We start from the raw sequence: 144,179 nt of genomic DNA on the forward strand, positions 1-144,179 counted from the left end.
CTTTAACGGAAAACATGGGATTAACTTCCAAAATAGGAACTGATGTTAAAACGGGGACAGGAGTTTTAGAAATTCGAGTTCTATACATCATCTCTTTTTCTTTTGCATGTGAACATATGTTCCAATTGGTCGAGTCCTTGAACCTTTCTAAACTTTACAAATTCCAATTCTACGTTGAAAAACCAGCAGTCACGGGGATGGAGGGTGTTGAGTGTGCAAAGGGAAATTTTTTACAATAGGATAGGATTTACATTCTATGTCTACTTACACTTATGTCTACTTTCACTTTCCATCAACGAAAGTTGTCTAGCAAGCGCCTGCAGGATTAATTTTAGCTTTTATCGCTAAGAGGGGTCTAGCGGAACAAATATCTTCTTAGCACAGCCCACTTCTAAAACCCTTTCAGCCTCCCACTCAGGAGGTGGCGAGCAAAGCCCAGCTGCCGCTTTGCGTCTCTCTTCACTCCGCCCCTTCCAGTTGGCTACAAGCTGATGACATCATTGCTCCGCGCAACCTACCAGGCCTCAGGGCCTGAAGCTGAGACGAAGTCCCGGCTTTCACGTAGCGGTACGTGAAGTGGGGGTGGTAGTGTTCTACTACGCATGCTCACCGTCGACGGCGACGGTGCCCCTTTCTTTGCTACTTTCCACAGCTCGCCCCAACCTGGAGAGCCGGGGCGGGGAGGGGGGAGGGGGGGGACGCTAAGTGCCCTCCCCCTTTTCTCCCGGCCCCTCCTCTTCCCCCCGCCCAGTAGGGCTTCTAACTGACAGTTGTCGCCAGGCCCCGTCCGCGCGCCGCCTCCTCCTGCCTGGGTCCCCCGCAGGTAGAGAGGGGCGGGAGGGAGTGTGAGGGAGAGGAGGAGGAGCCCGACCCGCGGCGGCCCAGCGTTTCGGCGCCCTCCGGGGAGGCTAGAGAAGAATCCCACTTTTCTCCTCGCCCCCTCCCTGCCTTCAAGCCGGCCCGGGAGGGGGTGGGGCGCGGAGGCCAAACCAGGCCTGGCGGGTTAAGAGCGGCCGGGCGGGGCGCGGAGGGGTGAGGCAGGCTAGGGCCGTGCGCGCGCGCCGCCGCCGGGGGGAGGGGAGAGGAGGGCACCTAGGCTCTCCTCTTCTCTCCCCCCTCCCCCGCGCCCCATGTAACCCCGCCCCGCGGGCGGCAAGCTCGAGACCCCCGCGCGCACCGAGCCGAGCCAGCGGCTGAGAAGAGCGAGGCCCGATGCGGCTGAGGCTGCGCGGCGCCCCTGAGCCCTGAGGAAGCGGTCCGCGTTCACGCGTGCCCCGGCGCCTCGAGCGGCCGCTGCACACCGCCCAAGCTGGGCCTGCCGGAGGCATGAGCGTGCCCGGGAAGCCGGGGGAGATGAAGCCGGCCGGAGAAGAGGAGCGGCCGCCACCGGCGGCCGAGGAAGAGGACGACGACGAGTTGGTGGCAGCGGCGCCGGCCTTACGGCCGGCCCGAAGGAGTGCCTCCTTGAGGGAGGACGCGGACGACGACGAAGAGGAGGAGGAGATGGTGGTCGGGGGCGGTGGCTGCAAGGAGCAGGAGCTGACCTACGAGCTGCAGCAGGGCTACCGCATCCTGGGCGAGTTCCTGCAGGAGAAGCACCGAGGCCTCACCGCCCCATTCCTCCAGCCCTTGGGGGGCGTTGCCACCAGGGAAGAGGAGGCGGCCGAGGGGCCGCGCGGCGGAGGCCGGGGCAGTCGCGCCCTCCCGCAGCAGCCCGGTCAGGGCATGTGTCTGCTGAAGATGGAGGAGAAGTTCGCCAGCGGCCAGTACGGGGGCATCACCGAGTTCGTGGCGGACTTCAGGTTGATGCTGGAGACGTGCTACCGCCAGCATGGAGTGGACCACTGGATCTCCAAACAGGGCCAGAAGCTGGAGATGATGCTGGAGCAGAAGTTGGCGCTTCTTTCTCGGTGAGTGAGCCCAGTTCCCGGCGGGACTGACGGACTGACACAAACACACCCTCGCACGTGTCCGAGGATGGGTTGGGCCAGGGGCCGGGGGGCGTCGCTGATAGGTGCTGAGTCAGAACCCCGGGAGGAGGAGCAGTGCTGGGCGGGGGCCCGCAGGGGTGTGGAGGGTGTTGGCCGAAAGAACCCCACGCCCAGACGGAAAAGAACCCGAGGAGAGAGCCGAGAACCGAGCGCTGAAGAGCAGGTAAAGTTTGTGGAAGTAAAGTGAAAAGGTGCCCGTAGGAAGAATTATAGGAGTAGGGAGAGGAAAAGTTTTAGTGGGATGGAAGATGGCCTTGCAACTTTCATTAGACAGTTTTGGCAAGAAACTTTTAAACGTTTTTGGAATGAAATATCATTAGAAATTTATGTTCGCTCGTGTAAAAGGTGGTTTCAAACTTAAGGTTATATCGTTTTACTACTCAGCTCGGTCATCGGAGTGTATAGTGTTATTAAATGGTTAACAGTTACTGTGGCATATTCTTGATATTTTCTCTCAGCTTCATCTGAGAGGACTGAATTTTTGTATCAGCACAAATATTTTAATAAGCTTAGGATGTTGGTGTTTATTCTCCCAGAAGTCATAGGGAGGTCAGGTGGCTCGACGCTCTCGGTGCACTCTAGGTGGGAGGGTGAGTGGGTGTGTGTATGCTCTCGGTACACTCTAGGTGGGTGGGTGTGCTCAGTCGTGTCCGACTCTTTTCGACCCCATTGACTGTACCGCGCCGGGTCCTCTGTCCATGGGCATTCTCCAGGCAAGAATACTAGAGTGGGTTGCCATGCCCTCCTCACAATTATTTTTCCATTGTAAGAAGTGATAATGTAACACAGGAGGCTACCAAAATAAACATATTAATTTATAATTCTGTGATTGATAGGAGCCAATTGAATTTCTCTAGCGGAAATTCGTCAGGAATAAAAAAGTAATTGAAAGTTGTTGGAAATTGTGGTTGAAGTGATCCAGTTGTTTGACCCTTTACTAGTGAAAGTGAACTTGCAAGTCACTCTACCTTTTTGGCCTCAGTTTCCTCATCTATAAAATGAGGATAATGACAGTACCTAATTAATGGGGTTGCTGTTTCTTAAATGCATTAATAAATGTAAAGTCGAATGTGCCAGTCCCATATAGTTAGCTCAAGATAAGTTTTAACCATTATAATGCTAGTAGTGGTAGTTGAATAAAATGAATGTTCTCATATCTGAAACTGGGACGTGTGCGAGTGCTTTTATCCAAAAGCTCCTGAAAAGTTGTGTTAACTTTTCTGTCCTTGATTTATAATTGTAATTTTAAAATAATCTAATCTGTCTCTGGCTTCCAATTATACTGTTTTCGAGGCTACCAGTGACTTCTTTCACTGAAAACAATGGTTAACTTAGTGCTTGACTCATTAGGGCGGCTCTGTTTAAACTAAGGAACCTCTTCTTGAATCTTTTCTTAACACTGAATTATTTGGTAATAGAATAATTCACAAATTTGTATATTACTTTTTATACTTTATTTAGTGGCATTTTATTTGTGTGATGTGTTTGTTACCCTTGTCTTCACAGTGTTTTATAGTTATGACTCACATGAGAAACAGTCCATTCACATTATTTTTAAGTAGTAAAATATATTCCAAGTTGATGTCACAAGATTTTAGATATGGAGGAAGCCATAGAGCTTATCTAGTTCAAGCATCTAGTTTTACAGATTAGAAACAGGGATTTAGAATGAGGCTGGATAATGACTGCATGAAAAGTGCTTAGAAGTTGCAAATAGGTTTGAATACAGGTGTTTTCAGAACCATTGTGCATGTAAGTCCTGCAAAATAGCAGGGAGACCATTTCTCTTTCACATAAAGGTTAATTTCTGAATGTTTTGAATCATTCCTAATGACTAAAGTTCAAAATACTGTATTACCATATAATCTAATAGCATCCATACAGAAAACACTCTTTTGTTTATAAACATAGTAATGTATTTCTGACATTCTTAGTCCAGGAGAGAGAAAATTCTTGCAGTTTAGTAGTAAATAGTAATATGATGATCTCAAAGAGATAATTAAGGCTTTTTGAGTCGCTCACTTTTTTTGTATTTGATATGTACAAACATTTTGTAAATAATAGGTTCGACAAACCACATTTGTAGATCTAGGAAATCATTTCTTTTTCTGTACTAGGCTAAAATCTAAGTCATTACTAAATAAATGCTTTGAGTGGGCACCACTTCAAGAAAAGCGTAGATTATAACTGTTAGGTATGCAGTTAGGATATATAGATGTTCCAGAACAATACTCTATAGACTGTCCACATGAGTCTGATTTTCAGCAAATAGATGATTCAGATACCTTATTTCTAAATAAGTGGTATATCATATTTTAATAATAAAAAACACTTAGATATTAAATTTGTTTTCTTTTGTCTTCTCATATGTATTTGTAAGATACTGAATTAACCCTTATTTTCGAATTTAAGTAGAATTTTACAGCTGCTTCATATATTACTGAGCAAGAAATGAGGTACATCAGATAGAGAGGGTGTCACATTATTGCAGAGCAGTCCAGTGGCATGTACCTTGGGCAGATTGTATAACTTGAATCTCAGTGTTTTCATCTGTTCTTTGGAAGTATTCCTTGCACAAATGTGTATCTGTCAGAACTAGACATTCAGATATCAAAAGAGAGGTTTTCTACTCTTTTAAGTGGTATATAGTTGAGTAGGGGAAAAGACACTTAAAAAGATTGATGATTCTACAATATAATGGAGTTAAAAGGTATAGAGAAGTTTATACTTGAACTGTTTCTTAAAGAAGTTGAAGATTGCTTCTGGATTTTCTTAGAGGGAATGTTTAAGAGAGACATTCCAGAATATTGAACTACAGTGAATGCAAGGCATGGGATAGCAAGGTGTTTCTGGGAACTACAGGTACTTCCTATGGCTACACTATGGTCTCCAGGGTAGTGTCCGCTTTTCAGCAGGTATGCAGGATGATCAACTGGGGAGAAGGAAGAAAATATTACAACTTTAGTATATTTTATTTTTATTTTATCCTGTTAACATTTCTAAGTTTTTTGGTTTGCGTCTTGTGTTTATGATAACACTACATCTGTATGATCTACAAATGACATTTTATCATATGTAATTTTATTAGTAATATATAACAATCTGTTTTATATATATAATATTTGTGATAGAACTGCGACTAAGACTAGCATATCTAGTCTCACAGTTACATATTTTAAAAAGGATCTCATTCATGTATTTGAGGCAACTGAGGGCTTCCCAGGTGGCGCTAGTGGTAAAGAACCCACCTACCAGTGCAGGAGACGCCAGAGATATGGTTCAGTCCCTGGGCTGGGAAGATCCTCTGGAGTAGGAAATGGCAACCCACTCCAGTGTTCTTGCCTGGAAAATCCAATGGATAGAGGAGCCTGGTGGGCTATAGTCCATGTGGTCACAGAGAGTCAGACTTAACTGAACACGCCCACATACCCAGGAGGGAAATAGCAATTAGCATTAAGGAATAGGGAGAAAATCATCTAATAAGTGGAAAGGAATAGAAAATACTTAATAGAAGTTATGCCTAATAAGAATTTTTGCCTCTTCTGAATTTTAAATTATATTTTTGAATGCTTTTAAATTTAAAAATATTTTTGAAAGCTTTAAGAATATTGCTATGTAGTTTTAATAAGTTGTAATTACAGAATAGGCATCACCCGTGACCCCAACAGAGCTGAACTTGAAGTTTTAGTTTTTGCCGTTTAAAATAATATTTTGGTGAAAATAAGCTTGAACATGATTTATCTTTGTTGATTTCTGAGTTAAGTTGCTGTTAAAGAGAGGTACATATAATGGGTTATTTAAAAAAAAAAAGGCTTTCTTAACTATAGGTAAAGATTACTTAGTTTTGTAATTGCTTTTTAGTTGGACATGAAAATACAAAAGCATCATTATGAAGCCTCAGAAATTTAAAAACAGAGGTTTCCAAGTACAAGTAGTAATTGAACTACATATGGATTTTGTACCTTGATTTTAATCTCCTTCTTAGTTAAATTTGACATTTGTTGGCTTGCTTATTCTCAACTAAGATCAAAACCTAGAAATTAACTGGGGATTTTAACAAGGTGTTTCTTATTCCCTAGTAGTTCAACTCCCAGTGGAATGTGTAATTCTGTCTTTTTTTTGTAAGTCTTTAAAAATTGAGTACCTTTGCTAATAGAAGCTGGATTTACTTCTTGTTCAGAATTATAGAATGTTAGTGCTTGATACACCATGTAATTCTATTTATTATAGTTGCCATTATTTAAAAAAAAGTGCTATTTAAGAAGATTCAGAAAATGTTTTAAGTGCAGTGATGAAAGGACGGAGGAAGGATTTCAACTAACAAAACATTTTTTGAGCTTCTGCTTTGTTCTGTGACTTAAGGGACGGTTCTTGGCCCGAGAGGTTTACATACACAGTTATGGTAAAGGGTTAAAATATGTTAAAACTGATTTTCAGACTTGATCCATTGTCAAAACACCTGGAAGTCATGGCACTGTTTACAGTGCATCCTGAGATATCAATATATTTAGTTGTATGATTTTTTGCTAGGGGATAAAAAAGGTTTAAAAGAAATTATGGAAAGAAACCCTTAATGATGAGATTCTGCCTAGCTCCTCAGATTTTTCTCCCTACAAACTGGGAAAACAATCATTTTTGGATTTTTGGTGGTATATGTTGGTTTTGATGCAGTTGAAAATCTGCATCTAACTTGACCCTGAAACATAAAGAAAAAAAAAAAACTAACTTGACCCTGCATAGACCCTCCATATATTTTATTGCTGTTCTGTTGCTTAGTCATATCTGACTCTTTGGGACCCTATGAATTGCAGCACGCCAGGCTTCCCTGTCCTTCACCATCTTCCAAAGTTTGCTCAAACTGATGTTCATTGAGCCGATGATGCCACGCAACCATCTCTTCCTCTGTCATCCCCTTTTCCTCCTGCCCTCAATCTTTCTCAGCATCAGGGTCTTTTCCAATGAGTTGGCTCTTCTCATCAGGTGGCTATAGTATTGGAGCTTCAGCTTCAGCATCAGTCCTTCCAATGAGTATTCAGGGTTGATTTCCTTTAGGATTGATTGGTTTGATCTCCTTGCAGTCCAAGGGAGTCTCAGGAGTCTTCTCCAACATCACAATTCAAATGCATGTACTTGGTTCCTCCCTATCCGGGGTTCTGAATCTGCAGATTCAACCAGCTGAATCCAACTGAGGACCGTGTAGTGCTGTAGTATTTACTGTTGAAAAAGATCTGTGTTTAAGTGGACTCAAGCAGTTAAAACATCTCTTGTTCAAGGATTAACTATATATTCTAAGGGTGCATTCTTTGAGGACTACTGTGATTAGCTTTATTACAGAGTTTTATGAAAGTACAGAGGAGGGATCAACTACTCGAAGGAGGTGGGAAAGCTGGGATTGAAAAAAATACTTCATTAGATTTTGTTTTAGAGGTCATAATTTTGAAAGGTGAGTAGACTATTGATAGGTGAAGTTTAAGAGTTCATGAAACAATTATTTGACCTATCCTATGATGGGTAGTTTGTGAAGCTCTGTGATTACAATGATAAACATGACTTTATCCCTAACTTCAAGGTGGTAAGTAAACAAACAATTACATGTATGGAGGCAGGAGAGGGCATATTGCAGAGGAGTGGTTTATATCCAGTGGTTGGTTAGAATGATGAGATCCTGTAGTGGCAGATAAATCTAGAAAGATAAGCTGGGACTAATTATGGAGGATTCGTTCAAAAAGACCCTGATGCTGGGAAAGATTGATGGCAAAAGGAGAAGGGGATGACAGAGGGTGAGATGGTTAGATAGTATCACCGACTCAATGGGCAAGAATTTGAGCAAACTCAAGGAAATAGTGAAGGACAGGGAAGCCTGATGTGCTGCAGTCCATGGGGTCACAAAGAGTCAGACACCACTTAGCGACTGAACAACAGCAACAGTAATTACGGAGGACCTTGATTGCTTGCTAAGGAATTTATAATGTAGGCAGTGTGGATTCATCACAATTTTTAGCTAAGGGAGTGACATGATTGTACTACTATTTTGAGGTTTGAGGGCTAAAATGGAAGAAGAGAGAATGAAGGAAACCTATTAAAAGGCTCTTGAGTTAATACCATCAAAAAATAATAAGCAGTAGAAATAAATAGGCGGATAAAGCTATAAGAGAAGTAAATTCTGTAAGTAAAAGTAGCACAGTAGCAAGCTACTGGATGTGGGTATGATGGAGAGGATGATGTCCAAAATATGAATACATTTGAGCCCAAGTGATGGTGATGCTGAGGGAATGTGAAAGGAGGCATGCATTTGAAGATACGCAGCTGAGAATTATTAGAAGGCTGAATATGGAGCTCAGCAGAGTGACTGGTGCTAGATTAGAGGTGTTTAATTAGGAATTAACCTGCAAAAGGAGAATGGTTGAAGAAATGGGAGGGAAGGCCCAGGATAGAGTCTAGTAAAAATACAAGGGGATCCAAGACAGAACCTTGTGTAAGGATTTGTCTTCAATTTGGAAAGATGAGAAAAACATGATTAAAGTGTGTATAATGTATATTAAAAGTTGAAATGCTTAATTGAGAAAAGGCAGTTAATGAAGCTGAAAAGAGTTTATTCTGGAGTAAATAAGGGCTTCTCTGGTGTCTCAGTGGTAAAGAATCTGCCTGCCAATGCAAGGTAACACAAGTTTAGTCCGTGGTCCAGGAAGATCTCACATGCCATGAAGCAGCTAATAAGCCTGTGCACCAAAAATAAAAAAAAAAAAATTGTGGAATAAATAAGAAGTATAGTTGGAATATAGTAAAGTTACAGCTTTAGTATTTTAGGAGATTTTGTTCCATTTGAAAATGATTTAGATCCAATACAGTAAAAAAAAATGCCCTAATAGACTGTAAGGTGTTTTGCCTCAAAGTTTGTTTCTCATTGTATTTGTGCCCTTGTAATTATTTTTATTTCTAAGAAAAAAAATTAGAGCAAGGAAAAGAAATCATGTTTTTGGAGAGAAGATTATGTTCTTTTTGTTTTTGTGTTTTAGCTCTCAAATGATCTCTAGATTGTTTCCACAAGAGTAGAGAACAAATAATAGCTGTTTTCGTTTCCAGGGAGCTTCCACAATAATATGAATCTTTAAAATGTATTTTAAATTACTTGAAGAGGTTGTTCTTCTTTTTTAATGGGAAGCACTAATAAACCCCAGTGGTGGTATTATCTGATAACCAAGCCCTTTGTTACATCATCTTCCACTTGGGACCAGTGAATGTTCCACAATTAATTGTGCTTAAAATCAAGATATTAAATATATACACTTTGGAAAAAAAAGAATTATGAAAACCAATTAAGTGTTATTCATTTTACTTTTAAAATTTTCTATATGTCAGATTTTGTTTTATAGTTAATAAAAGATTATATTTAAAGTAAATTAGAATCTACAACTTTGAAAAAGAATTGGGTTAAAAATATGTATTATCAAAGTTGTAAGACAGTACAGTCATGTTAGATGCTGTAACTGGGTGGTGTAACTGTGGGTGATTAATTTTCCCGTCCACTTTGTACTTTTTTTTTTTTTTTACAATATATGCATGCATGCTAAGTTGCTTCAGTTCAGTTCAGTTCAGTTGCTCAGTTGTGTCGGACTCTGACCCCATGAATCGCAGCACGCCAGGCCTCCCTGTCCATCACCAACTCCTGGAGTTCACTCAGACTCATGTCCATCGAGTCAGTGATGCCATCCAGCCATCTCATTCTCTGTCGTCCCCTTCTCCTCCTGCCCCCAATCCCTCCCAGCAGCAGAGTCTTTTCCAATGAGTCAACACTTCGCATGAGGTGGCCAAAGTACTGGAGTTTCAGCTTTAGCATCATTCCTTCCAAAGAAATCCCAGGGCTGATCTCCTTCAGAATGGACTGGTTGGATGTCCTTGCAGTCCAAGGGACTCTCAAGAGTCTTCTCCAACAACACAGTTCAAAAGCATCAATTCTTTGGTGCTCAGTTTTCTTCACAGTCCAACTCTCACATCCATACATGACCACTGGGAAAACCATAGCCTTGACTAGATGGACCTTTGTTGGCAAAGTAATATCTCTGCTTTTGAATATGCTATCTAGGTTGGTCATAACTTTCCTTCCAAGGAGTAAACGTCTTTTAATTTCATGGCTGCAGTCACCATCTGCAGTGATTTTGGAGCACCCCAAAATAAAGTCTGACACTGTTTCCACTGTTTCCCCATCTATTTCCCATGAAGTGATGGGACCAGATGCCATGATCTTCGTTTTCTGAATGTTGAGCTTTAAGCCAACTTTTTCACTCTCCTCTTTTACTTTCATCAAGAGGCTTTTTAGTTCCTCTTCACTTTCTGCCATAAGGGTGGTGTCATCTGCATATCTGAGGTTATTGATAGTTCTCCTGGCAATCTTGATTCCAGCTTGTGCTTCTTCCAGCCCAGCATTTCTCAAAATGTACTCTGCATATAAATTAAATAAGCAGGGTGACAATATACAGCCTTGATGTACTCCTTTTCCTATTTGGAACCAGTCTGTTGTTCCATGTCCAGTTCTAACTGTTGCTTCCTGACCTGCATACAGGTTTCTCAAGAGGCAGGTCAGGTGGTCAGATATTCCCATCTCTTTCAGAATTTTCCAGTTTATTGTGATCCACACAGTCAAAGGCTTTGGCATAGTCAATAAAGTAGGTGTTGCAAGAGGGCATCAGAGGGCAGACACACTGAAACCATACTCACAGAAAACTAGTCAATCTAATCACACTAGGATCACAGCCTTGTCTAAGTTGCTTCACTCATGTCTAATTCTGCAATCCCATGGACTGTTGCCCGCTGGGCTCCTCTGTCCATGGAATTCTCCAGGCAAGAATACTGGAGTGGGTTGCCATGCCCTCCTCCAGGTGATCTTCCTGACCCAGGGGTCAAACCTGTGTCTCTTATGTCTCCTGCACTGGCAGGCAGGTTATTTTACCACTAGCACCACCTGGGAATCCCTGATCCATGTGTTGTTGTTGTTACTTTTTATAATATCATTCAAAATATAAAATCTTCAGATTTTGTAGGTGCAGTTTGAAATGCTTGAAATAGCTAGTACTAAGAACTCATTTCAAGCTTTCATATTTAAAGCTTTTGAGTAGAGCCATCTGAATGTTCAGTTCAGTTCAGTTGCTCAGTCGTGTCCAGCTCTTTGCGACCCCATGAACCACAGCACGCCAGGCCTCCCTGTCCATCACCAACTCCCAGAGTTCACCCAAACCCATGTCCATCGAGCCGGTGTTGCCATCCAGCCATCTCATCCTCTGTTGTCCCCTTCTCCTCCTGCCCTCAGTCTTCCCCAGCATCAGGGTCTTTTCAAATGAGTCAGCTCTTCGCATCAGGTGGCCAAAGTATTGGAGTTTCAGCTTCAGCGTCAGTCCTTCCAATGAACACCCAGGACTGATCTTCTTTAGGATGGACTGGTTGGATCTCCTTGCAGTCCAAGGGGCTCTCAAGAGTCTTCTCCAACACCACAGTTCAAAAGCATCAATTCTTCGGCGCTCAGCTTTCTTTATAGTTCAACTCTCACATCCATACATAACCACTGGAAAAACCATAGCCTTGACTAGATGTCCCTTTGTTGGCAAAATAATGTCTCTGCTTTTTAGTATGCTGTCTAGGTTGGTCATAACTTTCCTTCCAAGGAGTAAGCGTCTTTTAATTTCATGGCTGCAAATGATGAATGTACCTTCAGACAAAAATAACTCTTCTGATAGCTTGTTTTATATCTCTGCAATGGTAGTATATCTGGAAATTCAGGCTTGTTCATTTCTCTCTAGGAATCCCTCTAAAAGAGAAAAAAAGATGAGAATACAGATTGAGATAAACTAGTTTAAGGTAAAACTATTTACCTCTTGTTCTACTTTGTACTACTTTACAAATATTGCTCGTTTGTGGAAATTTAAGCCTTCTAAGTTAGAATCAGTGAAAAAATCTTTGCCAAGATAAAATTGCAGAAAGTATTTGAACTGACTATTTAGCACATGAAGTGTTTTGGAGAGCTTCTCTTTCCAAAACACATCCCCCTTTTTCCTTCAGATATGTCTCATCTGCTAGACATAAGGTTTCTTTCAAATGGTAACATGCCGGTTTATAATTACTACAGTTTAAGTTTGCAAAAGCTTTAAAGGTAAATAGTTTTGTTTCAGTTCTACAAAAGGCTAGTTTATACTAGCCTAGTACATTGACTTTTATGGTGATGATGTATGTATATTTTCAGTTTTTTAAGGTTGAGATTAGAAAGGAAATCTCTCTTACAAAATGTGCATGCAGGTAGAATATTGGAATTACTTTCCCTGCAGCATTTCATGCTTTATGTTCTTAAACTTTTCAATTTCAGTGGTAGCTTACTTAACAAATGCAGTAAGGTACACCAAGATTCTGCTAAATATATAATTCCTAGTGAATTCAGGGTCTGTTTTTGTGTCTTCATAAAATAAGAACAAATCCACTTCATTTGGCACTGAGGAAAGAGACAGATCATCTCAAAAACTTTAATATAAGTTTATAGGAGCGTTTCCCCATAGACATAAATGTGGACTGTTTCCATGTTTGCCCATGAGCCCAATTTTTAACATATGAGTTACTAAAATTGGAAGATAAAAATAAAATATAATCAGTAAACAAAATAGAACGTATAAAACATATTTTATATCTATCTTCAAATACTTGTGCTTGAGGAAAAGCAGTTTTAAATTTGACTCTTCCCACAGATAAGCTCATTTTCTGTCTCCCTCACTTTCTACTCTGTTGCTACCTTATATGCAAATTTTCCCTCTGTCTGGTCAGTCTCTATCCTTTCTTAACCTTCTGTCTTCTTTCATAGCATTTATTGCAACCTAATATATAATATGATTTAATTATATATCTTTTTTCTCCTGTCTCACTAGAGTATAAACTCTATGCAGGCAGGGACTTTTTCTGCTTGGCTTGTTGCTATTGACTTCTATAAATGTTGGTTAAAAATTAAGTAGTAGGTAGCTATAAGTTGTACCGGTCATTTTAAAAGGTTTTGGGGCTGTGCCTCTCAGAGTGTTTCCTAAATAACCAGCATTTGAATTGTGTTAAAGGCAGAGACCTTGGCCCCAGAATAGCATACTTAAATATGTTAACCCAATATCTCAGGGTGGGGATAAGGAAGCTCCATTTTTTATAAACTCCTAAATGATTTTTATGCAAAATAAAGTTCCAGGACTGATACTTCAGGATATAGTAACAGTGTTTCATGATTGATTTCACCTCAGAATTTAAAATTTCTTTCATTGAGGTATTTTTTTTTAATTACTGTTTTTACACTTGTCAACCTTTAGGCAGAATGAAGGGAAGGTAGGAGAGAATTAAGAAGCAGATTTCATGTAGTCATGTGTTCCTGTGAAATACATACAGCTTGAAGAAATGGTAACAAATGAGGGATAGTGTTGGGGAAGGGGTGGGGACACATGATCCTAGGTGTTTGCATTTCTGTTCCTTTGAAAAAGAATGGAGAGACATTGAAAGTCACATGTTTATCATAGAATATTACACAGAGCAGTCTCTAATTTAGAATTAAAATACTCTGAGTAATTCCTGTTACATGGGGCTAATGTATTAAATAGTACCAGAATTTTTAAAAGCCTGAAATTAAAGATCCAAGATTCTATTCCTGTCACTTTTATGCATTTAAACCTATTTGTATGATCGTACATCATAAATCAGCTGTGGATAATGTAGTCTTTATGTTTCTTACTTGATTTTGGGGAGCAGTGAAAAGAGATCTAGATTAGCTCTCATAGCTTTGCTCTGCACTGTATCAGGCAAAGTAATGTAATAGTTGACCTCATAGTCTTTTGTTTTTTAATTTTGTATTTTTCTTCTATAGTTCAGTTTGAGTTCCAAGCCTTTATAATATTTAAAAATTAGAGTTCTAAACCATCCCTACCCCATATTGTATGCAAAAGTGTGTGTGGTAGTGTGGACTGGTGCCTACATTTTATCTAGGAAGAGGGTACAAAACTTTTTATTAGGTCAGCAGAGGAGCACAGACCCAAAATAAGTTAAAAACTGTAATTTTAAGACACAGAATTAACAAACATTCAATAAGTTATGATGATGTTTGGTTAAAGTAGAGAAAATTCCAATTAAATGAAGGAAGAATTAGGCTTTTAACAGAAGTAACAGAATTTGAATAGTACCTGAAGTTAGTGTTACATTATGCCTGTGTTTATACTCTTTGGTGTTTAGAGAGACTTGTTTATTAAGTAGTAGTTTTGCTCTGCATTAAATTAAGAGGAAAAATGTTTTAGAAATAGCCCCCTTGGTATTCCAGAACTCTGAAAGAGTTAATATATGACTTACTGCACTGAAGATATCTTAACTTTGGGAGTAAACTGAGTTTGATTCTGGTTTTGCCACCGACACTTGTGTTGAACTAGACATTGACTTTTTCTGGAATTCAATTTCCAGTTGTTGCCATTAACTTCATCAAATTCAGAGCAATTTCAAAACATCAGGAGTGTCTTCTTTTCTACTTCTCTTTCTTCTATGTCTACTGAAAGCCTAATTATTATCTGAGGCTCAGCTCCGATTTTACCTCTTCTATGAAGTCTGATACATAATTGTTTTTTTCACTGCATTCCATGATTCTTCGCTTTGCATTTGGTTATAGCACTTAAAAATTCAATGGTAGTTATGGGTCTGTCTGTATTGTGATATTAATTGTTTGGTAATTCTTCAGTTAATGAAATAAATGAGCTTATCAAAATCAAATAAATAGTTATATCGAGTCAGAATTGCTGCTTTTTAAAAAATATTCAGCAAAATTGTTATCTCCTAAGGAGAATTGCACAATTTCTTCTGCCTTTGTTTCAGCTAGGTATATTCCTCTGTTCTTAACCCACTTTTTGTATTCATATGATTTGTATTGAAGTTTTTGAATATCATGATATTGAAGCTATCTGTTTGCCCCCCGCCTCCAAGTTTAAGATTTTCTGATGCTTTTGTATTTCTAGAAACCAGTTCTTCAAGGGCAGAGAAACTCAGCATATATTAATTAAGTTGAATTCAGATACCATATCCTCTCTTAAAGGATGGATACAATAAATAAAAGCATAATAGAAGGTAGTGTATGGTTAATGTAGAAAGATGGGTAATGTTCCTTATAATCAAAATATATTTACAATGCTTATTATTTGATCGGCAGTGTAGAGGGGTTCAAGATGAAAATGGAAAGACAGAAGCTAATAAACTAAGTTGATGTGGAGGTCATTCCAGGCAACAAGAATAGCATTCTCAAAAGTTCAGAGGCAGCAAAGTCACTGTATGTAGTTAGGGAATGGTCAGTAGTTTAGTTTGGCTAGAGTGCTAGTTATATATAGAGAAGTAATGACAGCTGTGACTGGAAGGGCCAGATTATGGAGCCAGATCTTAAAGGGTCTAATATGCTGTGCTAATAGAGAGTTTGATATTCCTTGTTAGTGAGTTATTAAGTTAAAAGCTTTTAAGCTAGAGAATTACAAGAGACATATAGATGGGATGAATTAGAAGAGAAAACTAACATCAGTTTGATGTTTTCCCATCCCTTAATTTTAAGCTTAGTTAATAGATTTTAATTTTGCATTTGACTTTGCTTCTTTTAGCAGATTTGGTGAAGGATTAAATAGAAATGTATCCGTTTACATTACATAAAAGGATTTTTTATTAAGCAAAAATCTTAGAATAATGCTAGAAAGAAGAGACAATATTTTCTTTTGCTAAATAACTTGGATAATGTGCCATGTTTAAATATCTAAATACTTTAAGTTGGACTTAGTTTTGTTTCTATAAGTGGATAATTTCAATCTTCCAGTTCTCAGGGGAAAAAAACTATATTAAATACAGAATTTTGCCTATTTAAATTACTATATCTTCCAGGTTGTTTTCTACAACTTTGTTTACCAGTAACCAAAAAAAATAAATAAATAGGACAAATATAATTATTACATTGCAAGTACAATATCAGCTGCTACTGCTACTGCTGCTAAGTCGCTTCAGTAGTGTCCAACTCTGTGCGACCCCATAGATGGCAGCCCACCAGGCTCCCCGTCCCTAGGATTCTCCAGGCAAGAGTACTGGAGTGGGGTGCCATCGCCTTCTCCGACAATATCAGCTAGTTATGCTTAATTTGTTAGCTTAATTTTTATAGACCCAAACCTATATTTGTAACTCATAGGTACTTATTAGAACATAATCTTAAACATTAAACAAGCTAAATAAAAGGTTTTTAGAAAAAAATTAATTATGTTAAATAAGACATTATTTCATGGTGAGCCAAAGAGCACTGAACAAGTATGAGAACCATTAATACCCTCCGGTTTATCTGAATCCCTGATAATGATACAACTGCCTGTACATTAGTAAGTTCCTCTACTTACTAATTCCATGGTAGGGAATTTGGTTGGTAGTGAAATTGAAATTAACTGTTATTTCTAAAGTTTTTTTTTTTTTTGTCACCAGGGTTTTATTTTATTAAGTTGCTGTTTACAACAGGTCCCCTGGTCACCCAGTGTCACCAGTGTGTTGCTATTTTATTTTATCTTTTTTTTTTTATTATTTCTTTTTTTCTTTTTTTTTCTTTTTTTTCCCCATCCTGAACCCTCCTCCCTCCTCCCTCCCCATACCATCCCTCTGGGTCGTCCTTGGCAAGTGTGTAAATGATAGGATAACTGAGATCTATTTTTAATTTTTTCAGTTCATTTCAATCACTCAGTCATATCCGACTCTTTGCAGTCCCATGGACTGCAGCATGCCAGGCCTTCCTGTCTATGACCAAGTCCCGGAGTTTACTCAGACTCATGTCCATTGAGTCAGTGATGCTGTCCAACCATCTCATCCTCTGTTGTCCCCTTCTCCCACTTTCAATCTTTCCCAGCATCAGGGTCTTTTCCAATGAATCAGTTCTTGGCATTAGGTAGCCAAAGTATTGGAGTTTCAGCTTACCATCAGTCCTTCAATAATATTCAGGACTGATTTCCTTTAGGATGGACTGGTTGGATGTCCTTGCACTCCAACGGACTCTCAAGTGAATCCAACACCACAATTCAAAAGCATGAGTTCTTCGGCGTGCTTCTTTCTTTATAGTCCAACTCTCACATCCATACGTGACTATTGGAAAAACCTTAGCTTTGAATAGATGGATCTTTGTTGGCAAAGTAATGTCTCTGCTTTTTAATATGCTGTCTAAGTTGGTCATAACTTTTTTTTCAAGGAGCAAGTGTCTTTTGATTTCATGGCTGCAGTCACCATCTATAGTGATTTTGGAACCCCCCAAAATAAAGTTTGTCACTGTTTCCATTGTTTCCCCATCTGTTTGCCATGAAGTGATGGGACCAGATGCATGATCTTAGTTTTCTGAATGTTGAGTTTTAAGCCAACTTTTTCACTCTCTTCTTTCACTTTTATTAACAGGCTCTTAGTTCTTCTTCGCTTTCTGCCATAAGGGTGGTGTCATCTGCATATCTGAGGTTATTGATATTTCTCTCGGAAATCTTGATTCCAGCTTGTGCTTCATCCAGCCTGGCATTTCACATGATGTATTCCGCATGTAAGTTAAGTAAGCAGAGTGACAATATACAGCCTTGACATACTCCTTCCCTGATTTGGAACCAGTCTGTTGTTCCATGTCCAGTTCTAATTGTTGCTTCCTGACCTACATACAGATTTCTCAGCAGGCAGGTCAGATGGTCTGGTATTCCCATCTCTTTCACAATTTTCCACAGTTAGTTGTGATCCACACAATCAAAGGCTTTGGTGTAGTCAATAAAGCAGAAGTAGATGTTCTTCTGAAACTCTCTTGCTTTTCCATGATCCAGCAAATGTTGGCAGTTTGATCTCTGGTTCGTCTGCCTTTTCAAAATCCAGCTTGAACATCTGGAAGTTCACCGTTCACGTACCTTTGAAGCCTGGCTTGGAGAATTTTGAGCATTACTTTGTTAGCTTGTGAGATGAGTGTAATTGTGCGACAGTTCGAACGTTGTTTGGTATTGCCTTTGTTTGGGATTGGAATGAAAACTGACCTTTTCCAGTCCTATGGCCACTGCTGAGTTTTCCAAATTTGCCGGCATATTGAATGCAGCACTTTCACAGAATCATCTTTTAGGATTTGAAATAGCTCAACTGGAATTCCATCACCTCCACTGGCTTTGTTCGTAGTGATGCTTCCTAAGACCCACTTGACTTCGCATTCCAGGATATCTGGCTGTAGGTGAGTGATCACACTATCTTGATTATCTGGGTCATGAAGATCTTTTTTGTATAGTTCTGTGTTTTCTTGCCACCTCCTCTTAATATCTTCTGCTTCTGGTAGGTCCATATCATTTCTGTCCTTTATTGAGCCCATCTTTACATGAAATGTTCCCTTAGTATCTCTAATTTTCTTGAAGAGATCTCTAGTCTTTCCCATTCTATTGTTTTCCTCTATTTCTTTGAATTGATCACCGAGGAAGGCTTTCTTATCTCTTCTTGCTATTCTTTGAACTCTGCATTCAGATGGATATATGTTTTCTTTTCTCCTTTGCCTTTAGCTTCTCTTCTTTTCACAGCTATTTGTAAGGCCTCCTCAGACAACCATTTTGCCTTTTTGCACTTCTTTTTCTTGGGGATGGTCTTGATCCTTACCTCCTGTACAATGTCACAAACCTCCGTCCATAGTTCTTCAGGCACTCTATCAGATCTAAGCCCTTGAATCTATTTGTCACTTCCACTGTATAATTGTAAGGGATTTGATTTAGGTCATACCTGAATGGTCTAGTGGTTTTCCTTACTTTCTTCAATTTAAGTCTGAATGTGGCAATAAGGAGTTGATGATCTGATCTACAATCAGCTCATGGTCTTGTTTTTGTTGACCGTATAGAGCTCCTCCATCTTTGGCTGCAAAGAATATAATTAATCTGATTTTGATACTGACTATCTGGTGATGTCCATGTATAGCGTCTTCTCTTGCATTGTTGGAAGAGGGTGTTTGCTATGACTAGTGCATTCTCTTGGCAAAACTCTGTTAGCCTTTGACCTGCTTCGTTTTGTACTCCAAGGCCAAATTTGCCTGTTACTCCAGGTATTTCTTGGCTTCCTACTTTTGCATTCCAGTCCCCTATAATGAAAAGGACATCTTTTTGGGGTGTTAGTTCTAAAAGGTCTTGTAGGTCTTCATAGAACCGTTCAACTTCAGCTTCTTCAACATTACTGGTCGGGGCATAGACTCGGATTACTGTGATATTTGCCTTGGAAACAAACAGAGATCGTTCTGTCATTTTTGAGATTGCATCCAAGTCCTGCATTTTGGACTCTTTTGTTGACTGTGATGGCTACTCCATTTCTTCTCAGGGATTCTTGCCCACAGTAGTAGATATAATGGTCATCTGAGTTAAATTCACCCATTTCAGTTCATTTTAGTTCGCTGATTCCTAAAATGTTGATGTTCACTCTTGCCAGCTTCTGTTTGACCACTTCCAGTTTGCCTTAATCTATGGACCTAACATTTCAGGTTCCTATGCAATATTGCTCTTTATAGCATCAGACTTTACTTCCATCACCAGTCATATCCTCAACTGGATGGTGTTTTTGCTTTGGCTCTGTCTCTTCATTCTTTCTGGAGTTATTTCTCCACTCATCTCCAGTAGCATATTGGGCACCTACTGACCTGGGGAGTTCATCTTTCAGTGAACTCTCTTTTTGCCTTTTCATACTGTTCATGGGGTTCTCAAGGCAAGACTACTGAAATGGTTTGCCCTTCTCCAATGGACCACGTTTTGTCGGAACTCACCACCATGACCTGTCCGTCTTGGGTGGCCCTACACAATATGGCTCATAGTTTCATTGAGTTAGACAAAACTGTGGTCCATGTGATCAAATTGGTTAGTTTTCTGTGATTGTGATTTTTCAGTCTGCCTGCCCTCTGATGGAGAAGGATAAGAGGTTATGGAAGCTTCCTGATGGGAAAAACTGACTAAGGGGGAATCTGGTCTTGTTCTGATGGGCGGGGCCAGGCTCAGTAAATCTTTAATTCAATTTTCTGTGGATGGGTGGGGCTATTATTTACCTGGGGCCAAACTATGGTGTGGGGTTCTCTGGTGGCTCAGCCCCTTCCAAAGTGGCTCAGAAGGTAAAGCATCTGCCTGCAATGCAGGAGACCCGGGTTTGATACCTGGGTCAGGAAGATCCCCTGGAGAAAGAAATGGCAACCCACTCCAGTACTCTTGCGTGGAAAATTCCATGGATGGAGAAGCCTGGTCGGCTACAGTCCATGGGTTGGCAAAAAGTTGGACTCGACTGAGCGACTTCACTTTACTTCAAACTATGGTAAAGGAAATAAAGATAATGGTGACCTCCTTCAAAAGGTCCCATGCACCCACTGCTACACTCAGTGCCTCCAACTCTGCAGCAGACCACCACCAAATTAGCATGTAAATCCTTTTTTACAAATAGTTAACATTTATCCATTCTTTCTATATGCTGATTATAATACTTTGCTAAGCACTCTGTATGCTCTTTGAAGAAGACTGGAAACACATGGAAAATTGTTTAAAAAATAAATACAAAATCACCTATCCCATCAGATATCACTTGTTAGTCTTCTTTATCTCATCTGTATATGTATCATTTACTCACACACAAAATGTTAGTACAAAATTTTAATTTACCATATGTAGTTTATGTATTTTGCCATATATTCTGCTTATCACTTACTAGATTTTATTTTGTTATTTGATTGTTATGTGTATATATTGTTGCATGTCAGATTATAGGATAGCAACAGTAGGACCTTTTCATTTAGCAATGGTTTTGTTTTGCTTTGTTTTGTTTGACTCTGTAGTTTTTTCTTCTAAGGTTATTTTTTCATCATGTGGATTAGCCATATTGTGCTTTGTCTGCTGAAGCTAAGTCGCTTCAGTCATGTCCGACTCTGTGCGACCCCATAGACGGCAGCCCACCAGGCTCCCCCGTCCCTGGGATTCTCCAGGCAAGAACACTGGAGTGGGTTGCCATTTCCTTCTCCAGTGCATGAAAGGGAAAAGGGAAAAGTGAAAGTGAAGTTGCTCAGTCGTGTCCGACTCATAGCGACCCCATGGACTGCAGCCTACCAGGCTCCTCCGTCCATGGGATTTTCCAGGCAAGAGTACTGGAGTGGGGTGCCATCGCCTTCTCCGTATGCTTTGTTTGGCTACCAACAAAAAAATGCAGACTGCTTTTCACTAAAAATTAGCATAACTTATTAAGAAATAGGCTGAAGCCATCAGTGATGGCATGATGAATTTGTGAAATTTGTAATAAGAATATATATTAAAACTATTTTTAAATGTTTTCAGTCACACAAGTTAGTTCCTAATGTTTTCATTACTGTATAGCTATACTTTTAAACAATACGTGTGATTAATTTGCCAGTTTACAACAAGGAGTAGAGCAAACTGCCTTGGCTGCATTATGCCAGTAATGCCACTCTGTTTGAAAGGCTTTATCTATATTAAATTATTAATCCCCACAACTCTTGAAGTAATTAATGATTTACATAATGTATTTTACAAATGAAGAAATGAGACACAGGAAAATTAGTTTACCCAAACTAATTAGTGGCAGAACCTGGATTTGAATCTATTTAGCTCCAGAGCCCAGGTGCTTAATCACAATGCTTGCTGCTTAGGATCTAGAGCTGTAGAGATTGAGAGAAAGAAGCCTTTCTACCTGGAAGAGAAACTGAGAGAATAGGATCATAAGAGATTTCAGGGTGGAGGGAGCATTTAGACACTTGTGGTGAGATTGACAGTATGTGTTTGCAGTATAAATTATTAAAAACTGTGCATATAAAGTGTAACTACTGTGATAATCTAAAGGAAATAGTATAACTGATGTACACTGACTTTGCTTAACAATTCAGTAGTGTTTGTTTTGTCAGTAGTTTATTAATTTAAAAAATAATATATACATCTTGGTGGCAAAAAATTAAATGGTAGGAGAAGTATTACAGTAAAAATATCTCCTCTTCATTTGCCTGGTCCCCTACTAAAATAGGTTAATACCATCACTAGTTTCTTGTATTTGGATGTCTCAGGGCTTTTTTTTTCTGTTTGTATGAAGTTTTACCATTTTTTTCTTATTGAGGTATAAATTGATTTATAATATTAGTTTCAGGTGTACAACATACTGATTGAAAATTTTTATATGTTATATTCATTTAAAGCTACTATAAAATATAAGCTATATTTCCTATGTTGTACAGTATATCCTTGCAGCTTATTTATTTTATACCTAGTAGTTGGCATCTATTTAATCCCCTACCCCTATGATTGCCTCTCCCTACTTCCCTGTCTCCACTGGTAAATATTAGTTTGTTTTCTATATCTGTGAGTCTGCTTTTGTTTGTTTTATTCATTTGTTTTATTTTTTAGATTCCACATATAAGTGATATCACACAGTATTTGTCTTTCTCTGTGTGACTTATTTCACTAAGCATAATACCCTTCAGGTCCATCTGTGTTGTTGCACATGGTGAAATTTATTCTTTTTTATGGCTCAGTAGTATTCTGTTGTATATATTTTATACACATACACACAAACCACATGTTTTTTAATCCACTCATCTGTTGATGTTCTCTTAGGTTGCTGTCATATTTTGGCAATTGTAAATAATGCTACTATGAACGTTGAGATGTATCTTTTTAAATTAGTGTTTTCATTTTCTTTGAATATATACCCAGGAGTGGAATTGCTGGATCATGTGGTTGTTCTATTTTTAGTCTTTTGAGGACTCTCCATACTTGTGCCAATTGACATTCCCACCAACAGTAGGTAAGGGTTCCCTTTTCTCAGTATCCTTGCCAGTATTTGTTATTTATGGTCTTTTTGATAATAGCCATTGTGACAGGTATAAGATGATATCTCATTGTGATTTTGATTTCCATTTCTGATTAGCAATGTTGAACATCTTTTCATGTGCCTGTTGGTCATCTGTATGTGTTATTTGAAAAAATGTCTTATCAGGGCTTCCACCCATTTTTAAATTAGTATTGGTATTTTAATACTGAGCTGTATGAGCTGTTTGTACATTTTGTCTTTTTTGTTTTGTTTTGTTTGTATATTTTGGAGAGTAATATCTTGTTATTTGCATTGTTTGCAAATATTTTTTCCCAGTGTAGGTTGTCTTTTCACTTTATTGGTGGTTGTCTTTGTTGTGCAAAAGCTTTTAGTTTAGTAAGACATCGTTTTTAAGTTTTTGTTTTTGTTTCCTTTGCTTTAGAAAAGGAAATATTGCTATAGGAAAGGAAATATTTAAAAAAACATTACTATGAATTATGTCAGAGAGTGCTCTTATGTTTTCTTGTGGTAGTTTTATGGTTTTCCATCTTACGTTTAGTTTTTTAGTCCACTTTGAGTTTACTTTTGTATATAGTATAAGAAAATAATCTAATTTCATTATTTTACTCCATTTGTTGAAGAGACTCCCTTTCTCCATTACATATTCTTGCCTCCTTTGTAACAGATTAATTACCATGGGGGGGCGGGTTGTATTCTATTCTATTGCATTTGTCTGTGTGTCTACTTTTATGCTAGTATTGTACTGTTTTCATTATTGTAGCTTTGTAGTAAAGTCAGGAAACCTGATACCTCCATCTGTCTTCTCTTCTCAAGATTGCTTTGTCTCTTCAGTGTCTTTTGTGTTTCCATACAAGTTTTCAAATTCTTTATTCTAGTTCTGTGAAAAATACTATTGGTATTTTGATAGGGATTGCATTGACTCTGTAGATTTTCTCAGGTAGAATAGTTATTTTAACAATATTAATTCTTCCATTCACTGAACATGGAGTATCTTTCCATCTGTTTATCATTTTTAGTTTCTTTCATTAGTCTTATAATGTACACTGTACCAAGTACAGATCTTTTATTTCCTTAGATTTATTCCTAGATATTTTTCCTAGATATTTTATTCTTTTTGCTTTGATGGTAAATGGGATTTTTAAAAAATTTCTCTTTCTGATAGTTAATTGTTCATGTATGGAAACTTAACAGATTCCTGTATATTAATTTTGTATTCTGCAGCTTTACTGAATTCATTGATAAGCTTTAGTAGTTTTTTGGTGGTATTTGTACAATTTTATACGTATAGTATCATGTCATATGCTAACAGTGACAGTTTTACTTCTTCCTTTCCAATTTTGATTTCTTTTCATTTTCTGGTTGCTGTGATAAGGATTTCCAATACTATGTTGAATAAAAGTTAGCCATTCCAAATTTTAGCATGTTCAAAACTGAACTTTAGGAACTTCTCTGGTGATCCAATAGCTAAGAATCTGTGCTCCCAGTGCAGGGGGTCTGGGTTCAATCCCTGGTCAGGGAACTAGATCCTGCATGCAGAAAGTAAAAAGGATCCTGAATGCCATAGTGAAGATCAAAGATCCTGAGTGCCACAGCTGAGACCGGGCACAGCCAAATAAATAAAGTATTGAAATAAAAATAAAAAAAAACCACTTAGCTTTAGGTTTGTTTTTTTCTTCTAAGCCTATTCTTGCCTTCTGAGCAAATGATTCCACTGTCTGTCTGTGAAGTTGCTCTGACCAAAAAACTAGCTCCTTTTATTGATTCTTCCTTTTCACTTATTTCTCATTTTAAGTATGTCAACAATTCCTGAGTTTTCTTCCTCTGAAGTATATTTTAAATCTTGCCCATTTCTCTTCACTGCCTCCCCTTAAGTACAAACTATTATTTCTTGACTGGAATACTGCTATAGTTTGCTGATTTGTTTTTCCTGCTTCTGCTTTTTTCTCTTAGAGTTCATTTTCTACTCAGCAGCCAGGGTAGACCTAAAAAAAAAAAAATGTGCATTGAGAAGTCAGTACCTTGCATCAGGTTCTTCATTGGCACTGAGGCTATAGTGAGGAGTTTGGCTTACTGTTCTTTATATATCTGCCAAGCCATTTCTCACCTCACCTCACCTTTATAAAACTTGCTCTTTCTTTTACCTAGAACATTCTTATCCCCAAAGTTTTCTTCGGTTTTTTGGTTTGCTTTTTTTGTTTGTTTTGATCATGGCTGGTGGCTCCTGTCATTTCCTTGGAGAAATCATTCTTGACTGTCTTTCACAGAACTTGTACTATCTTATAGTTAGGACTTATATGTATGTATTTGTTTACTCACTTTTTGTGTATCTTTTTACTAACATGTAAGCTCAGCAAGGAGGAATTTTGCCTGTAAGTGTTGATGCCAGCACCTAACTCAGTATCTGTGAGAACTTAGTATTGAAAAAAGAAATAAATAAATGAGTCTGATCAAGCATTGAGGTTGAAGTTGAGCTTTATTTTTTATCTCACATCCACTTATTTGTCACAGCATTATTTTTTTCCATTGCTTTGATATACCATTTTGTAATATTAATATATTTAAATATTTGGATCTACTTTTGAACTCTTTTCACTGTACTGTTGGTATGTTTTAACTCTTCATCTTCTGGCATTAAAATTCTTTATTACTGTGACTTTTAAAATCCATTTTAATATCTAATCAGATGAGTCCTCTGTCAAATGATTTTTTCTTAGTTCTCCAGAAATGAAATTTTTATATTCTTAATTTTACATAAGGTACTTTTTATATTTTTTTATAGTATTGTGGAATCAGCATTTGAACCACTCATTTTTTAGTCACTTGGCAGAAGAAATAAGTGAGAGATGGAGAGATTAGCTAAGATGACAGAATAGAAAGACCCCAAGCTCACCTCATCTCACAAGCACACCAAAATCATAACTATTTGCAGAATAGCCATCAATGAAAAAGACCGGAACCACAGTGAGATGGAGTTGAATGATTATTGTCAAAGATAGAGAAGTCTACAAGGAGGGAGAGATTTGGCTTGGGTTTTGAAGAAACAAGCTTACCAGATGTTGAGGGGAAGAAAGAACAGAGAAACTGGTGCAGAGGTGCAATACCAAGCAGCGTATATGAATGGAAAAATCCAAGAGAGCAGTTAAGTACCTGTAAGACAAAGACCATTGTCTTCTGAATCCCCAGCTCCCAAAGCACAGCCTGGGACCCAGTAGTGTTCAATAAATGTTTATGGAGTAAATGAGAGACAGTACAGCTACAGAGTCCTGTAGCACATGCTAAACCTTGCAAAACCCAGAGGGCAGGGTAAAACAACTGAAGATTTTTTAAATCAGAAGAAAAATAAAATTCAGAAATGAAAGATTTAAATATTTGTCTTTAGTTATGTGACCCAGTGGAGGTGTTAGCTAACCCTCTGGTAATCGTTCTGCAAAATATATGTGTATCAAATCAATATATCATAAACCTTAAACTTACAGAGTGGTTTATGTCAGTTATATCTCCATAAAGGAGGGGAAATAAAATGCTCATTTTTGCATTAAAAGTATATGAGAGAACAATAGGAATTACTAGTTTGTGGGGAGTAAGAATGATATTCTTCTCATTCTTGAAATGAACAATAGAGAAGTTGGTAGCATTACTTATTTTCTATAAACACCATGATATCCACTTTCTACATCTTCCTAATTTAAGTCTTCAGCTCTTGTCAGGGCCCTACATCTCTTTTTTATGATCTGTTATTTCAGGTAGGTAGAGGCAAGACTCATCCTAGCTTTCCCAGCTTTCTTCTTTGTGTCTTTGTCTCATCTGAAAGTATTCTGAATGTACAGTATCCCACTTTAAATCCTCATCAATACTTGGCAGATATTTAGAGGAGTTAGCCAAGAATAGGAAGCCAAAGTATCTGTCTGCCCACTTTGCAGACTTGTCACAGATTTAGTGTTTTCTAGGGAAAATGACATAACCAGTCTCTGAAAGATAGTGACCTAGGGAGCCCTCTGTTCTACCTGTACTGAGAACTCCTGACCGCTTCTGTGTGATAAGGAGTAGCTGTAAAGTTAGTAAAATGTTCAACAGGGCAGCCTTAACTTAGGGAAAATGCATATCAGAGCTATCAAGGTTGGTAAGGCACTTCCCAGTATTTTTCATATGTAAATAAAAACTTGACATTTACCTTTGTGCCTTCCTAAAATTAGAAAGGCAAAATCAAGAAACGGAAATTTATTCTAAGCAAAATGATTGGTTTTCAGTAGTGGTCTTTGGGGGAGGGGTGTTATTGTCAATTTTTTTGATGCCCGCTTCAGGTATGAGCAAAAATTCTCAGATATTTTTTAACTTACAAAGTTATTTCTAATTATTCCCTTATTGAAGTTGCCCTCTTGAATTTTACTGATGAATGTCTTCTTGCCTAATCCTTGGCTTTTACTTAGTACTTTCTCCATCTACCTGGAGGATTAAGTAGTTTAGATCACTTGATATTAAAATTTTTCTCTTTGTTGGTTATTGTGCTATTTCTTGTCTTAAGAATAGCTTATCTTTTGAATCTGCCTCTTCTTTTGCTATGTTTTTCTTTATAATTATGGATGATCCCTAATGTTACGCTTCTAGATCATGTCTCCCTATATTTGTTCCTTTGTGGAGAGATTGTTTTTTATGACTTTATTGCTAAGACTTCCACATCTGTATCTTCGGCCTTTCCTTTTGTTTTAGTTTCCCTATTTCTGTCCATAGAACTTTCACAGCTGGTTGTGTAACTGTTATGTGAAAATGTTAAAAACTAAATGTGTTTCTAACCAGGTCTTCCCAGATATCCTGTTTTTCTTTTCAACTCTCACTTTTTTTCCCCCGTGGTGTCACCATTGTTTCAACCTGATTATATGCAAACTGTCAGCATGTCCTTGCTGAATCCCTGTTGCTCAGTAAATATTTTGAATGAATGAATTTGAATACTATGAATGAATATTTTTCTTGTTAATTAGTATTGCTTCTCCACTCTTGCCTATCTATCTAAAACTATTCTTTCTGCAAAGTGCAGGTTAAAGTCGACAGAAGAGTGTTGGATGGTATAGAGAAGTTGAGTAAATAACAAATGAAAAATTATCATTTGAATTACATAAGTAGGAGGTCATTTGGGAAGAGGAATTTCAGTGGAGTAGGTGTAGGCAAATGATAGTTTGAAATGTGAAAAGTGAAATGGACCAAGAGTTTAGATGTGGTACTTCTTGAGGGGAATGGTTTGTATTTAATAAAAACTTGGACATGTTTATATGCTAAAGGCAACTAGCATGGACAGGCTGAAAATGCAGGAAATAATTAACGAAATACAAATTCTGAAAACCTGCTGCTGGATTAGTTTTTCGTAAGCACTTTTTTCACTGCAACTTAAAATTCAGATAAATTTTGTTTGGATTCAGATAATTTTTATTTTTTGAGAAACAGAAAGTTAATGGAACTCTTTCTTTAAAACTACCATTTTCTCTGTGGAATAAGTAGTAAGCAAAGTCAGCTACTATGTGATAATGGATAGTGAGGTGAAGCTTTTGAATAATGGTGACATTTGAAGTTGCTGTTATGGAGAACCAAAGAGGGAGTTGACTTCCTTCAAAGAAGTCATCTTAGGTGAGTCCAGTTTAGGTTACAGTTAGACAGTAGACTACAAAGTGGTGATTTTTTTTTTTTTCCTACCATCCTTAGAAGGAGAAGGAAATGGCAACCCACTCCAGTTTGCTTGCCTGGAGAATCCCAGGGACAGAGGAGCCTAGTGGGCTGCCGTCTATGGGGTTGCACAGAGTTGGACACCACTGAAGCGACTTAGCAGCAGCAGCAGCAGCAGTCCTTAGTAGTGAAGGTATAGGAGTGAAGGACCTTTCAGCTGAGATGCAAGAGAGAGATAGGGTGCCTGAGACAGAAAGATACATTGGTCAAGGGAGATGAGATAAAAGAAGAGGTGAGTCATGGGACTTCTCTGGCAGTCCAGTAGTTAAGACTCTGCACTTCCACTGCAAGGGGTACACGTTCTATCACTGGGGAGCTACGATCTCGCATGCTGCAGTGTGTGGCCAAAACAAAAACATGAAAAAGAGAGGTTTAGTCATATATGATGGATCAGTGGATCCCAACTAGTTATCTACATGAGGCTGAACTGTATTAGAGTAAATAGAGCAAATAACTCAAACAAGGAACTGGAAGGTTGGATAAAGAGGAGTTAAAAACGCACAGGGAATAAGAGTAACAACTGAGAATAGAAGAACAACAGAGAATAGAAAGTAAAGAAGATCAATTAGGAAACAGATTTAACAGTCTGTGAGAAATGTGTGTGTGTGTGTGGATGAAGATTTCTTTGTTCTGAAAACTGGGGTATCAGATATATACCTGCAATGAGAGAAGTGGTCTCCAAATTTTTATGGTCTGGGTCCTCAAGCAGAAAAAGTTTCCAAGTTTCCAATATGTATCCCAATTGTATGCATATTTATTTATAAATTATATATGGATTCGACTGTACAGTTGTGCTGTATATATTGTAAAACATTATATATAACACATTAAACTAGATAATTGAAATAAGAGATTAAGCATATTTTATTTTTAAAAAAAATAACAATATGAAGTTATTTTGGGTAGGATGTTTTGATATTTCATTAGTTTTAAAAAATCTTGTAATCCTTGACTCTAGAACTATTTGAAAGGTTTGTTTTAAGAGTATTGGATGGTATAGAGAAGTTGAGTGAATAAGAAATGAAAAATTATCATTTGAATTACATAAGTAGGAGGTCATTTGGGAAGAGGAATTTCAGTGGAGTAGGTGTAGGCAAATGATAGTTTGAAATGTGAAAAGTGAAATGGGGTTCTTTTGGTACCTGATTTCAAAGACTGGTGTAGTTTGGAGTGTGTAGCCTATCCCTTCTCCAGGGGATCTTCTAGACCCAGGAATCGAACCAGGGTCTCCCACATTACAGGCAGATTCTTTACCAACTGAGCTATCAAGGAAGCTCATTTCAGAGTTCATAAAGATACACAAATACAGATGGAAAAAGTGCATGACAGGCTGGGCTAACTGCATAATGATGCTTATCTATCAGACAGGCAAAAGGTTTTGTTCAAATCCACCAAAAAAAGTTCTGCCTTCCCTAATATCGGTCAGTTGCTCTTGAAAACCAGTACTAAACTGATGTGCTGGATAGTCTTCATTCAGTTCAGTTCAGTTGCTCAGTCGTGTCCGACTCTTTGCAACCCCATGAACTGGAGCACACCAGGCCTCCCTGTCCATCACCAACTCGTGGAGTTTACCCAAACCCATGTCCATTGAGTCGGTGATGCCATCCAACCATCTCATCCTCTGTCGTCCCCTTCTCCTCCTGCCCTCAATCTTTCCCAGCATCAGGGTCTTTTCAAATGAGTCAGCTCTTTGCACCAGGTGGCCAAAGTATTGGAGTTTCAGCTTCAACGTCAGCCCTACCAATGAACACCCAGGACTGATCTCCTTGCAGTCCAAGGGACTCTCAAGAGTCTTCTCCAACACCACAATTCAAAAGCATCAATTCTTCGGCACTCAGCTTTCTTTATAGTCCAACTCTCACATCCATACATGACCACTGGAAAAACCATAGCCTTGACTAGACGGACCTTCGTTGGGAAAGTAATGTCTCTGCTTTTTAATATACCGTCTAGATTGGTCATAACTTTCCTTCCAAGGAGTAAGCGTCTTTTAATTTCATGGCTGCAATCACCATCTGCAGTGATTTTGGAGCCCAGAAAAATAAAGTCTGACACTGTTTCCACTGTTTCCCCATCTATTTGCCATGAAGTGATGGGACCAGATGCCATGATCTTCGTTTTCTGAATGTTGAGCTTTAAGCCAACTTTTTCACTCTCCTCTTTTCACTTTCTTCTTTAGTTCTTCTTCACTGTCTGCCATAAGGGTGGTGGTATCTGCATATCTGAGGTTATTGATATTTCTCCCAGCAATCTTGATTCCAGTTTGTGCTTCATCCAGCCCAGTGTTTCTCATAATGTACTCTGCATATAAGTTAAATAAGTAGAGTGACAATATACAGCCTTGACGTACTCCTTTTCCTCTTTGGAACCAGTCTGTTGTTCCATGTCCAGTTCTAACTGTTGCTTCCTGACCTGCATACATTAGCCCCCTTCAAATCTAGTCTCTACCCTTGTTCACTATGCTTTGTGTCCTGGGAGGCTGATCTCTAAGGACTCCTTCAATTTGTCTGCCTTGTTCTCTGGTTTCTGATTGGATTCAGTGAATTGGAGGCACTGACAGAGAGACAGAAATATTTATCTAACAGCTTCTTTTTTGCTCTGTTGCAGGTTGTCAGTAGCTGTACATCATCATGTGTAGCTCTCTCCTACAATGGCAGCTTCTTGGTTCCAGTAACTACTCTCTCCCCTCCCTATTGAGTCTAGAGTGATAAAATGCTCTATGGCTGGTCCACGAGTGCTTCTCCATCCCTTCCTAGTTTCCCTGAAGCTTAGTTGCACATTTGTAAATAGATTCTTCATTAAACATCACCTCCTTTTGAGTATTCTCTCTTCCTTGTCAGGACCCTGAGGGCTGTATTGCATTTAAAATTTTTTAAGTAAATGGGTTTAAAAGAAGTTGAAACTCTTCATTGAGAATATTTTTAAGCAGATTAGATGATTCTGTTTCCAACTTTTAAGTATACAGATAAAAATTTTATAGGTGTCACTTTTACATTGTTTTAGTAACATAAAGTCATGTAATAGTGGAAGCCTTTCCAAATATCTGTATTTAGTAGAGGGTCAGTGTTAGTCCATATGTTAACATTAAGTAAAACTTAATGTCAGCCCGTTTCCATCTTAATATTTATTTTAGTAATTTTAAACAAAATTGCACCTCTGAATTCTGATATTTGGGATGTATCAACACCACAGAAAAGACCTTTCACGCTTTGTGAGTGGGCAAAAAAGGATAACTATAAAAGTCAATGAATCAACTATAATTGTTGCTTAGCTTTTATTTACAGTTAGCAGTCTGTTATTTTCAAACTACTGCCAGACTGATTTCATAGAATAATTTTCCTAGTAGGAAGGAAAAAGCTTCAATTTTAGAAAAGGGGAGTTATTTTTTGTGTAACTTGAAGGTTGATTAATTATCTGACAGTTCTTATTTGTAAGACTTATTTGTGAGACTTATTTTCATCTTATTTTATTGCCTTTTATTCTCTGATGAATGAAAATGAAAACTACTAGTTAGTAAGAGATGTTTGATCAAGATTCTTTTACTGTGAACAACAGAATAGATGACTGGAATTTTTCAACTCTATGTGTGTAAATTTAAAATAAAATATAGTTCGGCTTGTATCCTTTCAAATGCCATGTATATATAGTATTTGAGGCTCTGAAGGTAATGGCCATTAACAAAACAAAGTCCTTATCCTCCTGGAGCTTTCATTCTGGTAAGAAGATGAATAATTACCAAGTAAATAGATAATTATATCATGTAGTATATGATGAGTAGCATGAAGAAAAAAAAACTGGAGTAAGGGAATAGAGAATGACAGGGAATCTGTTGCTGGTTGTGGTGGTCAAGAAAGCCCTCTAAGATATGGTAACATTTTAATAGAGATTTGAATGAAGTGATAATGCCTAGCCATACAAATATCTAAGGGGAAAGTGCCTTACAGGAGAGAGATCCAGTGCAAAGCAAATGTTGGTGTGACTGAGAATCATAAGGAGACATTTGTGACCAGAACACAAAAAGCTAAAGGCAGAGTCATAGAAGATAGTGTCTGCAGAGGTAAATGAGAACCATATCATACTAGCTCTCGTAGGTCATCGAAACTTAGTGTTGTATTTTAAGTATAACTGGAAGGCTTTAGAGGAGACAGAGCAGGGCATTGACTTAATCTAATTACCTTTTTAAAAGGATTACTTGGTTTGTTGCCTAAAGGATAGACTGTAGAGAAATCTGAGTAGAAGCCAGGAGATTGTCACAAAGAGACTGCAATAATCTATGTAAGAGTTTGAACACGTACACAAACACATACTACTAGATGCCATATGTATGTTTACATATGCATATACTTGTATATAATTCCTTTGGGTTAAAAAAATATGTTTTGTCCAGAAACTGCTTTTTTATATTCAGCAATGTAGTAAGGACATCTTTTATAGTGAGTACATACAGATTTACCTATTGCTGTTAATAGATGATGATATTGTGTGGTGTGATGTGCGTGCTCAGTCATTTCCGACTTTTTGTGACCCCATGGACTGTAGTCTACCAGGCTCCTCTGTCCATGAAATTTTCCAGGCAAGAATACTGGAGTGGGTTGCCATTTCCTTCTCCAGTGTGATGTACGTGACTTTATTTGATCTCTTACTGGAAGATGTTTGTTTCCACATTGTTCTTTTTGAATAACAAACAATATTTTGTGTGTGTATTATTGCTCACAGTAGTGGATATATGTCTGTAGGCCAAATTCCTAGAAGCATGATTGGTCAAAGGATATGTGCACATTAAATCTTAATAATTATTACCGAAGTGACGTCCGAGAAGGCTGTGACAGTTTTACATACCCACTCACGGTGGATAAGAATTTTTTCCTTAGACCCTTTTATCTTTACGTATTGATACAAGACAAACAGTTTTCTTTGTATTTGAATTATGAATGATAAATATAAAAGCTTATAAATTCTTATTTCTGATGAGTATAAAGGATATTAATTTCTCTTTGTTCTGAGAAAATAATGTTTAAAAAGTAATTTGAAACTTCATCGTCTCTACTTAAATGACTGAAGTTAAAGGGTAAAATTTAGTTTCTGACTTGTTTACATGACAGTTTAAGCATATGACTTAATGTTTCTCTTAACTCTTCTCCCCCATGCTCCATGCCCTGTGACTTCTGACGTGTCTTCATGTTTTAGTGTAATATTGTCCATGAATGTCCTTTTCCATTAGTATTGATAAGGAGATAAATAAAATTATAGAACTAGTCAGTCTATCAGTGTGAACACTCTACTAAAATGAACCCAGATATACCCATTCAGTATCTGTTATTACCAGTTTATTTTCCTTGGGCCCGCATTCCTTACTCCCAGCCCAATTAACTATTATACAGATGTATGCTGTTGAGCTTAAAAGATCACAGCCTGAAATAGTATGGATAGATTAGCTCAAGTTCTTTAGCAACACTGGAAAACCAATTTAAAAGTTTATGCCCTGCCAAAAGCTGAATTAATTAAAATGTTATCTCCTGATAGTAAACAAAACATGTAACGGTGCCACAGTAGACCTTTGCAGACATGCTGTTCAAGGGCCCTAAATGGCCTGAGAGTAAGACAAAAGTTATTCTAACTTAGAGTAATAAACCACTGTGAATATAGTTCAAGATGTACAGGAGTTTATTTCATGACATAAAATCTTGTTTTGGTGATCCTTTAGCTTATTTTGTATTAAAGAAAGCTGTGCCTGTAGGATAGTAGGGAAATACAACTACAGAGTCAACTTCTATTCTAATTGATATACATTCCTTTCCAGCATAATGAATGCTTGGTTTTAAGATTGATTTGATTTTACCATTGTAGAAACAACCTGTACAGAGCTTTCAGAGGCTCTGGCATGTTTTGCAAAGGTACAACAGCAGTTATTTTCCCTAATGCTTTTCACAATTAACTCATAAATTCAGAAGTCAGTTTTTGGTCTAGGCTTAAAAATTCATAAGATTAATGTTTCTTTAGTGTAAATAGTTTTTATTCAATTATGGGTAATTAATCAAACTGCTGAGAAACTTTTTCATCATTATCTTTAAGCGTTAGGTTAGTATTGTATTACTAAATATAGGGTAAGGGAGATATTTATGGTGATGTTGAAGAAGAACTCTAGATTAAGTTCTTTATATAGTTTAGTCAGAAAGTTTCTAAATTTACAATTATATATCATAATGCTTACCACTTAATATTTATATATTATAATGCTTCATTTGTTTATAATTACTTCAACATGTTTATGTATCATAAATTTTCTCTCCCAAAACGTTTTTTATTATATACTTTCCCATACCAATGATAAGTAGTATGAAATCTATAAAGAGATGTAAACGTGTGCTACATTTAATTTTACAAATTTTTTTCATTAAAGAGATCTTTAATTCTTAATTTAGTGCTTCAGTTTTATATTTTTTAATGTAGGGAAGACACTATCACTTAGACTGATTTTATGACATGAGTAAGGAAAATTAGAAATTATGTAGCAAGGATAAAAATCTGAAACATAGCTAAGCACGGTTTAACTAAGTTTTATGTAGTTAGCAAAAAGGATTCTTCTTAAGATGCTGGTTGAGGGGGTTTATTGCTTACCCAGAAGATTTGACCTGTGAATGACTTATTCTTCTCCAAGGCACTTGAGAGAAAAGACAACGATAGCAGTTACATCTAGAGGCTATTATGGATTGGAGGATGAGAAGGGAACTGCATGTACTTCAACAAGGCGTCGGTCAACACCACGAAGTTTGGCAGGCTTGACAAGTGGAGTTTTTGAATCTGTAATGGTTCAAGTTTTGAGACAGGAAGAACAGCTGAGAGCAAAAGAAGAAAAAAGGTAAATGTTAAAAAAAAAACACACAAAAACAGTTAAGTTTCATGTTGTTTAAATTTTTAAGAACTACATTTCAGAGAGTAGCTGTGTAACTTTTGTGTGCCCATATCAAATTTCTGGGCCCATTTTAGTAGTGTTTCCAAAATGCATTCTCACCTAAATATGAGTTAATACTGAAATATCAAAATGGAATTTGTTTCAAAGTACAATTTTAAACCCAATTATTTAAAAACTATACAAAAATAATTTTTATGAAAGATTTCAGGTTGCTTTCTATACTTCTGGAAGTAGTCTCAATTGAATTATAAATTTTAAATGAGAAGAATTTTGAATAGATTTGTAGAACTTTAGAAGCACAGACCTTTAACATTTAAAATTAGGAGAACCTCTGGAGATAATGTAGTTCAAAATGACATATAAGTTCACTTATGCCAGTTCCTTCACTGGTATTAATTTCCTGGATAACTATGCTTACTCTGGACTCATCAGGAAAGAATGTTGTGCTCAATTAGTATTAACTTTTAGGGTCAGGGAGTACAGAGATTGATGACCTATCTATAAGGTTTTTTTAAATAGCAAGAGAGTAGGGCCCAGAGAGGTAAGTGATTACTCAGAAAAGACTGATAATTTTTATATTAAATCATATCTCAAACTATATTAGCAATTGCTGATATAATAGAGAACTACTAATGCTAGTCAAAGTCAATTTATAATATATTGTTACTCCTCTTGTAATAATAAATTTAGCTTGCTTTGTAGGATTAAAATACAACCTGAGGCTTTCTGTACCACCATACTTTTTAATAATAGTGGTTAGTTGAGAACCCACAGTGTCCTCAAAAAAAAATAAATAAATAAAATAAATAAAACCCACTTCTTTTCCTTGTATAGAGCCTCATAAAACTACTCCTGCTATAGAAAAGGGGGTTGTATGGAAGGGGCTAAAGATTAATCTGACAGTAGTATGTAATAGATTAATGTAGAGAGAAATTGAAGAAAAGGAAGGCTTATAGGAAGAAGGCTGTAGGAGTCTAGTGCTCCACTACTGATGACCAGAAATAGGAAGAAGGTTAAATTGTTCTTGAAACAATCAGCAGGACTTAGTACCGTCCTTGATATAGGAGGAACATAGGAAGAGACAAAGAGGAGTCTGGAGATAGTTGTAATAGTAGCAATAAGAACATAAAAAAGAATAGTTAACGTTTATTGTGCAGGGCTATTTGCCAGGTTCAGACTGAATTGACTTAGCAGCAGCAGCAGCTCTAAGTACCTCATATGTATTCAGTATTTGTCCTGAGGCAGATAGACGAGTAACTTGCCCAAAGTCAGGCAGTTTTTGAATGGTGAATTTAAGATTTGAACCAGAGCATTGTGGTTATAGTTTGTACTCCTGAGAAGTATGCTGTCCCTGTGACCTAAAAATGATGGAACCATCAAAGAAAATAAAAGAACTTGAGTCAGTGGTGTGGAGACAGATCTGTGAACTGTAGTCTTTAATAAGTTGTTTGAAGTGATGAGGGAAACATTTAAGCAAGTAAGTAGGAATGGCTAGTAAGAATCTGGAAATATGAGAATCCTTTTCTTTTCTCCAGTTTTATATATGTATGTGTGTGTCCTGTGCGTAACATCAAATAAACATGGGTGAATTAAGACATGGGGGGAAAACCCTCCTTTAAATGTGTAGTAACTATGATAATTTAATATGAATTAAGCTTGCTCTTTGGGTAAAGCATTAACCTTTTCTTTTTTAACTAGGGATATTTTAAGCATGGAACAAAGAATAAAATCAAAGGCCTTGGTACCCCCTACTCAGCAGTTTTTAAAACTGTTCTAAGTTTTGTTATTTATTATTCATAAGTTCGGAGAAGGCAATGGCACCCCACTCCAGTACTCTTGCTTAGAAAATCCCATGGACGGAGGAGCCTGTTAGGCTGCAATCCATGGGGTTGCTAAGAGTCAGACATGACTGAGCGACTTCACTTTCACTTTTCACTTTCATGCATTGGAGAAGGAAATGGCAGCCCACTCCAGTGTTCTTGCCTGGGGAATCCCAGGGACGGGGGAGCCTGGTGGGCTGCCGTCTCTGGGGTCGCACAGAGTCGGACACGACTGAAGTGACTTAGCATTCATAAGTTACTTTTGCATCTTTGCTAAAAATCAGATGAACATATATTTGTGAGTTTTTCTGGACTTTCTGTTCTTTACCATCTATAAGTCCATCTTTAAGTTATGTTGACTTGATGACTGTGGCTTTATAATAAGCTTTGAAATTTGGTAGTGTGAATATTCCAACTTTGTGTTTTGTTTTTTGTTTCCCCCTAAAATTTTTAGGCTATACTGGGATCTTCGCATTTCTGTGTAATTTTAGAATCATACTGGAAATCCTACCAAACAAAAAACACCTGAGGGAATTTTGATTGAGATTGCATGGAAGTTTTGCTAATCTTTTTTAATGTAGTGTCTAATCCAGGGAACTTTTTTATTTCAGAGTTTGTATTTTTTCAGCTCCAGAAGTTACATTTGTTTTTTTAATATCTTCATTTCTTATTATGTTCCTTTTAATGTCCTTTTCTGCTAGCTCCATCATCTTTGTCTTTGCTAAGCCAAATGACCAATTTTCTCCTTGTTGTAAGTAACATTTTTCTGCTTCTTGACATGTCCAGTAATTTTTTATTAGAAATTGTATGTTGTGAATGTTACCTTGCTGAGTATTTAGATTTGTATTTACCTTCTTAAAAGAGGACTGAGCTTTGTTCTTCCAGGGAGTTAAGTTCCTTGTGGATCAGTTTGATAATCCTTTCAACTCCAGGTTTTAAGCTCTTATAAGATGGGTCTAGAATAACCTTCATTCCAGTTCAGCCCTGCTGCTGCTGCTGCTACTGCTGCTGAGTCGCTTCAGTCGTGTCCGACTCTGTGCTACCCCATAGATGGCAGCCCACCAGGCTCCCCCGTCCCTGGGATTCTCCAGGCAAAAACACTGGAGTGGGTTGCCATTTCCTTCTGCAATGCATGAAAGTGAAAAGTGAAAGTGAAGTCACTCAGTCACGTCTGACTCTTAACGACCACATGGACTGCAGCCTACCAGGCTCCTCCGTCCATGGGATTTTCCAGGCAAGAGTACTGGAGTGGGGTGCCATTGCCTTCTCCGAAGTTACATTGAAAGAAAGTGAAAGTGAAGTCGCTCAGTCGTGTCTGACTCTCTGCGACCCCATGGACTGTAGCCTATCACACTTCTCTGTGCATGGGATTTTCCAGGCAAGAGTGCTGGAGTGGATTGCCATTTCCTACTAAGATGTAATGAGCTTTCCTAGTGGCTCAGCAGTAAAGAATCCTCGTTCTGTTAAGGAGACCCTGGAGACAAAGGTTTGGTTCCTGAGTCTGAAGGATCCCATGGAGGACGAAATGGCAATCCATTCCAGTATTATTTCTGTAAAAATCCCATGAACAGAGGAGCCTGGAAGGCTACAGTCCATAGGGTCTCAAAGAGTTCGACACGACTGAGCGACTAAGCACATGCTAAGACCTGACCTCTCTGGAGTCTCCACCAAATGCCCCCAAGTGATGACTGAGAACTCCACACTTCCTCTGGTCTCCCTATTGTGTCTATGAACTTGATCTTACAATTTTCTAGTCATTCTTGTCCTACTTTGTACCCTTGTATAGATTTCTGAAGCTCTTTTCTGCATAGCTTCCTTGTTTTTAGAATTATCTCACAATTTCTAGGTGCCTTACTCCCCTAATGCTGATTTTCATCTCAACTCAACTCCACTGGACCATTTGGGTTTCTGCTGTCTCTGCTCATGGTCTGGAAATTAATTGCTTTTAGTTAAGAGGTCAGTCAATTGTAGGGATCACCTCATTTATTTCATTTCTTGGGGATGACAGTCTTGTACTATTTGATATTCAATGTCTAAAAACATTTGTTTTGTGCATTTTATTCAATTTGTAATTGTTTACAGAGTGAGGGTAAGACTGATTCAGTTACTGCATCATGACCAGGAAAAGGAGGTCATTTCTGAGCATTTTTTATGTATATATTAATACATAATATATAGCATTGTTTTGTATGTCTTTAACCTTTATAGAGAATCTCTATACAGTCAACAAAAACAAGACCAGGAGCCGACTGTGGCTCAGATCATGAACTCCTATTGCCAAATTCAGACTTAAATTGAAGAAAGTAGGGAAAACCATTAGGCCATTCAGGTATGACCTAAATCAAATCCCTTATACAGTGGAAGTGAGAGATAGATTTAAGGGCCTAGATCTGATAGATAGAGTGCCTGATGAACTATGGAATGAGGTTTGTGACATTGTACAGGAGACAGGGATCAAGACCATCCCCATGGAAAAGAAATGCAAAAAAGCAAAATGGCTGTCTGAGGAGGCCTTACAAATAGTTGTGAAAAGAAGAGAAGCAAAAAGCAAAGGAGAAAAGGAAAGTTATAAACATCTGAATACAGAGTTCCAAAGAATAGCAAGAAGAGATAAGAAAACCTTCCTCAGAGATCAGTGCAAAGAAATAGAGGAAACAACAGATGGGAAAGACTAGAGATCTCTTCAAGAAAATTAGAGATACCAAGGGAACATTTCATGCAAAGATGGGCTCGATAAAGGACAGAAATGGTATGGACCTAACAGAAGCAGAAGATATTAAGAAGAGGTGGTAAGAATACACAGAACTGTACAAAAAAGATCTTCACGGCCCAGATAACCATGATGGTGTGATCACTGACCTAGAGCCAGACATCCTGGAATGTGAAGTCAAGTGGGCCTTAGAAAGCATCACTATGAACAAAGCTAGTGGAGGTGTTGGAATTCTAGTTGAGCTATTCCAAATCCTGAAAGATGATGCTGTGAAAGTGCTGCACTCAATATGCCAGCAAATCTGGAAAACTCAGCAGTGGTCACAGGACTGGAAAAGGTCAGTTTTCATTCCAATCCCAAAGAAAGGCAATGCCAAAGAATGCTCAAACTACCGCACAATTGCACTCATCTCACACGCTAGTAAAGTAATGCTCAAAATTCTCCAAGCCAGGCTTCAGCAATATATGAACCGTGAACTTCCAGATGTTCAAGCTGGTTTTATAAAAGGCAGAGGAACCAGAGATCAAATTGCCAACATCCGCTGGATCATGGAAAAAGCAAGAGAGTTCCAGAAAAACATCTATTTCTGTTTTATTGACTATGCCAAAGCCTTTGACTGTGTGGATCACAATAAACTGGAAAATTCTGAAAGAGATGGGAATACCAGACCACCTGACCTGCCTGCTGAGAAATCTGTACGCAACCTGCAACAGTTAGAACTGGACGTGGAACAACAGACTGGTTCCAAATAGGAAAAGGAGTACGTCAAGGCTGTATATTGTCACCCTGTTTATTTAACTTATATGCAGAGTACATCATGAGAAACACTGGGCTGGAAGAAGCGCAAGCTGGAATCAAGATTGCCAGGAGAACTATCAATAACCTCATATGCAGATGACACCACCCTTATGGCAGAAAGTGAAGAGGAACTAAAAAGCCTCTTGAAAGTGAAAGAGGACAGGGAAAAGTTGGCTTAAAGCTCAACATTCAGAAAACGAAGATCATGGCATCTGGTCCCATCACTTCATGGGAAATAGATGGGGAAACAATGGAAACGGTGTCAGACTTTATTTTGGGGGGCTCCAAAATCACTGCAGATGGTGACTGCAGCCATGAAATTAAAGGACGCTTACTCCTTGGAAGGAAAGTTATGACCAACCTAGATAGCATATTCAAAAGCAGAGACATTACTTTGCCAACAAAGGTCCGTCTAGTCAAGGCTATGGTTTTTCCTGTGGTCGTGTATGGATGTGAGAGTTGGACTGTGAAGAAAGCTGAGCGCCGAAGAATTGATGCTTTTGAAGTGTGGTGTTGGAGAAGGCTCTTAAGAGTCCCTTGGACTGCAAGGAGATCCAACCAGTCCATTCTGAAGGAGATCAGCCCTGGGATTTCTTTGGAAGGAATGATGCTAAAGCTGAAACTCCAGTACTTTGGCCACCTCATGCAAAGAGCTGACTCATTGGAAAAGACTCTGATGCTGGGAGGGATTAGGGGCAGGAGGAGAAGGGGACGACAGAGGATGAGATGGCTGGATGGCATCACTGACTCAATGGACGTGAGTCTGGGTGAACTCTGGGAGTTGGTGATCGACAAGGAGGCCTGGCGTGCGGTGATTCATGGGGTCGCAAAGAGTTGGACACGACTGAGCGACTGAACTGACTGAACCTTTATATAAATGGCAGTCTTCTGTTTTCAGTCAACATTATGTGTCTTGAGATTTAGCTGTCTTGAATTATTTCATTGTATTTTATTTCCAGTGCTTGTGTATAATATTCCATTATTTGACTGTATTACAGTTTATTCATTTACCTGATAAGATACACATTTTGAATTAGTTCTAGAGTTGCATTATTATAGAATGCTACAGTACACATTCATGTACTTGTCTTATTTAAGGATGAGGATATGGATAGATAGATCTGTGGGTGTGTATCCATTCTACTTTGTTTTTAATTTTATTTTTCTTCTTTATGTTTGACTCACTCAACCTGTTTTCCTAACTCTCCCCATCTCCTCTGGCAACCACCAATCTGTTCTCTCTCTTTTTTCTTTTTTTTTTTCAGACTCTACATACAAGAGAGATCATACAGTTTTATCATTCACTGTCTGACTTTTTTTTCACTTAGCGTAATGTCCTCAGAATCCATCCATGCTGTCAGAAGTGGTAATATTTCCTTCTGTTTTGCTAGCTATATAGTATTCCATTGTGTATGAATACCACAATTTCTTTATCCATTCATCCATTGATGGATATTTAGGTTGTTTTTATATCTCGTCTGTTGTGTATAATGCTGCAGTAAATATGGGGATGCATATATCTTTTCAAGTTAATGTTTTCATTTTCTTCAGATAAATGCTCAGAGGTGGAATTGCTGGATTATATTGTAGTTTTATTTTTAATTTTAGGGGGAACTTCCATACTGTTTTTCATAGTGGTTGCACCAGTTTATATTACCATCAACAGTGCTCAAAGGTTCCCTTGTATCCACATCCTAACCAATGATTTGTTATTTTCTGTGTTTTTGATAATGGTCATTCTAACAGGTATGAGATGATATCTCATTGTGGTTTTCATTTGCATTTCCCTGATGATTAATGATGTTGAGCATTTTCTCATGTATCTGTAGACCCTCTGTGTCTTTGGAAAAATGTACATTCAGATCTGTCCATTTTTTAATCAAATTGTTTTCTACTATTGGATTGTATAAATTTTTTAATATATTTTGGATTTTAACCTCTTACCAGATACATGATTTGCAGATATTTTCTCCCATTAATAGCTTGCCTTTTCATTTTGTTGATGGCTTCCTTTGCTGTAGAGAGCTTTTTATAGTATGATGTAGTCAAACTGAGTTACTTTTTTCTTTTCTTGCTTTTGCTTTTGTTGTCAGATCCAAAAGTCTTTACCAAGACCTACGTCAAGGAGCTTACTGACTCTTTTTCTTCCAGGAGTTCTGTAGTATAAGATCTTACATTCAAGTCTTTAATCCATTTGAATTCATTTTTGTGTATGTTGTAATATAGTGGTCAAATTTCCTTTTACATGTAGCTGTCCAGTTTCCCCAACACCATTTATTGAAAGGATTGTGATTTCCATACTGTATATTCTGTCTCCTTTGTCGTAAAGTAGTTGATATATATATACATGGGTTTATTTCTGGGCTGTCTGTTCTTATCCATTGATCTGTGAGTCTGTCTTTATGCCAGTAACCAACTTTCTTGATTACTATAGCTTTGTAACATCACTTGAAGTCAGGGAGCATGATGCGTCCAGCTTTGTTTGGTCTTTCACCTTCTAGGTACTTCATTCTTTTTCATTCAATTCTATATTCATTCTGCCTTTAATCTTATGGTCATGGCAAGTTGTTTAGTGCTTTAAAGAGTGTTGCTACACTAATAACTACAGTAATATGTTCTTAAAGTTGTTGTAAGGAAGTTATATTGATAAAGTAGTTACCATCATATTAGTTTTATATAAAGTAATTAATTATGACAAAGTATCTTATGTATATTTAAAGAGTAAATTTAATATACCTATTTTCCTTCCCAAGAACACATGAATATTTAAACTTTTTAACTCTAGACACTCCCCCTCAGTCTTAAGTGCCATCATTGTTCAATATTGTAGTTCTTTCTGATTCTTAACTGCCCAACTGTTGCCACAGCTCTAGTTTTTAATCTAAGATTTTCTCCTTTCTCATGTTATACTTTCTTCATAAGTGATTTCATTCATTCCCATACCACCTATATATAGAAGACTTATAGATAGATGTCTCTCGCCCAAACTTCTCTTTTGAAGCCTAATTGCATACTTAATATATTCTCTGGATGTAATATCTATCAGTGACGATATCAGTGTATCTCATCTTCAGGAAATAGGTGGCACATTCAAAATGGGATAATTCAAAGAGGGTTTATTTCCAAAGAAGTTGGAATATAGCTGAACATTAAGACGTGAAGCTGAGATACATTCGTTAGGTTACTCCTTTCTGCCCATCAGATCAGATCAGATCAGTCGCTCAGTCGTGTCCGACTCTTTGCGACCCCATGAATCGCAGCACCCCAGGCCTCCCTGTCCATCACCAACTCCCAGAGTTCACTCAGACTCATGTCCATGGAGTCAGTGATGCCATCCAGCCATCTCATCCTCTGTTGTCCCCTTCTCCTTTTGCCCCCAATCCCTCCCAGCATCAGAGTCTTTTCCAATGAGTCAACTCTTCGCATGAGGTTTCTGCCCATGGATGCTGTCAATAAGCGTCTTAGAAGGCTCCCCACTCCACTGCTGTCATGTTTAAGTCAGAGTCTCCCAAAGAGCCCAAACAGCTGTGGCAGCTCTTCATCAGAGCACTGAGCTTTGAAACAACCAATGAGAGTCTGAGAAGCCATTCTGAGTAATGGAAAACGCTCACAGACTGTGGTAATGACGGATCCAGACACCAAGCACTCCAGAGGCTTCAGGTTTGTCACCTATGCCTATGAAGGAGGTGGATGCAGCCATGAGTGTGAGGTCACACAGGGTGGTTGGAAGAATTGTGGAAGCAAAGAGGGCCATTTCAAGAGAAGATTCTCAAATACCCGGTGCCCTCTTAACTGTAAAAAAAGTTTTTATTGATGACCTTAGTGACACTGAAGAACATCACCTGAGAGATTATTTTGAACAGTATGGGAAATTTGAAGTGATTGAAATCATGACTGACTGAAGCAGTGGCAAGAAGAGAGGCTTTGCTTTTGTAACCTTTGATGACCATAACTCCATAGACAAGATTGTCATTCAGAAATACCACACTGTGAATGGCCACAACTGTGAAGTAAGAAAAGCTCTAAGTAAGAGGTAGCTAGTGCTTCATCCACCAAAGAGGTTGAAGTAGTTCTGGAAACTTCAGTGGTGGTTGTGAAGGTGGTTTTGGTGGGAACAACTTTGGTCGTGGAAGAAGCTTTAGTGGTTAAAGTGGCTTTGGTGGCAGCCGTGGTGGTGGATATCGTGGCTGTGAGAATGGCTATAATGGATTTGGTAATGATGGAAGCAGTTTTGGAGATGGTGGAAGCTACAATGATTTTGGCAGTTGCGGCAATCAGTCTTCAAATTTTGGGCCCACAAAAGGTGGAAACTTTGGAGGCAGAAGTTCTGTCCCCTATGGCAGTAGAGGCCAGTACTTCACCAAACGATGAAACCAAGGTCACTTTGGTGGTTCCAGTAGTAGCAGTAGCTATGGCAGTGGTGGAATGTTTTAATTTCTGGCAGGAAACAAAACTTAGCAGGAGAGGAGAGCCAAAAAAGTGACAGGGAAACTACAGCTTACAACAGATCTGTGAACTCAGCCAAGCACAGTGGTGTTGGGAGCCGCGTTAGGCATTACTGACAAAATGGAGGCACGGTCCCAGCCCCCTCTCCTCATTCCGCAGGCACGGACCTGGGATGAAGGAGTTAGCTCTTGTGATTCTGACTTGTTTCTTCCTTTCTTCCGTTGAGGTGGCTGGAAAGAATGTTTTAAGGTGTTTATTGTTCTTGAGAGAAGCCTGAGAAAGCACAAAGCCTTCTACAGTTGTGCCCAGAAAATAATCTATAAAGTAACCATTGACATTTGTTCAAGGATTTTTGCAAAGAATGTCTCAGGACTTGCACATAGGCCACAGTTTGAGGCCATGGGAAAGATTGTTATCTGAGACCTGTTTGTGAGGGAAATGTTTATGGCAAAAGAAGTTTGCTGAGTTTAGGGTTTAGGAATAATTAAGAATAGTTAGAAACCTTTTTAAGGGATAGTGAGCTTAGGATACTAGGGGCAAGGATTTAGAAAGATAAGAAATAAACCGAGGAATGTGGTATTCAGCCCAGGGATAAGCATGAGTTACAATGTAATCACAAGTGAACATGATTGTGAGAGAATCGCTGAAGCAGGAACCCTGTTTGAAGGGCAACTGAGACAATAATCTGGGTGAGGGGGAACTGAAAATGTCAAACCTCTGACCTAATGCTTTTGAAAAAGTATAAAAGAGAACCTGATGCTTGAACGTGTAGTCCCGTACCTGAAGTCAGAGGCTACATCATTTCCCACCGACACTGCTCATCCCTTCAGGGCCTAGCTACTACAAAGAAGACATGTTTTAGACAATGCAGCTTGAGGACTGTACTTGTGATTAATTGTAAAACAGGTAATTTTAATTTCTGTTCTGTGGAAAGTGTAAAGCATTCCAACAAAGTGTTTTAATGTAGTTTGTTGTTGTTGTTGTTTTGCACCCATGCTGTTGATTGCTAAATGTAATAGTCTGATCATGACTCTGAATAAATGTCTTAAAAAAAAAAAAAAAAAAAAGACATAAGGCTGTTAGTAAACAAGGGGGATTAGTTACTGGTACCCCAGAGAGAAGTATAAAGAAGAGACTACTGAGATGATACCTTCTGTTGAAGGACACAGCTCCCCCAACAAAACTTTTAAGTCCATTTATAAAAGTTTTATTCCACTTACATGAACTTAATATACACGTTCTTAACAGTTATGCTTATGTTGTTCATGAAAATTTAACAGGACATTAAACAGAGCTAGTCATCATCTCAAGTTATTTCCCTGTTATTGTTTGTATAGCACATGCGGATTAGGCAAATACCAAAAACTTCACAAAGAGGAGGCCAAGGGAATAAATACTCTACCCTACTTTCCTATCTTGCCAGGACTGTCTTGACTAAACCTAAGGAAAGCTAGCGGATGAGGTTGCCTACTGATACAGATAAAACTATACAGTAGAGAGTAGATCTGGAGGCAAACAAAAGATATTTGCCATAGATCTCTTCAAAATGATTACACCAAAAATTAATTATGAAAGCCTAGTGCTTACTCCTAGAACTTGATCTCACTGTAGTGCTCCCTATCTTTGTGAATGGCACCACCATCTGTTAGATTATTTAAATTAGAAATCTGAGGTTCATATTTAAGTTAGAAATCTGAGATTCATACAGGACATCTTCCTTTCCCTTATACACAAATCAAAATTCAATCCCAAATATTGATGTTTTATTTCCTAAATCTCTCTTTAATCTGCTTCCCTCTATCTTCTCTGTCTCCATCCGGTTCCTTAATCTCTCACTTAGACAACTATAATCTTCTCTTAATTAGTGAAACTGTGTCCTTGCTTACCCTCATTCTATTCTGTTTTTCACATTAAAGGTAGGATTTTGTTGTTCAGTAGGTAAGTTGTATCCAACTCTTTGCGACCCGATAGACTGCAGCATGCCTGGCTTCCCTGTCCTTTACTGTCTCCAGAATTTGCTCAGATTCATGTCTAAAAAGTAGAATGAACTTTTCCCAATGCAGATTTGATCACGCCTTCTTTCCTGTTCCCATTACTTTTTACCTCCTCAAAACAAAGCAGGTACACACAAGAACTTTAATGGCTTAATATAGTTTATAAGACCCTGCTTTCAGCTTTTGGCCTCATCTTGTCTCTCTAACCCCATTGTACACCCTTTATCCCACATTCTTGCTATCCTTGCCACTCCAGCTTCCCTTTTCTCTCTTCTGTGCCAAGAGATTGTTAACTTTATGTGCATCCAAATTTAGAGTTTACATAAAAACTTGTGAAATCTATCAAGAATAGTTAGACCTTTTATTTTAACCTTTGTTTTCTAACATAAGCATGATTTTCTTTTATAGTTGAAAATGCAGTAAGTATTAAAATTCATAAAGTGCCACCTAACTAGTGGGATAAGCAGAGTCTTTTGTTTTTGTTATTTTTTTAACGTCTTTTGGACCTTTCCCAAGATTTTTTGGTGGGAAAAAAAGGAAGGAAAATATGATATATCTTCAGAAGGAAAATATGACATTTCATCAGCAACATATAATGTGATACATAGGAGTGCTAAGCAAAGCCTGCCTCCCTGTGTATAATTTTTCTGCCGGCTATCATGATTTTATCAATCTGTCAATTCTGTCAATCTAATTATCCTGTCGAGAGTTAGTCAGAGACTAGCTGAGAATATGGCTACTGAAAAATTTGGTCTGAAAGGGACTTTGGAAACATCATAAAGAAGGGTCAGATTGGAAGACAGGGAAGGTTGCAGAGATCATATGGCTACTGTAGTTGTGCTTAAAACCTGGGTGTAGCTTTCTCTTTTTTATTGTTTTTTGATTAAAACTTCTGGTATAAGAAGTGGGAAAATAATGTTCTCCTCCTGTTCATTAGCTTTAGACAACTTTTTATTCGATATATTGGAAATTCAAGTTGGCAGCAAGCTGAATAATTCTATTTCATATTATGGTAATATGGCGATAGTTGAGTTAACTGACAGGTATCTAATAATTTTTAGGTGATCATCTGGGCAGACACAGACCTAAAAGTAAACTATTTTAAAAAATCTTTTAAGTCCAACAGTTAGGTCTCTGATTTGTGATCTATTTCAGTTAAAAGAAGGGAGTCCTTACTCTGTATTTTATTTTTATACAGTAGGTAGTTTCCCTTGCTTGTACAGTATAGGCTATAAATACCATGGTTTCTTATTCAGATTACAAAAATCCCGACATTCCTATACTATTATCTTTATTTACCTAGATGCATTGGAAACCAATACAAAGGGGATGGCAGATGATATGTATTTAACAGAGAGAAATAAACATTGAGTAAGGGTTGGTGATGGACAGGAAAGGCTGGTGTGCTGCAGTCCATGGGGTAGCAAAGAGTCGGACATGACTGAGCAACTGAACTGAACTGAGGGGTTGGTAGTCTGGCCTTCTCCAGGTAAATGCTAATAGGGTAGCAGCCAGTCTTGGAGCTGATTAATGTAGGGAGGCACTGTTAAGATTTAGAAGACAGGAGCACTATAAGTCAAAGAGGAAAATGGAATGAAAGGGCTGATTAATGTGTAGTTGCTGGAATAGTCTTTTAAGATACTCATGACCACTGCATTTTGTTAATAATGATGACATTGAATCATTAAGGAAAGGTTAAACTATATTTTGTGTTCCTTGTTTATTAAGCCGGAATGTATGTAATACATTTTAGATAACTGTTTTTAAAAAATAAAATTGTTAAAATTGAAAGCTAGCTTTCCTCAAGTAAATTTCAGTTAATCCAAAATATGACAGTATTAGGTATCAGTTTTAATCAAATAATAGCCAAGTTAAAAATATTGTACCACTGCACCATTCTTTTCTTTGCAAAATGATTTGGATTTCCAAAAGTAGTGTGCATGTAAGTTGTATAAACTTATTGGTATTTTATTGATCTGGAAATTGCTAAAGTTAAAAGTAAAAATGTTTTTTACATTTCTGTGATTTAGAAATTATGACTTACATTTGATTTATTTTCAAATTCTTAATAACCTAAAGTAACAATGACTTAATGAAGTAGACATTTGTCATTTGTGACCACCCACATTTTTGAATAGTTGCCCTACATTTTGGTAATTTCCCATGTTACAAGCCCTAACTTCACAAAGCAGTTCAGCTCAGTTCAGTTGCTCGGTTGTGTCCACCTCTGCGACCCTATGGACTATAGCACACCAGGCTTCCCTGTCTGTCACTAACTCCCAGAGCTTGCTTAAACTCATGTCCATCGAGTTGGTGATGTCATCCGGCCATCTCATCCTCTGTCATCCCCTTCTCCTCCTGCCTTCCTGACTTTGCAAAGCAGTTGCCAGGAAATCTGTATTCTCATACCCACTCACAACTATGGTAAGGAGGTCCATGACCAGTCATACTCTTCTCACTTGAAATTGCTTGGGACCAACATGAGGTGGCAGTCTTAGGCAAGAAGTTTATCTTTTGACAAAGGTGGTGGTGGGAGCTTCTAGTTGTTCTAGGTTCCTAGTATGAGAAGTACCAAATAATAGTGGCAGTCTAATTTTTCCTGGAGAAGTTGTCAAAGTGCAGTTGCAGTTCATATCTGTTAAGTTTGGTTCGTAACAACAAACCCTTAACAGAGCTTAATTCCTTTTCTACTTAGCTGGAAGAGATTTTGTTTATAGTTAAGTAAAAAGCTTGACTAAACAATATCAATGATTGCTTTTCCTAAAATATAATATTTTATATTGAAAATGTAAATGAATGTCTTGCTTTCCTTTTTCATTCAACTAGCTTAAACATTGTGTTATAATGGTTTTTCAGTTAATGGATTATTTTGCATTACAGCTTCTGTATATGTTTCTTACTAGATTGTAAAGTGTGCGGCCCATACTTTCACCTCTCTGTATTCTTATACATGATAGGCATTAGATAAAATTTATAAAACTATTAAAGTTAGGATACTTTAAAACATATAATAACTTCTTTGTAAAGCTATTTACTCATGAATGATGTTCCTGCCAAGTTATTTATGACCAAAATAACCTAAGGCACAGCTTCTATTAGTATTTTACATAGTAACGGATTAATGTTCTCTAAGCCAGTAAAGAACAATCAAGAACTTGTCCAGGAAAAAAAAAATTTTGTTCATTTTGTAGTGTTTACTTTTACTTACAGTTTTACTGAGAAATGATTGATATATATCACTGTATAAGTTTAAAATATACAGCATGATGGTTTGATTTACGTAAATGATTACCAAAGTAGATTTAATTATATTGATCATCTCATATGGATGTAATGAAAAGATGAAAATTCTCCTTGTGATGAGAACTATTAGGATCTACTCTCTTTAACTTTCCTTTTTCCCATTAGTGAATGTGGTTTTTATAAGTATCCTCAGGCAGTCTTATAGCATCACCCAAATACTGAAGGCTTAATTTTTTGAGCTAACATTTTAGAAACATGTAGCGCTGTTATCTGATTTTAGTGTAACACCTCAGAACAATTTTTTAAATTGAGAATAACTTTGAAAGCTGTTTTTTTTTTTAATCTGTCCTTGTGAGCACACTGGTTTGCTTCAGCATTTTTTAATAGAGTGTTTTTTAAATGTGTTTAATTTTTTTTTCATTGGCATATTATAGATATTGACTCTAGAGGTCTTTGGCAAGCTCCCATTCCATATGTACCACCCTGCTGAGGACAGGATGGAGACTCACAGTTCTAGTTCTAAAGGATTATTCCACATTACGCTGGCCTGTACCAGACCAGACTTTCTCTTCCTCCTACCTCTTTAGTACTCATGGTTTGAATTTAGAATCCATCATTGTCTCCTGAAAGGTTTAGTTTGTAGGGAACGTAAGCATGAGTAGCAGCCCTTAAATAACTTCAGGCAATGTCCATATTTGGCTGCATCATAACACAACTATGTCACGGCCTTTCCAGTTACCTGATCCTGCAGAATGCATGAATTATTGCCTAAATTTTCTTCTTCCCAGAGTAAGCCAGTTGGTGCTAACTTTAACCTACCAATGGCAGACTATTTATATTGCTGGTTCTTGCACTAATACACTATGTAAGCCTAAGGAAATTATCTCATTGTCCTTCTATGTCCTTAATGTCCCCATCTGTAAGTTGAATAGTGTCTGAAATTGCCATATCTCTAGCCTTTATTGGCCAAAGGTTGCTAACACTGTTTTAGACAAAAACAAGTCCATAAAAGTGTTTTGGTCTGTTCCAACTCCTCGTTTCATTTTCTTCCCTGAGTACTAGTTATTACTTTTTCACCTATACAAAAACAGAGCATAATTAATTGTGACATGGTTGACCAAAATCAGTTTCAGTGCCAAGTATGCTAAATGCACTTTTTGATGGTTGATATTCGAACAGATTCAATTTCCTATACCAAACCTTTAAACTCTTGAGTTACATTTCATGAGAAATAAATTGAAAACCTTTTTTTTAGTTAACAGAACATTGAATAAATGATTACTCTTCTCAGTATATATTAACTGTAGAGAAATTCAGTTTCATGTTAAGATACAAAATATACATAAATCTACCATGGTAAGATATACAGTATCTATAAATCTTTTTCATTTTGGCTCTTTTATAGCTCCTGGCTAATATTCTTTAGCTTTTAAAAAGTTGATTTATGAAATTTTTTTTTTATTTCATTGGCTGTATAGTTTAAAAGTCACATAGTACTACTGAGGCTTTTAATGAAAGATAGCAACCCTTACTTCAGCTCATCTTCAAATTCATGACTCAGAAACATCTACCTTTAACTTTTTGGGTAATTTTTCTAGTAATTATTTCCATATTTCTTAATATATGCTTATGTTGCTATTAATAGTTCTTGATTTTTTAGCTTGGCATTATCTGTTGACATCCATCTGTGGAAGTGAAGATTTATTTCACTTATAAGTATTTCTGTTTATTTGCAAGTTACATGCTCTTTTTCTGTTAATATGGATCTTTTCTGCCTCATCTGTCTTATGTATTATTGATTAATAATTCAGCTCTATCTCATTTTTTACCCCAAACTAGACATTGTTGTTACTGTTTTTTGTAATAATGTTTATTTACCCATATGGTTCACAGTTGATTTGTTCTTCAATCCTTCTTTCATCTTAGAACTTCTATGATCATCTTTTTCCTGAAGTATATACTATAGAAGTATTTTCTCTGTATCTTTAAATTTAGATAGTTTCTGTTACTGTCTTCAAGTTCACTAATCTTTTCTTCTGCTATGTCTAATTTGCCATTAGTCCCATTCAGTATATTTTCATCTCAGACATTGTAGTTTTCATCTCTAAAAGTTTAACTTGAATCTGTTTTATATCTTCCATGTCACTACTTAATTTTTCATGTCTCTACTTTTTGACTATATGGATTACAGTTTCAGTTACTACTTTAATGACCTTATTTGCTAATCCTACCATTTGTCTCATTTATGGGTCTATTTTGATTGATCATTTATCTCATTATGGATCATGTGTTTCTACTTTGTTTTATGCCTAGTACTTTTGGTTTGGATGCCAAACATTGTGAGTTTTATCTTGGAGGGTGCCAGATATGTTTATATTTCTATAGGTCTTCTAGAGCTTTTTTTCTGAAATGCCGGTAATTATTTTGAAACAATTTGGTCATTTTGGATCTTTTATGATTTGTTACTTGAGTCCAGAGCAATGCTCCGTCTAGGGCTAATTGTTCTCCTTTGAATTTTGAATTTTTCCAGTGTGGCTTGTGGGAATAAACACTTTATTTTCTAATCTTTTGGGTATTTTTCCCTCACCTAGTTTTGGGTTATTACCTTACATGCATACACTAGTTATTGCTCTGAAGTTGAGGAGGACTCTTTAAAAATTTGCTGTTGTCATTTTATGCAGCTCTTTCTTCTTGAGTTTTATCTCTTGTAGACTCTGCTGCCTTGGTGTCTCTGGACTCTTGGCTTCTCATCTTGTGGAGTCTGCTAGACTCTTATCTGGATTTCCCTTCCTGCATCATGGCCTGAAAATTCTCTGAAACTGACAAACTGCAGTAGTTTTTGGTCTCACCTTCTGTTTCCCATCTCTCTGAGATCACTGTCCTTTGCTTGATACTTAAATTCTTACAAACCATTGTTTTGTGTATTTTGTCAGGATTTTTATGATTGGTTCAAGTAGGAAAGTAAATTTGACTCCTTGTTATCTCGTCAGGTGGAAACAAGACATTTTAGAAGTTTTTACTTTAGAATGAGTTCTGATTTTTATCTAAATGAAAATAACTTTAATTTATCCTTATCCATGAATGATAGTTAGTTTTGCATTTATTTTGTTGCTATTGAGAAATCTCTCAAATCTTTTTATCATTTTTGTATATGTAATCTGTTTTTTCTTCTCTTCTGACTGCTTGCAAGATTTTTTTTTCCTTTGATGTTTTATTGTTTTATTATGGTATGCCCAAGGGTGGTTCTCTTAATTTATTTTCTAGGGCCTTTTGAATTGGGGATTTATGTCCTTCATTATTTCTAGGAAATTCTTAGCCATTATCTCTTTGAATTTTGCTGTCATTACCACACTACTACCCCATTTCTGTATTCTTATTTTCTAGCACTCCAGTTGATGGTTAGACTTTTATTTTTGAGTTTTATTTTTGTGTTTGTATTTTCTTATTTTTAGAAGTTCCTTTTTAAAACAAATCTTTCTGAATCATTCTGATAAATTCTTATTACTCATTATTTTTAATTCCCACTTTTACTTCTTTAACATGCCCTTTTTATATTTTGTTTCATTAACTGAAATTTTTGAGTTGAATTCTTGTGAAGGCTTTAGGACCCCAGTTTTTCTATGTAGAGAAGATTTTGAAGTGTGTAGTTTCTTCAATAAATACAGGTTTATTCAGATTTTTATTCTTGTGTCGGTTTTGTTAATTTGTGTTCTTCAAAAAACTTGCCTATTCATTAAAATTGTCTCTTGGCATAAAATTTCTTATAATAAACATTGTATTGTCTATATCTGTAGAATCTATCGGATTAAATTATAGAATCTATAAACTCATTTTCATCATTTTCATTTCTGGTATTGGTTTTTGTGTGTATGTTTTGTTTTCCTCATCAGTTTTATCAGGCATTTGTTAATTTTAATAACATTTTTGAAGAACAAACATTTGAATTTAATTATTTTTCTATTTGTTTTATATCTCATTAATTTCTGCTATTTCCTTTCAACTTTGGGACTTTGATTTGCTGTTCTTTTTCTAGTTTTTTTCTTTTCTTTTAATGAATATGAATATTTTATTTTCAACTTTCCTTCTTTTCTAAATATACATTCTTATTTATATATGCCCCTCCAAGTACTGCTTTAGTTAACATGCATACCACCAGTTTTCATTGCTATATGGTTTTCCTTCCATATTTCTGGTTCTACTAATTTGTATGTTTAAAGTTTGTTACTTTAGTCCCTACCTTCAACTTTCACATGCCTCCTTAACTTATTAAAGCCTTATCAGTATTTTTACCATCTTCCTGTTTAATACAAGGACCTTGAAACACTATTAAATTTAATCATCTCTCACACAGCTTATTTGCTATTGTTATAATAAATTTTAATTTTATCTTGTCTTCTTTTTAAACTCCACAAAGCGCTTTTATCATTATTTTATGCCCTATCTATATAGATTAACCTATATAGTTCCAATTTCTCACTCTTTTCTCATCTCTAATCATCAGTCTAGTATCACTGACCTTTCTTCCACTTGAGGTAAATCCTTTAGCATTTCCTTTGGCTGAGGTTCTGTTCATCACAAATACGACATTTTTGTTTGAAAATATCTTTGTTTTTGTCTTCATTTTTGAAAGATACTTTTGCTGTGAATGGAAATTTACATTGATAGTTATTTTTTAAGTACATTAAAGATATTCCATTGTCTTCTGGCTTCCATGATTTCTGTTGAGTTAGCTGTAAACCTTTTAAGTTCTTAGTTTCCATATTTACTCATTTTCTTCAGTTCTTTTTAATACTACCTTGCCATTTTAAAATAATCTCCTCTTTACCCATGTTTTCAGTTTCTTTTCACCAGACCTATTTTCCACCTCCTAAAATTCCAGTATCTGTAGTTTTTTTAGAAGTCATACTTTTTTTCCTGAGCCTCACAATAACTTCTTTCCTTTTATATTTTGGGGTTTTGTTTTGTTTTGTTTTGTTTTAACTCGTTCCTTGTCATTGTATCCGTGTGGGAGTTCCTTAAGATCCAGTTACAAAGTGCATTGCCTTAGAGATTTAATTTTTTTCTGTTCAAGTCATGAGACTACATTTTGACATGAAACTACGTTAAACTTTTCTGAGCACCCAGGAAATGTGAATGTGGGCAATAAATCCACATTAGTCAGCTTACAGTTATAAATTCTTAGAAGAGATTTTATTTTTTTTCCATCCACCACTCCTGTTGTGAAGACAGTTTTCCTTTCAGGCCTTTAGTTGGGGCCAGAAGAAGGGACTGTTATTGCTAGTACACCTTTCTGCTAATACTGTGGGCTTTTGGAATCTCACCTTTGTACTAGGGAGGCCAAATTCTACCATCCCACCACCACCCCCATTCAATGAAAAACTGAAACTCCTCAAAACCATAAGCACTTTTGAAAAACAAATTTTTTTGCTAAAATGTCTAACATTGTTTGGATATTTAGATGTAATTAAATACTTAAATGCCAAATCACACATTTTATATGTTTCTCTATTAACTTCTTTAATGAACCAGACTACTTGATAAGATAATTTATTCTATCAGTAATAGCAAGGTAGTTATAGTGTGACCTCTCAGCCAGAAATATAAAAGTAGGCTTTTTCGATAAAATTAGAAGTCCCAATACTGCTAAAATGGTGTTCTTACTGTGTTTTAACAGATTATAATATGATAGTACAGAGAAATAGCCAATGTCAGACATTATACCTCAGTGTTCATTTAGAGTTTATGAATTAGTCACATCTTTATATATCTATTCTAGAGGAAGAGTTCACTCTTGAAAATTCAGAAATAAGAGAAGTTATTACATTTTCCCCCCTTTGTTGTCATATTCTAATGTCTCTCCTAAAACCTTATATGCTTCAATTTTTTAATACAGATTTAGTATATCATACACAATAGAATTTACAAATTTAAATATAAAATTCTTTTTTTTTTGTATATTCACAGAGTTGTACACCCATCACTGCAGTCAATTTTAGAACATTTCGTCACCTAAGACAGAAAGACTATTAAGATACTTTCCATTTCCCACACCTTTTCAATCCTAGGAAACCTCTGATCTTCTTTCTGTCTCCGTACATTTCTGGACATTTTATATAAGTGGAATTATACAATATGTGATATTTTGTGGGTGACTTTTTTCACATAGCATTATGTTTCAGAGTTCATCCATATTGTAACATGTATCAGCACTGTATATTTTTTATTGCCAAATAATATTGCATTGTATAGATATGCCACTTCTTAATAATCCGTTGGACAGTTGATGGACATTTCATGTTTCTACTCTTTGGCCATTTTGAGTATTTCTACTATGATCATTCATGTACAGGTTTTTGATATTTTCATTTCTCTTGGACATGTACCAAGGAGTAGGATTCCTGGGTCACATGTTTAACTTTCTGAGGAACTGTTAGACTGCCTTCCAAAGCATCTGTACCCTTTACAGTGTATGAAGTTTCCAGTTTCTCCACATTTCTCACCAATAATTGTTATTATCTCTTTTAAAATAATCATCTTAGTAGGCATGAATTGGTATCCTATTTTGGTTTTTGATTTACATTTCTTGAATGCATAATGATGTTGAGCATCTTTTTATTTGCTTATGTCTTTGTTGGAGAAATTATCCTTTGTCTATTTTTAGTTGGGCTATTTTATCCTTTTTTATTATTATATGTGTTCTTTCATTTTCTAGATACAGATCTCTTACTAGATACATGATTTTGAAAAAATTTTCTCCCATCTGTCGTTGTCTTTTCACTTGATGATGTCCTTTAAAAGCACAAAAAGCTTTAGTTTTGATGATGTCCACTTCATCATTTTTCCTTTTGTCACTGTGCTTTTGATACCATATCTAAAAACACATTGCCTAATGCAAAATCACAAGACTTCTTTCTTTTTATCTAGTTTAATTTTTTATTTAAGAAAATTTAAAGCAGTGCCCATAAAGAAACAATATTTTTGTTTTTACAGTTTCAACATGAGGAAATTTTTAAGGGGAAAAGAACACTCATCATCTCACTGACCTAGGAACCATCTATGTTTGGAATATTGTCATTTCCTTATTTAGTATGTGCATATATTATTGATATTGTTTGTTAAGTGCTGTGTTCTGATATTTTTTGTGTTTATAGATGTTATTCATAATTTTAATTTAAAGGCTGTATAACATAGCCAGCTTATTTTCCAGCTATGTAATACAACTTCTTTATAGTTCTTTTTTCTTATATAGAACTCCAGTTAACACTTACAGACATGTAACTTTTTCTTCTATTGAATTATCTTCCTCATATAACTTTTTAGGCATGGAATTATGGGATTAAAGGATGTAAACATCTTTATAGCTCTTATATGACATCATATTGCTTCTAGAAAACATTAAACTGTGCTTTTGTTTGCTGCTAAGTCACTTCAGTTGTGTCCGACTCTATGCGACCCCATAGATGGCAGCCCACCAGGGTCTGCCATCCCTGGGATTCTCCAGGCAAGAATGCTAGAGCGGGTTGCCATTTCCTTCTCCAATGCAGGAAAGTGAAAAGTAAAAGTGAAGTCTCTCAGTCGTGTCTGACTCTTAGTGACCCCATGGACTGCAGCCTACCAGGCTCCTCCGTCCATGGGATTTTCCAGATAAGAGTACTGGAGTACTGGAGTGTTTTGTTTAGTAAACATTTAAAACTTTTTTCCATTTATTTTTAAGTTGATGGACTTGTGATTTGAATTTTACTTTTGAGCGGCAATGTCAGTGATAATCCTCCATCCATAAAACTCAGTATCAAGTTGTATATTTATTTCATCTGATAAAAAAAAGAAAAAATAGCAGTACATCTAAACTGGAGAGCCTTGTTGTCTGAAGATAAATATGACATACTTAAAATTCAGTATTTTATGGTATTCTCTATTTAAAATAGTAATAATATAATTTGTTAAATTTTTTTAGGCTTCGGGAGCAGGAAAGAAAAGAAGCAGAAGAAGCTAGTCAAAAGGAAATAGAAGAATGGGAAAGAAAACTTCTAGCTCAAGCAGCTCCAACTTGTATGGAGACCATGTGGGAAATTCCAGCTATTGGGCATTTCCTTTGTTTGGCCCAGCAAATTTTAAATTTGCCAGAAATAGTCTTTTACGAATTGGAACGTTGTCTTCTGATGCCTCAATGTAATGCTTTTCTATCTAAAATAATGACTTCTCTATTAAGTCCTCCCCATCGCAGACCTACCTTACATCGAAGACCTACTTTGCCTTATAGGACCTGGGAAGCAGCACTGAGACAGAAAGTGCAGCAGTGGTACACGGCTGTAGGGCAGACAGAAAATCCTGACAACTGTGCTGAAAAACTTGGGTTGTGTCCTCAGTTTTTTAAAGTTCTTGGAGAAGTTAATCCATTGGAAGAAAAACCTTTTCATGAGCTACCTTTCTACCAAAAAGTGTGGATACTTAAGGGTCTTTGTGACTTTGTGTATGAAACACAAAAGGAAGTTCAAGATGCTGTACTTGGTCAACCTATTCATGAATGCAGGGAAGTTATTCTTGGTTATGATTATTTGGAGAATGCTTATGTACATTTTCCACAGTTCTGTGGTGCAGATGTACGGATTTACAAACAAAGACCTTTTCAGGCCCCAGAATTTCCAATTCCACCCATTAAAATACAAAGAGTACCTCGGATTAAACTGGAGAAATTGAAGTGTGACTATGTTAGTGCAAGTAATGGAGAGCATAGGTGTAGTAGAGAAGGCCTGCCCTCTGCCTTCAGGAAAGAGCAGGAAATTAATTTTGATCCAACCTGCTGCCCTGCTAAAATGAACTTAGATAATCATGACATCTCTGTTGAAACGGAAGTGAACTCTAACTGTGAAATTAGAATTCGCAGGCCCTGTGAAATGAATATAACTGATTGTTGTAAAGAAAATTTAGAGAAACCAGGAAGTCCAGGGGAGGTTACTAGCTTTGGAGAGCCTCTCAGTCCAGGTGAAATAAGGTTTATAGAAAATCAGGAAAAATATGGTGAAGCTTCCAGAGTAAAGCCTGAACCCAGTCCGTTAAAAGAAAATGCTCTGAAATCTTGCCAGATACATGTAAATGGAAGCCACAGTGATCATCCAGACATTAACTGCCACAAAGTTGTAAGGGATATTCTATTAGAACAGTCACTGCAGAGCCACAAGAAACTCAAACTAACTAAAATGAGGGCAAAAAAGAAGAAAAAGAAAAAAAAGAAATTGAAAGATATTTTGAATGAAAACTTACAGAGAAAGCGCGAAAGTCTTCATTCCCTTGCATTCAAGTCTTACAAACCTGAGATCCAGAATAAGTTACTGATCATCAAAAAGAAAGCAAAACACAAGAAGCACAAATCTGGTAAGCTGACACAAATGGGCAACGATTACATTTTAGCATACTTCAAGTAGTTCTTTCAATTAGGCATCATGGAAGGCTCTGATTGACATAATGAAATATATTGTGTGTGTGTGTGTGTGTGTGAATGTCAAGTTTTATATTAGTCCCCATAATTAAAACCCAGAGCAGAAGAGGTTTTACGTATTAGCAACAACAAAATACCAATGTAAAACATTTGAATTTAATTCTCAGTTGAAAATCTTTGAACATTCTCTGGACCAGTTTCTCTATAAGTGATCCTTGCCATCCTTTTTAAGAAGTGTTTTTTCCCCAGCTTAAGGGCAGTTCTGTGCAATGGACAAAGCACTGATATCAGGAGCTATCATTCCTAGAACAAAAAGTTCATAGCAACTAGCTTCTTAAACCAAGGCAAGTTAGATTATCTTTCTGGGTCCTAGTTTTTTCCCATATTATATATATTTAGTACTCTGAAAAGTTCTCTTAGTATACATTTTCATATCCAGAAAAAAATGTCTATAAGGAAAAAATTACATCAACTTAGTAACTTACGATGAGCTTCCCTGGTGGCTCAGATGCTAAAGCATCTGCCTGCAATGCTGGAGATCCAGGTTCAATTTCTGGGTCAGGAAGAGTCCCTGGAGAAGGAAATGGCAGCCCACTCCAGTACTCTTGCCTGTGAAATTCCATGGACAGAGGAGCCTGGTAGGCTACAGTCCATGGGGTTGCAAAGAGTCAGACACGACTGAGCGACTACTTTACTTTAATAACTTATGAAGCTTATTTGTTTTAAGAATTTGTAAGTTTGTCTTACACCAAATTTAAGTACTCACTCTATTTGTCACAAGCCTGTTTGAATGTTAACAACAAGAAAATCTTACGAATAAAGTTTTCAGTGAGTGATTGCACTGCATTTTAAATTACTCAGGTGCTTTTGCTTTTCCTGTTGTTTGCCATTTAATCAATTTCTGTCTCAGTTACCAATAGGATAGATGAGATAAAAGCTTCATTTAATTAACCCTAAGAAAATGTTGCTGGGTTGGGAGAAGCTTGAATGTTTTACTGAAACAGGTTGTGGTTTATCATCATTTGTGGGTTTCAGTTTTTTACTCTTTCCCTCAGTAACAAAGATAATTAAGATTTGACAATAACTTAATGAGTTGGCAAATGAGGGAAGTGAACTTTATTTAGTTGATATAGTTGTTGTTATACCTTAGTTGTTTAAAATCTTTCAATATAATTAAATATTTTAAAATGTGTATGTAATATATAATTGATAAAGAAATAGTATAAAATTTACTATCAAGAACAGGCTTAATTTGTTGAACTAAAAATTGCAGAGTGATCCACAATGATCTATATGATAAAAAGGTACAGTTTTTTTTTTAAGGTAACTTTCAGTCATAAATCCATTAAATTTTATAAGCAATCCATTAGGCTATATAAATTTATTTTGACTGATTTGCCAAGTTCTCTTTGAAATGTTAGCCTCTAAAATAGTAAGTAATATTTTTAAATTTAAAAACTTTTTTCAGTTCTAAAGTATATAGTTTTATTAATACCATTGTTACCTAAAACCTTTTAAGTGTTCATTTATGACCTACGATTCAGGTGTTCAAATGTAATTATGACTTATTTATGATGGTTTATAGAATAGATATTGATGTAGCTCCTATACAGACTACCAGTTGCAGAAGAAAAACATTAGCTCCTAAGGATTGATTTAAAAGGAGTTTATATTGTAAACACACAAAGTGTTGCTACATTTTTTAAATGAAAGTTCAGAGTGTGTGTAGGTCAGATATAAAATTTGTGGGAGTTGCATGTCCCGTTCTAGACAAGTATATGAAAAAAAACTCGAAACCAAATTCAGTGAGTACTTGTGCATGCTCTCAGAGCCTGTTGTTGGGAAGAAAAGGCTTGCAGCATGAAGTAGAAGAAAATAATGCACTTGCCTATACACTTTCTCTTTTTTTCTTCAGAGCAAATTTTAGAAAGTCAGTTTTCAATGACAAAAATACTAGGATCTGGCTAATACAGTTTTCCTCTTCCTTGTTAGTACTGAGTAAGCATAGACCAATTATTTTTCTTCATTGGACACTAAACTTCTTACTGTCATAACAGCATTACATAAAATGATATAACAACAAAACATTTGTTTTATATCATTCTGTATACTTGTCTTTCTGAGACTTTGCCCTGAGCTTTTTTTTTTTTATTAAATATGTGACATTGGGGCCTTTTATAGTTGGTTTTGGGCATATCCTAATCCAGTGTTTTCTTTCTTACTCTTTTTAAAAGTGAGCCTCATGGTCATAGGTTTGGGAACTATTCCTCTTATAGATTCACATTTTGCATTAATACAGGTCCACAATGCAGCTTATAAAACTTTGTACCAGATATTTCAGAAATTTTCAGATTTTAGAAGGGTATACGGATGCATGTAATGTTTATTAAATAACATCCCCAGTGGACCTTAGGGCAACCCCTGTAATCAAATGTATAATTTCTACAGGAAAATGTATGGATAGTCTAAATGAGATGAAGACTATAAAGAACCTCATAACCCTTGATCATGTTTTGATATAAGCTGTTTTTAAAATTTTAGTTTTCAGAAACTTTTGGACTTCAGAATTACACATATATGATTCTAAGCTGGTGTATTAAGGACTCCAGAAAATCTTGAAGAAAACTGTTTAGTTTTGTTTAACCTAGTATTTTTCAAGTTTACTTGAATACAGAACTTTTTTTCAAGTAATAATATTCTGTAGAACAGCAGTTTTTGGCACCAGGGAAGACACTTTTTCCATGGACAAGGGTGGGAGTAGCTGGGGAGGGTGATGGGTCACGTGGTAATGGGGAGGGGGGCGGGCAGTGGCAGAGGAAGCTTTGCTCACTTGCCACTCTCTGTACAGCCCAGTTCCTACCAAGCCGAGACCCAGTACCCATCCCTGCATCGGTTCCAATCTGAGGCCCAGGGGTTGGGGACCCTTGCTGTAGAATATGTTTTGGGATAAGCTGTGTCATCCATGGCTGATTTATGAATCTCTACTTAGGGTGGGCTAAATGTGGTTGGTCTGGATTTATGTAGTCAACCTGGTCCATTTTCTGTTGATTACACATACCTGAAATTTTGGAATCTTCAGTTCAGTAAAACCTTCTTATTGTAATGGCAGATGATTTTTAGTAGAAGGCACAAAGACAAATTGGGTGAAAATGATTTGCTAATTTTAGTGCACTGAGGCAGTTTTGTGACCCATAAACATTTTAGTCTATTTTCAGAATTAAACTTTTCTTTCTGCTTTTTTAAAATATCATTTTGTTTTTAATTTGTTTATGTATGGCTGCGCTGGGTCTTTATTGTTGTGCAGGCTTTTCTCTAGTTGCAGCAAGCGGAGGCTACTCTGTAGTGGCAGTGCACTGATTTCTCATTGCACTGGCTTCTCTAGTTACAGAGTACAGGCTCTAGGGCACATGGGCTCAATAGTTGGGGTGCACAGGCTTAGTTGCTCCGCAATATGTGGAATCTTCCCAGACCAGGGATTGAACCTGTGTCTCCTCCACTGGCAGGTGGATTGTTTACCAACTGAGCCATCAGGGAAGCCCTCTTTCTGCCTTGTAAATTTTGAATTTATTTTCAGTTATTTAAACCTGTTCCTTATTCTTAGAAACATTATAGAATATAAAAACATTGTCATTTTCCCAATTATGCATACTTACAGCACCAGATACTTCTCCTTCATAATACTTATTTATAAAATTTATTCTTAATAGTTGCGTTTATTTCTAGGTTATTTTGATGCTTGTCTCCCCTCATTTCTATAACATCCTTGAGAATAGAAGGATTATTTTTGGTTTTGCTCCCTAATACTTAGCACAATAACTGACACATTGTGTAGGAATCTATTGAATGAATAAATTAACACACATAATATGATTCTCCAAGATATATTAGTAACTAAGATTTACCATTTAACATGTATTTTTTTATTCTTTCAAAGCATTTTTGAGTAGGATTATACTATACATACCATTTTGCAGTCTGCTTTTTTGCCCACATGACAGTTTACCGAACATTTTTGTGCAATAAATAGATCTCTGTACCATCATTTTAAATGAGTGCCTAGGATTCTGTTATGTGTATTGTGTAGTTCATTTAATTAGCTTCCTTAATGGACATTTCAGTTGTTTTCAGTAACATACTATTGTAGATTGTATAGAGCAAATATAGTTGACTGAAATGAGTTATAAATTTTAAAAATGAGAGGATTTTTTATAAAACCTGAAAAAATAAACAGAAATGATTCACAGTACACTGACTGTTACGAAAAAGCTTGTGGTATTTTTAAGTTATTTATTTCAACCCGTTTGGTTTGGAAGGTTTTTTCCCTACTTACAGGGTCATTATTTTCAACCAAATCATTTTGTGTAGTTCATCTAAACCAATTAAAATAAACAGGACAAGTGTTGTAAGTGAAGAAATTAAGATTCAAATTAGTAAATAGCCTCATTTAATAATTGTTAAGTATACAGTAAAGACCATACAATCAAAGGTCAGAGAGGATAAATCAATGTTTTCTATAGTATGATTTTATAGAGGATGAAGGACTTTGAAGAATAAGGGGGATTAGGTAGATGAAAGTGGTTAATAAGTGAGCAAAACCATGGAGGTGTAAATAAGCAAAGTTTCACTGAGAAAAAGTAGAGTAATTAGAGAAGAACTTAAGGAAAAAGTTGAAAGTTGACAATTTAGAAGCCGTTTGAATGATGGAAATATGCTATTTGGGGATGATCTCTTTCTGGGTTTGTGGTGCTGTTTTAGATAATTGAATCAGGAATGCAGTCTGGGAAATGAGGTTGAAATAAAATATATCAAATGTATAAAAAGTAATGAGCTGGTTATAGGGAATGACTGAGAAAGTAATGTAATCTACAATATTTGATTATATTGTATAATCAAATAAACCCAGGCCCGTATTTTTGAAACAGTTGTATAATTCTATGTTAATATTACTATAGATATGTGTCTTTATGGAGAAAATTCTTACAGAACCAATTCAAGATGCCAAGATACAGAAGTGAAAGAATTGATTATATTCCATGGCCTTTTATTTTAATGCCTTCTACTTCCCCCACCCCCCCAAAACCCAATACTCTTACAATGATTACTGTGTACCAGGCACTATTCTAAGCCTTTTAAGTCTCATCTAAGTCTTACAATAAATAAATAAAAGTAAAATGCCAACTTAAAAAGAATATATTAGCCAACATATGGACATTTAGTAAATAAAAATCATATTTAGACTTTCTATGACTTTACAGTCTAACAGGCTCTTACCAGAATTGCTGATAATACAAATGCCCTTGGGTTTCCAGTTTTAACAGTGATCAGTGTCTTAGTAGTGATCAGTGTCTTAGTATTCATTCACATCAGGATCCCTAAAATGAAAGTACTGAGATAGAAGTATGTGTGTTGAATAGTTTTTAAACATGAGAATGCTGAATCTAGGAGCATTGAAGTGGAAGTCTTAGTAGTTCAAGGAGCCAAGGAGTGAATACAGGCAGGGATACCAGGTGAAGGTAAAAATGAAGAATGAGATGGAGGAAAGAGTTGGATTGGGAATGATAGTCACCTTAATTTTTCTGATGAAGTGTATCTCCTTATTCTTGATGACTACAATTCTATGCCTACGTTATAGTGTAAATCTGTATTTTTAATTCTATCTTTCCCTGTTAAGTTAGGCTTCCTTCTAGAGCTGATCTAAGCATAATTTTTAAAAACTTCATTAGGTTGTGCTTATATCATTAGTTAGGAAGCCATATTTAGGTTTCCTTTTCCATTTTGAGGTGCATGTTGATACTTTTTGCCATGTCTATGTTTTAGGCTCAGGAACTGTGTTGAAATTCTTTGTATGTTTTAAATTGACTTTTGACAGTTATATTTTATGAGACCAGGTGACTTAGGGCAATGGGTGTAAAACGCTGGGTATGATCAAGTAAGCCCCCTGGGGTGGGGGGAGTATGTAACTTGCCCTCTATATAGCTTGTTGTTTTTTAGTCGTTTCCAGCTCTGTGACCCTATGGACTGTGTAGCCTGCCAGCTTCTCTGTCCATTGGTTTCCCAGGCAGGAATACTGGAGTAGGTTGCCCTGGAGCAAAAACAGATTACCAAATAAAGGCTGTGTGGTTTTATAGTATTCCATTCTCCATTTTAAAAGCAATAGTTAATAAACAGTAACAGTTAATTTTTATTGATGAATACAGGAAACTTTGTTTTATTTTATTTTTTTATTATTATTTTTTTTTACTTTACAATATTGTATTGGTTTTGCCATACATCAATATGCATCCACCACAGGTGTACACGTGTTCCCCATCCTGAACCCCCTTCCCACCTCCCTCCCCATACCATCCCTCTGGGTCATCCCAATGCACCAGCCCCAAGCTTCCTGTATCCTGCATCAAGCCTGGACTGGCGATTCATTTCTTATATGATATTATACCTGTTTTAATGCCATTGTTCCACTGAGGACAAAGATATTAAGTAATAGTGAATATGCAAATCTTATAACCCTAATTAAAGGAATGTTCTGAAACCAGTCAAATACAAATTACTTCCCTGCAGAAAGTCTGAAAAAATGCAGTATTTTACCATAAAAAGAGCACAGCTTTGAAGTGAGACATATCTAGTACAAATAGGTGCTTCAGTGCATATTAGTTATAAGTTCTCTGTTAATTTATTTACCTGATTATAGCCTGTTTATTTCTCTGTGAAAAATGAGCTAATACTTATCTGGCTGTAGTTTCACAAAAATTAATGGAATAGCAAATGCGTGGTACCTAGCATGGTGCCTGGCACATGGTAGGAATCAATAAATGGTAACTATGATTTTTAAGAGGTTAGAATTACATAATGGAAAGAGCATGAACTTTGGAGTTAAGAGTCCCTGGCTGTGGGGATTACTTATTATAGTGTAACACTTAAGTAAGTTAAGAACCTTTTGATCTTCATTTATCCCACATTAAAATGGAGGTTTTGCCTACCTTGGAAGGTTTCTTTGAGAATTAACTGAGATAATTTATGTATCACCTTACTAAGTGTCTGACACATAGTAAGCACTCAATAAATGTTAGTTTCCTTACTACCATTCCTAGGTCATGTTGTGACACTCTTTGGTAAATTGTGTAAATTATTTAAATTCTTTGTCTGTGTTTTCCTCATTATAAAATGGACTCAGAATTGTAAACAGTTACCTGCCTTCCTTTTCCTACCCCCAGACTGAACATTTCTGATGAAGAGTAGGATTCTTATATTTAAGGATCTTAACTTGTATACAAAATGAATAATGGGATTTTTGTTGTCAGTAATTCCCAATCTAGTAAGGAAGAGAAACATGTAAACAGATAATTGTAACACTGTATAGTGTTACATTAATTGATAAATGTACAAAGTTGAAGAATTAAAATGAAGGAGTAAGTTAATAAAATAAATTGAAGGTTAAAAAAAATTAACATTTTGTTTAAACTCTTACCACAACGTATCTAAGGCAGATGAGAACCACTAATGACGTGTTGATGGTTTACCCTGTGCCTAATAGTAGTCTAAGCTCTTAGCATACTTTAACTTGTATAATTCTCACAGAGTTGGTAAGATTATTATCCCTGTTTTGTGAAGCTGCACAAGGAAATAAAATAATTTGCTCAAGGTCTTGCAGCTTGTAAGTGGTTAGAGCTGAAATTCCAATCCAGGTAGGTAGTTCCAAAACTCCCAATACTACTTCCAGTTTCTTAATAACATTTAAGTTATCTAAATGACATGATGAAAGGAGGTACCCAGTAACCACCTCAGCTGCTTAATTTATTCAAATAGAGTGGTTGTTAGAGTTAATTGAGAATTTATTACCTAAGTTTAGTGTCTCTGTGGCAATAATATCAGATTGATTGGAAATATCAAAAACGTCCTCTGTTGTGCTTACAAATTAGTAAATACAAAATCAAATTATTTTTAAAAAGCTAGTTAGAGGCGTTCTGAGGGGTGGGGAATAGGAATGAGGAAGGATTTCATTTCCTTCAAACTGTCCTAAGTCAGCAAGCAATTAAATCTTTTCCTGTAAACTTTCGGTAACAGTAAAGGTAGCATGTCTCAGAGGAGAGATATTTTGGTGTTCAGATTCATCAGTCCACTTGAGAGTTACCTATTGCACCCAGTTTAGAAGTCAGTTATTAGCTGTGTTATATAGTATGATAGTGCTCAGTCATATCCAGCTCTTTGTGGTCCCCATGGACCTGCCAGGCTCCTCTGTCCATAGGATTTTCAAGGCAAGAATACTGGAGTGGATTACCACTTCCCCCTCCAGGGGATCTTCTGGACCCAGGGATTGGACCCAGGGATTGAACCCATGTCCCTTCCATCTCCTGCACTGGCAGGTGGATTCTTTAGTAGTAGCACCACCTGGGAATCACTTCTCGGATATTGCTAAAGCAGCCCACCCATATACCTATTTTTGTATAAATTTAGTTCTAATATTTGTACTGTGTGAGCACATAAGCAAATAAGAATAATGAGAAAATAAAATATATGTTAGGTTCTTAAATTTAATTAAAAGCAAAAGTCAGTAGCAGGTTGTTACCTATTAGAACAAAACACTAAAACCCTTGTGAATCTCAGCAGTTGAAAATTTGCAGTAGTTCAAGTGTGGTATACTTGGGTTCTATTTAGTCAGTTAGAAATGATTCAAATTATAGTTCTGTGATCTGATTTTACAAATACAAAAGAAAATACAACTATATTGTAAACTAGAATGTACTTATGACTTGAATAAAATGCTGCGATCAGATTGATTGTTTTCATGCAAAATCATCATACCTATTAAAATATTTAGAAAAGAACAATAGAGATTATTGTATAGCAGTTTTCTCTTTTGAAAAAATAGTAGTTTTTAAACTGATTTTAGCATACAAATGATTGTGAGCTAAAATTAACTTTAATTTTTTATTCCCTTACATTGTAAACTTTTGGAGGGCAGGGTTTCCATTTTATAATTCTTTGTTGTCCCCATAAATTGTACTGTATCTGGTGTTTGTTAAGTAAATAATTTATTAATTGATTTTGCCAATTATAAATGGGGAAAAACATTTACTTTAATATGTTCCTTACTAAAATAAGATAAAGGCTGTATGTATGCATGTATTTCTTTAGTCTGTGTAAATACGTATTATAGATTATATATACTTTATGCTATAAACTGAAATTCTTTAAGAATATGGATTTATTTTTCCCTGTGGTTTCTGATTGCGCAAATGATGAGGTGCACTTTAAAGGGAAATGTTTACCTTGTTTTAAAACTGGTTATTGAATACTGCCAACAGCAGCCCATTAGGGGAGTGCAGAGCTAAAGAGATAGAAGGAAAATCTTGTTTCCTAAGCTACTGAGAGGATTTTCACATTAGGTTGAATAAAGACCATAGTCTTCAGAGTATAGTTCTGTACAAGTTCCTGACTACAGAAGTCGTTGTTAAAGGTAAGGTTTTTTTTTCCCCTTATGTAACCTCATTTTAAGTTGTGAGTTATATTTTAACTAAGCAGTAGTAATATGACTTTTTATTTTCCAAATCTTATTGTAATAAATTCTGGTACCATGCAACACATTAGAGATTATAATAGTTTGGCTGTTAAGAAAACACCATTTGTTAATATGTCTGTTATGGGTAGTTATAGTTTGATGTTTGCTTTTGCTGGGGCTTGTTTTGATTCATTATTTTTATTTGACTCACTAGAAGCCATCTGTTAGTTATAATTTAACTTTCAAGGTTCTATGTAATTTGCTTTTTGTTAATGAAATGCTATAAACAGCATTATGAAGCTTTTCTCTTTTAATCTTGAAAGGAAAAAAATCCATATCTAAAAAAGCAATCACAAAGAAGAGGAAAACTGTCACAAAGTCACCTACTGTACCAGAATTTCAGGTAAATGTTTGAATTTTGTCTCAAAGTTTTTCAGTTTAATTTTTTATATCTGTGTTTATGTTGTTCCTCAAGAGACTGGCCAAATTCTGCCATAACACACAATACTTCAATGAAATATTTCCAACTATGACTTTTTCCCTGCAAGTGCAGACATAGCAATGATTTAATCTGCTAGTATTTCAGAAATTTTTACCTCTCTTTTTGTCTTGATATTAAAAAAATCTGTGGTTTTTTTATGCTATGCTATCTTATAGAAGTGGTTTAATAGAAATATGTTAAACTGTTAAGTACAGTATAGCGTACAGTGTATGTGTGTGTATATACATATATACACACACACACATATAAATATAAATGTGTAAATGAAAGTCTTCCAAGAACAAACTCTAGTTTGTACATGCTAATATTGCCTAGGTAATCTATTTTAATTTATTTGGGCACTGTAGAAATGATAGATTTATTAACTTAAAAAACAGGGTTTTTTTTTTTTAACACAGCTATATATGAACTTCAGAGAGAATATTAACTGAATGGATTTTAAACATTTCTGCAAAAAGAAAAAAAGTACTTTTGTATTTTGCTGTGTGATTATGTCAAGAGTTTTCTGTTTGAAGCTGATACTGGAATAAGCAGAGAAGTTTACCTTAATTAAATAATATTTTTATTTTCTACTTTATAAAAGATGAGTTTTCTACAACAAATGACTCTCTAAAAATTTTCTTGTAGTAGTGTGTCCTATCTATTTCTGGTTGGTTTAGATTATAAAACTAACAATTCCAAAAAATATAAGTGATGTTAAAATGAATTTCTGTGAGTGTAACAAAGAAGAAAATAAAAGAGTAATAACCGTGAAAATACTGATAATATGTAATATGAGTTTAACAATTACGTATATCCAAAAATGTAGACACATCCTTTTTTTTTTTAAGTAAAATTTCTATTTTAGAAGTGTTTTTTTTAGTGGAAGTTAATAACTGGTCAAATTTAATACTTTTAAATGAACAATAAAGAAAATAGATATGTTTTTCTCTTAGTATTTTAGAATATTTTTAATGACATCCTTAGGATGAATAATTTCTACAGAATCCTTTTATATAAAGTAACCCTGGTTCCAGCATATTCAGTAAAAAGAAAAAAAAAGTATTTACTGTTTATTTAGAGACCTTTCTACCGTTGCTTGTGCGCCTTATTTAATGCTACAATAGTATATGGTTATTCATTCTTCCACTGATTTCATGCTTCTCCCACTTATTTTTTTTCCTTAATACCTCAAAGTATTTATCCTGGGAATATGAATCTCAAGACAAATCTGGTCCATTGTTGATATTTGCCTTCATCCCTATATTAAATGGATGATTTTTATATGTAGTAAGTAACACTGCATAAAATATTTTTTTTAATGGAAGGTGATACTCATTAGTGAGGCATGAAAATTAATTTAGTATATTACATGGCCAGAATTTCTTTTTTAAGCTAACACAGTTAAAATAGAAATTTTAAGAGTGTGTCAAATATAGTAAAGGTAATGTTATTTCATAAAACTTTGGTTTCCATTGTGTGTGTTTACTGACATGCAGTGTAAAATGTATTTTTGACCATGAGTTCTGGGCAAAAAAGTATGAAAAACACTGTCTTAAGTGATGCTTTTAGTTAGTTACTGACCATTTGCTTACCACTCAGAAACTGAAGGTCAAAAGTACATGTTTTGCTGAATTGAACTGTTTAAAATAAACAACATCCTCTTCCTGGCTCTTAAGGTTTTCTGGAAAGAGGGCAGGGCTGTGTGTTGGTGGTGGGTGGGGCTGGGGATGGGGAATAGACTTATGAGAACAGGTGTTCTTATTCCTAATTTATAATTTAAATACCATGGTAGTATTGAGAAAGAAAATTGACAGCCATCTTCCAAGAAATAGGTCATTTGCTTCAAATAAGCAAAGAATAGGAGATAATATTAGTCACTAGTAAACTTTGTTGTTACATGCAGAACTTATAGTTTTGCCTTTCAGAATAATTCTGTGATAGTTTCTTTAACTATTTGATTTAATTATTTAATTATTCTTCCCACATGTAAGAAAACTGATTATTATAAAACAAAGAAGTGAATTTATTTCTTTCTCAAAAAGCTCTAACAATATGACATTTAGTACTTCAGAAACATGTCCAGGGATTAAATTGCATAAAGTTTTTTTTTTTTTTTTTAAGGTTCTGGTGAATTGAAAAAGTAAATCCTGTCTTTGACCTCAACTACTTTTTAATTTGATAGTTGTTGATTTTTTTTTAGCTAGATGAAATGTGTAAGCCTGTTTGCTTCAGGAAGAATCCATGTTTATTCATATAAACAAGTGATACCTATACCTCAGGACAAAACATAATCATCCCACTCCTATTTAAAGTATACACTGTAAACAGTCAAAGGCCTGTTGTATTTATATTTGTGTGTATATTATAATGAGACTGACCATATCTGTACCAGTTTTTCCTAGGAGTTATATCAGTGGTTCTCAAATGTTCAATGGCATAAAAAGAAACTTATACTTTTATTAAAAATGAAAAATCCTGGATTTCATCCTGTAATGGTCCATCCTTGGTTCAGAGGATCTAGATAGATATTAGTAATCTGGATAGTACTTAAGCATGTGGATTCTGGAACCAGGCTACTTGGGTTAGAATGCCATCTTAGCACTAACTCTGTAACTTACTTAACTGCTCAAAGCTTCTAATTCCTTATATGTACAATGGAGTAATAATAATAATAGTTCCCACCTCATAAGGTTGTTGTCAGGATTAAGTGATAGAACTTAATGTTTTATTATCTTATTTTTTAAATAAGCATGTCAGATGCTTCAGACAGTACTGTATGAGTAGGAAAATCAATTAATTATTGGTTAAAGAGCATCTATTACTGACCTTTACCACTTTACCCAGCAACTTAAGAGCTTGGATTAAGTCTCAGATTTGGTCACATTTCATCATTAAGCCTACAAGTATTTGAAAAGTAAAAAACCAAGTAATAGTATTTGCATCATTATATTAGAGGGAAAACCTGTGCTTAGCCCTCCTTACTATCAGGAGTTATACATTTGGCATATAGGGGAAGTTGCCATGTTTTTGCTTAGCAATAGTTTCAAAAAGTCAGGAAATATTTTTAGTCATCAGCACGTTGGTGATTTAAGCTTTTGTGTCAGATTTAACAATTTTACTGATTACTTTGTTAAATTGACTGGACTATTTTTTTGTTTTTCTATATCAGTTTTGTAGTACAAGGAAGACTGTTAGATTGAAAAGTGAATATTTATTTTCTTAATAAAGTTAACTTTTACCAAGAATATTAATATGTTTAATATTTGAAAGAGAAGCCTAATATTATGTGAATTTTCTTTTTGTGCACAGTTATAACAGAGTCATAGAAAGTATTCCTAAAACATAGTTTGTCAAGTCTCAATAAAATACAGTTTTAAAATTAAGAGACTTAGGTACCATGACTCTGCTTTTTATTGGTAACCTACATATTCCATGTCATGTGTGCTTGCTCCTATTCCATGTGTGTGATTTATTCTAAAGGCTTCTTTGCAGAGAAAATCCAGAATCCAGGTGTTGACTAAGATTTATATAGAAGTATTTTCTTTTAGCATAACCATAAACTCAATGATCCTTAACATACCTCTGAAAAAAACACTGTTGCTCCATTTAAGCAATGGAGAAACTAAGGGATATGAAATAAAGTACTATCCTCAATGTGACAATTTGGGATCAAAATTAAAATTAGAATTTAACTGCCTCACAGAGTTAAGGACCTTTTGATTATATTGTTATTTTGAATTGCTGCCTCTTAAAATGAGTATTTTCAGCTTCAGCTTTTTATTTCACTTTTAACATCATGGACTTTTACTTCCCCCTGAAATTTTTTTCTGTTTTTATATATTGTACCTTGAGGGAAACACCAGTTTTTACTCATATAGTGGTATAAAAATGTTTTGATTTATTAATCAGACTTGTCATGTTGCTCATGATATCTTTATTTGCAGGTTTTGAAGTAGTCATTATTTCTGAATGATCATAAGAAGTGAAAGGAATGTTCTGTCCTAATAATTTTAACAGATGTCAATATAATTTTAGTTTAAATATAATATAGATTTTGAATTTACACCATGCATTTAGTCTTTTGCTTATAACTTTATAATAAATTATTGGAATGTTTTATTAGAATGGTAGTGAACATGACCCATTTTATTTGGACCTATTCATTTTGACTTCTCTGCATTTCCCTTTGCTTTTTAATGTAATTTACCATATTGTTTTACTTTTGTATGCTATCTTACTTACGTTCTTTTTGGAACAAATAAAGTAAATATCTCTCAAACCTATTGAATTTATACCTGAAGGACATAATATGTAGCTTAAAATAGTGATTTACTTTGTAATTTTTCTGAGATGTGATTATGGAATTCTTTTGATCTCTACAGGACCTCCCCTTCTCCACCATATACACTTATTTCTATAGACTATATACACACATATCTGCTTCTTGAGTTGGAGAGAGGGCCTTTTAATACTTAAATTTAATAGATATGAAACCTTAGATATAAATTAATTCCTAAAACTATAACATGGTGCTCAGTCGTTCAGTCCTGTCTGACTCTTTGCGACCCCATGGACCGTAGCCCACCAGGCTCCTCTGTCCATGGGATTTTACCGATAGTGCTGAAGTGGGTTGCCATTCCCTTCTCCAGGGGATTTTCCCCACCCAGGAATAGTACCTGCATCTCTTACGGCTCCTGCACTGGCAGGCGAATTCTTTACCGCTGGCGCCACCTGTGAAGCTCAAAACTATAATACACGTTCAAATTATTGTTAGATTTTTTTTTTTTTAATTTGTTTTATTTTGCTTAGAGAGAACCCTTAAAGAATATGATGTAAGAGGAAGAGGAGTCCTAGGTTCCATGGTATTTCTCTATGAATGTGTCATCTTTGGTCACTTAATCTCTGTTAAACTAGCTTGTGTGTGAATTGGAGATACCCCTCTTTAGCCTTGGCCAAGGTTTGGACCAAATTACTTTTTTTTTTTCTTTTGGTCCCTTTCAGCTGTAAAATTTATGATTTTGTGACTGTCACGAGTTGCACCAAGTGAAAGATTAATTTGAAGGAGAGTTTAACAACCTTGAAGAGGTTCTTCCTGGGAGAGAAAACTCTTCTTGTTAACCTTCTGCAGTATGACTGAAAACCTTCTCTTTGACTGTTGGCAGTGTGTCCTGACTATAATCCAAGCTGCTGTGGAGCTTTCTTTCACCTTTGCAGGCACTAAGCCCTAGATTTTTTTTTTCCCCCCAAATTTAAGGTAATGAGAAGGAGGTCTTAATAAGGTGTTTTTGCTTTGTTCAAAAAAATTTATGTTCTCCTTATTAAAGTGAACTTTTCTTATTGGATTTATTTTATTTTTAAAAGCATCATTTGAAATTAAGCTGAGTTTAAAGTCCACACACGCACAAAAAAGGCCACACACACACAGACCTTACTTTGTAAAGAATGTATAAATGACAGAATTGACATAAATATTTTTCCCTTAAAATATAACCTCAAAATGGTAATTATGACATAAATAATTATTTTTCCCTCAAAATATAACCTCAAAATGATAAGTAACAAATTTAGAATAGTGTTCCCATACAAGAATTTTCTAATAACTTGACTCTATATTTGGAGTATATGTATTACATATTACATATATATGTAGAGGGAGGTATATATTAGTATTTAAAGAGTATAAATTGTGAGGTAGGTATTAAGTCACTTCAAGATAAGTTCAAAGTAAATATTGCTAAAAATATTTAACCCTCAAATTCAGTAAAATTTATATTTGAATCATGGCATTTAAGGAATGTTTGTGCATTAACATTGAACACTGTGCTTTTAATTCAGTATCCCATCCCCTATTTGAAGATAAATCTTTTTAAATTTTGTACTCATTTAGCTCCATACTACCAAATGTTTCTGTGACCATGCAGATTTGTAATTCATAATCATTTAGTACATAATTGCCCAAAAATGTGAGATTTGCAGCCCATACCTTGGAACTTGTTACAAATGTAGAATCCTAGGTCCCACTTCAGACCTACTAAATCAAAAGCCTCATTTTAACAAGATTCCCAAGTGACTCTTATGTGCATTGAAGTTTGAGAAGCACTGATTTAATACAGCTTGCTAACTAGGAAAGTATTTTTTTAATATATAGCTCTTAAGGTATAGAAATAATTCCTAGTTTGACTTCAAAACTATGTTGTTTCCTTAAATGAAATATAAATATTTTCTGATCTCATGACTAACTGCTAATTAAAAGATCTTAAATTTTTTAGGATGTGTTCAGGTATAGGGGTATATATTTTCATTGTTACTGTAAGTTTCTACAAAGTACAAAGAAAACGTACCTTTACTCCATGTATAATGAGACAGCTAAATGCAAGTGAAAATTGCTCTGAGCTTTGCCGTATGTACAAATGAGCATGTCATTAACCTAGTACACCAAGTTCAGTGAAAGGGGTGTAACCATTTGAAAGTTCCATGGCAAATTTGACATGGTAGTCATAATAGCAGTTTATACAAGTTTAGTTCCTATTGAGCACTTACTAGAAACCTGGTGTAGGGCTAACATGGTTCTGAGGCTTTATTGATATGATAGAAGTTGAAGACATTATCTAGTTCTAAAGGCACTTATGTAATTAGCCACTTTACATCAGCATTTCTTCCATAATTGTAGATTTAGCAAAGGCAAATGTGTATAATGTGTCAGCAGCAATATCCTACTATTTAGTTGTTTTACTGGTGTTTTCTACTCTGAAATTGTTAATTTGGGTTGCCTAAATACATGTTTTCCCTGCTTTGTCAGTTCTGTGAGTTTGAAATTATGTAGATGTTTCTAATCATTGTTAATACTAAGTATAATTTATATTACCTGTGATAATTCTTTCTTAGTCTATTCAGTTGAACCGTATTGTCTTTTTTGTAGATCAAAGGCATATCAGTGTTTCATATGGTTCAACTTAAAGTGTGGAGGCTCCTAGTCTCCCATTTTTGTCACATAGTTGTCACTAGGAATGATCTTGTTGTAGTCCTCTTTTGCTTTGTGTTTTTGTTCATTTTCTTTTAAAAGAAAATATGCCTTTTAGGAAAACAGTGCCCTTACCAGAAATTAATGAATTTTAAAAACATGAAACTAATAAAAAATTAATGATGAATTAATAGCTTTATAAGTATAGTATTTTTTCATTTATACAGTATTACACATTATAAGACTTTCATTAAATCTAAAACTTTTCCCCTGTATGTGATTGCAGTTCTGTTTTAGAAATCTTCTATTTCTTTTTCACGACAGATTTTTTAAAATATAAGCTTAAATTATTTTAGAAAACAAGTTGAATATTATCAAACTGATTGAAACATTCAGTATAATTTTACAAGATCTAAAATGTAGTTACTAATATTTTTGTTATGTTGCCAATGCTTCACTGTTTAAATATTTAGCAGTTAAGCCAAACTTGTTTGATTATTAATTAATAACTAAAGACCAATTGTTTTGACCATTTGCCAATATTACCAAAGTGAAATAAGGTGAACCACGCAGTTATGAAAGGCAATAGATGCTATCTTTGGATCTGGTTTTATTAAAGACTACTAAGATCATATAAAGAATGTATACTTAATTTCATTAACTTCTTTCAATATATTCATATAGTTGGAGCCCCTCTTTATTAGCAGTCCCAACAGCAATGATACAATTTGTTATATAGTTAGCAACCAAAGCAAAAGTAAAACAATAGTTCTCCAGGGGTGCATTTATTCACCTGCTCAGAGACTGCTTGATGAAACATTTCATAAAGGTGATCCAGTAACTTGTGAAATCTAGGGTGAGTTTCCAGATCTTTGTCATTCTGGGATGAAAGTTAAGAATGTTTAAAAAAAAAAAAAAAAAAAAACCTGGATTATAAAACAAACTGAAAGATGGGGATGTGGGATGAAACCACCAATGTTGAAATTTCAGCTAATTTTATACTAAGCCTGAAGTTCATACATCATAACAAGTAAATATCTTTTAAAATATCAACTGTGGAGCTTTCTTTGCATTTTACTGTTACAAAGACAAATAATTGTGAATTCAATGTGTGTTAAAACAACTTCTGTTACCACATTTTGGGTGTTTTATATTATGTGTTATCAAGCTGTGTTTTTGTGTTTTATTTTAGCTTATTTGCACTAATCTTGATGAACTCAGGGAATTAATCACAAAAATCGAGAATGAACTCAAAGATCTGGAAAACAATAGAAAAAAATCGGTAGGTGTTGATCCAAAAGTTCTATCTGTTATTGTCAGCATTAAAATTTATTCCTGCTTTTTCTAAAGCCTTTTTAAATCTTGTTGTCCTGAATTACATATAAATTTGCTTGAAAAATAGAAAGATGTTTCTTTTATTTTTCCTATGTGGTCTAGTTTTCACTTTTAGTAGACAAACATGGTGCTGGGGCAAGTAAATTAATTTTGTTTGCCTGGTTTCTATCAGGTTTAGTTTTATGTATTTCCCAATATACTGGTTGGTTGTTTTCTGACTGGTAGTTTTGGGGTAGTGCTTGCCTTACAGATATTCTTAATTAATAATTATATGCATTTAATGGATTAGCTCTGACGTAAATAACATGTAAATTATTTAATCTTGCCCCAGATGTTTTTGATCCATGCTTAACAGTATATCTTAAGAACCTTTAGCATCTAAAGGTCTTCTTTTAACTTTCACTATATTAAATTCACAATTAACCTTTACCTTCGCTTTTAACTGTTTTTGAGAGAATAGAGTATAAAGGGCTTTATTTTTATTCACCCAGCACTTGGTAAAACACTCAATTATGTTATTTGTTAAATCAGTAATACCCATTTAACTGACACTTATAGTTCTATTATATCATAGATTTGAAACACAAACACCAATAAATAAATGGAGAAGGCTTTAAGCATTGAAAAAAAAAAATCAGTCACTATTTTTAAAAATCTCTTTATTTTATGCCTCAGGAATGTCATGAAACCACATTTAGGAATTTGTTCAGAACCTGTTAATCTAGAATTGTGTATGATAATAAGGTTAGAGGTACAGCAAGCTTCATTCATATCAGCAGATTTGTAATACTCATTTTATATGTTGTTCAGAAAGGACATATTGGTAGCACTCTGAAGGAAGGAAATTAAAGTACTCTGAGATCATTTAATACAGAGGTAAAACAGCCTTAAGCATTTCAGAAGTATCCCACATGATACCCCTGAGACTATTGGCTATAATCTAAGAGATAAGATAAGGACAGCTATCAAATGCATTAAGAAAGCAGCATGTTCAATACATTTTTGTGTACAATATATAATCTGAGAATGCAGAAAACTTATTTTAGGATTATTTCCATTAAAAATGGTTTAGATCATTATAAGACTGTGAGAGGTTATCTGTTTTGTTTTGCTTTGTTTTGTTTTGAATACGTCAGCAGTCTCTTGGTGTGGAATGAACCCTACATGTTTTAAAACAACCTCTGTGATATATTTCTCAAACTATATTAAAATATTTTTTCCTCAACCAGTATTTTTTAATGTATTTTGTGTGTATGTTTTTAAAGGAGTGATTCTATTTAATAGGGAAAAAAAATTTTGATCAGGATATTTAAAGTTTTTTTTTTGCAGAAGCCATTTATTTTTAGTGACTTGTCCATACTTCATGACTCTAAACAGAATTCTGTTAAGTAAATTTGTTATTTTTTATTAGCTTCAGTTAAACAATAACATTCATCTTAATTTGTTCTCATATTATAAATTAGGATTTTGTTTTTAATGGATAGTTTAAAGCATAATAGGCTTATGTGCTTACTTATGTAGTGTAAGACAAAAAGACTTTTGCAAGCATCCTAGAGTTTTTTTATAAGCCATCCACCTCATTTCCATTGGTAGTATAAGGGATTAGCATATTGCCTTCCTTCACAGAAGTAATTATAAGAGTAAAAGAAAATATAAATTACAAATATTTGACTCTATAATACTTGGGGGTATGTTTATCAGAAAATTTTAGGTTATATATAGGTTTTAATTGTTTAGGTTTTGTGTCTCTAAATTTTTGACACGTCCATAACCCTTGGTATTTGCATATTAGTTTTAAAATATGTTTTCTGCTCTTTAAGAAATAGAAATTGTTTGAACTTTACTTTTTGGGAATAATTGAGATTACCTGTATACAGGCTACTTGCCCTAAAATAAACTGACTAAAAAATTGTTTTCATGAATACTTATCTTAATCAATAAAATGGGCAGAAATAAAGGAATAGTAAAAGTTTGCATCTCAGTGTCATTCCTTATTTTTTACAAAAGCTGATACTGAGTATGATAAGCTTTATTGAACTTTATGTTGGTATTGAATACTCATTTGTCATCATTTGGGAGTAGGGGTTCCACTTAACTGAATTTTCTAGAAAACCTAAACATTCAGTACTAAAATCCTTACTTTAATCATTTAATGAAAAAGATTTCCCTGCCTCCTGGTACTATACTGAGCATAATTGAACCCTTTTCTTGATAACTCAGGGATTATTATGAATATCCATAATTGTACTGATCCCCTAAAAATCTATTGATGTCAGTAACTCTTATTAAACATTCACAGATAGGCCTTTAGGTTATATGTTTTGAAGGTTTTTGTTTGTTTGCTTGCTTTTGTTCTGTCTCTTCATTATCAGTCTGTCATTTCTTGTGTGTGTCCATTTACTTGCCCTAACTGATGGTTGCAGAGCAAGTAGCCATATTGTCAAAATTGGGCTCATGGTAAGAACCGGAGAGATTTTATTAATAATGAAATGTATGAACTTGGTGGTAGTGATAACCATTTTGTTTATTCCTTGCATAGTGAGCTTCCTTCACCATTGCCAGACAAATGAAGTTATTAGTATTGTTCTTCATAAGAGGATATCACTGTGAAAAATAATGTCAGAACAACTCTATTGTTCATCAACTTTCATATCCATAATAATGGCTTCAAAAACAAAGAAGATATATATTCCATATAAACTTTTGATTGTCATAAATGTTGTTACTAAAGATAGAAATTACATATGTGATAGAGGGTTTTAACATGGATTCATTTAAACACCTGGTTGTTTTGGGAAGCTTCTCTATAGGGCATTTCAAGATGTTTTTCTTACCAAAGCAACAAGGAAGAATTACCCCATTTCCTCATCCAGGTCAATGTTCCATTAAAAAAGCTTTATTAATCTCTTGGAGGTTTTGCCATTAAACTGCTCATTGTACTGGAAGAGTTAGTCTTTTAAAATCTGGATTGTTTACTCATTATTGCAGGACAGTTAATTCTACTTATGATTTATAGTGTGAAGAGAGAAATAAATGATTTCATTTTCTTGAGTTTACTTTAGTTCACTTGATCCCATTACTTCATTTAAAGGCTTATTCAAAGAGGAATCAATGTCCTTTACATCTTCCAGTGCCATACAAATTACCTACCTGAGTTTTGTTTAAAGTGAGACATCTGACAGAGATAAATAGAATTATATAGTTTGACAAAATCCTTTAATTTTTGTCTGTCTCATTATTATTTAGATCATAGGGGGTTTTTTTAGTGCTCTAAAGACATCATGATATTTTATTGTTTTTATCTTTGTGGGTTTAATCGAGATAAAAGTTGTACTTTGGAAATTTATTAGTTTTCCAGAAAGATAGTTTTACACCTAAGATATTGATAAATTTTCCTGATCCTATTATATTTGAAATTTGTTAAACATTTTTGTTGTATAAATAATCAAACTTGATAGATTTTCATAAGACTAATACAGAAATGGTTATTATATTTCTTAATTTTTCAAGTGACCCTAATCTCTCATATTTGCATAACTTCCTTAAGTTTTATAGTATTGTTTAGATCTTAAAAGAGTTTTCAGTCTTTTTGATAATGAAAAGTCAGTGTAGAGATGGGATATATGGAAAAGTGAACATTTGGCAGAAAACAAAAAGATAAAAGAAACCTTGTCTGGACTATGACATGATAAATGATAGTTGTCAATATAGATAAACTAAAATTTAAAATATAATACCATATCTTTCTAATACACCTTTTAGCAGTTAATCACTTCAGCACTGAGCAGGTTTTAAGACTTCAGGTATTTCCAGATTTCATATTCAGTATGTAATAAAAGCTATAAAACTGTCTGTACTCTTTGGTCCTGTAGTCGTAGTTAGTATTTAACTTTTATCCTCCCATATTTGCACACTACTCCCCTATCCCCCCAAAAGTAATTTACATGATATTATGTTCAGTATCTCTCTCATAGTAAAGAGAGCAATAATATTAACAGTGGTATGTCATAAGGCTGGTAAAATAAAATATTTGTAGATCATTGCTACTATATGGAAGTATTTGTGAAATTGTTAACTTTTAAAAACATCCAAAAATATATACACAATAATTACAGTATGTCAAAAAGCGTAGTTTTTTTGTAAGACATGTTTTAAGAGAATTAGGAAGAAATTGCAAGTCATGAATAAAATTAATCTTTACTATGTTCTTGAAATAATTTAAATTCATAATAATAGGACTTCTCTTGCTTAACCAAAGGCTGTGCATTAACTAGATCAAACATTAGAGAAATCAGAAGCTTAGATCAAAGATGATTACACCCTAGTTTTTGTCAGAGTTTTGTAAAAGCCAGTGGTTATCAATGAGGAATGATTTTGCACCCCTACTATGAGACTTCGGCAATGTCTTAAGATATATTTGATTGACATAGTTGAAGAGGTGGTACTGACACTTAATGGATAGAGGCCAGTAGTGCTACTAAAAATATTCTACATTGTATAATCTTATAATGCACATGATAGCCCCCCACAACAAAGAATTATCTGGCCTCAAGTATCAGTCATGCAGAGATTGCAGTAATATCTAAATTATCCTTAAATAAGTTTTTGATGATTATATCATTATGTATCTTATTTTCTTATTCTAGATCTTTTGATAAAGGTTAACAAAACTGAAAAAACTCTCAGCTGTGGGGGGGAAGATGCTTTGCCGTTAAATAGTCACATTTAAAGCTTTCAAAAAATTAAAATAACCTTTTGGAAACCCTGTATAATAAATAAGTTCCTTTACCTGTCATATTCTAGTCTTATTCATTAGGCACATACTTCCTCAATAAGTACTTCCTCAATGAGTATGTGGTCTGTGTACTGTACGTAACACCAAGGAACTTGGTAATGATATTCAGAGGCTGAAAGTCTTTATCCTCAAGTAATTCACTTTAGAGCTTAAGCTTTTTCTCCCCAATCCTGAGGATAAATCTTTAATCAGGATTGGTTGGGCTGACTCCTGTCCTTTTATAAAAGACTTGATCTTTGATTTTCAAGCTATTTAAATTCAGGAGTCACTACTTCTAGACACTTGCTTCACTCACTTAATGACATGTTTATATATTATTTGGGAGTAAGGGTGGAAAGGTAGATAACATATGGACTTTATGAAGAATCAAATATTAACTGACATACTCAAAATAATAGTAAGGAAAGAGAACTAGATGACGGGAAACATGAACCAGAACAATAGCTGGCTAGTAAGACAAAGCTTCAATTGACTGTAGTCACCAAATTATCTGAGAATGCATTATCTTCATTTGTCTATGGTAGGTCTCACTTTGGGGCTTTTTTTTTTTTTTTTTTTTTTTTTGACATTTAATAACTACTCTGCTCAACTGAGAACTGGATATTAACTCCTATAATAGTGCTTACTGTTTCCACTTACTGGAATTTGATGTAGTCTGTATCCCATCAGGGAAACTTTCTTAAAAGTAATATTTGAACCTGTTTTCTCCCAATGAAAGTTCCAATTAAAAAGGGAAAGTGTTTTATATTTTTTACATCAGCCAGAGAAATAATACTGCATGTTCTCAGCATGGAGTGAACTTCAAGGAAGAATTGAACTAGGTGACAGATCCTTCTATAGGTAGAGCTTCATAGTGCAGCTTTTATAATTTGCTTTAAACTCTTTTGAATTACATATCATACACACGTACTCAAATATAAGTAAGTTTAAATGCCAAATATTTTTCAAAGCCCCAAGTAAATTTTTATTATTTTCTATTTAATTTATCTATTTCTATTTAACTCTACTGCCTTTCACTGACAAGAGTTCTGACAAATTGAATTTAAATCCATAAGGTGCTTGAGACCAAAAATGAACTTTGTATCATTCTGTTTATTTATATTACAGAAGAAATCAAAATCTTTGGAAAGCTCCCAAAATTTAAAGATATAATAGTTTAATACCTTTTGTGGATTAGGGAAGAATATCATCCAAACAATAGAGAAGATTCAGTTCAGTTCAGTCGCTCAGTCGTGTCCAACTCAATAAAACTTCCCTACCATTTTATTATACTCTATAGATACGAAGGTAAAAGTGATGCATTATATATTAAAGGAAAATCTAGATCTACCAAAGAATAAAAAAGAGTCTAAATAGAAGACAGAGTCCACATATGGATCTCTAGCACTTTAAAATAGGAAAAAAAAAAAAAAATATATATATATATATATCCTTGTATGGAACCAGTTTCTTTTAATGAAGATATGCTAACTAGTTGTAGCAAGTGCTTTTAATTAGGACAAAAGTATTTTAAGACAGATTTAGTTGCATGAAATACTGATAGACAATTTAAGAAACAAAAAAGACTTCAGGGTCCAAAACTAACAGTAATCAATAACCACTTAATATAGGAATATAGGTTATAGCCCTGTAAACCCTAGCATCACTGCTTTAAAATATGAAACAATGGCTTGTTCATAATGATGAACAAGTCAGTAAGAGTTAAATTATATTCATTGTGTGTTCAGAAAATCTGGAAGACATGTATTTTAGGAATGTTTATCAATTTTTAAAAATCTTTTCAGCTAAGTAGAAAATCTCAGCTTAGAAATTTACTTCTGTGGTTTGAATACTTATTGTGGACCTGCTGTGTGCTGGGTATTGTAATGGAGCCTGAGAAAGTAAAAATAAGTAGAATACTGACCCTACTTTTAGTATATCCCCAGTCATAGTTTCATTTACATGGAACTTTTTATGCTCTGGTGTTACCAGTGTAGCATTACTTAGTGATTCAGATTGTGCTGTGAATTGCTTGAGAACCCACCTTTCTGATAACAGGTGTAGATTTGATAAAATGTTATTAACCTCTTTGCTACCACCAGTTTACTAAAAAGGGTCAGATTCAGGTACTACTCAGTAGTTAATTTCTAGTCCAGGATTTTTTCTTCTTTATGAATGGAAGTGGTTACATACCATCAGTTATATCCATATTGTTAGATTTTCTTCCCCAGTGATAATGACTACTGGGAATGTGATCTGTTCACAGTCTCTACAAAGTCAAATGACACTGAAATTTCCAGTATTATCACTGATGTAGTTGTTGATCATCATGCTTTCTAGTTAAATGCTCATTTAGAAATACAATGGAAACATTGTACGTGCTGTGCAGTGTTGGATATCTTTAAATGCTTTTGTTTCCTATTGAATTAGTATTAAGAGAAAGTGGGTAAGAGTACCTAAAGAGAAAACATTAGTATATGATAGAATAGTTCATATTAAGACCTCTGGTAGTGTTAAAATACTTTTTTTAACTTCTTCCATACTAATATTCAAACACTTCACTATATTGTCTAACTAGTACTTTTTCAAGAGACTGTATACCACCAAGATGAATGTGGTATTTTACCCCCAAAACTGTGAATATGCAGGAATATATTAATATAGTGGTAGTTTCTTTAGGTGAGGAATAAGAAAAAAAAGTAAATACGTGTTACTTTTTCATTTACTATTACTTAGATTAAGGAGAATGTGAAATAATTAAATTATTAAAATGCTTAATTCCAGTTAACTTGTGCTATGTTTTTATCCATTTCCATTAAATTATTCTAACTTTGGATACTCCTAATGTTTTTAAATAAGACATCTTTATATATAAATCCATTTGACTTTTCTAAAAGCTATTTGAATTTTCTTGGAAAAGCATGATGTATTATTATATAATCCCTTTCCACCATATGATTTATGTCTGTGACAAGAACCAAGCCTATAACAAAAAATGCTTTTGTTTTATGATCCCTGTTTCTGTGCTCCAGCAACACGTATAAATAGAAGCATGTAGAAAGAGAGCATTGATGCCTTTTTCATATACATTATGTTTTTGTACTCTTCTTTTTAATAAAAATTATATTTTTATCATCACAATAGTACCATTTCAATTTAAAAATATTCTTTATGTATTTATATATGATAATCTTTTTCTGCATACAACAGTTGATATCGATTTTGTTTAGAAATTGGTGTAAGAAAATCTAAAAGTAACAGAATGAATTGTATAAATCAGTTACTTTCACCTAATATTCAGAGTATCTAAACTTATTAAATGTGCAAAAGATCCATAATGATGAGACATTTAATAAATCTAGAATTTATTTGTTTTCCTCTTTTCTTCCTTCTAGATGTTCAGTGTCCCCAGCATCAGTAGATTGCCAATTCCCTCTCCTCGCAACACCCCAGCCAGTATTATTGCTGGTCTGTCATACCCATCCCAGATTACTGCAGCAGAATGGAGTTTTTCTTTAGTTGTAAGGTAAGTTTCCCTCCCCACTCATTTCACACAAACAGACTTAGCTTTCCATTTTACAATATTGTGTAGTTTTGTAAGTTTTTTCAGAGTATCTTTCTCTTGTGGTTCCTGAGGTTATTAACATATCACATTATAAAGCTTATAAAACTGCATAATATAATAAAGCACTTATCTTGTGACCATAGACAAACTCCTTGTTGTAGTAATCCCTATCAGGTTATAAAAGCTTTAGTATTTGACAGTTGAGCCATCTCATGGAAAGGGAGCTGGCAATCTACAGCTGCTGTGGACATTGGATGAGAAAATATTGAAAGGTAAGCCTCAAATTTAGATCATACTGTATACTTTTGGTTCCATGGTGTGAGCTTGAATTCATACTTCATGTTAAACTTTATAGTAAATTTATTTTAAAAAGATATATCACTCTTCTTTTTAAAGTGACCATCAGTAAATATTTGGATTATTAAGTTCATGTAACACATTGGGATTATTTAAAAACATTTTTTATTCCTGAAAATAGAATTCTGATTATTAGAAATAGTTCATTTATCTCCATATTGACGTACCTGTTTATAAAGAAAAGTCAGGACTAAACTTATATATGTAAAGCTTATAAAATGTATTTTTTATTATAGAAACAGTTATAACACTGTTCCACAAATAACCATTTACTCCTTAATCTTTCTACCTACCATCTTTTTTTTTTTTTCTGTTCTTTTTTTTAGTTGGAGGCTAATTACTTTACGAATTGTGGTGGGTTTTGCGATACATTCATATGAATCAGCCATGGGTGTACATGTGTTCCCCATCCTGAACCTCCCTCCCACCTCCCTCCCCATCCCATCCCTCTGGGTCATCCCAGTGCACCAGCCCTGAGCACCCTGTCTCATGTATCTAACCTGGACTGGCGATCTGTTTCACATACGATAATATACATGTTTCAGTGCTATTCTCTCAAATCATCCCACCCCCGCCTTCTCCCACAGAGTCCAAAAATCTGTTCTTTACATCTGTGTCTCTTCGCTGTCTTGCATATAGGGTCATCGTTACCATCTTTCTAAATTCCATATATATGCGTTAATATACTGTATTGGTGTTTTTCTTTCTGACTTACTTCTCTCTGTATAATAGGCTCGAGTTTCATCCACCTCATTAGAACTGATTCAAATGCATTCTTTCTAATGGCTGAGTAACATTCCATTGTGTATATGTACCACAGCTTTGTTATCCATTCATCTGCTGATGGACATCTAGGTTGCTTCCATGTCCTGGCTATTATAAACAGTGTTGCGATGAACATTGGGGTACATGTGTCTCTTTCAATTCTGGTTTCCTCAGTGTGTATGCCCAGCAGTAGGATTGCTGGGTTGTATGGCAGTTCTGTTTCCAGTTTTTTTTAAGGAATCTCCACACTGTTCTCCATAGTGGCTGTACTCGTTTGCATTCTCACCAAAGGTTTAAGAGGGTTTCTTTTTCTCTGTACCCTCTCCAGCATTTATTGTTTGTAGACTTTTTGATAGCAGCCATTCTGACCTGAGTGAGATAGTACCTCATAGTGGTTTTGATTTGCATTTCTCTGATAATAAGTGATGTTGAGCATCTTTTCATGTGTTTGTTAGCCATCTGTATGTCTTCTTTGGAGAAATGTCTGTTTAGTTCTTTGGCCCATTTTTTGATTGGGTTGCTTAATTTTCTGGAATTGAGCTGCAAGAGTTGCTTGTGTATTTTTGAGATTAACTCTTTGTCAGTACTTCATTAGCTATTATTTTCTCCCATTCTGAGGCTGTCTTTTCACCTTGCTTATAGTTTCCTTCGTTGTGGAAAAGCTTGTAAGTTTAATTAGGTCCCATTTGTTTATTTTTGCTTTTATTTCCATTACTCTGAGAGGCGGGTCATAGAGGATCCTGCTATGATTTACATCAGAGAGTGTTTTGCCTGTTTTCCACTAGGAGTTTTAAATAGTTTCTGGTCTTACATTTAGATCTTTAATCCATTTTGAGTTTATTTTTGTGTATGCTGTTAGAAAGTGTTCTCAGTTCAGTTCAGGTCAGTTGCTCAGAAGTATTGGAGTTTCAGCTTCAACATCAGTCCTACCAATGTGTTAACACCCAGGACGGATTTCCTCCAGGATGGATTGGTTGGATCTCTTTGCAGTCCAAGGGACTCTCAAGAGTCTTCTCCAACACCACAAAAAGTATCAAATCTTTGGCACTCAGCTTTCTTTATAGTCCAACTCTCACATCCATACATGACCACTGGAAAAACCATAGCCTAGACTAGACTGACCTTTGTTGACAGAGTAATGTCTCTGCTTTTTAATATGCTGTATAAGTTGGTCATAACTTTCCTTCCAGGAGTAAGCATCTTTTAATTTCCTGGCTGCAATCACCATCTGCAGTGATTTTGGCGCCCATAAAAATAAAGTCTGACACTGTTTCCACTGTTTCCCCATCTATTTGCCATGAAGTGATGGAACCGGATGCCATGATCTTCATTTTCCGAATGTTGAGCTTTAAGCCAACTTTTTCACTCTCCTCTTTTCACTTTCTTCTTTAGTTCTTCTTTACTCTCTGCCATAAGGGTGGTGTTATCTGCATATCTGAGGTTATTGATATTTCTCCTGGCAATCTTGATTCCAGCTTGTGCTTCATCCAGCCCAGCGTTTCTCATGATGTACTCTGCGTATAAGTTAAATAAGCAGGGTGACAATATACAGCCTTGACATATTCCTTTTCCTATTTGAAACCAGTCTGTTGTTCCATGTCCAGTTCTAACTGTTGCTTCTTGACCTGCATACAAGTTTCTCAAGAGGCAGGTCAGGTGGTCTGGTATTCCCATCTCTTTCAGAATTTTCCACAGTTTATTGTGATCCACATAGTCAAAGGCTTTGGCATAGTCAAAAAAGCAGAAATAGATGTTTTTCTGGAACTGTCTTGCTTTTTCGATGATTCAACGGATGTTGGCAATTTAATCTCTGGTCCCTCTGCCTTTTCTAAAACCAGCTTGAACATCTGGAAGTTCACGGTTCACGTATTGCTGAAGCCTAGGTTGGAGAATTTTAAGCATTACTGTACTAGCATATGAGATGAGTGCAGTTGTGCAGTAATTTGAGCATTCTTTGGCATTGCCTTTCTTTGGGGTTGGATTGAAAACTGACCTTTTCCAGTCCTGTGGCCACTGCTGAGTTTTCCAAATTTGCTGTCATATTGGGTGCGGAACTTTCACAGCATCATCTTTCAGGATTTGGAATAGCTCAACTGGAATTCCATCACCTCCACTAGCTTTGTTAATAGTGATGCTTTCTAAGGCCCACTTGACTGCACATTTCAGGATGTCTGGCTCTAGGTGAGTGATCACACCATTGTGATTATCTGGGCCACGAAGATCTTTTTTGTACAGTTCTTCTGTGTATTCTTGCCACCTCTTCTTAATATCTTCTGCGTCTGTTAGGTCCATACCATTTCTGTCCTTTATCAAGCCCATCTTTGCCTGAAATGTTCTCTTAATATCTCTAATTTTCTTGAAGAGATCTCTAGTCTTTCCCTTTCTATTGTTTTCCTCTATTTCTTTGCATTGATCCCTGAGGAAGGCTTTCTTATCTCTCCTTGCTGTTCTTTGGAACTCTGGATTCAGATGCTTATATCTTTCCTTTTCTCCTTTGCTTTTCGCTTCTCTTCTTTTCACAGCTATTTGTAAGGCCTCCCCAGACAGCCATTTTGCTTTTTTGCATTTCTTTTTCTTGGGGATGGTCTTGATTCCTGTCTCCTGTACAATGTCACGAACCTCATTCCATAGTTCATCAGGCACTCTGTCTATCAGATCTAGTGTCTTAAATCTATTTCTCACTTCCACTGTATAATCATAAGGGATTTGATTTAGGTCATACCTGAATGGTCTAGTGGTTTTCTCCACTTTCTTCAATTTCAGTCTGAATCTGGCAATAAGGAGTTAATGATCTGAGCCACAGTCAGCTCTCAGTCTTGTTTTTGCTGACTGTATAGAGCTTCTCCATCTTTGGCTGCAAAGAATATAATCAGTTGATTTCAGTACTGACCATCTGGTGATATCCATGTGTAGAGTCTTCTCTTGTGTTGTTGGAAGAGGGCGTTTGCTATGACCAGTGCATTCTCTTGGCAGAACTCTTATTAGCCTTTGCCCTGCTTTATTCCGTACTCCAAGGCCAAATTTGCCTGTTACTCCAAGTGTCTCTTGACTTCCTGCTTTTGCATTCCAGCCCCCTATAATGAAAAGGACATCTTTTTTGGATGTTAGTTCTAAAAAGTGTTCTAGTTTCATTCTTTTACAAGTGGTTGACCAGTTTTCCCAGCACCACTTGTTAAAAAGAGTGTCTTTTCTCCATTGTATATACTTGCCTCATTTGTCAAAGATAAGGTGTCTATAGGTGCGTGGATTTATCTCTGGGCTTTCTATTTTGTTCCATTGATCTATGTTTCTGTCTTTGTGCCAGTACCATACTGTCCTGATGACTGTAGCTTTGTAGTATAGCCTGAAGTCAGGCAGGCTGATTGCTCCAGTTCCATTCTTCTTTCTCAAGATTGTTTTGACTATTTGACGTTTTTTGTATGTCCATACAAATTGTGAAATTATTTGTTCTAGTTCTCTGAAAAATACCGTTGGTAGCTTGATAGGGATTACATTGGATCTATAGATTTCTTTGGGTAGTATACTCATTTTCACTATGTTGATTCTTCTGATCCATGAACATGGTATATTTATCTATTTGTGTCATCTTTGATTTCTTTCATCAGTGTTTTATAGTTTTCTATATGTAAGTCTTTTGTTTCTTTAGATAGTAGATTTATTCCTAAGTATTTTATTCTTTTAGATGTTGCTATGGTGAATGGAATTGTTTCTTTAATTTCTCTTTCTGTTTTCTCATTGTTAGTGTATAGGAATGCAAGGGATTTCTGTGTTAATTTTATATCCTGCAACTTTACTATATTCATTGATTAGCTCTAGTAATTTTCTGGTGGAGTCTTTAGGGTTTTCTATGTAGAGAATCATGTCATCTGCAAACAGTAGGAGTTTTACTTCTTCTTTTCCAATTTCGATTCATTTCTTTTTCTTCTCTGATTGCTATGGCTAAAACTTCCAAAACTATGTTGAATAGTAGTGGTGAAACTGGGCATCCTTGTCTTGTTCCTGACTTTAGGGGAAATGCTTTCAATTTTTCACCTTTGAGGATAATGTTTGCGATGAATTTATGATATGTAGCTTTTATTATGTCAGAGAAGGCAATGGCACCCCACTCCAGTACTCTTGCCTGGAAAATCCCATGGATGGAGGAGCCTGGAAGGCTGCAGTCCATGGGGTCGCTGAGGGTCGGACATGACTGAGCAACTTCCCTTTCACTTTTCACTTTCATGCATTGGAGAAGGAAATGGCAACCCACTCCAGTGTTCTTGCCTGGAGAATCCCAGGGACGGGGGAGCCTGGTGGGCTGCCGTCTACGGGGTCGCACAGAGTCGGACACGACTGAAGTGACTTAGCAGTAGCAGTGTGTTGAGGTATGTTCCTTCTATGCCTGCCTTCTGGAGGGTTTTTATCATAAATGGATGTTGAATTTTGTCAAAGGCTTTCTGTGTATCTATTGAGATAATCATATGGTTTTTATCTTTCAATTTGTTAATGTGATGTGTCACATTGATTGATTTGCGAATATTGACGAACGCTGCATCCCTGGGATAAAGCCCGCTTGGTCATGATGTTGATCTTTTTAATATGTTGTTGGATTCTGTTTGCTAGAATTTTGTTAAGGATGTTTGCATCCATGTTCATCAGTGATACTGACCTGAAGTTTTCTTTTTTCGTGGCATCTTTTTCAGGCTTTGGTATTAGGGTGATGGTGGCCTCATAGAATGAGTTTGGTAGTTTACCTTCCTCTGCAATTTTCTGGAAGAGTTTGAGTAGGATAGATGTTAGCTCATCTCTAAATTTTTGTCTACCTACCATCTTTATCTTTTATTCTCTATTGATCAGTGCAGATGAAGATTGTAAGAGCCTTTCTGATTTTCATTGTAGCCATATTGTCATGTATTTGGAGATGGGGAGCTTGCTGTTTTCCTTGTTTTTTAATTCACTTTTAAACTTTAGATCACCATAGTTTTAAGTATTATTTTAATTAATGTAAGTTTTAGAGATTTTAATATTTGCATCACAGAAATATGTAAATATAGGAATTACACAATACAGTCTGTTCTTTAGGGACTGTCTGTATGTAAGCCATGAGAAGTGGCTTTGTGCAGTGGAAAGAAAATGGATTTTAGCATTCAGGAGATCTAAAGTTCTAAAGTCTCTCCCACCTACAAGTACTTCTCTGTTTACCTTAAACATTTTCCATCTGTAAAATTATGTCTGCCAAGTTCCCCTTTAGCTTTAAAAATTTCATCCTAGAATCATGATAGTTTTTCCTTTATCTGTGTATATAAAGTTGGTCAGTCATAAAAGCTATTGCTAACTTTCAGTTAATCTGGTTGAAAGTTCAGGAAATACTTATTTAATTTTAAATGGATTTTTATTTTATATTAGATCTAAGTTAAGTCAGATTATTACCATTTGGCTAACTTTATTTAAAAATTCATAAGTTCTCTACATTAGTTTCATTGTATACTGTGATACTCTGGAGATCAGCACTGGGTAGAAAAGAACACACTATTTTAAATCCATTTGGGTTATATTGACCAAAGAAGATAATAAATGAAACAAGCAGTGTGAGTTTCTCTTTTACTGTCAAATGATTAAAGTATACTACTGCATCAAACACCAGTCCCAGAGTAGTGAGTCTGAATTTTTTTTTTTAAACATGTCCCACCTTTTGATCGATAACACACATACCCCATGGCAGGTATAGGGATGCCCTTTTGTTGAGGTCATTATATCCTTTATGTGTATCTTCTCTAGTCAAACATTTTATCAGCCTTTACTTTCTGTAATTTGTGTTATGGAAATAATAAACTTTTTTTGAAATACAGAGTGATTAAATAGGCATTTTCAAATATAAATTAGGAGCCACACCATCACTACCCCAAGTTGCAAATATTTAGACTAAAGAAAGGGAAGAAGGCCAAAAAAACATATATAAAATTAAAAGACCTTAGACATTTACAAACAGGTCAGTGGGTGAAACAGAGTTATACGAAAGTTAGAAGTCTGTTCTCTGATGAATTTATATGACCCCTTCCCTGTGTGCTGTTAGTTCAGTCATATATTTTCTGGGCATTAGATTAATTAAAATTTAGTAACCAAAATAAAATCAAAAGGCAAAGTCTTCCTAATATGTTTCAAATTCTTTCCTATAAAAATTAATATTGTAATTTAGTCAAAACGCAAACAGAGCTGATAAATGTCTTGAAATAGTATCCAGTTACACAGTCTCCACTTCATGTGCCTCAACTACCTAGTCCTAAACGTCCTGCAATTCTGTTAGTTCTGTATTCCCTGCTCCACCACCACTATGCTAACTTATACAGCAACCATACTGCCTAGGTTAACTCAAATCTGTCATTCTTCTTCATATTAACTTCCAGTTAATAACTGGGGGAAGGCATGGCTGTCCACTCCAGTATTCTTGCCTAGAGAATCTCACGGACAAGAGGATCCTGGTGGGCTCTACAGTTCATAGGGTCGCAAAGAATCTGACACAACTGATGTGACTTAGCTTGCACGCACAATAAGGAATTCAGCATGCTGGCACCCCCTAGTCTTTTAACACTTTTCCATTTAATTATACCAGGAAGAGCATATTCTCCCCAGCTTCATTCCTTATATCTTTCCTCTTTCTGCTCTCCTTAGCTTCAGTTCAGTTTAGTTCAGTTGCTCAGTCGTGTCTGACTCTTTGTGACCCCATGGGCTTAAGGACGACAGGCCTCTGTGTCCATCACCACTTCGGGTAGCTTTCTCAAACTAATGTCCATCAAGTTGGTGATGCCATCCAACCATCTCCTCCTCTGCCATCCCCTTCTCCTCCTGCTTTCAATCTTTCCCAGCATCAGGGTCTTTTCCACTGAGTCAATTCTTCGAATCAGGTGGCCAAAGTATTGGAGTTTCAGCTTCAGTATCAGTCCTTCCAATGAATATTCAGGACTGATTTCCTTTAGAACTAACTGACTTGATCTCCTTGCAGTCCAAGCGACTCTCAAGAGTCCTCTCCAGCATGACAGTTCAAAAGCATAAATTCTTCGGCACTTAGCTTTCTTTATGGTCCAACTCTCACACCAACTCTCACATCCATACATGACTACTGGAAAAACCATAGCTTTGACTAGACAGACCTTTGTTAGCAAAGGAATGTCTCTGCTTTTTAAAATGCTGTCTAGGTTGGTCATAGCTTTTCTTCCAAGGAGCAAGCATCTTTTAATTTCACAGCTGCAGTCACCATCTGCAGTGATTTTGGAGCCCAAAAGAATAGTCTCTCACTGTTTCCACTGTTTCCCCATCTGTTTGCCATGAAGTAATGGGACCAAATGCTATGATCTTAGTTTTCTGAATGTTGAGTTTTAAGCCAACTTTTTCATTCTCCTCTTTCATTTTCATCAAGAGGCTCTTTAGTTCCTCTTCGCTTTCTGCCATAAGGGTGAGTGTTTTCTGTGTATCTAAGGTTATTGATATTTCTCACAGCAATCTTGATTCCAGCATGTGCTTCATCCAGCCTGGCATTTTGTATGATGTACTCTGCATTTAAGTTAAATAAGCAGGGTGAGATATACACCCTTAAGGTACTCCTTTCCCAATTTGGAACCAGTCTGTTGTTCCATGTCCTATTCTAACTCTTGCTTCTTGACCTGTATACAGATTTATCAGGAGTCAGGTTAGGTTGTCTGGTATTCCCATCTCTTGAAGAATTTTCCACCATTTGTTGTGATCCACACAGTCAAAGGCTTTGGCATAGTTTGTGCCAAAAAACTGGAGCTCTCTTGCTTTTTCTGGAGCTCTCTTGCTTTTTCAGTGATTCAACGGATGTTGGCAATTTGATCTCTGGTTCCTCTGCCTTTTCTAAATCTAGCTTGAACATCTGGAAGTTCACAGTTCATGTAGTGTTGAAGCCTGGCTTGGAGAATTTTGAGCATTACTTTGCTAGCATGTGAGATGAGTGCAATTGTGCAGTAGTTTGAACATTCTTTGGCATTGCCTTTCTTTGGGATTGGAATGAAAACTGACCTTTTCCAGTCCTGTGGCCACTGCTGAGTTTTCCAAATGTGCTGGCATATTGAGTGCAGCACTTTAACAGCATCATCTTCCTGGTGGCTCAGCTGGTTAAGAGTCTGCCTGCAGTGCAGGAGACCTGGGTTCAATCCCTGGGTTGGAAGATCCCCTGGAGAAGGGAACAGCTACCCTCTCCAGTATTCTGGCCTGTATAATTCCATGGACTGTATAGTCCATAGGGTAGCAAAGAGTTGGACATGACTGAGCGACTTTCCCTCTTTAGCTTAGGAAAAGTTTATTTCCACAGTCACCATTTCATTTTTGAACCAAATAAAAGTTGAGATGTAGAAAAAGGAATGTTGTTAATATGCCTTGTTAAAGGGAAAAGTCTTCTCCATCTACCTATTTTCTATTTTTTATTGAAACAAAATCTTACCTCATTCCAAAAAGGATTTAGGGTGACTATCATCTGCCTTTTCATCTTCTTCAGATAGCTTTCCATAGGTTAAAAGTATTTTTTTACTAAGTTTTATTGTTCATAGTCTAGTAGTTTTACTTTCATGGGTTACAATGAGTGCTTTCCTTTGAGAAAAATAACTTGAGGTATAACTTGTTGTTAGTTGGGTCCTTTTAGAAAGCTTTTGACAAGATGTCTGTTCAGGTTAGTATATGAAGTAAAAATTAACTTTTCTTGAAATTTTTTCACATATAATAATTTGTTATGCTGCTAAGAAGACACAAAGAAAGTTGGGAATTTTATACACAGATTAGTATATCCTTTACTCTGCAGCTGCTAAGTCACTTCGGTTGTGTCCGACTCTGTGCGACCCCACAGACAGCAGCCCACCAGGCTTCCCCGTCCCTGGGATTCTCCAAGCAAGAACACTGGAGTAGGTTGCCATTTCCTTCTCCAATACATGAAAGTAAAAAGTGAAAGTGAAGTCGTTCAGTCATGTCCAAATCCTAGCGACCCCATGGACTGCAGCCTACCAGGCTCCTCTGTCCATGGGATTTTCCAGGCAAGAGTACTGGAGTGGGGTGCCATTGCCTTCTCCTATGCTCTACTCTAGGGAGTGGTTATTTTTCTGCCTTAATATTCTGCCTGTATACAAATGTGACTCAGAGTTCGTGTGGGATGAAATCTAGTTTCATGCAGGTTGAATGTGATCTGTAACATTTACTTGTATGTTTTTGTTATAAACGAAGTAAAATGAGTGGACTGTGTGGTATGTAAATTATATTTCAAAGCTGTTTACCAAATAAAAATTACAACATGGTTATATAACAGTAAATGATAATAGTGATAGTGGTGGTGATGTTGATAGATGTGGAGCAGTAGCTTACCTAAAGATATAACTTCTATAATCTTATTGTTCCTATGGTATGCAAATAATTTTATGGGTACGGTGAAATATATCTTTACTAGAGATTTTTATAACCTGTGTCAGACTGAATTTATGTGATACAGTTTTTAAGAGGTAGTAATATAGTTAGTTCTAGAACTTGGACTACACCAACAGGCAGATCTGGGTTTAAGTCAGAGAACCTTTAAACAAGTCATTTAATCTCGCTGACCCTTAGTTTCGTCTTTTGTTAAGTAAGACTAAAAATGCACACACCTTAGAAGGTTTTTGTAACTGCTGTTTCGTGTACACACTCATGCTCACTCAATCTCTCTCTCCCTGTCTCTTTCTCTCCATGTATGAATGAAATACTTAGGATAATACTTAGCAAATGGTGGGGTTGGGGGGGCGGGTGTCAAGTTATTATCCCTTAGTATAGCATAAAAATAATCGAAATGGTGACCACTTGTTTGCTTTTCTGTGCTGAAAACATTTGTAAATAAAATAATTGTAAAATTTCCTAAGGAAGTTTGTTAAGAGGACTGCTTTTGGACATGATAACAATTTGGGTTTTTCTCTTTTTTTTCCCCCCCAGCCTTTTGGAAAAATTACAAAAATATTACAGAAATGAGCCATATAATTTACATAATTATATGAATGTTTGTATCTTTACATGCATTTTTGTGATTTATTGAATATTTATAATTGACCCAATTAAAAGCTTTAGAAAACTTTTTATGTCCTGGTTTGATTCAATGGGTTTTAGATTTCTCCTGTATAGTTGAAAATCTTTAAAGTATATCAAAGAAGGTTTATTATAGGATATTTTTCTCCTTTCTGCAACCTTCTGAAGAAGAGATACGTACTTATTTGATGGGTATCGGCATTTTGTTTTGTTTTTTACTCAGAAAATAAGTCTTGATGTTGACTTTTAGATTAAATCTAAAGGATTTACTTTTCAAATTGTGTTTTTAGGGCAAATGGTATCATCGGAGGCAAGCTGTAAAAGAATTGCATAGTACATTGATACGTCTTTTAAACGAATTGCTGCCATGGGAACCAAAGTTAATGAAAGCTTTTCAAAGAAACAGGTAAATCAAGCTTTATTATCTGTTTCACTTAGTTTAACACTCATACTTTATGATTATGGAAGATGTCCTGGAATTAGTAGTATCCCATTGATTTGTAGTTCAGATATCTTTGAGCCTGTGTGCAAGGCACTTCCTAAGTCCTGACAAGGTAATGTTAATTAAACAAAACCCCTACTGTGTGGTTTATATTTTTTTCCCCCCAGTTTTTTTCATTGTGGTAAAATGCACAAATAAAATTCACCGTCTTAACTAGTTTTAAGTGTATGGTTCAGTGGTATATTTAATACCAGTTTTTTTAACATTCATAATGTTGTGTTTCTCTTAGCCCATCCATCTCCAGAACTCTTCATCTTGTGAAACTGAAACTCTGTACCTTCCTTCCCCCATCCCCTAGCAACCACCATTGTACTTTCTGTGTCTTTAATTTTGACTACTCTAAGTTCAGTTCAGTCACTCAGTCGTGTCCGACTCTTTGCGACCGCATGAATTGCAGCACGCCAGGCTTCCCTGTCCATCACCAACTCCCAGAGTACACTCAAACTCACGTCCATCGAGTCGGTGATGCCATCCAATCACCTCATCTTTTGTCGTCCCCTTCTCTTCGTACCCCCAACCCCTCCCAGCATCAGAGTCTTTTCCAATGAGTCAACTCTTCACATGAGGTGGCCAAAGTACTGGAGTTTCAGCTTTAGCATCATTCCTTCCAAAGAAATCCCAGGGCTGATCTCCTTCAGAATGGACTGGTTGGATCTCCTTGCAGTCCAAGGGACTCTCAAGAGTCTTCTCCAACACCACACTTCAAAAGCATCAATTCTTTGGCGCTCAGCCTTCTTCACAGTCCAATTCTCACATCCATACATGACCACTGGAAAAACCATAGCCTTGACTAGATGGACCTTTGTTGGCAAAGTAATGTCTCTGCTTTTGAATATGCTATCTAGGTTGGTCATAACTTTCCTTCCAAGGAGTAAGCATCTTTTACTTTCATGGCTGTAATCACCATTTGCAGTGATTTTGGAGCCCAGAAAAATAAAGTCTGACACTGTTTCCACTGTTTCCCCATCTATTTTCCATGAAGTGATGGGACCAGATGCCATGATCTTCGTTTTCTGAATGTTGAGCTTTAAGTCAATTTAAACTTCACTCTCCTCTTTCACTCTCATCAAGAGGCTTTTTAATTCCTCTTCACTTTCTGCCATAAGGGTGGTGTCATCTGCAGGTATGACCTAAATCAAATCCCTTATGATTATACAGTGGAAGTGAGAAATAGATTTAAGGGACTAGATCTGATGAACTATGGACGGAGGTTCATGACATTGTACAGGAGACAGGGATCAAGACCATCCCTGTGGAAAAGAAATACAAAAAGGCAAAATGGCTGTCTGGGGAGGCCTTACAAATAGCTATGAAAGAAGAGAAGTGAAAAGCAAAGGAGAAAAGGAAAGATATAAACATCTGAATGCAGAGTTCCAAAGAATAGCAAGAAGAGGCAAGAAAGCCTTCCTCAGCAATCAATGCAAAGAAATAGAGGAAAACAACAGAATGGGAAAGACTAGAGATCTCGTCAAGAAAATTAGAGATACCAAGGGAACATTTCATGCAAAGATGGGCTCGATAAAGGACAGAAATGGTATGGACCTAACAGAAGCAGAAGATATTAAGAAGAGATGGCAAGAATACACAGAACTGTAGAAAAAAGATCTTCACAACCAAGATAATCACGGTGGTGTGATCACTGACCTAGAGCCAGACATCCTGGAATGTGAAGTCAAGTGGGCCTTAGAAAGCATCACTCTAAGTACATCATATAATATAAAATATTTGTCTTTTCGCGACTGTCTTTATTTCACTTAGCATAGTGTTTTCAAGGTTCATCTATGTTGTAGAGTTTACTTCCTTTTAAAGACTGAATTAAAAAAAAAAAAAAAAAGACTCATTTGAAAAGACCCTGATGCTGGGAAAGATTGAAGGCGGGAGGAGAAGGGGACAAAAGAGGATGAGATGGTTGGATGGCATCACCGACTCAATGGACATGAGTTTGAGTAAACTCCAGGAGTTGGTAATGGACAGGGATGCCTGGCAAGCTGCAGTCCATGGGGTCGCAAATAGTTGGACATGACTGAACAACTGAACTAAATATTGCATTTTATGCATATACCACATTTTACTTATTCATTCATCTGTAATGGGCATTTGGGAGGCTTTTCATGTTTTAGTTATTATGAATAATGCTGCTGTGAACATGGGTGTACAAATATCTAAGACCATGCTTTCAAGTGTTGGGGATGTATACCTAGAAGTGGACTATGGTAATTCTACTTTTAATTTCTTTCTAAATGAAACAAAGATGAATATTTTAAATGATAGAAGGTGCATTTCACAAAGAAGATAGACCTCATAAACCTGATTTTTTGTGGAACTATCATATTGTTTTCTATACTGTCTGTACAATTCTACATTCCCATCATAAATGTACAAGAATTCCAGTTTCTCCACATCCTCACCAGCATTTGTTATTTTCTGTTTTTTTAATAGCCATCCTAATGAGTATAATGTGGTATATCACTGTAGTTTGGATTTCCACTTCCCTAATAATTAGTGAAATTAAGTACATTTGTTAAGTGCTTATTGGCAATTTATGTGTCTTTGGAGAAATGTCTAGAGATTTTGTTGTTGTTATTGATTGAATCTCCTTACTAGTTATGTCTATTCAGACAAACTCAAATGCCAGATACGATAAGTGCTGTGAAGAAAAATGAAGCTGGTTAAAGGGAATAAGATATACTTATTTTGCATATAAATTACAATATGTAAAATAGATAGGCAGTGGAAAGTTGCTGCATGACGTGGGGAACTCAAATCAGGTGCTCTGTGACAACTAGAGGGGTGGGATGAGGTGACAACTAGAGGGAGGGACGTTCACGAGGGAAGGAACTTACGTATACCTATGGCTGATTCATGTTAATGTAAGGCAGAGGCCAACACAATATTGTAAAGCAATTATCCTATAATTAAAATGTTTTACATGTATTTTATTCATGTATAGTTGATTTACAATGTTGTGTTGATTTCTGCTACACAGCAAAGTGACTCATCTATATACTGTATTCTTTTTCATCTTTTTCATAATGGTTTATCACAGGATATTGAATATAGTTCACTGTGCTATACAGGGAAAAAAAAAAAAAGGAAATGCTTGCTTTGGACTTCCCTGGTGGTCCAGTGGTTAAAAATCCGTCTGTCAATGTAGGGGACACAGGTTTGATCCCTGGTCCAGGAAGATTTCAGTTGCTTTGGAGCAATGAAGCCCATGGGCCACAACTGTTGAAGCCACCACATTCTAGGGCCCATGTGTTGCAAGTACTGAAGCCTGCACACCCTAGAGCCCATGCTTCTCAACAAGAGAAGCCACTGCAATGAGAAGCCCGTGCATCACAAGTAGAGAGAAGCCCCCACTCACCGCAACTAGAGAAAGCCCAAGTGTGGCAACAAAATCCCAACACAGCCAAAAATAAATAAATACTTTTTAAAAAAGAAAGAAATGCTTGGTTTAGATGGGATAATGATTGCTTTTTTACAAGATGTTGGGTAAAGTTTCCTTGATGAGTTGGTATTTGAAGAGACCTTAAGGAAATAGGGAAGAGAACCATGTGGATATCTAAGATGCAGAAACTCTAAGGTTGAAAGCATGTTTGACATTTGTAGGAAATGCAAAGGGGTGAGCATAAGGAGAGCTGAGTGAATGAGAAGGAAAGTGGTAAGAGTTGAGAGTCAGAGAAATACAGATAAAGGTAGCCAGATCATATCTTTTCCAGTGAGTCAGCTCTTCACATCAGGTGGCCAAAGTATTGCACCTTGAGCAAAAGCAGGGCATCAGAGGATGAGATGGTTAAATAGCATCACCAACTCAGTGGACATGAATTTGAGCAAACTCTGGGAGATAGTGGAGGACAGAGGAGCCTGGCATGCTACAGTCCATGGGTAGCAAAGAGTCGGAAATAATGACTGAACACCAACACAGCCAGACCATATAGGAATTTAAGGAGTTTGGCTTTTACTCTGAGACAAGAAGCCTTTGAAGGGTTTTAAACAGGAATTACATGATCTGACTTTTTTTAAAGTACTCCCTTCTGCCTACTTGGTTGAGATTAGAGTGGCACAAAGATACAGGCAGGAAATCAGTTACGCTTAGCAGTAGTCCAGGTGAAAAATGATAGTGGCTTGGACGACAGTAGTAGCAATGCAAACAGCAAAGAGTGGTTGAATTCTGGATATATCTTGAAAGTAAGATTGGTAGAATTTCCTTAAGACTTGCATATGGAGTGTCAGAAAAAAAAATGAGAAAAAGGTGGTGCCAATATTTTTATCTAAACAGCTAGAATAATGAAATTGCCAATAGTTGAGATAGAGGAAACAGAATTTTGGGGAGGGGATGGATTGAGGAGTTAGGATTTCAACATGTTAAGTTTGATATCCCTTTCAGCCATCTAATTGGAGATACTGAATAAGCAGTTTAGTATATGAGTTGCAATTCAAGGGAGTAAGCCAGAGTAAAGATATAAATTTGGGGGTTGTCAGAATATAGATTATACTTACGCTATGAGATAATAGAAATCACCTAGTATATGAGCACAGTTAAGAGACTGAACCCTGGGGCATTCCAGCATTTAGATGTGGTGGAGATGGTAGGACTCAGCAGAAGATACTGAGGAGGAATATTTAGCAAGATGGAGCATAACCAAGAGAAATAGTGATGTTTTAGAAACAGGTTTAAAAAAAAGTCTCAAAAAGGAAACTGCTCATGATGAACTGAGGAAAATGAGGGTAAAAGTCTTAGTCTTTTGAAGAGAATGAGGGGTGAGGAATTGGAGTTTTTCTATAAAAGTAGAGCAGAGAAGTAGGGCAGTACCTGGAAGGACAAGTTGGAGTCAAGAGAGTGCTTTAGTTTTGTTTTTGTCCTTGTTTGTTTTTCTTCCTGGGAGAAATAACATGTTTGTATACTGGCGGAAATGATCAAATAGAGAGGCAGAAATGGATCAGACAATGGAAGGTACTTTGGAGATTCTTGACTAGTTGAGGGAGGATGCATAAGTTGGAGGGGTCAGCTTAGAGAATATGAGGGGGTTAGATGGAGAATATGAGTACAGATGAAGGTCTTAAGTTGCAGACAAGGTGTGAGCATATGAAAGTTCTTGTCTGATTGCTTCTTCCATTTTCTGTGAAATAAAGAGCAAAGTCTTTAGCCAAGGTGAGAAGAAGACTAAGAAGGGAGAAACTTTATACTACCCCCCTTTCAGTTCAGTTCAGTCGCATGAATCGCAGCACACCAGGCCTCCCTGTGCATCAGCAACTCCCGGAGTTCACTCGGACTCACGTCCATTGAGTCAGTGATGCCATCCAGCCATCTCATCCTCTGTCGTCCCCTTCTCCTCCTGCCCCCAATCCCTCCCAGCAGCAGTCTTTTCCAGTGAGTCAGCTCTTCACATGAGGTGGCCAAAGTACTGGAGTTTCAGCTTCAGCATCATTCCCTCCAAAGAAATCCTAGGGCTGAGCTCCTTCAGAATGGACTGGTTGGATCTCCTTGCAGTCCAAGGGACTCTCAAGAGTCTTCTCCAACACCACAGTTCAAAAGCATCAATTCTTCGGCAATCAGCTTTCTTCACAGTCCAACTCTCACATCCATACATGACCACAGGAAAAACGATAGCCTTCACTAGACGGACCTTTGTTGGCAAAGTAATGTCTCTGCTTTTGAATATGCTGTCTAGGTTGGTTATAACTTTCCTTCCAAGGAGTAAGCGTCTTTTAATTTCATGGCTGCAGTCACCATCTGCAGTGATTTTGGAGCCCAAAAAATAAAGTCTGACACTGTTTCCACTGTTTACCTATTTCCCATGAAGTGATGGGACCAGATGCCAAAAGGAAATTAAATTTAGTTATCCTTTGATAATCCAGTCTATTATCTTATAGCTCTCATCTGCTCTGTAAAACCCTTAAGCAATCATTGAAACGTAAATACATTGAGAGTAATTACTAACTAACATTTGTTAAATATATATGTGCCACACATAACTATGAGATAAGTATCTTTGTACACATAAGTAAACTGATGCTTAGAAAGTTTAAGGAACTTGTCTGAAGTCTTACAACTGCTTAGTGACAGAGGTGAGATTTAAACTCCGGTATGCACAGATAGGGATTTGTAGCAAAAGTAAATTGGAGAATGTATGTTCAGATTTTTTTAAACAAACAAAATAAACAAAGATTAAAATAGAATAGAGAAACTCAACTGAAAGCAAATGAATAATAAAGGATTTTTTAAATACCATGCAATCACTTGGAAATGTTTCTATTTCTTGTAGTTTCATAGAAACATAAGTACTGTTTTTATGTGAAAAGGATCACTTTCCAGCTTTGTTTTCCTATACTTAATTTAAAAAAAAAATTCTAGTGAGACCCAAGGTTTAGATAGGATTGCTTTCGGTATTAAATGAAGGATTATTTTTGTTTGTTACTCTTTGTAGGAGTCAAAAATAATAAATATTGTTTCTTAGAATTTTTTGATTAACGCTTTTAAGTGACCTTTTAAACAGTATTATAATCAATTTTAAGACTATCTCAAGTCTATTTCTGTCAGTGTAGCTAGAGAAAAAAGTTAATCTTTTTCACATTTTCACATTTAATAGGTCTCCCAATAGCCTTTAAAATGACAGTGGGTGGTATGTGCAAATACTTTACAGATACAATCTTTAAGTTTCCTATGCCTACACCTTGTGTTGTGTCTTCTTGAACAATCATCATTGGCATCTTACACACACTTGATTAAAATATAGGTTTAGTGACTTAATTGAAAATACTGAAATAAATAGTTTGAAATATTGAGTTACTGTAGCTTCCAAGAGATTAACACATACGTATTTTTATGCTGAATATTTTATTTCAGGAGTCGCCTAAAGAAAGACTACGATGATTTTAGAAGACAGCCTGATCATGATAAATTTGCTAGAGAACTGTGGACTAGTGAAGAAGGTGAAGGAGATCCTGGAAGAGAAACCCCTAAAGTAGAAATCAGTAGCAAGTCTGTAGACACCACAGAACCTCTAGATATCCTGGAGAAGGATCATTTTGATTTAGGTGGGCATTCAAACTTTCTTTAAATCAACACTACAAGCACAAAGAGAAATTTTAGTATCTTTTGTGGAGATAGAAGATAGTCTGGTTAATGAGGTTTATTGATTGGGGAAATCTATTATGTTTGAAGCTGTGCTAATGTCTTATTAAAGGTTCTTTGGAGTCATTATTACTGTTCTAGGAGTTTCTAGAACCAGTACCTGACTCCAAACTATAGGCAAGTTATTGCTCAGTACAGACCACACATCATTAATATACAATCCCTTTGAAATAGGTGTATCCTCTTCTTTTTATTGTTGTTATTTTTGAAACACTATATGTGATGTTGCTTAAATGAAACTTGGCAAGTCCCTAATAATTGTGAAGTGTTTTTTGTTTTTATTTTTTATGTTGATGACCTAATGTGACTAGAGTGGACACCTCATTCTTATAAGGAGGCTGGATAAGATTATCTTTAATTCCTTTCAATTTGTCAGATTATATTATTCTGTAAATCCAGTTAAATAACTTTCCTTAGTTATCTGATAGGTATGAAAATTTGTGCTTAGAAATGTATTAACCTATTACATTTCATGTCTTTGGTGAATTGAAAAGGTGTAACTTCTCATCAGCCCAATTTGACCAGATATGAACATAAATTTTTTACTGTAGGAATAATTGAACAGCAGAAAAAAACTGAATGTTTTTTATTCTTTACAGTCTCTCTCTAAAAAAAAGAAAATAGGGAGAAACGTCTCTCTTTGATATGAAGATTTCTCTGTCTAGAAGGAGAAAAGTAGACTAGTAGAGTACTAGTCTACTGTAAATTCTGAGCCCTAATTGCTGGCTTGAGTATCTCAAGTTGTAAAGTCCTTTTACACTTGTATTGGCAGCAGAATCTGACCAAACATAATTTTCTCATTAATAATATGTTGTTCTTGGGAATGGTTACAGTATGAGGATAACCATGTCAATGGTCTCCTTACCTTAATTTCCATCAGTGGTACTGAGACTTGAATCGCACTACAGTTTTTTTAATAAATCGCTGGATCAAAGATTGACTTTCTTTGTTTATAATTGATCTTATCATTGCTATTCAGTTTTTTATATAAACAAAATGTTGTTTTTATCATTTTCAGATGATATGAAATTGTCAGAAATAGATTTTCCTATGGCCAGAAGTAAGTTGTTGAAAAAGGAATTGCCTTCTAAAGATGTACTGAAGACACTGCCTAAAACACTTAAACGACAGTCCAAGCAAATTAGTTACCTGGATGATAGCACAAAAGAGCTTTCCCCAAGGAAGAAAGCAAAGTTAAGCACAAATGAGACAGTGGTTGAGAATGCAGAAGGTGATGTACAGATGGACTGTTTGAATGAATCAAAGCATACAGAGCCACTGTGTCCAGAGTCGTTTGCCTCATTGGATTCAACACCAGTGTCTACTCTCCAGAAAGGGACCAAACCTATTCAGGCCTTGCTTGCAAAGAATATTGGGAACAAAGTGACCTTAACAAATCAACTGCCCCCTTCCACAGGTAGAAGTGCCCCTGCTGTGGAAAAGCCAGTTATATCTCCTCCAGAAGCAAGCCCCATAAAGCCAGCATTGACCTGCCACACCAGTACAAAAGGTCCTTTACAGATGGTATACAAAATGCCCTGTGGTCAGTGGTTGCCCTTAGATCTTCATAACAGCTCTGTAAAGATTCAGATGCAACCTATGCTAGATCCTAAATCAGGAGAAAAAATTATGCAACAGGTTCTCATTCTGCCTAAGAATTTTGTGATTCAGCACAAGGAAGGGAAAGCAGTTGCAAAAGAAATACCACCACTTCAACAAAAAGGTACAGAACAACATGGTTCATCTTTCCCACAGACAGCAAATGTAAACTCTTCTTTACCATCAGTTCTTGTCAACCCAACAGGAACTGTTTCTACCCAACTACCTAATACAGCTTTCAACAAGACAGTTACCCCTTTGTCAAATGTGAGTAGTGCTCGACCACAGTCTTTGACATCTGTAACCTCCATAAGTAATTTGTTAGCACCACCAGTTAAGACTAGCCAGAGTGAGGCAGGAAAAGTCAAGAACACAGTTTCAGCCGCCGCGTTCCCACAGCCCATTGCTTCACCCACCATTTCCTCAACAGTTCAGCCTCAGTTATCAGCAACAACACTAAATGGATCTACAAATTCCAGTAGTTCCCTCAACTGTTTTGCACAACAGACTGCTGATTCTTCTGAAGCAAAGCAAGAACTGAAAACTGTGTGTATAAGAGATTCACAGTCAATTCTTGTTAGGACACGAGGTGGAAACACTGGAGTTGTAAAAGTACAGACCAGTCCAGATCAGAATTCACCCAACAGTTTATCCTCGAGTTCAGTTTTCACTATTGCTCCTCAGCTTCAGGCATTTCTGGTACCAAAATCAACAGCTTCATCATCATCTGCTTTTTCGTCAGTAGCTGGAACAACTGCTACATCTAGTCTCCCATCTTTTGGCCAAGCACTTACTTCTGTTTCCATTCCAGCTGGCTTTAATCCATCCACAGGCAAAAATCTTAAATTTACATTAAGCCAACCTTCCTGCAGTGGTAATTTGGGCCATATGATAGATAAAACTTCACCCATGCCCTCCTCTCCCTTAAAGTCCTCTGTTTCTTCTAGCCCTCTATTATCAACAGCAAATAGTTCGGTAAGTGTAATTAACGTATCAACAGGAAATTGTGGACAAACCAGTTCAAATGTTATTCGTACACCAGCTAAACATCAACAAGTAGATTATGTCACAAAAAGTTACCCTGTTACAAGATCAGAAGCAACAGCAAATGGAGATACTATCAGTGGGACTCCAGTGCAGAAACTTATGCTGGTGTCAGCTCCATCTGTTCTTTCTTCTGGCAGTGGAACTTCGATTAATGTGGCACCTGCACCAACATCTCCAGGTGTTTCTGCCCAGAAATTAGTTTTTATAAATGCTGCAATTCCCAGTGGCACTTCAACCCCAACTATTGTAGCAGAACCATTAAAACAAGCTCTTCCTTCTCCATTGAGTAAAACATATGTTAAGCCTCCAGAACAGCCCCAGATAGTACTAATTCCATCTACAGTGGGAACACCAATAAAAATAAATTCATCGCCAACTGTGTCTCAGATAAAAGATGTGAAAATTGGGCTAAACATAGGCCAAGCAATTGTTAATACTTCAGGCAGTGTGCCAGCTCTACCGTCAATTAACATATTGCAAAATGTAACCTCAAAAGGAGAAGAGAAAAGTAGCAAGGGCTATGTTTTACCATTGTCAACAAATGGCAGTTCAATTCCAGTAAGCTCAAATATTATGAGTCAAAATATTACTCCTGTTAATGAATCAGTGGTTTCTGCTTCAAGAACAGTAAACATGTTTTCAGGAACAGGAGCAAATGTATCTTTGGGTTCTGTTTCAGTGACCTCAACCTCTGCCTCAGTTGGGACACGACCTCCTGTTTTAGTCAGTGGAAATGATACCTCTTCAAGAATTATGCCTAGTTTGTCAAACAGACTTTGCACATCAAATCTCGGAAACACTGTGGCTATATCAACTGTGAAAACAGGACATCTTGCATCATCTGTTCTGATTTCAGCTACACAACCAACAGTGTCTCCGAAATGTCTAACATCAGCTTTGCAAATCCCTGTTACTGTTGCCTTGCCTACACCTGTGACTATATCCCCTAAAATAATCAATACAGTTGCACAAGCAGCAACAGTTCCAGGAACTACACGTTCTGTATCTCTTTCTAAAAGACAATCTCGGACTTCGGTCCAGTTTCAGTCACCGGGGGTTTCAACTACAGTGCCAACAAATATAAACACAAATAAACCTCAAACTGAATTGCCATCCCTTTCACCAAATCCAGGTAAAATAATTAACATTTCCAATTTTGCTTCTCTGCCAAACCAGCAAATGTCCCCTGCTTTCTTAAAAGCGACCCCTAGTTACAGTTCTACTCCAGGTGTCACTGCCATTCACACTGCTACAGCACCATCAAATGTAACTAGTCTAATAGGGAGTCAGTTCAGTGAACCTTGTATTCAGCAAAAAATAGTCATCAACACCAGTACACCTTTGGCACCTGGTACTCAGATCATGATTAATGGAGCCCGGTTTATAGTTCCACCACAAGGTCTTGGAGCAGGCAGCCATGTTCTTCTTATATCTACTAATCCAAAATATGGACCTCCCTTAGTTGTTAATAGTGGCCAAGGTGCTCAGCCTACGCCAGTAGATAACCTGGCCCAGAAGATCACACTAGCATCAAATAATTCTTTAAGTGGGCAACCTGTAAAACATTGTCTAAAAAGCTCTACAAAAATTGTAAACTCTCTTGGGAATGCAAGTTCTCTATCCACAATACCTGCAGCACCACAAATCATAAACCCAACTGCTAAAGTTTCTGTTCCACCTCCTGTACCAACAGTGTCACTGACTTCAGTAATTAAGTCTCCTCCAGCAACTCTTTTGGCTAAGACATCTTTGGTTTCTGCCATTTGTTCTAGTAATCCTCCACTGCCAAGTAACACTTCAGTATTTCATTTGGACACGTCAGTCAAAAAATTACTGGTCAGCCCAGAAGGAGCCATTTTGAATACCATAAATACTCCAGCATCTAAGGTTTCTTCAGTCTCTCCATCACTCTCTCAAATTGTATCTGCCAGTCGAAATCCTGCCTCTGTCTTCCCTGCTTTTCAGTCATCTGGCTTAGAGAAGCCTGACACAGCTGCATCTTGAATTTAGACTAAACGAGCCAGTTTTTAAATAATGGGGCATTGTTTTGACTCCCATAAAAATTTTAACTGTTTATTATACTGTTGAAAACATACTATACATAGTTTGTGTGTGTGTTAATGTATCTTTTCATTAGCTTGCAACAAGGCTTTGATTTTCTTGGGGAGGAAAAAATCTGTTCCGTTTCACTCATTGATGTGAGTATGTTTTCAAAGGTTATTTGTTTAAAATAGACAGGATTTACCTGTCTATATGACATAAATTGAACAGTCAAGTTTGACTAGTTTGGAATAAGCTAGGGTTTTGCACACCTGCATCGACATGTTTCTTCTTGAATTTGGACTGTTGCAGCGTGTATCTCTGATACAATATTCTGTGTCTTTAGTGGAATAATATTTTTGTTTCTGTAAAAAAATATATATATATATATTTATGCATTGTGAAAATGCAGTCCATTGTGTAAAATTGTACATATCCCTAAATCCTTAACAACCTGTACTAAACTATATGTACAAAGAACTATGCTGTCTTATTTATGTTTTGTTTACATAATGTATAGTTTTTTAAGTATTTTAGTAATTTTGGACCAGTGAACTGTTAGCATCAATGCAGAAGAATCTGCATGTAATAAACTGAGTTGCTGTATTTCCTTGTTTGAATACCATTTTTGAAGTGCGTTCTTGTTCTGTTGAAAGATAACGTGATATAAAATGAGGACAGATATTTACAAAAAGGAATTTTAAGCTAGGAAATTTTAACCACAAACAGCATGTTTACAAGGCTTTACAATTTACAAACTTTGTTTCCACATATCTCATTTGACTTTCACAGTTAATCTTGAAATTTTAAATGGTGTGTCCTAGGTCACTCAGCTAGTGGATGGTATGTGCTGTGCTAAGTTGCTTCAATCATGTCCGACTCTTTGCGACCCCACGGACTTAAGACCTCCAGGCTCCTCTGTCCATGGAATTCTCCAGGCAGAAACACTGAGTGGGTTGTCATTTCCTTCTTCAAGTGGATGGTATATTCAGTATTTGAACCTAATGCTTTAAATCCTTTTTGCATAACTTTACATGACTTCTGCTTTAAAATTTCACTCTGGATTTCATTGTTTTAACTTTTTTTTCTTAATTCATCACCAAATTCTACATTGATCAAAGTAAGTAATAATCTTAAGCCAAATGTTTTTTTTCAACTTTTTAAATAATTTTGGATTCAGAAGAAGTTGCAATGATAGTATGAGAAGTTTCACGTACCCTTCACCTAATTTCCCCCGATACATTTATTTTTACATTGAGGGGTTGGTTCATAGTGATTTTCCAAAATGATATTTAAAAACATGAATTTTTTTTAGTTTAGAATGATGAATGCAAGCACCTTTTCAAATTATTTATGAATACTCCCTCCTTTTTTGCAGATTTTTCATTACAGAGCAGTTACTTAAATTTCATGGTAAAGCAGTGTTTATGGGTCAGCTTACTCTTGGGTTTTAACGTTATGGTATTTCAGATTTGCCTTTACTTAAATAAAAGGTAGATTTTATACTTACTCAATGTTTGTATCCATTATCTTATTTGGGATAATGATTGCATACTTGTCCACATTCCATTTGTAGTGATATTATTAAACCTCATCACATGGAGTTAATAGTCCAAGGTTGAAGATGGTATGGAAGAGTAGGCCTGAAGACTTCTTTTGAAACTACACTGAAATTTATTAGTTATCAAAATGAAGAGGGCAGTGAGAATATTCCTGGAAAGTTGTTAAAGTCTTTCAAAAGCCTGTATTCATACTCTAAGGCAGTAACTTTGCTAATCATGTCTATGTTGTACTCTAGTCACCTTCCCCATTTCCTTGTCAGTTTAGAAACAGTGGTTGGATTTCAGGGAGAAGTGGGTGATATTTGAATACACTGCATTGATTTACCTACTCAACTTTTTAAATCTTTAAAACAGTTCATCTTTTGTCTGAGAAGAATTCTCTAGATCACTTCCAGAAACTACTTAGTTACTTATGACTCACTTTATTCCCAGTGAAGGCTCTCACTTATTAACCACTAATTCTTTTCTAACTCCTAAATCAAAATCCTAATATGACTATCAAAGCTCTGTGTGGTATGGTGAACCTTAAAGTCCCTCCTCCCTACTATCTTCAGTCTGTGCCTGCTTCACTCTCCAGCTTAATTTTAATTAACCCTCCTTGCTTTCTGTACTGTAGTTTTCTTTCAGTTCCTAGAAAGTTTAAGACTTCACGGTCTCCCCAGATGTTCTCTTTGACTTAATGTTTCATTATATATGCTCTTATTATGTATTACATAACTCTATCTCCTTATGCCAGCCAGCATCATGTTATTGCAGTCACTCAGATTGAGGTCATAGAGTGAGAAGTACATGGAACTCCTTCAAAGCTGTAATAAAATTATTTGTACGCAATTATTTACAGCCTGTCTTCCTTAAAAAGAGAGAGAGACCTCATTAGTCTTCATCATTGTCACCCCAGCAATTGGCACACAGTAGGTATTCAATATGCATTTGTTGAATGAATGAGGAATCTAGTTAGCTTATATTATTTAAGGTCTAGTTTACTTTTTAAAAAGTAATACCCCATTTTTACTAGAAATGTGACTAAATTAATGGATTTATATAATCAAAAAGTCAAATTCTTTTTCCTCTGCCTCCAGTTTCGTAAGTCACATGGATTTCTGGGATCTTGGCCAAAGAGTGCAAAGTCAAATTCCCCAGTTCTTTGTGTTCAGGGTTATCATTTAGTATTCTTTAAAGGTCATCCATTGAAGTGTCCATGTAAAGGAAGAAAAATCGCCACAATGCTACCTGCAGGACTTCATGATCCTAGAAGGGTATGTTTCCACATTTAGTATAGAATTAATAAGCCATTTGGATGTCAGTATTCAGTATCACTTTAAATGCTAAGTTAAAACATGCTGAAATAACATTCCTTTCTCTCATGTATTTAGCTCTTTTCTCTCATTCCTTATGACTTTTCCTACCAAAAAATTTTCCTTTGTGATTTAGTATATATATAAAATACTAAGTGGCTGTTTAGATCTCTGTTTTCATTCCAAGGCTCTAATTTTATTGGTGTATTTAATATGTAATTGACATCAATAGTTTTATGATCAAAGCAGTGATGGCTATAATATACGCTAAGATAAATGAAAATGTTTACAATCTAGTTTGTCATTGACTTAGAGTGAATCAAGATATAGTTAATATTAAAAGCTTGAGAAGGTGGCAGGATCTGAAAGTGATCTAAAAAATATGGGGAGTTTAGTTATTAAAAATTATACTGTACTATAATACAGAAATGATATATAACTTACCTTCATTCCAGAAGTTGTTTTGCCATCACTTGAACCTGAAGCCTCATTATTGCTATTAGGCTGTCATCTGCCCCAGGTATTTTTCCTCATTTTGTCAAAAAGCATTTATATCTACCATGGTGCTTGATGCTTGGCTGTTTACTAACAAGAAAGCTGAAGGGCATGGTATGGTTCAGGTTCTTATAGTTTAACTTGGAGACAGACTCTGAAAATCTATAATTAAATCTATAGTTAAAAATAATATATGAAGTGCTAGAGAGCCGAAACTATGTGTTTTCTTACGTATAATATCATTGTTTTGATGGGGGTGGTAAGTCTTCATTGAGGCATGCAGGCTCTTAGTTGCAGCATACAGGATCTCGTTCCCTGACCAGGGATTGAACCCAGGTGCTCTGTATTGGGAACACTGAGTCTTAACTATTGAACCACTAGGGAAGTCCCTTTAATATCATTCTTAATATATATAGTTATCAACATAAACTGAAGGCATAACTTTCAATGTAAAATCAAATCTGAAGAGTTGTATAAACTCATTCTACACATTTATTGAGAACCATATAATACAAAAGAGGCTGTAGTAACAACATAGATAAATTTCCATCCCTGTCCCACAAAAAGCAAAAGAATACAACAAGTTAAAAGTAAATGTCAGAGGAATAAAGAACTAAGAGTTTAGTAGGGAGCTGCCAGAGGTTTTATACACAAGGTGGTTGTATTGAGATAAAAGAGTATGTTTAGAATTCAGCCTGCAGAGACTCAAGTCACAGAAAATCACAAGGAAGTTAACAACACTACTGTATATTTGAAAGTGGGTAAGAGAGTAGATCTGAAAAGTTCTCACCACAAGAAGAAAAAATCGTAACTGTGTAGTGAATGTTAACTTGATGTGGTTATATGTCAATTGTACCTCAATTTTTAAAAAGGAAAAGCGCAAACAACATGGAACAGAACCTTTGGGTTTGAATAGAATAATATGGGTTAAGAGGATTAATGAAGAAGGATTAAAAATTAACTTGTGTTAAAGAGGACTGAAAAATACGCTGAAAGTAGTTAGGAAGCTAAGGAAGCTTTGAAAGCAAAAGTAACGTGAGTGAAGATAATTAAATTACAATTCATGATTGCTTGAGAATTAGGTGAGATAATGCCTGCCACATAGTAAATGTTAATAAATTTGGAAAACTCGGCAGCGGCCACAGGACTGGAAAAGTTCAGCTTTCATTCCAATCCCTAAGAGAGGCAATGTCAAAGAATGTTCTAACTACCGCACAATTGGACTCATCTTCACACGCCAGCAAAGTAATGCTAAAAATTCTCCAAGTTAGGTTCCAATAGTACGTGAACATGAACTTCCAGATGTTCAAGCTGTTTGAGAAAAGGCAGAGGAACCAGAGATCAAATTGCCAACATCCGTTGGATCATTGAAAAAGCAAGAGTTCCAGAAAAACATCTACTTCTGCTTTATTGACTATGCCAAAGACCTTGTGGATCAAAAAAAAAAAAAAAAACTGTGGAAAATTCTTAAAGGGAATTGGGGAATTCAAGATGGAAATTGGGAATTCCAGACCACCTTACCTGGGATTACGAGGTATTCCCAGGGGAATACCAGCCTACCTTACCTGCCTCCTGAGAAATCTATGCGGGTCAAGAAGCAACAGTTAGAATTGGACATGGAACAGCAGACTGGTTCCAAATTGGGAAAGGAGTACATCAAGGCTGTATATTGTCACCCTGCTTATTTAACTTACATGCAGAGTACATCATTGCGAAATGCCGGACTGGATGAAGCTCAAGCTGGAATCAAGATTGCAGGGAAAAATATTAATAACCTCAGATACACAGATAACCACTCTTTTGGCAGAAAGCAAAGAACTAAAGAGTCTCAAAAGTCAAAGAGAATGAAAAACTTGGCTTAAAACTCAACATTCAAAAAAACTAAGATCATGGCACATTCAAAAAAACTAAGATCATCACTTCATGGCAAGTAGATGGGGAAACAATGACAGACTTTATTTTCTTGGGCTCCAAAATCACTGCAGATGATGACTGCAGCCATGAAATTAAAAGACACTTGCTCCTTGGAAGAAAAGCTATGACCAACCTAGACAGCATATTAAAAGGCAGAGATGTTACTTTGCCAACAAAAGTCCATATAGTCAAAGCTGTGATTTTTCTAGTAGTCATGTATGGATGTGAGAGTTGGACTCAAAAGAAAGCTGAGTGCTGAAGAATTCATGCTTTTTTTTTTTTTTTTTAGAATTTTATTTTTAAACTTTACATAATTGTATTAATTTTGCCAAATATCAAAATGAATCTGCCACAGGTATACATGTGTTCCCCATCCTGAACCCTCCTCCCCCCTCCCTCCCCACACCATCCCTCTGGGTCGTCCCAGTGCACTAGCCCCAAGCATCCAGTATCGTGCATTGAACCTGGACTGGCAACTCGTTTCTTACATGATATTTTACATGTTTCAATGTCATTCTCCCAAATCTTCCCACCCTCTCCCTCTCCCACAGAGTCCATAAGACTATTCTGTACATCAGTGTCTCTTTTGCTGTCTCGTACACCGGGTTATTGTTACCATCTTTCTAAATTCCATATATATGCGTTAGTATACTGTATTGATGTTTTTCCTTCTGGCTTACTTCACTCTGTATAAAGTGTGGTGTTGAAGAAGACTTGAGAGTCCTTTGGACTGCAAGAAGATCAAGCCAGTCAGTCCTAAAGGAAATCAGTCCTAAATATTCATTGAAAGGACTGATGCTGAAGCTGAAACTCCAATACTTTGGCCACCTGATGCAAAGAACTGACTCATTGGAAAAGACCCTGCTGCTTGGAAAGATTGAAGGCAGGAGAAGGAGATGGCAGAGGAGGAGATGGTTGGATGGCATCATGGACTCTACAGACATAAGTTTGAGCAAGCTCCAGGAGTTGGTGATGGACAGGGAAGCCTGGCATGCTGCAGTCCATGGGGTCGCAAAGAGTCAGACACAGCTGAGGGACAGCTGAGACAGAGGAAGACCAATTGACTACTAGGTGAGTTGACCAGATGATGTGAGGACCTGATACCTCCCAGTAATGGTATCAAAAGAGAGGTGAGGTTTAAAAGACATGGGAACTGTTCAGGGTGAGAGCTTAATCCTCCGTCTTCCTTGGAGACCTGATGATTCAGAATCTCCTGATACTCTTCGACCTCTGTCCAGGGATACATGTGGAACAGTGTGGGAAACTTAGGAAAAGCTGGATTTAAACTGCTCCAGCCAATTTTTTGTTTTGATTATTTTATCTTCTTAGCTCAGTAACTGCCAGACAACTTTCTTTTTTTTTTTAACTTTTTATTTTGTATTGAGTTATAACCGATTAACAATGTCGTAATAGTTTCAGGTGAACAGCAAAGCCATACAGAGCCGTATGTATCCATTCTCCCCCAACACCCTCCCATCCAGGCCCCACATAACAGTGAGCAGAGTTCCATTATATGTGGAATCTAAAATGATACAAATGAACTTACAAAATAGGAAGAGACTCACAGACTTAGAGAATGAACTTATGGTTGCTGGTGGGAGGGTTGGAGAGGGAAGGATAGTTGGGGAGTTTTGGATGGACTTGTACCTTCAGCTGCTAAACAACTTTTTTGAGCTTTTTTTCTCATGGAAGACAATCCAGCTTTGATAAAAGGAAGTGCTTTCCAGCTCTTTCTCAAGGCCATACTTTCTAGGGATCATCCTTCTGATGTATATGACTAATATTTTTGTGCACTTTGGGACATTTCTCAATTTATATGCAGTAAATTCTCTCCTTGATTATTTTCTGCAAATTTGTGTCACACGTTCTTAATTCTTAACATAGTTCAGACACTATTTGAAGTTTTAGCTGAAGTTTTTGGACCTCACTTTCAAACTGTTTTCAGACTGCAAAGACTTTGTCTACTTTGGAGAGCATTCATTTGAACTGTAAGTGATTTGTTCATTTAATTTTCTTCACTTTTTAAATAGTCATCGGTTTTTCTCCTTCAAACCTTTTTAAGGATACATTTGTCAGGGTCAGTGGATTCCTTCAAACTGACTTCTGATTGACAGTCCAGAGAGTTCTCAAGTTTCTGCCTTGCTCTTTATCTAATTTCAAGTTGCCATCAACCATGTAATCTCTAGAGAAATCTGGCAAACTTATTGTCTTTGGTGCAGTTTCAGAGATTTTAATGGGCCCTCTTTACCATGGAAAGCCTCTTTCCTTTGTGTTTTCAAGTTGCCAAGCATTTTTTCCTGTTCTTTTATTTTCCACTCTTTTCCTCCATCTTGGGATAGCAGTTTTAGGCTTTCTTTAAAATAAGTATTTTCAAACCATCCATGATTTCCTTTTGAAGTTGTTCTGTATCCTTCTGAAATGCTTTTAATATGTTCTGGGACAGTCACTTGAGATTAAGGGATTTTGATGCAACTTTTAAGTGACCTGGGTCTCCTGCATTGCAGGCAGATTCTTTACCACCTGAGCTACCAGGGAAGCCCTTAAGTGTCCTTAAAATCAAGCCATGGAATGAGAGTTTAGGGGGCTCACTTTTGTTCTTTTGGGAGAAGATCTACAATGTTCTCAAATGACAAGTGGACCTGTCCAGATATTTATAAGTACTACCAAACTCAGTGTTTGTAACTTCAGAGAACTGGTCTCTACTGGAGGTGACTTGAGCACTTCATTGGTTTGTGTAATCAGTCTGGTCTTCTCACTGACTAACTTGAGCTAAAAATCTTTTGGCTAGCTTTTTTTCATCTTTACAGTATCATCTCCTCAGGAAACCCATGGAGACTTGCACCTTATCTCAAAAATGAGAACAGCTTCTGAGGGCTGGTGCAGGGTGAGTGGATGAGGGAAGACCAGAACTGTCTAACTTTGCTCTGCTTACTGCACAAATAGTGATATTATCTGTCCAGTGCATTTGGATAAGTGGAAAACACTGAGGAGATCACCCATGAGCTCTGACTACTCTAATCTTAACCCAATTCTGCAGGAAGCCTCTGAGATCAAAGCAGCTCCATGCCATTGTGTATTCTCTGCCCATGAGCTGGACAGGCATAATGGTAGGGCACACTGCAGTAGAGGACTCATGCCCACAGCCCAGGGTGAGGCTCATTCTCTTGAATTATAATTGCGTTCAACAGGGTGGAAGCCTAATCCTGGCTGCAGAGGTCACAGAGACCTCTCTCCCCTGGAGGCTTCTGGTTTGTGTTTGGTCAGTTCACATGGGCAGGGGCAGAGCCCTGAAGGTCCTCAAAAAGGTATTAAGTAACAGCCTTGGGTTTCAGTATCAAATTTGGCAATGTGTTAACAGTTCATGGATTTTCTTTGGGGCTAATTTACCCCCATTTAATCAAAGCATTCCTAGATGGGGGAACCTTTCCTCCAGTAGTGACTCAGTGACCCAGGCTCCTCCCGTGTGACTCTGCTATCTTCAACTCATGGCTCCCAGAGTTGTCAGCTGATCTCCAATCCAGAGATTCATTTTCAAAAGTGTAGCTGCCTCTGTGAAGGAAGCAGTTTCTTCTTTTGTCTGGCATTTTCTATTCCTTTAAATGGAATTTCACTCTTCTAGCTTCTTTCTGGCAAACTCAGTGAAGCCTTGTCCATCGCCTGGAACACTACCTTGAAAAATGCTGTAAACAGAGCCTTTGTCCATGAGGAAAAGAGAGAACTCTCAGCAAATGATGGTCTGGGGATCTTGAAGGCGTCCAGGGCTCAAGCCATAGGTTCTTTATTATTATTATTATTATTCTTTGCCAAGTTGTGCAGGGTGTAGGTAATAGTAGTGGCCAATGAGTGGCAATGAAGTCTCTGCAGAAGATAGAACATCTGTGGGAAGGTGAGTGCAAGGGTGACTTTGGCCCAAAGTAGGGAGTGAGCAGCCAAAGAAGTTTGAGGAGGTCATGTGCACAGTGGGTAGGGGGATGGTGTTGGTGATCACTGAGCTAAGGTTTTCAGAGCCCAGTTGTGATAAAGAGGACATTTGAATAATAGGTTCCATAGGAGTTCTATGTCAGGGGGAGGCAGACCGTTAGAAGCTTGGGCACAGGGTTTGGACACCTGAGCAGGATAAGGAGGGTTCCAGTTAGGGAGCTGGTTGGTGGTAGTCCACAGCAAGATGTCAGGATCTGAGCAGACTGGACGGCATCTCCTGAGGGGGCGTGGAATGGCATGGCAGACTGATGGTAAAATGCTTACATACTAAGGTGATTAATGCAGTAAGTTGGTAATTTGAGATTAACAGAAGTCATTTTCCAACTAGCAGGAAAAATGGATTTGAAAACATGAAAAGAGTTTAGAATGAAAAAGGTTACAACTAAACCTTTGTAGTTGATTTAGAATTGGAGTTATCAGTATGAACCCATGATTTTATATATATATATATAAATAATATATGTAGTGTTGTAAATGTGCTGACTTTTTAATTGTTTGTTGTTGTTGTAAGAGTTCTTTATATAAACTACGTACAAGTCCCTTATCAGTTGTATCATTTGTAGATATTTTCTCCCAGTGCTGTGTGTCTTCTCTTTCTTGATTGTTTTCATCATTTGAAGCACGATGCTTTTCATTTTGATGAATTCCATTTACCAACATCACTTGTGGCTTTCTGTCATATCTAAGAAACCATTACCAAATCTAACTTTGCAAAAATTTATTCTTCTTTTTCTCCTAAGAAAAATAAGAAGTCTTAACTAAAAAGTAGTCTCGACTCCTATACTTAGCTCTATGAATTTTTTTTAGCTAATATTTATAATGATATGAGATAGGGCTCCAACTTTATTTTTTTGTCAAAAAAATTTTTTTGACATTCCTACTGGGACTTTATTAATAGCAGGAAGATTGTTTATAGCAGGGGTGGAAGTAAGTCTCAGACCCCTACCCCTACCCTCAGTGACACACAATGATAAATAAGCAGTTGTGGTTGGGCACAGGGATACAAGTTCTTCTGTAGAAGTGGAGGACTGAGGCTCAAGACAGATGAGGATAGGAGCTAGCCAAATCCTAATTAAGTTTTCTTTCTCAGAATATATTTGTTTGAAAAGGGGAGAGAGGGTTTAAATAGTTAGACTGGACAGAATCGGGAAAGATGGGATGTCTTTTAGCACTTTGAGGAATGATGTGTTTTTTTCAATGTGTGTACTAAATATCTTTACTCAGTGTCCCCCCACCCCATGCAAGCTTGTCTTCAGTGAAAATGATGCAGTTTTGCCACACTGGCATTTCCACTGACACAAGAGGATGGTAGGTGGTTTACTGACTCAGCATTAGATACATAGTCACAGAATGAGAAAGTCATCTCTTTCTCTTACAAGCCTTCTAATTATGTCAGAAGATTTTCTCTGATTCTTGCTAATCTTCCTATTTAATAATGAGGGCAGGTCTCAAGTTGATGGCCTGCTGTGATCATCAGTATCTTTCTAGGTTCCAATGAAAGTAATTTGCTTTCATTATCTTCTTTTTTATCTTTATTCCCTACTTAGAAAAAGTGATACTGGTTTTCCATTTAGAGTGGTGATATAAGTTAAGCCAAAAAACTTTAAATGAGGTTGATCAGAAGAAAAACATTAGATAATAATATGTAGATGTCACATAAATTGCAATGTTGCTATACAAATAAAGACACCATTCCAGAATTTCTGATCCTTTATGATTTCTTCTGTATGTTCTTTTGAGAGGAATTTGGGAGCCCAAAGGAGCTAAATTGCCTTTGGGACATTGAAACCAAGGTGTCAGCCAAACTAGAGTAGCTTTTATTTGTTTAAGTCCTTACACCACCTTTTGATTTAATAGGAAATCCTTGTCATTAATTATCATAGCATTGAGCATTGAAGTGAAATGTAATTAGAACTGCATGAACTGTATTACTGAAAATACAGTATCTCTGCAGTGTGTTGTTATTGCACCATGGAACTGTAGAACACAAAGAGACATGACTGATTCCTGATCAGATGGATCTGACTGTAATTTGTTCGGTCATTCAGCTCTTGATCTTAAACCTGTAAAGGTATCATTTTGAGTACTCCATAACACAGACTAACCTGCAACTGTTCTGTTAGAGTTCATGTTGGTCAAGAGGCTGCTTCTTCAAAAATCAGAATAGTAGTTAGTTTTTAGCCACATTTTAACTTAAAAAGAAATCCATTGGTCCCAGAACAGCACTTGAATGCTCTCCCTCAGAAAATAACATTGTAGATTTATTATTACTGGCACAGATAGTATCAATCCATTACAATGTTTAGTGACAAAGTTTTTCCCATTTTAATGTTTCTTATCATTTCCTCAATCAGTTGCCCTACAAAGAATTTGACACTTAGCTTATTATTATTAGTAGAGCTCATATACATTGTTTCTACAGCATTCTGAAGCATAACATTGCATATCCACATCAATTTTAAGCAAAAGCATGAGGGAAATCATTTCAGCACCTCTCAAGGCCTCGCTGGCTCTCATGGAGAATAAGGTGGTGGTGACTGTTCTGCAGACAGTTTCTCATAAGCGGGTGGAGCATTGGGAATCTGTGAGGATGAGAAAGGAGAGCATGGGCTTAACAACAACACACATGGTTCTCGAAGAGGGATTAAGTCAAAGTAGTTAGCATCATGTTTATACTTTTGCTCTGGATTGAAACTTGTTCGCTTAACTGTCCATATCTAATTTCCACCCAGTGAGGTAATTAATGTTAAATTACGCAAGTGTGTATGTTGAAGCATTTGGGCAGTGGTGGGGGGAGGAAAAAGGCTAAGTGGCTTCCCCAAAATCTCCTTGGATTATCTTTATCAGTAGAAGCCCCAAGCCCTAACTTACAAATTTTTCAGTCCTGTTACAGACACTGATCACACAATATCTTTACCACAAGCATAAATCCTGATAGCTGTGTCTAAAGGCTGTTGCTTCTATCAACAGAGCACAAATGTATCAGGCCCTCATTTAATTCCAACAACCTTAGGAATATTTCCATTGCTTTTATGTTACAGGTCAGGCAACTGGGGCACAAGGAGGTTAAATCACTTGATGAATGTCTTACAACTGGCCAGTCATGGAGCTAAGAGTCAAATATAGGAATTTGGCTCTGGAGCCAGTGCTCTCAAAAGCTATAATTACTGCATCTATACCAGGACTGTCCAGTAGAAATAGAGTGTACCACATATGTGGTTTTAAAATTCCTAGTAGCTGCATGTTTAAAAATTAAGAGAAACAAGTAAAATTAATTTCACTAATATATTTTATTTAACCCCACTTTCATGTTGAAGTGAGATATTATCACTTCAACCTGTAGTCAGTATAAAACTCATTAGTGGATTTTTATGTTATTTTCTTTGTACTAAGTTGTTGAAATCTAGTACGTATTCCAGGATGTCTTAATTCAAAGTACTGCGTTTCAGGTTTTCAATAACCGCATGTGACTAGTAGCTACAGTGCAACTGTTGGACAGTGCAACTCTAAACAATTAATAATAGGTACTTTTTCCCTCTGTTAGTTATGTCTATGTTCAGGACCAAAGCAATTATACTAAAAAGCATGAGACAAAAGGACATTGTATCCAGAACCAAGTTCTTCCTTTGGGCCTTACATGTAGATGTTTCTTTATTGACCCAGGAAACTCTGGATATGAGAGGACACAATTTAAGAAAACCTCTGTGAATTCCCTTGTTCTTAATCTTACTATTTACTTTTTATTATGGTAAAATATACCATATAAAATTTAACATTTTAACCATTTTTTAGTCAGTAGCATTAAATATATTCACATTGCCCTTGTTTTTTAAATGGCAATATTTTATTCATTAGAGTTAAAAGTAGGCATATACAGAAACACCAGGATGCAAGATCTCAACCTACCACAGGTTCACAATTGTTCTCTTGAAAAGGCAATTTGCTGTCCTGTTGACCAAGCCCCTCATGTGAACATCTTCCTGTTAGGGTACTTTGAGTACCAGCATGAATGTTTTTGTCCTGAAATGTGAATTCATGAAGGTCAATGGGTGAGAAAAAAATAATTGAGTCCATTAAAGAAAAAGAGAAGGAAGCTGACGTTTTAAGAATGAGTTTTAATCTTGGCCCTGCCACTTATCTTCAGTGTATCCTCAGGTAGGCACTTAATCGCTCTGAATTCCAGTGTTTTAATCAGTAATATGAAGATAATGTCACCTACCTCTCAGAACTAGGCTTCCCCAGTGGCTCAGTGGTAAAGAACCCACCTGCCAATGCAGGAGATGTGGAGTCGAGAAGATCCCTTGGAGGAGGAAATGACAACCCACTCCAGTATTCTTCCCTGGAAAAATCCCATGGACAGAGGAGCCTGGCAGGCTACAGTCTATGGGGTCACAAAGAATAGGACATGACTGAGCACAACAAAACACCTAATACAGTGCCTGACATCTATTAGTTAGTCAATGAATATTTTTGAAAGGAAGGAGAAGAAGAGTGAAATATAAAACTGGATCTCAGAGAATGATTACAAGAGCAGTAGATCAGAGCTAGGGAGGCAGGAGGTGGTTTCACAGTGAGGAGAAACATAGGAACAGCTTGATAGCAGGGACACTATTTCTGCCTTCCCCATAATGACACGGAGAAGGCAATGGCAACCCACTCCAGTACTCTTGCCTGGAGAGTCCCATGGACAGAGGAGCCTCGTAGGCTGCAGTCCATGGGGTCGTGGGGAGTCAGACACAACTGAGCAACTTCACTTTCACTTTTCACTTTCATGCATTGGAGAAGGCAATGGCAACCCACTCCAGTACTCTACCCTGGAGAATCCCAGGGATGGCAGAGCCTCTCCACAGTAGTCATTCTCAAACTTTAGAATGCAGCAGTGTCACTTGGGGGACTTGTTAAACACAGATTGCTGGGCTCACACCCAGAATTTCTGACATAGTAGGTATAGGGTAAAGCCCTATAAATTTGCATTTCTGGCAAGTTCCCAAGTAATACTGATACTGCTGGTCCCGGGCTCTCTAGGCAATGCACTTCCTTATTGCCTGTGCCTGGCATGATCCTGCTACGATATGACCCTTAGAGGAAGGAGGAGGTCAGGTGGGGGCCATAGAAAAGGAGGGAGTATGTGTCCCTTCTAAAGGGACAAACCACTGCATAGCTGCCAAGTTTTGCCAGATCTTTTGATTTTTTTCAAAAAATAAACAAGAAATTAAGATTTTTATATAAAATGTTACTTTCAAATGTTTGCACCTAATTCCGTTTTTTTAAGTTACAGACCCAAACATTATCTGTGAACCAAATCCACCAGTAGGACATGAGCAGCTCTCTGGGGTCCTGGCTGAGGAGAACTGGAACAGGAAGGCCATGCCTGTTCAGTGCCTCCTCCACAGTCTTGTCTGTAGACTGTGGTTGATTATTGGCGTTACTGGGTTGAAAGAGAATGGCATCCATATGGGTCTCCCAGGAAGGAGAAGTGTTTGGATCATCAGTTGGATGAGACCAGACATGGTTGGGGCTGGTACCTATAGAGTCTGCCGGCTGTAAAGAAGTTTTCCTAAACTCTACTCTGAAATCATTATTGACACTACCTTTTGGAAGTATATAAGCACAGAGACCCCAATCTTGACGAGAGGATCCAAGGAGGTTCTGCTCCCCTCCACAGCTACCAGTGATATACCTCCAGTAAGGTGCTTAATGGGCTTCCTACGTAGCTCAGCTGGTAAAGAATCCGCCTGCTATGCAGGAGACCCTGGATCGATCCCTGGGTTGGAAAGTTCCCATGGGGAAGGGATAGGCTACCCACTCCAGTATTCTTGGGCTTCCCTGGTGGCTCAGAGAGTAAAGAATCTGCCTGCAATGCAGGAGACCTGGGTTCCATTCCAGGTTGGGAAGATCCCCTGGAGGAGGGCATGGCAACCCATCCCAGTATTCTTGCCTGGAGAATCCCCATGGACAGAGGAGCCTGGCGGGCTACAGTCTTTGAGGCTGCAAAGACTCAGACATGATTGAGCAACTAAACACAGCATAGTACAGCACAAGGTGTGTTAATGTTAATGCATTCTCTCCCTTTACCTCGATTATTGGTTTTATTCCTTATTTTTTTAATTCTCACCTACCATAGATTAGGAGCTTGATTCACTTCCCCAGTTCACTGCCAATTCTGTGTATTTGCATCAAACTTCAGTGTGTGTGTTCAAACAGGGTCCTGGGTCCCACCACCAGAGATGGTCCCAGACTCTACATTTTAGCAAGAACCCTAGGTTATTTGAGTGCAGGGGCCCCTGAGTGTACACTGAGAAACATGACACTGAAAGATGTGAGTGGAAACTGAGCTGTCAGGAGAGCTTTTGAATTTTTCCCCAAGAATAAGAAGTGTTATGTCCTAAACTTAGAAGTGAAAGAATAAAATTCATATATATGAAAGCCAACTTCCAATGCCTTATAAATCATTTTTCTGCAGAAACGCATTTCTGCAAAAAGCAGTCTTTCCTTTCAAAAGATGTTTTTCAGGTCTAAGAGGAATTGTTGGGCAAGGAAGAAATTTTAGGAGGCCTTACTTCCAACCAACCTTTCTACCATTCTGTGGTCAATGAAAGTGGAAAAATAAACATATTTCAAAGCTTAATAAAGGTTGCTTAAAAGTGGTACCTGAAGCTTGCATTAATCGTCATTTATCTTCTTCTGTTATATAATGAAAACAGAATCACCAAAGAGAGACAGGGAGGTAATTATGTAATTAAATACAGTACTTAATGCACTACTTTACATAATTTTACCTACATTTCTTAGACTGCTGGTCCCCAACCTGGCTTTTCAGGAGATACGAAAGCTCAAAACAAGATTTTAATATTAATTTTAAAAATAAATGACTCCATTTTAAAACATTAGAAGGAATCAGAGAATTTAAACACAGTTTTTAAATCTCATAAAAATTCCAGAAACTCTGCAAGAGGACTGGAGGATGGCAGGTTGAACAGCCAGGCAAATGTTCAGTGTCGGAGGCCATGGCTCAGACTATCATTCTTCCATTGAACGCATTTAAGATAAGAGAGTGTTGAAGCAGAATAAGGGGGGAAAGGTTGCTTTTTTGTCTGGGTAGCATCAAGCTAGAAATTATGGACAGTCTTCCTTGCAGTCTAAGGGGCTCTCAAGAGTCTTCTCCAGCACCACAGTTCAAAACCATCAATTCTTCGGTGCTCAGCTTTCTTCACAGTCCAACTCTCACATCCATACATGACCACTGGAAAAACCATAGCCTTGACTAGATGGACCTTTGTTGGCAAAGTAATGTCTCTGCTTTTTAACATGCTGTCTAGGTTGGTCATAACTTTCCTTCCAAGGAGTAAGTGTCTTTTGATTTCATGGCTGCAGTCACCATCTGCAGTGATTTTGGAGCCCCCCAAAATAAAGTCTGACACTGTTTCCACTGTTTCCCCATCTATTTGCCATGAAGTGATGGGACCAGATGCCATGATCTTAGTTTTCTGAATGTTGAGCTTTAAGCCAACTTTTTCACTCTCCAGTCCATCCTAAAGGAGATCAGTCCTGGGTGTTCATTGGAAGGACTGATGGTGAGGCTGAAACTCCAATACTTTGGCCGCCTCATGAGAAGAATTGACTCACTGTAAAGACCCTGATGCTGGGAGGGATTGGGAGCAGGGGGAGACGGGGACGACAGAGTATGAGATGGCTGGATGGCATCACCGACTTGATGGACATGAGTTTGAGTGAACTCCGGGAGTTGGTGATGGGCAGGGAGGCCTGGCCTGCTGTGATTCATGGGGTTGCAAAGAGTCGGACGTGACTAAGCAACTGAACTGAAGGAATGGATACCAACATACTGAGTTTGTAGAGCTTTTATTCCTTGAACGACTAATCATTTTTTTTTAATATGTAAACATAGAATTAATTTTTTTAATTATAGAAGAAAGCATATATTACATAAAAAGTGATATGCATCATGTATGTCATCTGTGTCCAGGTGTATAATAGAGCAAATGAGGCTCAGAGAAATGAAAATCTAAGGCCACCAGTAAGTCAACAGCAGAGCGAGACCAAATCCTTATGCCATACAATTGGCTGACTGCCATGTGCCAGGCATTGTGCTAGGCTCTGGAAGTAAAAGGGGAATAAAAATACTCTCTGCATCAGCTCCAAATGGGATGAAGAGAAGGTGTGGAAGAAGCAAAAAGTAACAAATTACAAGGCAATGTCATAACCCTGTTCTAGAGGTACACATGAAGTGTATCAGTTCAGTTCAGTCGCTCAGTCGTGTCCGACTCTTTGCGACCCCATGAATTGCAGCACGCCAGGCCTCCCTGTCCATCACCAACTCCCAGAGTTCATTCAGACTCACATCCATCAAGTCAGTGATGCCATCCAGCCATCTCATCCTCTGTTGTCCCCTTCTCCTCCTGCCTCCAATCCCTCCCAGCATCAGGGTCTTTTCCAATGAGTCAACTCTTCACGGAGGTGGCCAAAGTACTGGAGTTTCAGCTTTAGCATCATTCCTTCCAAAGAAATCCCAGGGCTGATCTCCTTCAGAGTGGACTGGTTGGATCTCTTTGCAGTCCAAGGGACTCTCAAGAGTCTTCTCCAACATCACAGTTCAAAAGCATCAATTCTTCGGCACTCAGCTTTCTTCACGGTCCAACTCTCACATCCATACATGACTACTGGAAAAACCATAGCCTTGACTAGACGGACCTTTGTTGGTAAAGTAATGTCTCTGCTTTTGAATATGCTATCTAGGTTGGTCATAACTTTCCTTCCAAGGAGTAAGCGTATAGCAGAGAGCAAAGAGTTCTTTCCCTAACCTCTCAACCCAAGGCTTTGCTATGGTTGGAGTCTTATTCAGACTCAAGAACTTCTCCTTCCCATAAATGCCACCACACTGGAGGGCTGCTGCTTGGTGACTGTGTCTCCCCACGTTCACCCTTTCATGATTTATATCTGGGACACTATGGCAAGATGGCCATTAGGGAAAGGGTCATATGGGATTTCCCAAGCTTTCCAGCAAGGAGAAGAATTTGAAGCTACCATTTTCACTTTCTCCTTCTCCTTCTCAGGAACTGCCAGGCTCTAGACTTCCACCCAGACCAGCCCTCCTCTCCATCACAGAACCACTTTCTCTGAAGTGTTGCTAAATGAGGAAGGGGACTTTCCAACATCTTTTGTAAAGATAAAATTTTTCCCATTATATATCAACCTCAGAAGCTTTCAGATCTGTAATAAAGAGAGAGGAGAAAGAAAAATTGCAACTCTCCTTCTATCCTGTTGCTCACTGTGGAGAATGCCTTTGGATGCTTAAGTTCCAAACTGCTACCTGTCTTTGAAGCAAGGTTTCTGAAACCTGTAGTCTTCACAGGTTAGTGACTTTGTTGATGTTGCTTGTTTCTGAAGGATCCTGCTACCCCAAGACTGGACATTGTCATTTGTTAACTTCCTGCTCATATGGGTAAAGGAGCAAAAATCCTAATAAAACCACATCGAGCATCAGAGGAGGGAGGAGCCTGTTAAAAACCTGGCGGTGCTTTGTGCTGCTGAGGGGTGGACAGTTTCCTCACTGCACTGATGGCTACATGGGTCCTGGCTATGCTGGACTGCTTGCTAATAGAGTTAGAAGAACTTGGAATTCCCAGGAAACCTGGAAAGAAAGGGGTGAAGAGGTAGGATAAGAAGAATGGGCCACTAAGGGGAGTAACAGAGCCAGTGGGAATCCCCAGAAGGATTGGTAAGACCTGGAGTGTCTCATGTATTTCTGTTCAACTGTGCAAGAGGACCACGAAGCCTTCCTCCTTGCCCCCCAAACCATCAGCTACATAGGCAGGCCCTCGAGTTTGCTGTGAGTGGAATCAGAAAGATGGACCAAGTTCCTGGTTGGGATTCATGCCTGGGCAGAGGCAAAGGAAGAGTTATAAGACGTAAAGTGTAGAGAAAGATGCATCAGAACCATGAATCAGTGCTGGAGGTGATCGTGAGACTGTCACTACACTCCCCAGAATTTCAGAGAAAGAAGGAGAAGAGAGGTCCTGGAACTGGAGAGACTCAGCAGTGGGAACACTTTACTGACCTTCAAGCTTCGGTATCCACTTCGTCGTCTGCAGTACCAGCAGCTGAGAAGTAGTAGAATTCCCAGAATCACTATCAGGATGCCAATCCCTGCAGCCCTGGCCCGAGAGACAGACAAGTCCACCTTGGTATGGAAACCTTGCTCCAGATTATGATGAAACCTGCATCAGTCTTCTCTCTTCACAGGGGCTTTGTGATCAGAGCAGTATCTCCCAGTCCCCAAGGAGTATTCCACCCCACCCCACACCAGGCACCCGTGGGCGTCCAGCATGCATATACAGAGACAGAACCATCTCTAGGAGCCTCTCAGGTGTGTGTCCACGCAGCAGTGCTAAGTGCCATGGGCCCTAGCACCCAGGCTCCAAGTGCAACAGGTGCAGTGGCAGCTGACCCTTCTGTGGACTGAGTTATCCTTCCATCAGGGCTAGTTTAAAACATTTTCCCCAACTGTCAGTCCACAAAAAAGAAACAGAAATTAACTTTGACTTAATGTCTGCTGTAAGCTGGGTACCATGATAACCATTCTGTATTCATTAGATTATTTAATTCTCACAACAACCCTGCCAAGCACTATGGCGAGCACCCTGCTATTGGCTCTGTCACAACAATCCTCAGGGGTAGGTATGACATTCATTTCACATCTGACATCCCCAAGACTTCAGGCTGGTAATATGCCCAAGGTTGCACAACCAGAGAGAGACAGAACCAGCATTCATAGCGACTGGCCTGAGGTACCCAGCCAGTGCCCTTTTGACCGCATCACCCCTTCCTGAAATGGAGCTGTTACAAGGGCATTCAGTGGGTTCTCGTGACTGAAGGCAGATGATTCCATTCCCAGCATGCCTGTGCTCTCATTCTACCTCCTAGGTCTGTGGTCACCCCCTCGGGCATCTCGACACACACAGAGCTCTGTTTGAACTCCTCACACCACAGTCACATTGCGCTCACACACAGGAAGTGAGAGCCAAAAATGCTGGGGTGTGCCAGACACACCATAAGAACCCATTGCCCAGCAGGGCAGGGCTCCTCAGATGTCACCCAAATACCTCCTGCAAGGGAGTTGCCTGAGATGCGTGTTAAAGTACAGATCCGGGGCCCCTGACCTCAAGACCTACTGAGTCAGCCTCTTGGGCAGCAGTGCCCAGGAAGCTGCATTTTCACGAGCTCCATAGGTGGCTTGTGCCACCTCAACTGAGAACTTCTCAACTGTGGTTTCACAGAGGTAGAGTCTGTTGAGTCATCATGTAAATCCTGAAAAGTATACTACCTAATACCACGTGCAGTTGCACCCCTCAAGAGTATTTTTTTGCTGTTGGGACTTTTTTCCAGAAGATCTCACCACCACATCCCATTTGACCATGCGGGGATATTAGAGAATCCCACTAGGGTCTTCTGAAGAAATACTCCAGCCTGAATTCCTCTTCAGTGCCTTTGACAGGTTCTCCATCTCTCTTGCCCCTGCTACTTCACTCCGGTAAAGCAATTCAACAGTTCTCTCCCAAGACAGCAGGTTTGCAGGAGGTTCTGAGCAGATCACTTAAGAGACGGTCCAAACGATGCGGGGAGCGAGCTCCGCCCCTGGCAAAGGTCGTGAGGAAGGAGGCTCGGCATACGCAAAGGCGGGATCAAGCCTCAGGAGTCTCCCTGGAAATTCTCGAGCATCTACCCCCAAAACCAGAGTCTGCCTACTTTCTGCTTTGTGCTTTCACCTACACCTCTGACTTTACGGGGGGCTGTCCCCCACTACCTCTCTCTGAAAAAAGAGTTAGCTTACAGCTCCAGTTAATAATTCCTGGGTGTGACAGTGTTTCAACCTACAAACTCCTTTGGAAGTCCTCTAGCCTGCCTGAATAGGTTTTTCCGGCCACATGTGATTGCTCAGAGCCTCCCAACTGTGAGGGGCATGAGATGTTCTACACTGTCTAAATACAGATTCCTTTGAGCAGTTAAAAGGTTGATTAGAAATTGTATTGGTGAAGGGATTTTCACTTGTCGGGCCAATGTTTGCTGCTAAGTTTCCATATCCCTTACCTGCTGTGTCCCTGGCAGTGTATTGATTAATATAATTGGTGTAAGTAGTAGCTTTAATGTTTGTAACCTGGGGCCCTTGAGTTAATTCTTTTTCTTGTTATAGCCCACCACACCTTTGCTCTGTAGGAATGCAACTTTATCTAATGCTTTTTGGAGGCTGGCGCCTGACTTTAGAATAATCACCTTTAGAGAAAAATAAGTTTCTTAAAATGTTAACAGGCCTCCGGGCCAGAAGATGATGCAAATCACCTAAACTTTTGCATATGATAAGTTTGCAGGAAGAAAGCGTGGCTTACTGCATGACTCTACCCCTTCCCCCATTATCCTCTATGCACAACTTAAGGTATAAAAACTACTTTGGAAAATAAAGTGCGGGCCTTGTTCACCGAAACTTGGTCTCCCCATGTCGTTCTTTCTCTTACCTTCTGGCTGAATTATTCAGCCTCTTTTCTCCACTGAATTTCCTCACTGAGCTATCCTTATTTCAGCCTCTTTTCTCCACTGAATTTCCTCACTGAGCTATCCTTATTCTATTACTCCTTATATCCTTAATTAAAGTTTAAATAAGCAGTTGTTTCCTGATCCTCGCCAACGCCGTCCCCGCTTCGAATTCCCTGGATCCACCGGGGCTGGACCCCGGCAATTCCTCATTTGTCCTATTGGAGTCTCCACTCAGAGAGGGGCCCCTCCACCACCACCACCCCTTGCTCACTCTCATCCTTGCAGAGTATGTCCTGTGGCTTATGTCCCCATCACAGCACTTATACCTGATGAAATTACTCCCATGCCTAACTGTCCCAGTAGGTTGTAAGATTTTTTTCAAAGGAGAGAATAGCATCTTGAGCTGGTGTATATTGCTTAGCACTTAGAAATGTTTAATCATGCAAATACTTATTTTAAAATAATTCATAATACAAAACACCTTTCTTTAGGGTAAAGCATTGATGCAAAGGTTATGACCACCCTCTTCACCTTGGACTCAGTCAACAGGTGGAGGGATGCACCTGCCCTTCAACCTCACTGTCCTTTGGCAACTTGCCTCTGTTCTATCTGCAAACCACCTCTGGGAGCCCAAGTGGAGTAGATAGGCAAGGCTTGAGGACAGAGGCATCATGCTCTCGGACAGAGGTTTTTCAGCCTGGGAACCCACAGCGAAGGCCTCATAGCCAAGAATGCAAACAAAAATGGCAAGATCCGGGTTTTTGCCTTCCCTCCCTCTTTGCCTCTTTGGTCTCAGAGAAACCTGAGACCTTTTGTAGGACCTCAGGGTCTCCTTCCCTCATTGCCAGGTTTATTTCTGGAGAAATAAACACTAGAGAGATTTACGGACAGACGTGCTGGTGGAAGCCAGAGGCTGTGTCAGCAAACGGCAAACTGTAACCCCGCTGGGTCTGGATTTGAACTTACTCTTCAGCCGTGACATAAGAGTGGCTGTGCCCTTTCCTGGGGGAACCATAGAAGAAGTGAGCCTCTTCTCTTGGCATCTTGTAGGGTCAGGCCACGGGACACCTAGCAGCAGGGGCACAGAGGTGTCATTTCATGCATCCAGAGTATTCTTACCATCTCAAAAACACCCACAAAGACATTCTCGCTAGGTGACCAAAATTGACATCCAAACCCTCTGTTTTCTGTCTCTGCAAGGACTCGTACTTGTTTCTTTCCCAGATATCAAGTGGGAATTGCTCAGGTTTTTAACCCCTTTCTACCAACTGAAATTTAAGTTCAAAGAAGAAACTATAAACAAAAGGAAAAAACTTTCAAACTGAGTTGTGATTTGAGAGTTAATATGACTCTATACCATAAACTTGTAGAGAAACAAACAAGCATTTTAATTCATTGCTTACTTTCCCTGGCTCAAGACAGATTAATAAGAGGAGTTATTTCTCTCCAGAGGTATTATTTTATATCAATCCTTGGACAAATAAAAGGCTCCGATGATATAATGGGCATGTGCCTTAGCACAGCATCCTTCAAGCCCATTTTCCAACAAAGGAAACTGTCCCCCAAATATGAAATTTTAAACTATGATACAAACAAATAAAAAGCTCGTGAACTTCAGTGGTCATTATTAGAGTGTGCTTATTAAAAACCAACAATGATTTCTCTTCTCTCCTTGCTATTGTGTGTTTTTCATCCCTTTTACTGTTCTCGTGAATTGCATAAGTCTGATCCCCATGGAGTTATATTAATGAGCCCGTTTAAAACAGCTGAAGAGAAGTGGGAAAGGGGAGTGTAGAGTTCACCCCATGAACTCTTTCCTTGGGGAATTTCATGTGCCATTTGCACTTCCCAGTTGTAAAGAAGAAGTCACACTTGACCTTACTGATCATCTCAGGTGAATAATGTGGGGATGAACTCTGTTCAAAATGACAGACACACAACGAATTCTGCATTCAGTTGTTTTCTGTAAATCTATACCTCCAGTTTCAAGCCTTGGCAAACAGTGGCAGGACAGCAAATGTACTTCATCCTACCTGAGCCAAGAAAAGTGGTTCTTCAGAAGACTAGACACAGCTGTTCACGAGCCAGTTACAGCCTACGAATAACTGCTTTTCCTGGTTCTCTGCTTTGCTTCCGGGCAGTCTAGAGGTAGGACCTAGGAGGAGACTTTGTGAACCCTCAAAAGTCGGAGAATTGTGAATATTGAGGAGAATTCTGCCGACATCCAGGTATCAGGGAGGCTGGAGGAGTCCACTGGAATCTCCCAAACCCTGTTCTGTTCTGAAAGAGTGGGTGAAAAGGCATTGCTCTTACCTGCCTGCCTGGGACCAACTCCGTCTGCTGGCTGCCGTTTGTGTGAAGATTGCTTCTCTGGCTCTTAACCTTTTTAATTTTCTTTCCCCCCTGGTCTCGAGTCCCATGTTAATCACGAGTTTGGATTTCTGATGGGGTCGTTTGTGATTGCTTAATTAGCGTGAAAGAAACCAACTTCATTCCTCTCCTCAAAAAGTCATGGCTCACTGTGACCTCTTTTTTCCCTTAATCCCAGGTTTCATCTTAGGGGAGTCATTAGTTTTAATGCTGATCCCTCATCTGTAGGATTGCCAGATAAAATATAGGCTTTCCAGTTACATTTGAATTTCAGACAAGCAATGAATAGATTTTAGTATAACTGTGTCCCATGACATTTTTAGTGCAAAAAATTATTTGCCATTTACTTGAAATTCAGTCGTAACGGGGCACCCTCTACCCACCCTCATCTTCACCTCAAAGTGTGGGTGAGCCTTTGGTCTCAGGCGTGAGGGTCATCTAGGAGCATGACCTCCTGATCAAGAAGAGGAATTAGAGGATCCCTGAAACTTCCTGAGCTAAGCTCCCAGTTTTTTTGTGACACCCTCAGAGATGACTGTCCCCTGGGAAGAATGGGTTTCTTGCATTGGCAAGGAGCAGAGAAAACTTCCTCTTTGAAGGTGGATATGACCTACCTAGAATTTAATTGAAACCAGGGCTAATTCAACCTACATAGCCTGCTCTGAGAGTCAAATGTGTGCAGCCGAGAACTATTTCAGTGGGACAGAATTATCATTGCTCACAAGCTGTCTGTAACCATTGTAAACAAGCAAAAACTAAACAAAACACCCACCAGAATTAAGGAATGTGAAAGTTCTCATCAGCCAAGGACTTAGATTAAATGACCACTAAGGTTCCCCTTTACGGCTTCCCTGGTAGTTCAGACGGTAAAGAATTTGCCTGCAATGCAGGGGACCTGGGTTCCATCTCTGGGTTGGGAAGATCTCTTGGAGAATGGAATGGCAACCCACTCTAGTATTCTTGCCTGGAGAATTTCCATGGACAGAAGAGCCTGATGGGCTGCAGTCCATGGGGTTGCAAAGAGTTGGACATGACTGATCGACTAACATGACTACAACACGAGGTCCCCTTCCCCAGCTTGCAGATCTTATGGTTCTTTCCAGTTCCCATTGGACTGTCTTGTGTGAGGGCATTATCAGCACTGGATAATCATCAGTGGAAATGGCATGGGAGAAATGAAACAGCATGAGTGAGGTTGGTCTTCATTAGGTGAGATCCTTGTTCTCTCCTTTCTGAAAAGGAGAGAATATGCAAACAGATCTGAGTGACAAGAAGGAGTCAGCCATTCACAGATGGATGGAGAGTGTTTCATAGAGAAGAATCAGTGCAAAGGCCCCACAGCAGAGAAAGAATCAGACTTGGTCTGGACTCCCAGAACTGAGGCTGATTTAGGAGATTTCATAAGAAAATCAGGAAGGATACAAGCCTTTGGTGTCAAGGGATTTGAGGAGAGCAACTTTAACCTGAGGCTCAGGTTTATGCCCAATAACTCCCAGGAAGGCCTAGTGGTGGGTGCTAGTCTAGAAAGAAGGATACAGTTCTTTTATTTACTTTATTTTTAAAAAATTTTAATGTATACTTTATTTTTTAGAATAGCTTTAGATTTACAGAAGAATATGAAGATAATACATAGATATCCCATACCCAGTTCCCCTATTATTAATATCTTAAATTAGTTACAATAATGAACCAGTAACTAAAGCCATATCTCACTCAGATACCCTTAGTTTTTTACCTATGCCATTTTTCTGTTCTAGAATCCTACAAGACATGTTAACTAAAGGATGCAGTTCTGAGCCTAGAGACTGAAATGTGCTAAGTTGGACTCAACTAACGTGGCCCCCTGGATGATGAGCAGCCAGACCAGAAAGGAGGAAGGTACTAACCTGTATCTCTGGGCAAAGGGAAGCTCCTGGGTCTTGCTCAAGTCCCTCAGTGATGTGAGCTAATCCAGGGGCCCTGAGTGTGCCCGGGCACCGTTCCAGGGTGGAAAATGCAAGGCAGCTGGCATTGTCCGCTCCCCCAGAAGAGGCTCTGGGACCAGGTCCAGCTCACTGTGGATACTGTGACCTGTCTTGGCACTTCCCTTCCAGCTACTCTGCTTTTTGGAGCTCAGCAAGGGAGCCCTGATCAGATCTTACAGGGGCATATCTTTAGGTCTTTGAGTGGTTTTGCAGCCTCTGGAGTACCCAGTCCTGTTAGAGTGAAGCACCCAGGAAGAGCTAGGGTGGCTTCTTTAAATAAGTCACCAGGGACCCTCAGCCTCAAAATCCTACACATCCCGTTTCCTGAAAGTGCCCCCAGCAGTTCCCTTTGCCTCAGGCTCCTAGTCACTGTCCTTGGACTGGCCTAGGCCCCAGGATCTGCCCCAGAGCCAGTCCAGCCCAGCCCAGGCTCCACCTGCCCTCACCCTACCCCCACCCCCACTAGTGATTTCTCTTCTTCCCTGGTGTAACATCTACCCACCACCACCACCATCACAACCAACAGGCTCACAGTTGGGGCTCTAAAGTCCAAACTGCCTGCACTTCCTCTCTTCGGTCTGTGTGACCTTGGATAAATCATAAATCTCTTAGAACGTCATTGCATGCATCTAAAAAAAGAGAGTTATTAATAGTATCTACTCCCTAGATTGGTTGTAAAAGTTAAAGGAGATAGGCTTACCACCTGGTTGGCACAGACTGAGTTTAACGACTGTGTAAGCTGTTACTACAAGGTTGCCATACCCACCACCCCTTTGGCCCAGTTCAGACCTGCCTTGAGTGTGGGCCTGACACTGCACTTCCTGTGCCCCAGACTCAGGATTAGAGTTTAGCACCTGGCCGGCCACTGACCTGTTCTCTGCTGCCACCTGGTGGGCCTTGGTCCCCTTGCACAGCAGGCCCCCACATGATGAAGCAGCTGGGAGACCGATTGCAGAGATGCTTCTTTGATCTTTTCAAAACCCTCTCATTCACAGTGCTCAGGAACCAGAGTCCTCTTCACTTTTCCTTCTTGGGGATTAGAACTTTCTTCAGTGCCCCACAAGACTGTGAGCTCTTGCTCTCTTACCACAGAAATGCTAGAATATTATGAAAGGCATTGTTGTAAATGGGAGTTGTTTGTGCTGCCCTTTTGTAGGAGAAGCTAAACAAACAGAACTTGCTTATCAGAAAGTGGAGAAGACAGGTAGACATCTCTGCGGTTATTGAAGCAGGCCACAGACAGTACTCTCTCCCTAACCCCGGTGGAGTCCTGGGACCCAGTCAGAATGGCCTTGAATCCCAGCTCCCATTATTACCTGTGTGACCTTCGGCAAGTTTCTTAAGCTCTCTGAGCTTCAGCAACCCCATCTACAAGATGGGAATTAATAATTATTACAGAATTGCTGTGAGATTTAAATGAGACAAAATACATAAAATCATCCAGTGCAATGCCTGGCAAATTATGAAAACTTGAGAAAGGCTGATGCCTCCAGGAATCTCCTGTGGATGTGCAAATAGCCTTAAGAGGGTGGGATAGCAGCATAAGCCTGTGAACTAATAATGCTCAGCTGTGGTCTGATAATTGCTCAGTGCTAATCAGTGAACAAGTTATACTGCCTGTGGTATAAAGGGCCATTGGTCGGAAGGGTGGAAGTGGCGGTGATGAGGTCCAGATGGGAGCAGAACGAAGGTGTATCTACACGGGGGCGCCTAACAGGACACCCACCCCCTCCCCACCCCAGCCCTTCTCCCTCGGGCACTCTAGAGCAAGAGTCAGCTTCTGCGGGTCTCAGGCTGGACTCTCACGAGGCTCCGTCAGTTCCTCAATCCAACAGGTAAGTTGTTCTGGGGAGAACTAGCGTCAGTCTGGAGGCTTGCACAGAAGCTGGTTGTGTGTGAGAACAAAGGCCCAGTTCCTGAGTCTGTTCAGGTGCAGAGAAAAGAGCATTAATAGATCAGAAATGGGATTTAATAATCCCATGGCCACTTGTGACCAGTCAGTATCAAGAGGGATGGGCTTGCGGGACTGATTGGAATGATCTTTGGGGTGGAATGCTATGTTTACCACCATGTCAGATAATATTGGAGCCACCCCAGATTCCTGCCCAGGAAATAGCAGGGGTATGGGTTATTCTCGGGGACAGGAGGCACATGAGAAGTTTGTTAAAGGAAGGTGAGTTTCCTCTGAGTCTGGAAAGGTGAGCAGGGGGTCGCCAGATGTGAGATGGGGAGGGCGTTCTCAGTGCAGAAGATAAGTAAACGTTTTGCAAGTCACGACTTGGGAGCCAGGTTGGGAAGGTGACATCCACATGGAGGGAGGGCACACAGGTGTGGGACGGCCTGGCGGGTTTGGGGGACTGCTCGAAGTTCTGTACGGTTGGAGTTCAAAGTACAGAAAAGGAATGTAGTCCTGAGGTTCTGAAGCTCAAAGCGTGTGAACGCCATGCCGAAGCTTTTGACCCTCGTTTGCTGGTTACGTTGAGTCATAGAAAGGTTGTAAGCAGGGGAAAAAACACTGAGGCTGACCAGGCTCAGGGTCAGTCTGTTTTCCAGTGTCATGGTATTTAATCTACCTCCTAGGTGACTGCGAGGATTACATGTGCTGTCGTTGTGTGTAGAAACATTTTGTGAACCGTGAATCATATTGACGTGAAACCTAGAAGCAGCAGTCTGCCCTTAAATGTTGGGGCAATGTATTGGTAACATGGAGAGATGAATAGGAGAAAGCCTGGGTTTTGGTTTTGGATTCTGGTTCTGAGTCAAATGCTGGCTCCGGCATGGACTGACTGTGGTCCTCAGGTATGCAAGGTTCTTGGCACTAGTCTGCTCATCTACAGAATACGAACAGAGTGTCTGTCTCTCTGAGGGGGCTGTCAGGCTCGTGTGCCTGGTGTGCAGTGAACTCTTGCATTAGTCAGGGTTCTTTGCTTGCTGGCAACACAAACTTGACTCTGGCTACTTAAGGATATAAGAAAATTAATGGAAGGTTATAGAAGTGACCCACATAATTTAAAAAAACAAACAAACGAACAAAAAAAACTAAGCATACCAGATCTTAAGAAGGAATAGAGCTGAGTTCTACCTGGACACAGGTGGTAGGAATTAATTAATAGATGACCCTTCAGGTTATTTTTATCAGGAAGAAATCAGCTCTGACTAGTTCCTCCTTGTTTAAATATGAGATTTAAATTGATTGGAGGATCTTGCTTGGGGTCTCAAATCAAAAAGCAAGAGAGTTCCAGAAAAACATCTATTTCTGCTTTATTGACTATGCCAAAACCTTTGACTGTGTGGATCACAATAAACTGTGGAAAATTCTTCAAGAGATGGGAATACAAGACCGCCTGATCTGCCTCTTGAGAAATTTGTATGCAGGTCAGGAAGCAACACTTAGAACTGGACATGGAACAGCAGACTGGTTCCAAATAGGAAAAGGAGTACGTCAAGGCTGTGTATTGTCACCCTGCTTATTTAACTTATATGCAGAGTACATCATGAGAAACGCTGGACTGGAAGAAACACAAGCTGGAATCAAGATTGCCGGGAGAAATATCAATAACCTCAGATATGCAGATGACACCACCCTTATGGCAGAAAGTGAAGAGGAACTCAAAAGCCTCTTGATGAAGGTGAAAATGGAGAGTGAAAAAGTTGACTTAAAGCTCAACATTCAGAAAACGAAGATCATGGCATCCGGTCCCATCACTTCATGGCAAATTGATGGGGAAACAGTGGAAACAGTGTCAGACTTTATTTTGGGGGGCTCCAAAATCACTGCAGATGGTGACTGCAGCCATGAAATTAAAAGACGCTTACTCCTTGGAAGGAAAGTTATGACCAACCTAGATAGTATATTGAAAAGCAGAGACATTACTTTGCCAACAAAGGTTCGTCTAGTCAAGGCTATGGTTTTTCCAGTGGTCATGTATGGATGTGAGAGTTGGACTGTGAAGAAGGCTGAGTGCCGAAGAATTGATGCTTTTGAACTGTGGTGTTGGAGAAGACTCTTGAGAGTCCCTTGGACTGCAAGGAGATCCAACCAGGACATTCTGAAGGAGATCAGCCCTGGGATTTCTTTGGAAGGAATGATGCTAAAGCTGAAACTCCAGTACTTTGGCCACCTCATGTGAAGAGTTGACTCATTGGAAAAGACTCTGATGCTGGGAGGGACTGGGGGCAAGAGAAGGGGACGATAGAGGATGAGATGGCTGGATGGCATCACTGACTCGATGGACATGAGTCTGAGTGAACTCCGGGAGTTGGTGATGGACAGGGAGGCCTGGCGTGCTGCAATTCATGGGGTCGCAAAGAGTTGGACACGACTGAGCGACTGATCCGATCTGATATGATCAAATCCTTGTTCAGGCATGGACTAATGGTAGGGGCAGGGATGCTTAATACGCCATCAAGGCTGATAAATTAGAGAAGGAGAAATTTTCAGAGGTCATCTGGTTTTTTGTTACCAATATAAGAAGGAAGGGATGCAGGAAAGACAGAGAGAGACCTTGACAACATTTGGCAAATGATGGCTGTCACAAGGCTCCCCAAGTGAGGATTTATCTCTGAGAAGTCTCCCTAGATTTTCTGTTTCCTAATTGGCACTGTGAGAGGAAATCCTGTGAGCAGAGACTGTGGAAGGCTGCCAGATGTTCCCTGTTTGTTCTCCCTTCCTACTGCTTACTCTGTGGTGTTGACACGTCTGTTCATCTGATGTGTCCATGGATTCCTGAGCCCCCTGAGGGTAGGAATCATGTATCTCCATCTCTCTAGTGCCTGCTACAGAGCCTGGCCCATGATGGAACCTCAGTGAACTGAACTCTTGCCCCATCTCATCCCCAGTGAAGTTTTTAGGAGGTACGGTCGTCAGAGGAAAATGGGATAATATTTCAACATTAAGGACAACACAGCTGTCTGCTTCATCATATTTTTATCTTTTAAATTTTGAAAGAAATCCTCCTTTCCCTGCACAACTACCATCTCCTAGAGCCTGGTATCTCTCTTGGCAGGCATTGCCCTGAAGAGTTGGTGGAGGTTTAGTGATGGGAAAGGGTCTTAATCACTGTTCACAGCTCTTCAGCAGTACCTGCCACATACAGAGGAGTGCTCAGAGGAGAAAAGGGCTCTAGAATGTAGCCTTGAGGGTCCCTGGGTGCTGGCACATTGAGGAAGGATAGCCATGATCTCCAAGCCTCCCTCTTCCCTTTTAGTATCAAAGAGCTAAAAGGGTTAAGAAAGTTTTCACAAATAATAAACATTTGAAGTATTAGCTGCCACCTTCCTCTATGTCTATGGAAGCACTTTTTCCAGATTTCCTTCCATGGCCACAAAATCTACAATCCCACGAGAAATTCTGGCTTCTAAGGGCTGACATTTTGATGTTCCCATAGCTTTTTGTTTTAAGATATATTTATTATTCATGACTGTTCTGATTCTTCATTGCTGTGCATAGGCTTTCTCTAGTTGCAGCAAATGGGGGCTGCTCTTCACTGCAGTGTGTGGGCTTCTCATTGGTGTCTTCTCTTGTTGCAGAGCATGGGCACTGGGCTCAAAGGCTCAGTAGTTGTGGTTCCCCGGCTCGAGCACAGGCTCAATGTTTGTGGTGCACGGGCTTAGCTGTCTCAAGGCATGTGGGATCAGAACCCACGTCTCCTGCATTGCTAAGTGGATTCTTAACCACTGGACCCACCAGGGAAGCCCCATAGTTTTTATATTTTGAGAGAGTGACCATTTATAATGAACTTTTGGCTGTGTTTCAGTAAGTGAAGGTCATTTGGCTCACCCATAAGACGTGCTCCGTTCTGCCTTCCTGCTGGTCTCCCAGAATGCCTGGAAATAACTCCAGACCTTAGACAGATAAAAACACGAACTGTCTCTGTGTAAAAGGAGTATTTTCTGTGTGTGAAGCAGAAAAGAATAAACTCAATGGGGAGTTAAGCAATTTCATTTCATCCATCGGGGTTGAGATCCTGGGACTTCAAGAACAATGTTGGGATAATAGGGAAGAGGTGGAACTTGAAATTGCTGAAGGTCAGAGTTGTGCTTTATACCTTCTTTCTAACAGTTTCTGTGGAGATGATGGGTGGATATGCTGTCTATCTCAGATTTTTTAATTGTTAAAGAATTCAATGCTGATTTTCTTTTACAAAGAAGTTTCTACATAGCATTTTAATTTTAATTGTTATGTTAAAAATAATCTGGTTAACTTGAGTTATCATCTGAAGGGGAGGTCCCAGCTCTGGGCTTTTTTTTTTTTTAGCATACTCATGGATTGGATAAATCCATCATTTCTAACATTCTGCTGGTATTCAAGCCAAAACCTCAATAGACCGACCTTGTGACTCAAATCATCCAGTTGCCTTATCTCTGCATCACCTTCCTATGTGTTATACCTAAGCTTATTTGTCTGGACCAGCGCAGGGTCCATTTGTCAGTTAGTTTAGGGGAGCTTCAGGGGCCCAAGTCCAAGTTAGGCCCAAGTTAGGCATCAAGCTAGAGGTGCAGGCAAGACCAAATGGTGGCAAGTTCAGGCAGAGAGCTGGGTCTGCAGTTGCTGCTGGTCCATTGCTCTGAGGCTGAGTCATCCTGCCGTGTCTGAAACCTTCACCATCCCCAGCTCTCACCGGGACTCTGGTGGTCCCTGGTTCATAGCCTCAGTAATGTTGCTGCTTCCTGTGGTCAGAGGTCTCCTTCACATGGCTTCTGATGCTCTTTTCTCTCCTCTGGTCTTGAGTGAGACTGCCACCTGGAAAGCCAAAGGTCCAGCTTCTGGCTGGACAGGATGTCATCTTGTGGGCAGGTTTGGGCCTTCCTCTTTCCTCTCTCCCTACCCAGGAGAGGGCAGGCTCCCAGCCCAGGCAGAAGCAAAAATCCTCATCCATCCCTGGGCCAAGTCACTATACACCAGCTTCCCTGCTTCCTGGGAGCTCCCTCCTTCCCTTTCCCTCAGAGTTCTGAGTCATCCTTCCTTCCAGGCAAGATATACTGTTAAAATACACATATACATTATGTGTGTGTGTGAATGTGCATGAGCATGTTTTATTTCAGGAATGTGAAATAATTTTACCTTTATTCCTTTTCTAACATTCTTCTTTTCCTAGACCTGAATTTGTTTTTTTTTTAATAAATTAAAAAAATTATTTGTTTACTTTTGGTCTCTGCCTGCAGGCTTTGTCTAGTTGTAGGGAGTGGGGGCTACTCTTTGTTGTGATGCACAGGCTCCAGGCGTGCAGGCTTCAGTGGTTGCAGCACACGGACTCAGTTACTCTGAGGTATGTGGAATCTTCCTGGATCGGAATCAAATCCACGTCCCTTCATTGGCAGGCGGATTCTTATCTACCACCAGAGAAATCCTAGATGAATTTCTTCCCTGGACGATTCCTTCTCTCTAAAGAACTTCTGTTAACCTTTCTTTAAGGCAGCTCTCCTAGCAACAGATTCAATTTTTGTTTGCCTTAGACAAAGTTTTTACTTCTCCTTCACCTTTGAAGAATAATTTCACAGGATACAGAACTCTAAGTTGGTGTTTTTTCCTCTTAACACTCTGAATATTTCACACCACTCTTGCTTGCATGATTTCTGAGGATATAATTCTTGACTGCTCTATAGGTAAGGTGTTTTTTTTCCCTCTGACTTTTTTTGGGAGATTTTTTCCTTTATCTTTTCTTTTCTGTAGTTTGAATATGATATGCTTAGGTGTAGTTTTTGTTGACATTTATCTTGCTTGGTATTCTCTGTACTTCCTGTATCTGTGGTTTGGTGTCTTGACATTAATTTGAGGAAATTCTCTGTCATTAGTTCTTCAAATATTTATTTCCTCCTCTTTCTTCTCCTTCCGGTGATACTTTTAAAAATCAAAGATCTTTTTCCTTTAAACTTTTGCACTGATGAGGTTCCTACATGTCCAACCTGGAAAAGATTGTGGGGCTTATAAGTACGGTTTCAGCCTCATCTGCCGATACACATAGTGTAACCACTGGACCTTCGCCTGTATGAATACATTTTGGACAGCAGATGGAATATGGTTAAGCTGCTCTTCTAATCCAACTCCTGATCTCACAGGAAACCAGCCCCC

The 144,179-nt window shown here is 37.5% G+C and overlaps 2 protein-coding genes and 1 pseudogene across 20 annotated transcripts; 2 read left to right on the forward strand and 1 right to left on the reverse strand.

Moving 5' to 3' along the window:
• Positions 1–449: 449 nt before the first annotated feature.
• Positions 450–110,587, forward strand: BRD10 (bromodomain containing 10). 18 transcript variants are annotated; one of them, XR_015169586.1, is made up of 9 exons: positions 520–1,910; positions 35,194–35,394; positions 58,414–59,831; positions 69,715–69,794; positions 78,029–78,118; positions 86,341–86,471; positions 97,949–98,064; positions 105,008–105,198; positions 106,314–110,587. XR_015169586.1 is itself a non-coding variant. In XM_086415182.1 (9 exons), exons 3-9 carry the CDS (start codon positions 35,342–35,344, stop codon positions 109,943–109,945), a joined length of 5,580 nt encoding a protein of 1,859 aa, XP_086271308.1. In that variant the 5' UTR covers positions 21,633–21,761; positions 22,706–22,796; positions 35,194–35,341; the 3' UTR covers positions 109,946–110,587. The 18 variants fall into 18 exon arrangements, 16 of the variants coding, with proteins under 16 accessions (XP_086271311.1, XP_086271314.1, XP_086271304.1 ...); XM_086415182.1 differs by lacking the exons at positions 520–1,910; positions 86,341–86,471 and adding exons at positions 21,633–21,761; positions 22,706–22,796; XM_086415183.1 differs by lacking the exons at positions 520–1,910; positions 86,341–86,471 and adding exons at positions 21,663–21,773; positions 22,706–22,796.
• On the forward strand, positions 44,135–45,354 carry LOC147366926 (heterogeneous nuclear ribonucleoprotein A1-like 2; annotated as a pseudogene).
• A 10,881-nt stretch (positions 110,588–121,468) lies between the features above and the next one.
• MLANA (melan-A) lies at positions 121,469–134,261 on the reverse strand. Of its 2 annotated transcripts, none has more exons than XM_086415227.1 (4): positions 134,088–134,261; positions 129,304–129,400; positions 123,135–123,248; positions 121,469–121,810 (listed from the first exon to the last, which is right to left on the reverse strand). In XM_086415227.1, exons 1-4 carry the CDS (start codon positions 134,192–134,194, stop codon positions 121,742–121,744), a joined length of 387 nt encoding a protein of 128 aa, XP_086271353.1. In that variant the 5' UTR covers positions 134,195–134,261; the 3' UTR covers positions 121,469–121,741. The 2 variants fall into 2 exon arrangements, with proteins under 2 accessions (XP_086271353.1, XP_086271354.1); XM_086415228.1 differs by lacking the exon at positions 134,088–134,261 and adding an exon at positions 132,741–132,944.
• Between the last annotated feature and the right edge of the window lie 9,918 nt (positions 134,262–144,179).

The sequence above is a fragment of the Bos grunniens genome, chromosome 8 (genome assembly GCF_055505025.1).
Source record: "Bos grunniens cultivar Pamir isolate PY7600 chromosome 8, Bosgru_T2T1.0, whole genome shotgun sequence".
NCBI lineage: Eukaryota > Metazoa > Chordata > Mammalia > Artiodactyla > Bovidae > Bos > Bos grunniens.

What these genes read in the sequence shown, in the direction of transcription:
- BRD10 (XM_086415178.1), top strand. Translation starts at nt 1,327, where the DNA reads ATGAGCGTGCCCGGGAAGCCGGGGGAGATGAAGCCGGCCGGAGAAGAG. An exon ending in CTACTGTACCAGAATTTCAG is followed by an intron (nt 69,795 to 78,028) that starts GTAAATGTTTGA and finishes GTTTTATTTTAG; the next exon opens with CTTATTTGCACTAATCTTGA. An exon ending in AAAACAATAGAAAAAAATCG is followed by an intron (nt 78,119 to 97,948) that starts GTAGGTGTTGAT and finishes TTGTGTTTTTAG; the next exon opens with GGCAAATGGTATCATCGGAG.
- MLANA (XM_086415227.1), bottom strand. Translation starts at nt 134,194, where the DNA reads ATGGGACTCGAGACCAGGGGGGAAAGAAAATTAAAAAGGTTAAGAGCC. An exon ending in AGTTGGTCCCAGGCAGGCAG is followed by an intron (nt 129,401 to 134,087) that starts GTAAGAGCAATG and finishes CTCTCGGGCCAG; the next exon opens with GGCTGCAGGGATTGGCATCC. An exon ending in AGAACAATTGTGAACCTGTG is followed by an intron (nt 121,811 to 123,134) that starts GTAGGTTGAGAT and finishes TCATCCTCACAG; the next exon opens with ATTCCCAATGCTCCACCCGC.